The sequence below is a fragment of the Crocodylus siamensis genome, chromosome 1 (genome assembly GCF_052110815.1).
Source record: "Crocodylus siamensis isolate JL-2025a chromosome 1, ASM5211081v1, whole genome shotgun sequence".
NCBI lineage: Eukaryota > Metazoa > Chordata > Crocodylia > Crocodylidae > Crocodylus > Crocodylus siamensis.
In genome coordinates this window covers 160,465,352-160,609,530 of record NC_143395.1, presented here as the reverse complement: position 1 = coordinate 160,609,530, position 144,179 = coordinate 160,465,352, and the positions used below count along the sequence as shown (strand labels likewise).

At 44.5% G+C, this 144,179-nt stretch overlaps 2 protein-coding genes across 2 annotated transcripts; both read right to left on the bottom strand.

The window, feature by feature from the left end:
* Positions 1–32,850: 32,850 nt before the first annotated feature.
* Positions 32,851–121,679, bottom strand: PLB1 (phospholipase B1). Its single transcript, XM_090031520.1, has 45 exons — positions 121,590–121,679; positions 114,325–114,393; positions 113,204–113,284; positions 111,390–111,456; positions 108,286–108,344; positions 105,229–105,302; positions 103,223–103,266; positions 102,062–102,170; positions 100,223–100,274; positions 97,512–97,592; positions 95,847–95,912; positions 94,993–95,093; positions 91,802–91,883; positions 90,821–90,925; positions 90,100–90,195; positions 88,674–88,745; positions 87,780–87,884; positions 87,370–87,430; positions 86,613–86,671; positions 80,975–81,048; positions 79,945–79,988; positions 78,010–78,118; positions 72,215–72,266; positions 71,991–72,071; positions 71,115–71,180; positions 70,682–70,782; positions 67,897–67,978; positions 67,335–67,439; positions 66,176–66,271; positions 64,912–64,983; positions 61,783–61,839; positions 59,857–59,917; positions 59,138–59,196; positions 56,178–56,245; positions 55,041–55,084; positions 53,550–53,649; positions 52,695–52,746; positions 50,176–50,256; positions 48,711–48,776; positions 47,558–47,652; positions 42,003–42,084; positions 40,285–40,389; positions 38,186–38,281; positions 34,671–34,745; positions 32,851–34,124 (listed from the first exon to the last, which is right to left on the bottom strand). Exons 1-45 carry the CDS (start codon positions 121,671–121,673, stop codon positions 33,909–33,911), a joined length of 3,606 nt encoding a protein of 1,201 aa, XP_089887646.1. The 5' UTR covers positions 121,674–121,679; the 3' UTR covers positions 32,851–33,908.
* A 245-nt stretch (positions 121,680–121,924) lies between these two features.
* LOC149873557 (phospholipase B1, membrane-associated-like) lies at positions 121,925–131,979 on the bottom strand. Its single transcript, XM_090035539.1, has 6 exons — positions 131,953–131,979; positions 130,886–130,972; positions 127,805–127,867; positions 126,606–126,688; positions 124,150–124,228; positions 121,925–121,969 (listed from the first exon to the last, which is right to left on the bottom strand). The coding sequence occupies exons 1-6, from the start codon at positions 131,977–131,979 to the stop codon at positions 121,925–121,927; spliced, it is 384 nt and encodes a 127-aa protein (XP_089891665.1).
* Between the last annotated feature and the right edge of the window lie 12,200 nt (positions 131,980–144,179).

Sequence of the window (144,179 nt, the reverse complement as noted above, 5' to 3'; positions counted from 1 at the left end):
ATACAAAACATCTCTGATGAACATAATGTCATGTGTCTAACATGCCAAGTTTGTTTGTTTTTAAACACCCATTTAATATCTCTTTATGATAAATGAGTTTGGCTTTTTTGCAGTGTGCAAGAGGGACAGAACATCAATATTACGTCCAGGGATAGGAGCACAGAAATAAAGCCACCATGTGTTTCAAATGGTTAAGTCATTTGTTAAAAAAATACTTCAGGCAACAGTCAGTTCTTCTGACATTCAAAGCAAGAACACAGTATTCAAAGGTTAACTGGCAAAATGACACAAGTGTTCCACTGCAGTGAGGAATCATGCTTTAAAAATATACCAGATAAACTCTGGTTCAATCGTGTGCTTTTCATTCCTGGAATAGGTTAACATAATGTGCCAAATTTATCCACCACAAAGTTCCCCTGATTTAATGTGCCCAGCACACAGCAAGCTAAATAATTAAGTATGAGCCCAAGCTAAAAAATTAATTATGAGCCCAATATAATAGTTGTTAAATAAAGTGACCTTACAGGATTATTTCCATTTGCTTCAGCTGGACTGCCCATGTGAGAACTGCTCACAAGAGTAAGAGTTTCTGGATTACAGCCTTCCATGTTTGATATCCCTCCAGTATTTAAATGGAGTCTTATCATCCCTTCATTCATATCATGTAAGTATCAATGCCACTGTGGCTAGGGACAAAAGTTACACAAAAACTGGAATCAGTAATCAGAAACAAGTTCAAATCTGTAACAACTGAAGTTCAGTGCACATAAACTAGTTTCAATATACCCAAAACCAGTTTAAGACAAACCTGGATGGATGTAGTAATAGACTTAACTGATTTAGGTTACATTGGTTTATTGAACTTCCCCAGATTACCTCCAGATTCAAGTTAACTCACAGTCCTCTAGCATCCCAGGATACTTTGCACCTCCCCTGCAAACCCTCTTTCACAAGGTGAGAGGGCTAACCTTGGCACAAGGTGTCTGCTCCAGCCAAGCAGAGAAGAGTGCTCTAGCACTCCCTCCCCCGCTCCCCACTCCTGCCAGCGCTGCCTCCACTTCTGGCCTGGACCACTGCAGGTACATGGCTTCATTTCCTGAATCAGAAGTGAATGTCTGTTCACTTGCTTTTCTGTTCAATCTACGCAGCTTAGACTAACCTGCAAATATTGAATTGATTCAGCCGCAGGCTTTTTGACCGTCTGTACTTAGCCAATAACTGCAAAACTCATACAGAGGGACCCTTTGTAGTATTAGGTTTTTCACTTAAAGTAGGATTTAAATTTCATAATTTTCCAGTAAAATTGAGAACATTTCATCACCAGATTTACAGCTTTGACCCACACTCCATGTTGTACATACACTTCTTATATTGAATGAATCAAGGTTCTTCTAATTCTATACATTAAAAAATCTCTTCCTTTCGAAGTTTTCAGGTTTCCCAGAGCAGGCGACATACAGGACAGATTTCAGGTTCCTTGCATTTATCATTCTTTATGACAGCTCCTGCATGTTCTCATATTTGAAAACATCCATCACTCAGAAAAATAAATTAAAAAGTTAATCCTGTTTTTCAGCATAGTTTTGTTTTCCATGGGAAACTGATGGAAAAGGTCACATGCTATTATGCTGAAATCTATGGCTTGTATCTCCTAGACCAAAGATATATCATACATATGGCCTGTATCTGGCTTTTCAGTAGACCATCAGGCTAGCAGCTTGGGGCTAGTGGGATGTCATGATCATCAGTGGAAAGGAAGCAAACAAGGCCTGTGCAGATATAACCCTAGCTTGCCCTATGACCACCTGATTTCTGTTGCTGCCACCAGATGCACACTGCCAGCCAACCCTGGACCCATGCCACCACTGGACCTGCCGCAGCTGCTGCTGGCCCCATGGCTCTGGCCCAGGAGGAGCATCCATGGTCCAGGGCTCAGAGTGAATTTGATACCTTTGTCCTAGACAAAGGAAGAAACCCCCCTAATGATCTTTCTGCACACCTAGGACCTGCCAGTGTTTGATACATGCAGTGAGGGACATGGTATTGTTGAAATAAAGGTGAATGTGTTATGCAGGTCTTTGGGTTTGATTTTGATCCTGAGTGATCTGGCTGTGGCCCAGCAAAGCCCTTAAGCATGAGTAGTTCTGCTGGCTTCAGGACAATTTTCAATCCCATATTATGCTGTAGGTCAGATTACATGATTATAACAGTCTCCTCTGACCTTAAGAATCCATGAATCTCTCACTACTCATGTGCTTAAGGTTAAACATGTGCTCAAGTACTTTACTAAAGTGGGCCAACGTGCTTAGTATCGTATAGGACTAAGCTCTTAGTCAGCTGCTACAGCAGAACACTCTAACGTTAATAAAGCTTGGAGACTGACTGGCATTGTGTGTTGCATGCAAATGTTGCTTTAATGTCTGATTTCCCCACTTTTTAGTGTTCTCATGGTATTGAAGCACTTGACCAAGGGGATGAAGACACTGTTAGAAATATTATTAAAAATGCATTACCAATAGCAGATTTAGGAAAAAAACAAAACAAAAAAACACAGCTGCTACCCCTCCTTGTCTCCTTAATGGGAGAGGGAAGGGGGGGGTTGGAAATTGATGGGAAAAACCACCAAAAGCCCTTTGTACTAAGGTATCACTCCCTCTCTGTCCTGCAAATTTACTATCTCTTTGTTACACTAAATCACACTTTCTTTCATGACCCCACATTCCTAGGCTAAGATAAGAGCAAATGCCATTTTTGCCTTCAGGTTGAACCTTGAGTAACCTTGGGTCCCATCTACGCACGCGTGATAGCCTAATGCATATTAAGCCTACCCGCCCCGCATACTTAAGTAGTTAATTATAATGCACATGGGATGTATGAAGCGACATGTTTACATATATGTTTGTATGAACCGGAAATGAGTTGTAAAAATTCCTCCTTCTACACACGTGGTCAGGAGAGGGGGGATAAAAGCCTGCTAATGATTGTGCTCGGGGGCAGAGGGATTTGATCTTTTGTCTTCTCCCTCTGACCCTATTTGCAAATATATATCTTTTGTGTTGCTAATAAAGTGTGTCTGTAGCTGAAAGTTTTTTTCCACCTCCCGAGAAACGAACCACGATTTTTTTAATTCAACAACACTGTTATCTTGAAAAATCACAATTCTACTGGGAAGTGGTGCGTGCATTATAAGTGATGCTGAAGATGACTGAGAGAGAATTTTTGTGGGGAAAAGTTTTTGCCTTTATTTTTCTCCCTTTTTTGTGCATTTGATAGCACTTTAAATAGGGTCACTTTCCCTGTTTCCCCTGTATTACAACTTACTTTGCTACTTTTTGTCTTTCTGAAAGTACAATGTTAAAAACATCAACAGAGGGGTCAGAGAAAGCAACATGTATATCATATCTTTTTTTAAACATCGGAGCAGGATATTTAGGAAACTAGAACGCTTGAGAAATGCATTTCACTTCAAAGAGACTGGTGTCCTTTTCTGACAGACACACATTTTATATGCTGATGCAGCACACAATTTTAGAAAGAAACATGGGACAAAATTAATCCCTGTGCCCAGTGTTAACACTGGCTCAAAGAACGAGGTGAAGCAGCTTGGGCTTCCTGTTTTCTGTGACTGGCTCAGCCTTTATGGCATTAATGGCAATCCCAGCTTGAGACCCTTTTGTCCCAGCAACCACTGCAGGATCAAAGTATTTCCCCAGTCACTCCTCCTTCCACCTTTGACAGACCTTAATGCATGGTCCAGAATGTTGGGGCTTTTCCAAGGGGATAAGGGGAAAGCCAGCTCTGCAACCTCATAGCAGGCCTTTTGCTTATTCCATACAAAATCTCTGAACCTGTGGTTCCTGCCCTGAGAGGCAGCAATGGACCTAAATGAAACAGATCCCCATAATGAGTAAACTCCATTTCCTAGAAAGTACCTGCAGGATTGAAGCCTAGCTGTAGAGGCTGACTTTGACGTCCCATTGAAAAAAAATGCATACGACGTGCACCTTTCCTCCACAAATCTGGGCCCAAAATTAGGGTGCGTGTCTTAAGCAGAGAAGTTGATTTTCTTCCCTCAGTAGAAACAGCCCACTTTCATTCTTACTTCAGCCAGCAGCAAAAGTTGCATTTCTGTTTAGGCCACTGAAGAAATCGGTTGGCTTAATGGCTCATTGTTCTTCACTCCACATACTAATGGCCATCTCTCCTTTTAATGGCCTTAGTGTTCCAAGCTAACCTTTCTTGGGGCAAATTTGCTGTCTGCTAGCTGCTCTTGGTCTCTCTTCTCTCATTTCACAGCCCTGGAGACTCTTTAGCTCTTTTCAAAATCATAGATTCAACCAAGGAGACCTGTCTTCAGTAGCAGCTAGTTTCAGTTTTGGTTGCAGAAATCAGGAAAGGGAGTGTAAATGAGCTGAAGATTAGGTTCTGTGCCTGCTCTATCCAGCTGTAACTTTGGAAAAGTCTTTTCTTTTCTTCATTTTGCCTTGTCATCTTGGGTCGGGGGGGAGAGGGGTGGTATGTGAGAAAACATGATATGTTCAGAAGGGCTGGACGTAGATTCAGCTCCAATTCTCACTGCTCATAGCTGCAGCTACCCAGAGGCAACAGTAAGTGAGCTTCAGTTCCTTCCAGTAGGCTTTTTATGTTAAACTGAATTGGCCTGATAACAATCTGTCCTATATAAATCAAGAGTAATGCCACTGTAGTCAGTGGCATGACATCAATATGAAGGTGATGTAAGTGAGACCAGGATTAGATCCCAAGTGTTCAAAACTGGCCTAGTCACAATAAAGCCTAGGGATGCTGTTTCTCTGAGCTCCAGTGAATGGTTGAAATGTGACACCATTTTTAAACTCTAACCTAAATGCATCTCTGACCATAATTGGTCACAGCTGGGCTCCCTTTGTTCAGCTTCAGCTAGAAGAAATCTGCAGAATATAACAGAAGACATATGTAAACTACAGGCCTTGCCAAATGAGCCATAGGCAGCATTTTCCATTTCTGATGTGGTGGCATTTTTTGGAGCATCAGAATATTTGCAGAAGTGCAGCTTTCCTCTTAGCCACTGAGCCTGAAATAGCTGCAGAATATCTATGGTAGACTAGCAAGGGGAGAGCATTTTATAGCAGCCAGTCGGGAATACATCAGTAGTACAAAGAGGAGATAGGCACAGTGCCTGCATACAGGAGCACATGCTCAAGTTTTACTTCTCTAACTCTAATTCTGATTCTTAGGCATTAGGTGAGTCATTTAACCTCTTGGGTTCAGTTTCCCTACCTGCACAGTAGGCCTAATAGCCTTTACTACCACATCACTGATGTTTGTGAAGATTAGGTTACACTGTAACACATTTTGAAGAAGAGAAGCACTTTGTGGTTTATGCTTTCCTACAACAGCACTGTATAACAGGACCTAGGTCCAGAACAATGTAGCATAGAAATGTTTCTGCTCCTTTTCTCTAGCACTAACCTACAGATATAGAACAATGTAAAACACCATAAAGCCTGAGATATTTTATACATCATTTTGTTTACCACTCAAAACCTCAGGGCATTTGCTTGCGCCACAGCGCTAGGCACTTTTAAAAGGGTATTTTAGTTCAAAAGTGCACTGCTTCCATTTTCTCAGCGTTGATATGCATTTCACCATTTATACAAATGCGTACAACGCAGCGCCGAGTGCATCAGTTTACATGCAGAGCAGACTTGATCGAGTCTGCTCCAATGTGCCGGATCTCCAGACAGATGTATATGTATCAATACACAGACAAATGTATGTATATAAATGCTCTCCATCTCTAGCTTAAGCCATCTCTATTTCTATTGTGTGGCAGTGCAAAGAACAATATAGTTTTCTCTCTCTTTAATTGTAATTAAATCTCATCTTTTATTTTCCTTTAATGTTGGGTCTTGTGCGGAAAGTCAAATCTCAGTCAGCTGCCTTTTATAAAATGATCCAATTAGAAAAGATCATGGAAGGATTAAGATTTGCAGGCTCAGCACAGAAACCTTTATGGAAATTAGCCTAGTTTCCATTTCTTTTGTTTTGATTTGATAGGGAAGGAGAACAGCTTGTTTAATTATTCCTGGATCTGGTAGTGAGCAAAACTGAACAGAACCGTGGCAAAAGGCCCGTCCCTCTCAGAAGACAAAGAGCAACCAGAGAACCCAGAATGCAGCTAGTTGCAGGGGACAAAGAATAAAACATCAACAGAAACATAGGTCATTGTGTCAAAGCAATGGGACAGAGCAGACCTTGAACAGAGAGACCCTGACACAGTAGCCTCCACTCCAAACAAGAAACAGTAGATGCCACTTGGAGGAATGCTGTCCTTGATACATGAATGGATGAAGCATGAGAACAGGCCCAACAGGCACAGAGAAGCTCCTGCCTAGCTTCCTTGGGCGTGGCTATCAGGATGATAGGGAAGCCTTTAGGGACCATCTTGATTTTCACACCCATCCTGGCATGTAGCAAGGATTTGATTTGACTATTCTGAAAGGGCTGGGAGGCCTCAATGTATTAAGTGGTTCTCCTCAATTAAAGTGTAAGCTCCCAAGTGACTTGAAAGTTGACAGACAACCAAGGAATGTGGCAAATGAATTGAAATGGTCATACACTGCTATGCGAGAGAAAGGAATAATATCTAGCTGTGTATAGATCCATGAGTTAGCCTGTAATCCGATGGTCAAAGAAGAAACTTCTTCACAGTCAGGGTGTCCAGACTGTGGAATATGATCACTCCAGACGTGGTGCAATCAGCTAGCCTGGAAATCTTTAAGAGGAGATTAGATGGTCACCTTGCTAGGGACACCTGACCCCCAGTTATCTTTCATGTGTGGTGCAGGGGGCTGGACCTGATGATCTTTCAAGTCTAAATTTGCAACACATTGGTAAGGAGGTCTCATCTCATCTTAGATAGGATGAGATGTGGCTACTTGGTGGAAGGGAGAGGTGAAGCAGTTTTTGCACTGAGGTCATCAGCTCACAAAACCTCCAGGTTCTTAAGGTAAGTTTGACACCTTCTTGAGGGCTGTGCTGTAGGTTACAATACAGGGAACTTTGTGTGCCTACAAATAAAAGTGGCCAGACTGCTTAGTTGTAATCAGTAGCATAACTACAGAGGAGGGCAACTGGGGAACTAGCCCCAGGCACTGACTTGTGGGGTGGGAAAGATGTAAAAACAACAGCCACTGCCACTGCTTTCCCAGCTGCCATGCTGCATCTAGCTCACATGCTCAGGTTGCCAGATATGGGGTCAGGAAGCAATTTTCTACTAAGTCAAAGTCAGACTGATTGAGGAGCAATGGGAATTACTCTCCTTCTTTTGTAGCATAGAGACTATTTCCTGGGGCCCATTTTATTTAACTTATCCTTGCCCTTGCAGGGGCCCTAGGCACTGTCAGTGTCCTTGTCTCACTTGCTGGGGCATTTGGGTCTTTTGGGGTTTTGCATTAAAAATCCTAAGTGTGACTTGGAGCGTTAGGGGGTGCTTTCTGGCTCCTGGTATGTGGTAGGGGCACAGAACCAACATTTGTATGGACCCTTTTAGATTTCATGTCTGTCATGTGGTTGTCTGCAATCACAGAGGGCATGGATTCAGTGACCAGGTGGCCCGTTTTAGTTTTATGTTCCCATGAATGGGTAGATAAACAGATATGCAGAGAACTGAATCCAAAGCAGAGGTCCAGCACATGTAACTTCCCTGGAACAACCCTGTTGCCTTCTCATTCCTGTACCCAGAAGCGTAGGGAAGGAGTAGGCAGACAGTACAGCGGAAGGGCTAAGCGACTTTTCCAGACTCTCCGTTTTAGACACTGATAGTTCTGAACCTAGTCTCAGTGGGACATTTCACCTACCAACCTTCTGCCTCAGGCAAACACCTTTATTTCTACTAGAAATGAAAGATCCCCAGCTATTAGGCACAATTGCAACAGGTGCACTAGAAATACCATAGAGAGAAAGTACCACAGGAAAGCCTATTCTCATGGCATTGCTACCCCAGCTAGAGTCAGAAAGCATCAGGTACTTTTGAAAGAGCCATTTTTCCCCATATTAGCATTGAAGATTGCTTAGACCAAACGGATTCTGTGAGAACCAATGTTGTTATCTACCAGACAGTTTCTCTAGTTAGCATGTGCTGTAAGGTAATGAGGTCTGAATGGTTTCCCTCATAGGAACATTAGATAAGTATCTCAGGATGTAGCATTTTCAATAAGCATCTACATATTAAGAGCTCATTGACTGGAACCTTCAAACATACTGAAGTTCATCCAGTGCTCTTAAATAGCAGAGCAAGACAACGCAAGTCAGCCATTTCTTTTACTAACAAACACAGCAAGCAGCTTGCTCAGGCAGGTTGATATCAGATACTTCAGTCAAAATTGGTGCTGGTTAGAGGACGATAATTCCATCTCATGAAAGTGAGATAGAATTGAAATTTGCCTTCATTTTGAATCAGAATAAAACGCAAACACAGTGCAAGCTGTAATGAAGGAACATTCCTGGGGAAAACATATTTTGGACTGATTCTTGTTTTGACAGAATCAAATTGTTTTGTTTTTATTTTGCCCCTAAAATTTGATTCAATAGAATACAAAATAAAATGAAAAGATGGCTCAGAATGAAAGACTGAAATGTTTTATTCCAAAAATGTAAAAACAAGTCTTTTCATTCTTGTCAAATCTTTTTTAAAGAAGAAGAAAGCAGGCTAGATTTGCACCATATAGACTAACCAAATGCTCTGTGCATTTGTGATAAGCTTTTCTCTCCAAGTTTTTGTCCAAAATAATTTTTTGCCAGATGATATTTCCAAACATTTTGATTTCAATGGAAACATGTTTTCTGAAGAAGAAAGGTTTTTCTGACCAGTTCCAGTCAATATACTAGTATTTATATAACAGTGCATAATATGTCAGTTGTGGGGGGATAGGTTAAAAGCTGATAAAAGCTGCACTATCATGCACTTATTCTGGCAAATGAATGCTTTTGTTGGTACAGTTTCATTTCACTTGGGAAACTGCCATAACATAGATGAAAGTTTTGCTGCTCTAAGCTGAGTTCACACGAGGAGATTTTATTGGTATGGCTGCATGGGTAGATTTATAATAGCAAACCTCTATTAGCATAGATTAGACCTTGTTAGTTAGGGGCATGCTGGGCAGTGTTCAGCATCTTTTTATTTAAAGGGTAAGAGGTGATGATCTACCCTAGGGAGGCAGATGAAGCAAGCCTGGGCCCCATTATTAGAAAGGAAAAGGTGGAACTGCAACCTGACCGCTGAAACGTTGCCAGCTCTGATCATTCTCTCCCAAATCTTGCACAATCCACAATTATTTTTAAAGCCCCAGCCCCTGGACATATGTAACTGTATAAAAATCACTACATTCTTTAAAAAAAAATAAGGGAAAATGTCCTGATGTCATGACTGTGGGGGAAATCTTAACGCTATGAACCCAAATCCTCAGAAACCAAAGGATAAGCAAGGATGGAGAACTGATTTTTTGGAGATTATATTCAAGTCTTTTTTTAATACTTTAGGTTGGCCATGTTATGGCTGATGGTCTGCCTACTAGAATAAATTAGATTTCTTCATGAGGGAAGTCAGCTGAGAGAGCTAAGCAGGGGAATCTGTCCTGACGAGGAAAACAAGGAGGGAGGAAGGGGTGTCTATGTTGTGAGGAGGAATCTGTTAAAAGGATCTCAACATTATTCATTTTATGAGTATAAAAGAGGGGTGAAGGAAAGCCTTTCACAGACCCCAGCTGAGTCTGAAAATGACCCTGGGGCTTCGAGAGTTCTCTGCCTCTCTCATGTGTACAATACACATCGGAATAGTTGCAGGCATTTTTAAAGTGCATCACTAAGTGAGCTATTTTTAAAAATGCCCGCAAGGTTCTTAGTTGCTGCAGGCCTTGTAAAAAAAGGCAGCTGCCACAACAGCAACAACATGTGAAGGGGGGAAACAAGGAAGTTAAGAATAGAGCTGCCACAAATCCACCCCTAATCCTGCTTTAATTACACTGGTGAGCACAGCATTAATGCTGAACAGATCCCTGCTGCAGTGAGCCTCAGCAGCCATAAAGGAGCAGCAACACCTGATGACGCATGACTCTACAGTATGAGGAACATAGCTTTAACCTGTAATTAGGAAGCCCCATTATTGTGAAGCAGGCTGTCTAATAAAAACAGTTGCTGGGGCCAGCTGACTGCATTTACCCTGACTTTAGCCCGCTGTTATTATTTGTTTTTTCATTTGGTAGGTTTCTGAATGTTTGGAGTGAGGTAATCACTTTGCACCACTGAGACTGAAATTTGCCTTTAAATTGCTCCACTGAGATGTGTCAGGGCTTGCCTGACATTGCAGCCACAAAGTCCAGCAAACACAAGGGAAGTTTCTGTACAAGCACACCTATGGCAAACAGCCAGGACCACATCAGACACTCATTTCCCAAGTTCTCACTTGCTGCATTAGGGAAATATGAAAAAGAAAAAAACCTGCTGAAATATATCAAAGCAAATGGGCCAGACTGAGCTGTAATGGAAATACTGTATGTACTCAAATCCAAGATGAGGTTTTTCCCCCCTCATTCACCATGGGGGAGGGAGGAAGCCCCTTGTCTTGGATTTGAGTACAAGCAGGGGAGGGGGACAGCAGCAGCTTTGGCTCCAGCTCCAACTCCAGGCTCAAGGTAAGAGTCAGAACAGTAGCTACTGTCCCCTCCACCCACTGCCACCTACCCCCTCTGCCTCTGCTTCCCTCCACTACCACCTACCTTCTCATCACAGCTCCAGCTCTGGATGGGGCCCTGTTCCAGCCCAGGACACAGAAGATGAAACACATGTTGCCCCAGTGGGACCCCAGCTTGTGCCAGAGCTGCAATGGGAAGGTAAGTGGTGGTAGCATCAGAAGTGGAAAGACAGTGGAGATATGATATGAAGGGCAGCAGCAGGGAGAGCTGAGTAGGGGAGAAGGTAGTAGTAGAGCAGGAACCAGGGGGCACAGGAACTGGGTAGCAGGTGGAAAAGGGGGCCGCAGTGCGGGGCAGGTGATGGGGTGCAACTGGCAGGAGGCAAGGTGCAGGCTCCACGGGGCAGGCAGCTCCACCGGGGGCAGGCGGCACAGGCACTGCAGGAGACAGGCAGAAGAGGAGGTTATTGGTGGGAGGGCAGAAAGAGGCAGGGGTCAGGCCAACTGATCCCCTGGCACAGGCCCCCTGCCACTACTTGCTCCACTGCAGCGGTGAGGGAGATGACTTTAAGATGACCCCCAGTAGTTAGACTCTTGATATGGAAAATTATAACAAATTTATACATTTCCCATGTGTAGAAACTAAGTATTGGCGGGGAGGGGAGGCAATCTTACATTCAAAGTCATCTTGGATTCAGGTAAATGCGGTGACAATAACAGACATGTTCAACTGCACTTTGTTCAACTTCTTTACAAGCATAAGTGAAATAAGCTTTGCAATCTCAGCTTCTATGTGACTGGTAAGCATTTTACCCACATTTTACAGATGGGAAAACTGAAGCAGTGGAGGAGAGCATAGCTATACCACCTCCACAGGATCCTAAGCTTGCTACTGGGAATCAAGCCCTGTCCCCTCACTCCTGCTCCACATATGCTACGTGCTAGAGAGTGTTGGGTAGTCAGTTCATGGTGTAATCCCTGGGAAGGCTCTCAGGGATGTTCCCAGTCTTGGATATGCCTGGCAGTGCTCCCATGGTGACCACATGGCATTTTTTCAGTACATAGTGCAGGAGCGAGTGGGCAGAGCTTGTTTCTTGGCACCAATCTGGAGATCACTATGGTGGCAGTATACACATCCCCAGACAGAGAGATAAAGCAGCTTGCCTAAAATCACTCAGTGATGATAAGACAGAAAGAAGACCCAGGCCCAAGCCTGCTAGTGCCTGCTCTGATGATTAGATGCTGCTGCCTGTGTCTCATTAGGGTTTTTAAGTCTTCTGGTCTCCCCAGCCTTCTTTCCTCTCCTCCTCTAGCTTGCAGAAAAGTGCAGGAGTGTGGCCTCTACCTCTAATGCTTTGTCCTTTTTGGTCTAGAAAGGCTTTATGAACAAGGCAGGCTGAGCTGGGTTCTCTGTGTCTCACAGGGTGGAGGTGTGTTGTTCTTGGCAAGAGCCTGCTCTGGGGTTGCCAGTGCTTCACGCAACCTGTGTACAAAAAAAAGAGGCCTCCAGGGCTGCCAGCCTGGGAACTTGAAGATCCAGCAAAAATCTACTACTTTTTAAGTCATAAAGAAAAGAAGCCGCTCTCTCCCCCTTCATAAATGCTAATGTTCACATACTGAGAAATTCTAAGTGAGGCTAGAGAGAGAAAGAAACAATCCCTGCGTGATGATTAAAGTGCCAGTTCATGAGAGCTGACGTCAGCGCGTGCTTTCAGGGAGCAGAGAGCTTCTCATTTATCCTCTCCCTGTTTGTGTTCCATCTGGATGGGCTCCAATGGAAAAAAAAAAAAGGAGAGAATGAGAGAGAGGGAGGAAGCTAATGCCTTTCCAATAGGTTTCTGGGGACCTCTGGCTTCATGAGGGGAAGAGATTCCAGAGAGACCTAACTTTCGATTACCTAGTTCAATTAAAAAAGGAACCAAAGACAGCTTCTGCTAGCAGCCAAGTGAAGCTATAATTAGAATGTACTAACGAATAGGAAGTTGGGACAGCTCCAAAGATGATTGTATGAAAGGACATCGGTGCATAATGCAAGCCCAGGGATTCAGTAATTTATAGAGACAGCCCTGGTTCCAGTCACCCCTCTCCACTCCATCTCATGAATGCCTCATTTACAGTCTGATCTAAAAAAAAAACCACCCCATCTTTGATGTGAGAGTCAGGTTTCCGCCAAACATGCTCCAACAGGGAGATTAGAGGAAACACAGAACAATTCCCTGGCTGAGCTGTCATTCTCAGGTCAAAGGATAGTGAGGGTCAGTTGTATGGCAACAATTAAAGCAGACCCCCCTTCCCCTGACAGGATCAGCACATGGAAGGCGTAATGTTCCCTGTGGGATCCTGTTCCAACCAGGGCATCGCTAAGTTGGCCCATCAGGGTAGCTCGTTGGAAGGTGTGAGCCAGGAGGCCAGGTGCTCCCTGATGAGACACAGGCAGCTGGGACTCAGCCTTATGTGGAAAGACATTTTTATTTATTCTGGACTGCTGCAGGAGACACTGGGAAATGTTTTCCCAGTAATGCCATCACCCCCACACACTGAAAATGAGGCCATTATATTGTGGGGGTTGTTATTAGGGAGGGTTAAATCTAAAATCTGAAAACATACTTGATCCATGACACCAGCCTCCTACACCTAAAACTTGCCACTTTCATACCTTGCAGAAGAGCCCTGTATCCATTTCCAAATGAAGAACTGCATGGGTCACATTAGCCATAGTGTTTGGCATAGGGCATGTACAGGGTAGGATCCACGTCTTGTCTCCGATTGGAATGGAAGTCATGAACGTAAGTCCAGAGTCTTCTGAGCCAGAACTGGTTGGCACCATAACTAGACTCCTGGTGGCTCTGGGCAAACTTTTAGTATCATCCCCCTCTTTGCTAGAGATAATGATAATAATAATTTAAAAATTACCACTTTGGGGCCTCCTTTCTGTCTGGGCCCTGGGCGGCCACCTGGTTTGCCCATGCCTGTACCTGGCTCTGGCTTTAAGAAATAACTGAGCTAACCCCACCCATCTGCTTAGATACGACAGACACATTTTCCTGCAATGCACTGTGAAGGACTTCAGAGAGAAGCTCAATTTGCTGCTGTGCTAGGAAACCGACGGTGCACCCCCCCTCCCTGCCAAAGAGCCTCTGCACAACAAGTGAGTGAACACATAAGCAGGGCAGGTGCAGGATGCAACAACAATTCAAGCATTGTTTTGCACTGTGTCTGTTCACATTCATGCTAGCTTAACACAACAGAAGTATCCTGAATACAGGTCACGAGATTAGCTTTCCAGTGAAGATGCACCCAGAGTGTTTTAAAAAGAGTTTCATTGAACTGCTTGGAAATTTGAATTTTTTTAATTCCTGGGATCGCTCAACATTTCAAAATCAGTTTTCTTTTCAAATGAGGAAAGGAAGGCAAGACATCCGAAAGATTCAAATAGGAAACACCTAAACATTTTTCTTTTTATGTTTTCTGTCCAAAAAATGATTTGCATTGAAATGTTATACATTTTTAAACAAATACATTTTGCTTTGCAATGTCACTTTAAATCAGTATCTAAAAACAAACTACTTTTCATTGCTAGTCTCCTGAACCAATACTGAAAAAAATAGAGAAATCAAGATTTTATATAGGAAATTTCTATTTTGACAAAATCGTATTTTCCAATAGAAGCTGTTCTCATGAGAACGCTCAGTTCTCTGTAGGAGGAGAAGCCTTGCCTTAAGTCACAAGCCCTCACATGTTTCTAATTCCAAGTTCTCATCTCTGATTAGGAGACCATGATCCCTCAAGCACCAAGGATGCCTGGTGTTGGTACACAGAAGATTGATGCTGGCAAAGTAACTGCTGGGGTGTGGGTTATGTAAGTGGGAGCACGACAGGTGGCCAATGAATTTCTCTGCTCCTTTCCTTTCTTCCTATTCCCCACCCTATAATAATTGTAATCAGGCTGAACCTCTTCCAAAATAGTGCTGAAAGCTCCCTCAGGGGGAGTGTGACATAAGCACTGCCCTGATTCTCAGTCAGCTGCATATTTCATAAATTGCAGTTCTTTGCTTTCCCTCCCTCCCCCCTTCTTTCGTTCAGATTAATCATCTTCTGCTCTATTTATGTTCAAAGTGAAGGGAAATTCTGCTTAAATTTGGCACTGTTATTAGTCTAGTTGTATTGTGACAGAGCAGTTAGTTGTATAGTTGTTACACAGCTGCATTGCGTGTAGGGGGAGAGTCAGGATTCTGAGTTTTTACTTCCTGCTCTGTCACCGACTCATCATATAGCCTGGGGCATGTCACTTCAGCTCCTGCCACGTCAGTTTCATCACCTATAATATTGATAAGATTACATCACAGGGGTGTTGGGTTGCATAGGCAACTAGCATTAATATTTAAAAAGTATTTTGAGGCCCTTGAAGAGAGAGGCACTAAGGAAGGGTAGAGTATTTCACTCCTGAATGTAAACAAGTGGCAGACTGGGAAATGAGATTGGGTACATGTAAATAAGTCAGCCTGGTAATTAGGACTTAGCATGGCAGATTTGTGACAGCTGTACAGAGAAAGATGGGAAAGAAGTTGTTCAACTGGTGCAACAGGAGCAACAGCAACTCTTGAGCTCATGCTGCAGAGTAAGTGTGATGAGAGAGAAAGTGAAGTGAGAGAAAGTGAGTGGTAGGGAATATTGCAGGGGAGGTGCGTGTGTATGCAAGGGAGAAATAGGTTTACATACTTTTAGGCCTTTGGCTACTCACCATGACCATCACAATCAGGACAAGGAAGAAGGACCCTAAGCTCCAAGTGGACCCAAGTGACTGACTTGTGTACAGGGTCAGCTATAGCCATGCAGCTTTGCTAGGTGTTTCTATTGTATAGTGTGCTGGCTCAGTGAGTGATCACCACTTCCTCTAGTGGCTGGCCCCAGCAAAGGTAACACTTGCTTGTATATTCATGTCTGATAATTACTACTGTAGTTCAGGCAATAGAGGCATACATATTCTATGGGCTTCATCCATTTTGAAGGCTTGTGGTCTGTTTGCTCTGCCAATATTTTACCTTCTCAAATGGTTGTAGTCACTCCATCTTTCCTCTTTCTGGGTGGTGGTAGGGTGCAGGACTAACATTTTGCTGAGTAAAGTCTCTCTACTGTTTCAAGGGGATATTTTTGGAGGCTCTTTTTTTTAAACAAAAAACAAACAAGCAAAAAACAAAACAAACAAAACAAAACAAAAAAAAACCACACTTCCTTTCTCCTGTCATGTCCTTATGTTGCAGAATTTAAGATGTCCCATACCAGAACTAGAAAACACTGCATTTCAGAAACAGGCATTCACTTGCATTGACAAGCTCTGACTCAAAGTTTACGGGCTGACAAGAGGTAAGGTACTGCTGGATCTGGTCCTGGCCGAAGGGGATGATCTAGTGAGCAACCTGAGGATGGAAGGGAAGCTAGGTAACAGTGATCACGAGTTGATCACTTTCTCTATCCATTGCAAAGCTGGCAAGTCAGTCAGCAATGTGGAAATCCTCAAGTTTAGGAAAGCTCACTTTCTCAAGCTCAGGAGGTTGGTTGTTGAGGCCCTGAGAGACTGTGATCTGACAGGAAGGGGAGCCCATGATGAATTGTTGCTCCTTAAGGATGTGATCCTAAAAAGCACAAGGGAAGTCCATTGTGGCCCATAGGAAGTGTAGCAAAAGGGCTGGGAAACTCCTTTGGCCAAATAGGGAACTCATAGACCTCCTGAATCTGATAAGAGAAGCTTATAAGGGATGGAAGTCTGGAAATACCAGTAAGGAAGATTATGCAGCACTGGCCCGCACCTCCAGGGAGTGGACCAGAAAAGCCAAGGCTGAAACCGAACTCAAACTGGCTATGGGAATCAGGGACAATAAAAAGTCCTTCTTCAAGTATGTGGGAAGTTGGAGAAAAAACACGGGCAACACTGGACCCTTGCTGAACCAAATGGGGCAGCTGACAACTGACGCCCAGGAAAAACACTAATTTTCTCCACAATTACTTTGCATTGGTTTTCCCCCAGCCCAAGGGGGTCACCCTGCCTGACAGGACCCAGGATGACTGGGGTAAGGGCAGTCATATGCCTATAATTGACAAAGATCCTGTGAGGGAACAGCTTGAGAGGCTGGACATCCACAAGTCAGCTGGGCCAGATGGAATGTACCCAATAGTGCCAAAAGAGCTGGCTGACATCATAGTACAACCAATGGAAAGGATATTTGAGACCTTGTGATGCTCAGGAGAGGTCCCAGAAGATTGGAAGAGGGCCAATGTGGTGCCTATTTTCAAGAAAGGACAGGAACTACAGGCCAATCAGTTTGACCTCAATCCCTGGAAAAAAAAAATGTCAAAGCTAATGGAAGGCAACATTCTGAGAGACAGCCAACACAGCTTTGTTGTGGGTAGGTCTTGCCTGACCAATCTCATTCCCTCCTATGACCAGGTGACACATCACCTGGACAAGGGAGAAGAGGTTGATGTCATATATTTGGATTTCAAAAAAGCCTTTGACTTGGTCTCCCATGATGTCCTCATGGTTAAATTGAGAAACTGCGGCCTCAACAATCTTACAGACCAATGGCTAGAGAACTGGCTCTGTGGTCGGACCCAGAGAATGATAGCTGATGGTACTGAGTCAACATAACATGTGGTGACAAGTGGCATCCCACAGGGCTCAGTACTCAAACCAGTACTCTTTAATAAATTATCTGGATTCGGGTGTCAGAAGTAGACCGGCCAAGCTCACAGTTGACACCAAATTATGGGGAAGTGTAGTCACACTAGAGCATAGGCTGACAATTCAGGCCGACTTGGACTGGCTTGCAAGGTGGGTGGATCAAAACCAGATGACATTTAACACAAAGAAATGCAAGGTGCTCCACTTGGGAGAAAGAATCCACATCATACTTATAGGCTCAGCAGTGCTACACTTGCTAGCACCATGACCAAAAGAGACTTGGGGGTCATGCTTAATCACAAAATGAATATGAACCACCAACGTGATGCCACAGCCGGCAAAGCAAATAAAGCTCTGGTTTGCATCTACCAATGTATCTCCAGCAAGACCCAAGAAGTCATCCTCTCGCTTTACCTGGCCTTGGTGAGGCTGCAGCTGGAGTATTGCATCAAATGCTGGGCTCCACACTTTAAAAAAGACATGCAAAAGCTTGGAAGAATCATCATAGAATCATAGAAGTAAGGCCAGAAGGGACCTTGGAGATCTTCAGGTCTGACCCCCCGCCTGGGCGGGAGAAAGACTGGACTCAAATGAGTCCAGCCAGGTAGGCATCAAGCCTCCTCTTAAAGACCCCCAGGGTAGGAGCCAGCACCACTTCCCTTGGAAGTTGGTTCCAGATCCTAGCCGCCCTGACAGTGAAGTAGTTCTTATGGATGTCTAATCTAAACCTACTCTCCGACAACTTGTGGCCGGTATTCCTTGTTATGCCAGGGGGCGCTAGGGGAAACAGTGTCTCTCCCAAACCCTTCTGGTCCCCAGTGAGTTTAGACTGTCACCAGGTCCCCCCTCAGCCTTCTCTTGTGAAGGCTGAACAGGTTTAGGTCCCGCAGTCTTTCATTGTAGGGTCTGCCGTGTTGTCCCCGGATCATGGGGGTGGCCCGCCTCTGGACCCTCTCCATGTTGTCCACATCCCTCCTGAAGTGGGGTGCACAGAACTGGACACAGTACTCCAGCTGTGGTCTGACCAGCATCGCATAGAGGGGGAGGATCACCTCCTTGGCTCTACTTGATGTGGATGCACAACAAGGTCTGGTTAGCCCTGCCAACCGAGACCTCGTATTGTCAGCCCATGTTCATCTTGGAGTCAATGACTCCAAGATCCCTTTCTGCCTCCGTGCTCTCAAGAAGGGAGTTTCCCATCTTACAAGTGTGCTGCTGGTTTCTACTGCCCAAGTGCAGCACCCTGCACTTGTCAGTATTGAAGTGCATCCTGTTTATGTCAGCCCACTCCTGTAACCTATCCAGGTCTTGCTGCAATCTTTCCCTCCCTACTAGCATGATCACCTCACCCCAAATTTTGGTATCATCAGCGAATTTAAAAAGGGTGCTTTTCACCCCATTGTCCAAATCACTGATGAAGAAATTGAACAGCGCAGGCCCAAGGACTGAGCCCTGGGGGACTCCGCTGCCCGCTGCCCCCTTCCCCCCAGGTTGAATATGACCCATCCACCACCACCCTCTGAGTACGACCCTTGAGCCAATCTGCAATCCATCTGACTGTGTAGGCATCAATGCCACAGTCGCCTAGTTTTTTAATGAGGATGGGGTGGGAGACAGTGTCAAAGGCCTTGCTGAAGTCTAGAAAGACTAAGTCCATGGCAACACCTGCATCCATTGCCTTTGTGCCTGATCATAAAAGGCAATCAGGTTGGTCTGACATGACCTGCCCCTAATGAAACCATGCTGGTGGCCCTTGAGCATCATCCCTGACGCCGGCCCATCACAGATGTGCTCCTTGAGGATCTTCTCAAAGAGTTTCCCTAGGATTGAGGTAAGACTGACAGGCCTATAGTTGCCTGGGTCCTCTCTCTTCCCTTTTTTGAAGATGGAGACCACGTTAGCCATCTTCCAATCATCTGGCACCTGGCCCAAGCACCACGAGCGCTCGTAAAGCCGTGCCAAAGGCCCTGCAATAACCCCTGCTAGCTCCCTCAACACCCTGGGGTGGAGAGCATCTGGACCCGCTGATTTGAACACATCCAGCCCCTCCAGAAGCTCTTTAACCCAGTCCTCCCCAACCTGAGGTCTGGAGGCGTTCCCCTCGAGTCCGTCTTGCATCACAGCAGGGAAGTTCCAGTCCCTGCACAAGGAAATGGAGGTGAAGAATTGGTTAAAGAGGTCCGCTTTCTCCTCTGGCACGACCAGATTGTCCAGCATGTTCTGCAGGGGCCCCACATTACCTGGTGCCTTCTTCATCCTCCCTATATATTTGAAAAAGGACTTTTTATAATCCTTGATCTTGGACGCTAGTCCTAGCTCTATGTCCGCCTTAGCTTTCCTGACAGCCCCCCTGCAGGCCCGAGCAGAGGAGGTACACTCCTCTTTGGAGATAGCATCCCCCTTCCACCAGGTGTATGCCACCTTTTTGGCAATCAGACATTCCCGGATGCCTTTGGTGAGCCAGGGGGGCTTTCAGGCACTCTTGCCCCCCCTTACTTCTTGTTGGGATGGACACCCCTTGGGCCCCGAGTATCGTTTCCTTAAGGAACGACCACTTGTCCTGGACACTGAGTTCCCCTTCCTTCAAGGACCCCGGCGCCTCCCCCACTAGTCTCCTCAACTTGAAGTTGGCCCTCCTAAAGTCTAGGGCTACTGTCTTGCTGCTGGCCCTTGACACTCTGCGCTGGATGGTGAATTCCAGCAAGTGATGATCGCTATCGCCCAGGTGGTCAAGGACCTGGAGGCCCCTTACCAGGTCGTTGCCTGTGGCCAGGACCAGGTCCAACAGGGCATTTCCTCTGGTGGGACTGTGCACCTCCTGAATTAAGTGGAGGTCCTGTATCTCAGCCAGGAGCCTCCTGGGACAGTCCAACCTGGCTGACTGTTCCTCCCAGCAGATGTCTGGGCAATTTAAATCCCCCATGACAACTACATCCCTTGCCTTAAGTGCCTCTGCAAGCTGGCCCAAAAATTCCCAGTCCAGCTCCTCCCCTTGGTTGGGGGGGTCTGTAGTAGACCCCCACCATCAAATCACTCTCCCCACAGCCCCCTTGAATCTTGACGCAGAGCACTTCAGCCTTCCCCTCCTCTGACCCCATTGTGCTGGCAGAGGATGTGTATTGCTCCTTGACATAGAGTGCTACACCCCTGCCTTTCCTTCCTTCTCTATCCCGCCTGTAAAGCCTATAGCCCCTAATGCTAACTGCCCAGTCACGAGACGAATCCCACCACGTTTCTGTTAGCCCTATGACATCTGGGTTTGAACTAGCTATTCTGAGGGCAAGTTCCTCCTGTTTATTCCCCATACTGCGAGCATTGGTATATAGGCATTTAAGGCCTTGCAACACTATGTGTGCCACCCCCCTCCCATTTAGGGAGACTGTCTGGGCCCCTGTTCCTTACCTTAGCACTCCTCGCCTTTGTCACCCATCTTGCTCGGATGGTGTCTCCTCGTCTTCCTGCGGCCCCCTCCCCCGGCGAGGCTAGTTTAAAGCTCACCATACGAGATAAGCCAACGTGGAAGAGAAAACACGCTTACCTTTAGGAGAGAGATGAAGCCCATCCCACCCCAGCAAGTCCCCCACCCGAAAGCATGGGTCATTATCAAGGAACCCAAGGCCTGCCTGGCAGCACCAGCTGCATAAACGCTGGTTGACCTCACCAACGCAGGCCTCATGTCACCGTCCCCGCCTACTCACCGGAAGAAGAGAGGAAAATACCACCTGCACCCCCCTTCCGCTTGTCCCCCAGAGCCTCTGGAAGAGTCCAGAGGAGAGCCATGTGCATGATTAGAGGTCAAGAGAGCAGGCTGTATGAGGAGAGGCTGAAAGGCAGAGAGGCATGAGACTCTTCAGCCTGGAGAAGAGAAGGCTCAGGGGGGACTTGGTAGCAGCCTATAAGTATACAAAGGGTGTGCATCAGGAACCAGGAGAACATCTGTTCACCAGTGTGCCCCAAGGAAAGACAAATTGTAAAGGTCACAAACAGACTCCCCCCCAGAAGTAATGCAAGCACGTACTTTGGATACCTTCAAGAATGTTTGGATGCTTATCTTGCCGGGGTCATCTGATCCCAGCTGACTTCCTGCCCTTTGGGCAGGGGGCTCTACCCGATGATCTTATGAGGCCCCATCCAGCCCTAATGTCTATGAAATCTATGACATTTTGATAGTTCCTGTGTACAATTTGGAAAACAGTGTTGGTAAGTTTGTAAAGTGCTACAAAGTCCTCAGATAAAGAGGTGCTAGAGAACCTAAAAAAAGCTCCTTATCTATATGAGGTACTTACCAGTCTTATCTTCCCCTATATCTCCCTTATGTTCTCTCCAATTTATTTAATTTCTTTACAGTTTATTTTTGCTTTCCTTTGCAAAAGCTGGTCTGGGGCCATGTGACTGGTGGATAAAGACAAGGGCTGTCCTAGTGGTGGTGACAGGGAGGGAGGCAGCATCTGTATGTGAAACTTAAGGGGAGCACCTACAGGAGAGGCTTACTGCAGTCAACTAATTAGCTCAGTGAATGTCTCACATCTACATATGCGGCCCTATCAGGCTGCAGGAAGCTAATAATCTCCATAGCAGAATAGTACTTTTAAATACAAGTACTTGTATATACAAGCAAGATAGTACTAGTAAATACAAGTACTATCCTGCTGCAGAGTTTTTTTTTACTCTGCAGCAGCACCCATGTTGACACTGCCCCTGCTGACTGGGGCACGAGGGTGCTTCAGTGCAGAGGCTGCCAGCTGGCTAGCCCATAGTAGAGCACTCTTGTGCTCCAGCCAGCCCCTCTGCAGCATGTTGAGCTGAGTTGGAGCAGCCTCAGACTAGCAGGCTGATGCCCTGGGCCCCCTGGCAGCTAGAACTGCTCCGACGTGGTTCAACATGCTGTGGTCCCAGATGCACATTCAAACCGCGACCCAGTTTCACTGTTTCGCCATAGGCTATAAATGAGGGAGTATGAAACTACCTATAACTTTATCATTTCTTGCCTGATTCAAATGAAACTTGCAGGGATAGTAGCCACGAAGCCTGTTAAGTTTCAAGGAGATAGATGCAGGGCTTTCTGGGAAACTGTAACTCAGGTTGCTGACAAGCAAAACTCATGACATGGGCAACACTGTGCGTGTGTTAAGGCGTGGCCTCACTGGTGGTGGGGCCTCTACACGACACAGTACTGTGCCCCAATGAGGTCTCCCCCTCCCCTACAGCCTCAGTCTGGTCCACCACTTTAAATGACAAGTAATAACTTAGTAAGCAGCACAGTAGCACCAGCAGCATCTCAGGCAACCACAGACTAGAGCCTTTCTTTCCTTTCCTGCAGGAGCTTCTTCTTCAGCAGCTGCCAGAGAACTCTCCCTGCCAGCCCCAGCCCTGGGGCTTATATCTAGTAGATGTGCCCAGGGCCCCTGTGTCCTTCCAGTCAGGTGCTAGGGTTGTTGGTGTAAGGACATGGCACTGGCAGACAAGATCCTTTCCTTTGGGTCAATCTAATCTGGTATGTTTTAGCAGACCAACTGAATAGTTAGTTACAGAAATATATCTTAGCAAGCTTTCAGGTTGCAAAACCTTGTCAGCCTGAGAAAGCACTTGCAGTTAGTGTGTGCGCTCTTCCTGAATGGAAGGAATAGTAAAGCAGCCAGAAGCTGGCATGCAATGTAGGCAAGAAAACCAGTCAGTGAAAATGGTATGTGGAGTTCCACTGAGTCTCCACATCCTGCATGATTTTGTGCCGTGGGATGTTCAGCTCTGCTTCTTTGTCCCACAGCATCTTGCCCCCCCGTGATGCTCCAGTGGAAGTAGTCTGCCACCTTCCTGCATTTGGAAATAAGCTTGCTGGTGGTGGTGGTGCTATCCCCCTCTAAGGCATCCCTGACAATGAGGTTAAACTTGTGTGACACACAGTGGATGCCAACAATGTTGGCATCATGGACCAACTTGACCATATTGGCCCCATTGTTGGTGAGCTCGCCCTGCTAAATGAGCCACCCCAGCACCAAGCGGTTCACAGCCTCCATGATCTCTGTTACCATGTGGGACTCATCCATCACCTCAGCTTGAAGGAGAGCCCATTGACAGCCTGACTGGTTGCACTAGTGCCCTGTGAGGAAGAGGTGGGCGCAATCTCCACCCTGGCTGATCCAGATGTCTGAGGTCAAGTGTAAGGCCACCCGTGAACCTGCCTTGCACAGCTCCTCCCTCAAGTACTCCTTGCATGCCTCATACATGGAGGACACCGCCATCCTGCTGAAGGTAGTGCATGCAGGCACTTGGTAGAATGGGGCCATGAGCCACCTGAATCCTGGTCACTCAACTAAGGAGTAATAAATACACTCCCAGATTTGCCAACACTCAGATTTTTTTACCTGCTCTTGATAAAAACAAACTCATTCCACTGGCCATCAACAGCAAACATCTCCCCAATGCTCTGGGTGATCCCACTTGCCCTTGCAACATGCCCCAATTTCTGTCTGCCTTTCCCCCACTGTTCCAGGGTGGCCTGCCTCAGCGTTGGGGGGACAGAGACATTGGAGCAAGAAGGGGACTTCCCTTTGGGCATGTTCCCACTGGTGCTAGGCTGAGGAGAAGCAAGGTCAAAGGGGTGGTGCCTGTGGAGATGCATCAGCATCCTCGTAGTACTCATGTGTTTGGTTCCTTTGCCCTGGTAGTGCAGGCAGATAGCATACATGGGATCATCTACCAGCTCAAAACATGGGTGACTGGTGCCTCTTGAGTCAGAGGGTTGGGGGGCACATCCCACCCTGACACCACTCAGCAGGGGGAGGTTCCTCTGGTGGCTGATCTCACTGACTGGGGGGGGGGGGGGGGGGGGAGGGCGTTGATTTCACTCACCAAAGAGCAACCACAACTTCTGAAAGTGGCACAGCTGCTTTTCCTGGTGGCCCCACACCCCAGCCAGCGCTCACAGGGGGAGCACCGGTGCTCCTGCCTGCCCCCCTTCCCACCACCTACACAGGGAGCGTGGCCTGACAAGGGGTGCACGTGCACCCCCTATGCATCGCCACTGGCTCAAAACAATCCCAGACCACCCTACCAGCTTGCTTCTGGGGTGTGGGTGCATGTGTGGATGCTGCAGTTTCCCCCTCCTCAACAAGCAGAGGCACAGAAACAGGAGGAGCAGACTCAGCTGAGCCGCTTCCCTTTGCACCCTCTACCTCCTCTGAAGTGCCTTCTGGGGAAGAAGACCTGGCTCTAGGGAAAACTTGAGAGGTGTGGAGCACAAACTCAGATGATTCCCCCTCCTTCCCCAGAATTTCCCTTGCTAGGGCACTCATATCCAGATCCAGCTCTTCCTTTGGCACTGGAAGGCTCAGCATGGGAAGTGAAATGGGGATGGAGGAGACTGTCATGCTGGTGCTTGTTGTCATGGTGTGTGTGTGGGAGGGCGGTTATGGTTGGTGCTCTTGGAGGGAAGACAGTCTCAGGCGCAGGCAGTCACACTGGCACTGCTCCCCTTTCCTTGATGCTTCTGGAAGCCTCATCCCTGCTAGTTGTAGGAAAGAGGCTCTCTCTAGGGTGGTTGGGGGGGGAAACAAACAAACAAACAAACAAAAACTTACAGCTTTCCCTTTACCCCATCTTCCATTCCTCCCTGAAGGCTTGCCTACCTGCCTTTCCACCACACTTTATGGTGTGTTTCATGGTGTCTTGTTTTTATACAAATATATAAATGTATCCGCATTCCTATATAAATTCTGTAAGATGTGTATATGCCGCAAGGTATAAATGTATAGAAATAAAATATAAACATACTTCCCTTCCTATATAAATTCTATCATGTAATATCCAATATAATTATAACATTGAAAAGAATAAATCAATTAACATTATAATAAAATAAAAGGGTTTGGAAGAAAGCAAAAGGTATTATGGAATCCCACTTGCTAGGCTAGGCTAGCAAGTAGGAAATCATTCAAATCAATGTTAGTAGTAGCTTTTGTTGTTTAACACTCATGAGCTGCTGGAAGACACAGCTCAGTAACTGTCAGACCCCAAGGCAGAAAGCAGGCCAGTTGAAACAATACTGCCTTTTATGCTTTTTTTCCATCCCTCCCCTAGAGCACTGGGATTGAAAGGGACCTCAGAGAAGGATGACAGTCACTGGCCAGCTACACAGTGAATACGAGAGCAGTCCTTCCCCTACCTCTTCTCCTTACTTTCTCTTTCCCTGTAGACAAGTCCAGCTTCAGCTTCAGCTTCGAAATGTTTTAAAACTTGCAAAACGTTCCCCTCATTTTGTTTTGAGGCTGTTTCCAAGCCCTTCATTTTGTTTCCATTTCACCGTTTCAAGCTCAAAACAAGTCAAAACAGCATCAAAACTAAACAGCCAGCAAAAATTCACGCAGCCCTAGTACGTACCACTGAATTCAGCGTTTCTGTATCCCATGGGCAATGGGATTCAGCAGCACTGAGCAATGATGGTGGCTGATCATTAGGCTTGGCATGCCCTTATACTTTGGTCTTAACTTGTGGCAGGTGTTTTTCTAAAATAACATCTCTCCGAGGAGTTCCTAAGCATGTCTCAAAATCTGAGAGGCTTGGAGATCCTCTGAGTTCATCTACTATTGCTTAATGGAAGGAGAGTTGATGGTGTGGGCACCTGCTGTTCTAACTGGCCAAGTACTTTGTGGATTTTATTATGTTGCAGATTAAAAGCCAAACAGAGTCAGCCAGTGGCTGTAGGTTGGTACTCTGGGAATTCTAAATGTACATCATCAGTAGAAGTGTTTAATAAAGGGTTCTCTTCATGGTTATTTTTAAACAACAGAAGGAATTTTTTAACAATCCTGAATGCAAACAGCAGTACTGATGTGTAGCAGGTATGTGGCATTATCCTTCCTAGAAGCCAAGGATTGGAAGGAGTCTCCTGGGCCTGTGAGCTCAATCCCTTGCATTTACAGGCAATTTTTAACTGAGGGAATCCCCAAAGTCACCACTTCAAGCCACCACACTCAATGGCAGGAAAAAACTACCAGGCCAGCACTAGTAGAGGATGGCTTACACCCCTAAACACTATACAAAGGTGGGAAAGCTCTCTGTAACACCTGTGGAGGTAGGTGAAGTAACCTGCCCCAGTCATACATGTCAGTAGCAGAGAGCAGAATTCAGGCCTCCTGACTTATAATGCAGCGTCCTAGTCATCAAATCACACTGCCACATAAGCACTGGCTAAACTGCATCCCAGCAGCACCGTTGGCCTGAGGGGATTAGAAGGAGGTCTTTTGCATAGGATGGGTGCCCCCAGATATGCAAAGAATGGCAGAAGCATCACTCTTCTTTAACAGTAGGAAGTCCAGAGCAAGCAAGATCCTAACCGTAACAGGTTGCCCTCCCCAGCGGCATTTTTTTTTTTTGGCTTGTTATCTGCGACCTATGAGGGGTGCCCTTGAAGTCCCTTAATGGTTCTCGTATCCCACTTTTACTTGCCTACTATGGTCTCAATGGAAATATTATACAGATGTTCTTGTAAGTGGGAGACTGCCTATTGTATTTCTATGTTGGGGCTATCAGCCACCACGGGCCTTGCCCCCTGTCTTTCTCTAGCTAGGCCTCCCATTCTAAACCCACCAGATAGGGTTCAACTCTGGGGCTCTAACTCCTTGATCTTAGGGCTAGTGGCCCTCCTTTTTGCCTCCAATATGGAGCCCAGGCTGTCTGGCCCAGAGGCCCACCCACTAGCCCCACAGCCAGGGGCTGCAAGTTCAAAGCTGGGCAGTGGTCTCAAACCCCCACTGGCCCAGCCCAAAAGCACACGAACTCCACACCTGGTGCACCAGGCCTTTTATGACTGTGCCTAAGGCACTAATGAGGCCTCCTCTACCCCTACAGACTCATCCACAAACCACCGGTAATCAATCAACCAGAAGTATGTGTATATATATGTACACACACACACACACACACACACACACACAGTCAGTTAGTGGGTTCTAACCAAAACAAAAAAATAGAAATTGAAGAAGGAGGCAGCAATGCCAGCTTGCATTTTTCTTTGTGGCGTGGTGCTTCTGCTTCCCCACTGCCTGTGACACTCCTCCCAGCGGTACTGCTGCCACTTCTCTGAGGATCAGCGGCAGTAGGACCAGCAGCCAAGCCTCTCTGTGGAGCTCCCATGTACCACTTCTTTCCCCTTTGGCTGCTGCCCCTTTACTACTGCCAAGCCCCAGGTTTTTATATTTCTGGCCTGCCCCCTTCCAGTCACCTGACTAGCTGGCCAGGCCCAGCTTTTAACCCCTTCTCTGCCGGCAGGCTGTGCCTGGAAAGTTCTAGTCTTAAAGGGGCTGACCTGCCTTCGGGTAACAGGGATAGGGTTCCCTGTTACACTGACCTACTGGCAAAGACATGAGCAGATCACGTGCTCCATCCAGTAGAGGGCAGGGGTGAACTTTATGCATGCACTGGAATTTCATATCTGTTACGGAAGCCCCTTGATTAAAAGGATGAATAGGTCAAAGAACCAACAAGCAGCTGGACTGTGGAGAGAGCTTTTAGTGTTAGAAACCTAGTCCTGATGTAGCCCTACACAAATGCTCAAACCTGATCCAGGATATTGCTGTATGGTGAGAGAATTGCATAGGCAACAGACATGAAAAAGATGCATCATAGACCTTAGTCCATCTCCTCACCAATGCAGTAGTGTTTTGTTTTCCTAAGAGATGTTCTTCTGTGTTTCATTTGTTCCAGTTTCAGAATTACCAAAAGCCAGAGACTCTCCACTTCTTCAATTGGGAAACACTTTATCTGTCTGATACTGTATTAGGAATTGGAGCAGTTTTTACTCTGTGCTCAGAAGTTCTGCTAAACAGGTTAAGAAGAATACCATCTTCTCTCCCCCCAAGCATTTTAAGATTGTGTCAGTAGTTTCTGAAGCGTATCAGATGCCCAGTGAGCCAAGACATGAATTAAACAGGCAAAAGATGGTTCAACATCTGGTATCCAGGAAAGTTAAGTGGTGAGAAGTGCCAGTTGCTGACTTTTGCTGTGTTTCTTCCTTTCATGTGCTAAGCTGATGCATTCTAGCGTCAGTTTTTTTACTACAGAATGCTGCCATTTCAAGTTCCTTCTCAGTTCCCTGGATCAGCAGCATCTGTACTCTAGACAAGAGTAGTTGCAATGTAAGGAGTATCATTGGTACACTTAGCTTTCATAGATGCCCCCATGTCTCATTGTTTCAGTTAAGTTACCAGTAAATCATCTTCATAAACTGTTTCATTCTTCTCCCACTGGAAACCCAAGCTACCTGAGACTTTGCTGAGAGTAGGTCAAATGCTTACCTTTGGAAAGCAAGAAAATGAACAACCAACTATTGTGCAATTATGAATTCCCTACGCCTTTGAAAGGCATTTAGAAAATGATGATAGAGCTGTGGAAATCTATAGATTGTGCCTCAGTGCTGAGATTTCCAAGTCCTGTCTGCTGAGCCCTCAACACAGGCTTTTCAGTACCGTCCCTCAGAAATAACATAAAACAATCCCACGATTCCTAGCCTTTAACACAATATGGGCATATCTACATGTGCTATTAATGCTCTGTAAGTAAAATACTGCACAGTAAGCGTTCTTTGGCAGGGAGTCTACATGCCCACCTGTCTACAGCAAATTTGCTCCCAAGGGGAACACTTCAGTGCAGGGCTACTCCAGCCCTGCTGTGCCTTCCTACAGCCACCAGGGAGAGCCCCAGCCTCCACCAGGTGGCAGCCCTGGGCTGGCAGGGGGCACCAGGGTCAGGCTTTGGTCTCTGGGGTGGGGTGGGGGAAGATGTACTGCCTCCAGGAAAGCAGCAACTGGGGAAGAAGACATATTCCCAGCCCCATTCCACAATCCAGTTTGGGCCATAGGGTTGGGAAGCAACTGCCTGGGGGAAGAGACAGGTTTCCCCTCTCCCTGCTGTCTGGGCTGATCGGGAGCAATTTGCTCCTGGTCAGCAATCTACACATGTCCTTTCTGTGCAGTTAATCTATTACCTGTATTTACAGGCGGTAGGCAACCTCACAATAGACTAACCTACTGCACAGGAAATGCTGTGCATGTATAGATGGTGATGCTTTACTACATAGTAGATTAGTCTACTGCATCTTGCGTAGACACCCTGCTTCTCACATTCTTAGACCACTGAGCAGTCATTGGAAGTAGCTTGTAATCATTACAGTCACTAGCAAGCCCCCACCCTGAGCCAACTCAAGCCTTTATGAATGTAGCAATCTTACCTCCAATGTCTTTTGCTGAAACTTAAGTATTGCCCATTTTGTGTCAAATGTATGCATGATGCAACTCCACTTCACCATTTGATCCAGTGCAAGATATTGTAATGTTCCATGAGGAAGGGCCTTTAGCCACAAAAGGGCACCTAGAATCAAGGTGCCTGTCCACTAACTATAGCAATTTCACAATGTTTGCCCAGGCCTCACAACTTCTCTAAATATGTGGTAAGGTTCATTCATCCTCATTTTGCACATGAGACTGCCCTTATAATTTAAATTCAGTAAAGTCCTGTTCACTTCCTGTCCAAAAACAATTTTTTGTGTAGTGTTGCTGAGAGTTATTAATTAGTGCTGACCAGAATTCAGACTCAATGTGTGTTGTCATAGATTTATTATTCCAACTGGGATTTGAGTTAGACAATAGACTTTGTGCCCCTAAGAAATTCCACAGAATCTCTCATACCCCCAGCCAATGCAGACCTAGGTTTTGGGGTTCATCCAAAGTGTTCCATATAAGGTGTCCTCTATAATTTCATAAGATCAGCATTCAAAATGGACTGCCCTAAGGAGGCACATTTCAGTGGCTAAAATAATCAGAATTAGTTGATACAATATATACATGTAATATTGACTCAATATATTTCTTATGCATCTGGCGGGAAATTCAGAAGTCCATCTGAAGGCTCTCTAGTGATACAGACTGGGAAGAGTAGCCTGCCCTACTTAGCTGGTCCAATGAGGTAAAATGTCATAGGGCAGTATAAACCAAAGACATATTAATAAAGGAGATGCAGTGCATGGAGAAATGTCAGCAAATGGGAGACACAGATAACACTCTGATTTCACACTATGCTAAGTGCAGGCAGACCAAGATCCTGACCTGAATATTTTGTCACTCATTCAAGCTCCATTTATCAGGCGCAGAGGGGATGTTCCACATTCAGTTTTTCAAGGGAACAATTTTACCTTTGGAACAGCTGGAAACTGCCAGACTTTCAGTTTTCAATGTCAGTGGAATTCTTCAGTCACTTCAGCCTATGTGGGAAAAGGGCAAAAAGGAGCATCTATGAAACAAACTGAGGGGGGCCATAGGTGGTGGAAGGCCAGGGGTAAGAGGACTTAGCCCCCAAACACAGGGCAGCAGGTAGCACCACAGGGCAGCCCAGGTGTTGATTCCAGGCAGCTGCAGCAGGTGAGAAAGGGGCGAGCACAACTCAGACACTTGCAGCCTGGCTTGTGGAACACTGCCCAGGATGGCAGACATTTCAGTTTGTGAAGGAACAGGGGAGGGGTAGGAGTGGGGGGCAGACCAAGGCCCCCACAGTGAAGGAGGGAGTGGGGCAGATGCAAAGGCAGGGGCTGGGGTGAATGGGGCCCTGGGACAGGTTGTGGGATGGTCAGACCCTGGGCAGCTCATCCAGGGAGGCTCCTGCCACTGTGCACACCCCAGCAGAGGCATGGCAGGGCACGTGCCCCCCACATTTGTGGGGGGTGGAGGTGGGTTGCCGTTGGAGGCTAGGGACACAGCACAGTGCAGGTCACAGGTACGTTGCGTTGTGCAGCTCCAAGACAGCAGCTGTAGGGCACAAAGGTCAGCACACAGCAGCAGCTTGCCTCCATCCTGTGCTCAAATCTGGGGGGCATGTGCCCCCCCCATGCCTCTCCCAGGGTGAATGCAGCAGCCGGAGCCCCTCTGCACCACTAGATGAGCTGCCCAAGGCTTCTATTGTCCCATGACCCACCCCGGACCCAGGGCCACATTCACCCCAGCCCCTGCCTCTGACCCACTCCCTCCCTTGCTATGAGGGCCTCCATCTGCCCCCCATGCCCCTTCCTTATCCCCCTGCCCCTTCCCCTCCACAGACTTACCATTGGGGGGGGTGCATGCTCAGCAGCCCCAAATAATATTTTCTCCCTCTGCCTATGCAGGGGGCATTCTGGCCCCTGCTCTAGCCCCTGTGCATTGCTGAGACAGTATAGATGGGTGATGCAGGAGCTCTATGTGGCTGAAGGGAAATTCCATCATCAAAGGGAGTGTATGGGGGGAGGGGCAGTCCTATAATGCTGAACACTGTAAGGACTTTCAATTTCTATGTCATCTTGAGGGGCACAGACAAATGTTCAGCTCTCTGCTGTAACTCATGGTGCTTCACAGGAAGTGCCATAAGTTACAACAATCCTCAGAACTAACAGGTGCTCTCTGTTGCGTACAGGGGTGTGGGGGACTGAGCTCCACTTTGGTCCACTTGACCAAAAGAAGTGGTTGGTGGAGCTGTGTCTCTGGAAACCAGATTATATCATGATGCTCCAGTTCCTATCCCCATTCCATTATGGGCACCAGTGGGGATGAGATGGGAAAATATGAACATAAGGATGGCAAGTGAGACCATAGATCCATCTTGCCCAGTATCCTGTGTCACAGTGGGCTTATACATGCCATGGGGGTTTAATTTGGTTTAGTTCTCCCTAAATTGAAATGGTGGGTTTTTAAAAACACTACTTCAATTTAGGGAGAATTAACCCAACTAAAACCCCATGGCATGTACACAAGGGTGGAGGCCTGATCCTTACCCGTCTCTTTGGTGGGGTGGGGAGGCTGGAGGGGAGAGCTGCCAGTGGGCCAAGCAGTCCCTGAGCTGCATGGGGGCCCCACAGGCAGCACCTGCCTGCTGGCACTTGGTCCAGGTGGTCCCAAGGGAAGCACTACCACCTCACCCCACCCCAGCTGCAGAGGGAAGCACTGGGCCTTGCACAGCTCAAGCAAGCAGAAAGGCTCTGGGGAGAAAAAAAAAAAGATCAGGCTCACCACTTTTTTTTTTTCCCTCTTCAGTGGAGCCTGCCTGCATGGGTTACCTCTGGGTCCCACAGCCCTTGAGCTTCACAGGGCCCACCAAGCCCTGAGCATGTCAGCTTCCAGCACCTTGTGCACTGTTGCACTTTGTTAGGTAGCAAACTAAAACTCCTCGGAGGTGTTTTATCTTGCTATGTACCAAAGTCATTTAAAGTGGAATATGCTGCCAAGCATGCAAACAACAATGCCACTGAAGTGGTGCAAAAGGGCATTAAAGCTGCTTTAAAGGCCAATTTTGTGGTGTGTACAAAGGCCCCATGGATACTGAAAGGGAAAAAACAAAGGAGTCTCAGTGTGCTTGAAAATATATTTTTTGGGTGAATGCTGAGCAGGTTTAGAAACCCAGGCAGCACAGCCCTTGCTCAAGAACCATTTCATATCTAGTTCTTCCCTATTATTTATGATTCCTGGAATGTAAGCACAGCACACCCCACAAACCCATAGCAAGTTAAAATGCTTTTCCGTTTCAACAGAATTAACATATTATAACTAAAACAGGAAATTACAGCCTGCATCAACCCTCTCCCAAATATCATGAAAGTACAGACAAAGAAAGAGGTGATCTTTATATTCCAAGTTCCTGATCAGAATTTTGAAACAGCTTATGGAAAGAGCAGACCAGAAAGACATGAAATTTGCATAAGATGAGGCAAGTCCTTTAAGAAGGGTTCAGTCAGTTCTCTTTAGGCCTCCAGCCAGATTGGAAGTATTGAATAAAGCTTTTTTTTTTTTTTAAATATTGAGACTTAGTATCTCAAAACTTACAGCTTTTGCTTGGATCCAACAAATAAAGTCCTGTTCCCAGAGGAGTTTTCCATCTACTGACTCCTCTGTGAAATCCTACGAAATATGAACTTTAAATTTCTACCCAGGAGAACATTTACAGTCTTTTCTCCAACACCTGATGAAGGGTTTGTGCCAGAAAGCTTGCAATTAAAGACTTTTTTTTGCAAAAATCTTGTTGGTCTAATAAAAGATATCACCTCTACTACGAACACCGATTGCTTTTTCCTCTAGACCAATATGGCTACAACCTGGATACCCGTTCCTTTTTTGTGTCACTTACCACTTCACTGGAAAATAGCTAAAACTCCATAATTATGATATATCATTTTATTCTGTATAAGCATGCCATAGAAAACAGTTGAGCCTGCACTGGATAAAGCATGAATAGTTTTCTCACTTCATGTTAGGACTTGATATGTAGGGTAATTTTCATCCCATAGATGATTAGTACACCTAGAAGGAAGAAGCCTTGATGTATACTTTTGATTCCTTTTTAGGCATGGGTACATGCAGAAGACACTGCCAGGTTAACGCATGCTCTACTATCATGTACAGTCCAGGTGATCTAGTTCAAAATTCACTGGTCAGTCCATTTAGATGATAAAACAGTTGAGTATTAAAAGAGCTCTTTCCCATCACCCCAATTCCAGGAAAGGCAGATACAAGTTCTCTGAGAGAGTCTGGTTTATAGAAATGTTGATTTCATTTCTGTTGCAATCTGTCTCCTCTTCTGCTGCTTTTTGGATCTTCTTACCAATACAGCCCAAACAAGCAGGGAACCAACCAGGACTCCAGCTGCCGCCGCCACTATAACTGCCCAGTAAGGCACCGCTATTTCCTCTGGGCTGGGAACTGTACTTTGCAGTCCACTGTTTCTTGATGTATAAAGAAAGGGATTCTCCTGCATTGGAAGGACAGAGGGCTTTATTGGCCTTAGCACACTTAGGAGCAGTATTCTGCACACTTGCCAGCCACCCTTATTGAAGAAGGGCTGTCCCTATTTCTTTACAATAATGTAGACCATTTCTTCATTTGGGGCCTCCCAAAAATTCCCCTAGCCCAACACATTTAAAAAGCATTGTTTTTTTCCCCAGACCCATACACGTGTTCTTTTCTTTTTCTACATTTCATATGACAGCAGTTTTGACAATGCTTTTGAGGCCAGTCAGTGCAGATAATCAAATGGAAACATGCAGTCAACAGAAAACTGGTTGAAGTAAGTTTTTACAATGGCAGCACTGAATTTTTGCGTGAAATCCAAGTAAGTAGATGTCTCTGGAAACTACCATTTTTGTTAAGAAATTAGAGCGTCTGTGTACTCTGTAAACCAGTCTGTGCCAATGATGCAGTCTTTTAGCATGCTCAAATTACATTTCCCAGCAGGAAAGAAAAAGAGAACCAAGGTGACTCTAGGGGTGAGAATATATATATTGTGGTAATTACTTACCAAACTTGGACACTTGAGTTTCATTCTGTTGTAAGTAAAGTTATTATAACTCTGTTTTCTACCAACTGGCTCCAGCTGAAGGAAGGGAAGAGGAACAGATAAGCAAGCAGACAATTTTTCTTCCTAAACCCACGTCACTTGTACAGTTACAATGTTCTATCAAGAGTAGATAACTGTTGATCCTTCTGGATCATGGTGCATGTGCGAGAGGTCACCAGGGGCATCAATGAGAATGCCTAGCAGGAGTATGGAGCAGTGGAAGCTGCCCAGGCTTTCCATCCTCCCATTCAGACCACTGAGACAGTATTCAAAGGCCAGACCAAGTCCAGATGTTTGGTACCGTAATGTTTGTGTTCCATCAATCTCCTACCATGCTATGCTCCAGCAAGGGATTGTGGCGTATGGTGGGTCACATGACTGATTCTTCAGTGATTTTGCAACTCACAGGCCAAATTCATGGAGAACTGTTGTTCTTCCTATGGAACCACCTCCTCCAGAGAGTAAGGACCATTACAAGGACCCATCCCCTTTGGCTCCAAGTGAAAGCTTGAGCGGTTTTCTCTATCCTAAGCATAGACTGCCATGGGCATTAAAAGAAATCCCACTTTATTTTGCACACAATTCTTCCCTGTGGGAGACTCAGAGGGAGGAAGCCAACATCTGACAGATGTTAGTCACCTTGCTTAATGCACTCCTGGAAAGTAGTTACATACCATAATAGTGGGGCTGGCAATCAGAGAAGCCACATAACACTGAAGACGGGACCAATCTCTGCAATACTCACCTAGACAGAATTTGTAAGGAGTTTTACCTAAGTAATGGCTGCACCGTTGTTTCTTAAACAGAGGGATAAAACTGGCATAGGTTGGGTGTCTCCCTCTCTTTAACATCTACAGACCTCATTTGTTGAGGGGAACAGAAAAGAAAGGGACACGATAGGGTGGCATAGTATTGTAACAACCCCCAAAATGGAATTGAGACAGGGAACTAAATTTACTTCTAGGAACAAGATTCATACATTCAATACAATTACTGGGGAGACTTTCCCAGCTCTGTGGTCTTATATACAAAAATAAAAATAGAAATGGAAGGGAGATGTGCCTAGAAATGCATGGAGATGAAGGACAAAAACAGAAACAAGGAGAAAGACAGAAAGTTATATGCAAAAACAACTGTAGATGAGAGAAAAAGCAAAACAGTGGGATTCGAAGAGTTGCTGACTGTCGTGGAATTCTGCTGCTGGGTAAAGGTCAATGTCACACAAGAGCCTTAACTCTTTGGCCTGCCTGTTAGGTGAATTCTTACAAGTGCATGTTATTTTTGCTAAATCATAGTGGAGGCAACAAGCATCCTGATGAGCATCCTTGGATCTACAGAGCTTGGTTCTGTACGGCTTTGTCTGTGCTCTCTCAGGTTTCAGTACAATCTGGTGCTTCCTGAACCAGGGTGTCCAGGAAAGAGTTTGGCATGAAGTCAAGAAGAAGGCCTAGCTGTGTGTTAAGATCTGCAGCAAGCAGCATTCATTTAATCTATATGCCACTCAGTTTTTAAACCATGAACTCATGGCCTTACCTGCATCCTCAAGGTCTGGCCCGTGCTGCAGGACAGTCCCTCAGCATGTAGGGAGTGTACACACACTGGACCAACCATTAGGGCATGGCCTGTACTCTCCTGTGTCACTGGCCAAATCAGTGGTCTGGTGGGGGGAAGGGGCTGGACTTCAACTGGTATATTTCCCTATTAAGCAGCAACTCTTTGCATATCCATGCAACCACGAGGGTCAGGAACACATTTGGCCCTTGCACTCGGCAGCAGGGGCAGACAGCACAAGGGTTGGGGAAAGACTCTTTTGTGCCCTCCCCATCCCCGCATGCCCACACGAATGAGCAGACACAATCTGGCCTTTTATGCGCATCAAAGAAAACCATCTTATTTGGCCCTCTGCCTGCAGCTTGCTGAGCTGCTTCAGGGAACAGAATAGGGCTGAGCAAAGCAGAACAGAAAAACAATACGCTTTTAGCAGTCATAGCACAGACTCTCCATACATGGACTCAGACTGGGAAGCAGGGCAGAGCTATGAGGACAGCCACTAGTTTTAAATAAAATGGGTCCGATCCTCAGTGGACATAACAGAACTCTGGGGCAGTGACTAGAATTGCTTCACAGCAGCCCAAGATCTAGCCCTCAGACAGATGTTTTAATGCTAACAAGGCCTCATTATCCCTGGTTTTTGCTTCAACACTCCTAGGTGTACGTAGGAAAGGGGGAGCAGCACAGATAGAACAGTTTCGCAGTGACGAGTAAGGAGCACTCATGTTCGGGAAATGAATGGCAGACAAGGGAAATATTGGACTGCCCCCCTCCAGGAGCTGGTATGTGGTAATGGAAGCCCACTCTTGATTTATGACCTTCAGCCACAGACTCATGCACACTTACTTAGCAGACAACCAAGTTCAATTGTTTAAATTTCACCAAAAGACAATCTACCTTGATTTAGTCTGCTGGCACAAACCTGGGGGGAGGACCCCTGCTGCCACATCTTTGGGGTAGGGAGAGAATGTTGCAGTGGTGTAAAGTATCCATAGCCCTCCTCTCCATACCAGGGTCCCTGGGAATGGCACAACCCCAGAAGTGCCAGGAGGCTCATAGTGTGGGAGGGCTTGGCTAAATGGGAATGCATGAGTCAGCACATTGCTCCTGCAGATTTCCCTGGCAGGACTCTGACAGAAATTTAAAGCTGTCTTTCCCCCAACAAATCCCTGAAGCAGGGCAGAAAATAAATGCCCCACTCCACCTTCCACGTGGGAAACAGGATTTTGTTGTTTGGTTCATTATAAAGGGAAAATTAATTAAAGATGATCTTTGGAGATAGGCAGGATCAAATGTTCACCCATGTTGATTTTTGCTTTAATACAACTTGGTTGCCAAATCAGGAGGTACTTTCCCTGTAGGCAGATCTTTAAACATTTCCCACCTCCATTTGGAGCACTGAAGAAGGATCCCTGCTAGGATTACATTGCTTTATCCCAGTGGTTCTCAACCTTCTTAGAGTCAAGGCACCCTTTGGAAAATGCCAGCTCTTACTTTTCACACTTTTTTTTTTCACTACAGAAAGATACTAGAATGATTCTTCTGTTGCAAAGGACTCAGAAAGACCACAACAGACCAGGCTGAGTTTGATCCTATGGATTTCTATTCAAGATCTCTGGGTTTATCTTATGAATCATGTGTAGGCACTTGTACACCTAACAGTGCTAATGCTGCATGCTACCCCAAGACACCCTTAAAAAGATCCTGGTGCCACAGCACTCTGATTGAGAATCACTGATTTATCCAATACTATTGCATTAGGATGCAGGCCAGGGAAGGCATAGTTGTTACTGGACAGCAGCACTTCCCTCCCAGTCAGTCTAGCCATTTTCTATTTCACTTCTCCCTGTAATATCTGTGTCCCTTCTTCTATTCTTCTGAGCTCCTTCCATAAGTACATATGGAGCTATTGTATAAACCTTTACCATGTTATTCCAGAGAGCCATGGCCATCTCAGCATAGCCTCTCTCAGCAAAATGGAAGCAATCCACAGCAAAGAAACTCAGATCTGGCTTCCTAGCCTGCAATAGAAAAAAAAAAAGCACAACAGTTCATGCATCTGAGATTCAGCACGTGACATCTAAAAGGTCAGATATACTTGGCCTACCAACTTCTCAATGTTACATCTTTGTAGAAATAATGCATTCTCATTCTGATGCCACAAACCAACCAGAACAGCAGCTGATCTCAGCTCACCTACTGCATCTTGAAAGCCACTGACAGCATATTATATCATCATTTCATAGTAATTTCCACATCATGCTAGTAACTTTGGGTTTTATTAACTATTAAGATTTTTACATAGGCACTATATAAGTGCTATCGACTCAAATGCTGACTTATTTAAGGTTTGAAAGAATGTAGTGTGTTATTTTTCTTTCCTGAATTTTTGAAGCCTGCCCCCAGGCTTGTAAACCTTTTAGGCAAATACTGACTGGATTCCAGGTGGATATCAAGGAGGGAGAAGTCATAAAGTTGAAGCACCTATGTGTTTAGGGGTTGTGGGGGGGGGCTGGGAGTTCCCCACTATAGCAGCTGGTTATTAGTCTCCAGTTCCTTTAATACAGTAGTTGTTATGTTTGTCCCAGAGCCTTAATAAATAAATAACTCCAGCCAGTAGCATGGGAAAGAATACTACCAGACTGGTAGGCAAAGAATATATAGTAAACTTAAAATAAAACTATACATACATTGACATGAGCAGATTCAACAGAAAGTAACTTTAGATTCACACATTAAGATTCAACACATCCACATCACTCTCAGTACTTTTTACCAGAACCCATATTCACTTCTTAACACATCCTGGAGTTTGGTGGAGGGATACTATGCAAAACTAGGTTGTTTTGGCTGTGTTTCTATGCTGAATTCTTGCATTTCTAAGTAATTACATTACTTCCAAGATACAAAGAGACGAGGAGAACTGCCCTTTAACTTCACGGAGTGGTTTGAATTAAAGCCTGCCCAGCTCCATGCTTTCAGAAGTCACTCTGGGAATGTCTGTGCGGCACAAGGCAGTGCCATGCAGAGGAACTGAGGCTGGCTCTACATATACTTGTTCTGGGACAGTCATATTAAGTCATAAAAGCCCCGAGCAGGGCTTAGCCTTGGCACAATGCCATACCAAACACAGCTATAGGGCTTCCAGTTCTGAAGCTATCAGGGGCTATCCAGCTTCTTAGTGGCTGGGGGCTGCCCCAGTGTGGGCCACACCAGGGAAGGCCAGAACCTCACATGGGCTGCAATAGTGAGAGCCAAGGGCCTCCCCCTGGGCAGTACCCCATGCACCCCCTGCATGCCATATATAGGCAGCTCTGTCCACCACTGCTGCATGGCACATACAAGGCAGCTCCCTTCCTGCTCCAGTACATGCATAGTCAGCATCCCCCATCACTCCACCATACACACAGGTGGGCAAGCCCCCCTTCCCCACAGTGCTCCACTGCACAGATGGGTGAGCAGGCAACCCCCCTCATCCACCGCACACCCAAGCAACTGCGCTCCTGCGCACACACAGGCAGCACCCCAGGTCACCAGCTGCAGGCTCCAGAATGCCCCACTGCCCCCTGCTGCAACCAGGAGACAGGGGGAGTGGCAGCCAGGTGGGCTCCTGGGGTTGGGATGAGGGTGTCACAGGTTAACCCCTTGTAGGTCATATGCAACCCATGGGCCACCAGGTGGACAGCTCTGAGCTAGCACATGCACAGCTACCTGGGGTATCCCTGCACAGCACTGCCTTGTACCATGTGGACTTCGGTGAACAAGGCAAGTAGAAGGCAGGGCATTCACAGCTGGCTACCACACTGTAACACAGATAACTATGTTGCTTGCAGATTTCAAATACCTTATATGTAACACTCTTCTTCCTACCTTAACCTTGCATTTATTATAGTACCCACAATGGGCTAGCAGGTGGCAATTGAAAAACAAACAAGCAAACAAAGACACAGCCCCAGAGTTCTTATAGCTGACAATAAGTGGTGATGTTGACTTCCACAGCAATAAGAAATACAATGAGACTTACATTGTTTAATGGCATCATGGTATTTCTGAAAAATGGCTGCACCACTACAGTGAAATCTTCCCGCTGTTCGTAACGGCCACTGTTGACCATCAGCATACTTTTCACCTATCCATAACAGGAGATGCAAAACAAAAGGTCATTTGTAAGATTCATCTTAACCCATTAAGCACTGATTATAAAACATGGGCACTTCACCTCTCCGGGTCAATGCTATAAATCCAGAAGAAAGGCATAATGGATTCAGAGAATAGCCAATCATGTGAGTGAATGCAAGAAGACCTTCCATAGGAGGAAACAGATTAGAATCAAGTATCTGCACTCTTAAAGTTAGTGAAATACTTTTAAAAGTTAAAAAAAAACAAACAACCCTCTCAATGCATGAATTCTCTCGAATTCAGTGCCAAGGGACACCAATGTGGTCTAACGTTTAGTAAGATTCTTTAAAAAAAATGGATTAGAATGTAAGACTTCTAGACAGAACTTAAAGTCACTTAATTTTCAAAAGATGGCTCAGTATTTAAAAAAAAAAAGTCAGGATCCTCTAAAGATATCAGTTTGGGCACCCAAAAAGAATAGTCATTTTTGAAAAACCTAGGAATAAATGTGAAGATGAATAATGTGAATATCTGCTATTCTTAGAAGATAGGCTAACAATTTATGCATAAACATTTTTAGAAGCTCTCCTGCTTCTTGTCACGTGCCTTAGACTAAGAGAGAATCCCAATGGAAAATTAAGAAATAACCTACCTATAAATAAACATCCTTCTTGGTGTTAGGGAGTATCCTCTCCAATGGGTAATTTTTTAATAGAGATTCTTTCACTGTACTCAGAAACATTTGGTATTGTCCACTGTTGGAGGCAGAACACTGAATTACACAGACCACTGGTTTGATCCGATATGTTCAGAGCAGTGACTGCAAGTTTTTTTCACCCAATAGGTATGTGGTGGCCTATGCAAAATCTGAGCAGATCTGAGTTAAATCCGTAGTGGACTAACATATTTCACAAAACAACCATCATAACTGGTCACTGGCAGACCAAGTAGAGGAGTCAAAGACTGAATAAGCCAGGGTTTCTCTCTTAGATGAGGGCTGCCCAATTTTTGAACATCCAGGGGCTGCACGCTGCACTGGTTGCAGAACCTCAGGCCACACACTCACTGCACAGGTTGCATGCCATGAAGGACCACCCCCTCCTGTCACACAGCCAGTGCAGTTCCCCATTGCATGGACAGAGTGAGCTCTGCCCCTTCACCACTACAAAGACAACGTGAGTCCCTCTCCCTTAGTGCTATCAGCAACCCCTCCAGTGCTGCTGACACTGTGTAGGCTGCAATTTCCTGCCATGCTGCCTTACCCCAAAGACCACAGCAATAGAACCAATGCTGGGGGAAGGGGGCAGGAGTAGTGGCCAGGTAGGAGTCCTTGGGTTGCACATTTATCCCTCACAGGCTGGATTTGGTCTGTGAGCCACTTGTTAGATAGCCTTGTCCTGGGTCAGAGCTGAAGTTAAATGGTCATGCAACATGAGGAAACTTGTGTTCCCTCTGACCAAATAGTAATTTAGGTCTTCAGTCTCTATGGCACCTTTCATTATCATCTCAAGTGCTTTTAAAAACATGCTGGTGTTTTATGATGCAGATGAGAAAAAAATGTCAAAGAGAAGCAAGAGGTAAAGGTAGCGAGGATCAGTTAAGGCAACAGAATTCAGGGGTTACCTGAAAATCTCTGTTAATTCTTCTCATTTCTTGTAACTCAGGAGAATTTTCCTGAGGGTTTAAGACACATGGACAAACACTCCTTTAAAGAAAGAGATATTGAAATCAACACTAGCCCAAGACAGTCTGTAGTTCATTAACAATTCAGCTTTGTTCCCAGAGCTCAAAAAAGAAGTTAACTGCTCAGATCTAGAAAGTAGATCACCTGACTAGCTTAAAAGGTGAACAGGAGAAATTTGGAGGGAAAAGAAACGAATTGTGGAACACTGATTTAACTCTCACATGGGCTGAATACTCAACAATTTTGAGCTGGAGTCGGGAGCAATTTCAGAGGCTCAGAACATTTGAAAGTCAGGACCAAACTGTTTAAAATATCAAAAGACCAGTGTCAGATTAAAATATGTTTGTAGTTTTTTAAATGCAGGATTTCACTGCCTTATGGGATTTAAGGCCAGAAGCTCATACAGGCCACAAACAAATGTTTATTTCTACCTGCAAAATTTCCACCACTATAAATCTTTTCAGGAGAGGGAGGAGTACTGGCATTCAGTCTGCAGCCATGCCCTCTCCCCTTGCTTTTCACACCTTCACAAGACCAGGATGATCCCAGTCCCTGGTCCTTGAGAGGAGTGGAGCAGCAAGGAAAGACTCGCTGCTTCCCCACAGACTGGGGATACCCAGACAAATCTCCAGTCTGAGGGAGCTCAGGGAGCATTGCCTTGCTTCTTCATTCCCCTCCTGGGCCAGAATGAGAAGAAAGTATACAAACATTCACTCTTGAAAGGCAGATTCTCTCACAGAGGAGATCTACGAGGTTGACACCTGGAAGATCTCTCTTCCAGAATCAGCATGTTTCCTCTGGAAGAAATCGAGTGAATGCTTGTATACTTGCCATTTCTACCAGGAGAATGACAATTCTCCCGGTAGAAATGTGATACCTGTACTTAGCCATAGTCTGATTTCCTGTATCTATCATCCACTTTCATCCAATTGCCCCTGAACTGAGCCTGAAAACTTGTGTTTCACTGAAATACGTCTTCCAGAAAGGCATCCAGCCTTGACCTGAAGACATTGAGAGATGGAGAATCTACCACTTCCTTCAGGAGTATTTTCCCAGTAGTTAATCACCTGCACTGTTATAAATTTGTACTTAATTCCTAATTTGAGTTTGTTAAGCTTTAAGTTCCAGCCCCTGGTTCTTGTTAAGGTTTTCTCTGTTCGGCTAAAGAGCTCCTTTCATGTCCAGTATTTTCTTCTTTGAAGGTCCTCTTACTCATTAATGAAGCGTCTTCTCAATCACCTTCTATTCCAGTAAAAATTACTTTGGGGAAGGATGATTAAAGAAATTCTACTAGATTATTGCTAGAGGTTTGCTGGTGGGCCCCAGAGTTGGATATAGATATGAATTGAGAACTCTGTAATGTTCTTGGAGAGATAAATTGTACCAGGAATTGCCTAATGACAGGAGACTTTAACTTCCCAGACAAAGAATGAAGAACAAATGCTCCTATGCTAAAAATGTAAGGCCCAGATGTTCCTGGGTGTAATAGCTGACAGAATTTTTTTTTACCAAGCAGTCACCGGACCAGTAAACCAAAGTTATTTTTATGTGGTTTTGGTAAGTACCAAGGATATTACAGAAGAACTAGTCATAGAAAATAACCTTGGATCAAGTGTGACCACAAGCTGACTCAGTTTAAATAATCAATTTCAAAAGGGGAAGCTTTGATAAGCTAAGGGAACAGGTTAGTGAAGTCATCTAAACTGAGTAGTTCAGACCTTGAATGTAGGGGAGATCTCAAATTGCTGTAAGTCACAAAGGGCTCATGTACATGCAACAATTTTTTGCCCTTTCATGCGCTCCAACTGTGTACCTATTTGCACAAGCAGGATTTCCTGATGCTTTAAAAGTCTTTCTTGGGACTCCTGTTTAACTGGATCCATAATAGGGCTGTGCAAAATGGCACTGTTCCATTCTGACTTCAGTTTTCGAGATCTGGACAGAACTGTGTTTTGCATTGAATAAAATTTTGAGTTGAAACAGCCTTACCATTTCGCTTTGTCAAAACAGTGAGGCTGTTTCGACCCTCTTTCAACCGTTCCACTGGACCATGGGGCTGGAGAAAGGAACTCATCCCAGCTGGGCTGAGTTCCTAACCCCAGTGGGAAGCAGGAAGTCAGCTCAGCTGGGCTGCTTCACCGCTGCCCGCAATAGATCACACGGGTGGACAGGGAGTCCAAACATTTCAACTAGCCTCGTTTTGTTTCACGGCTATTTTGACGGCTTTTGTTTTGTTTTGATTTTGCTGTTTCGACTCATTTTGAGGTCGAAACAAAATGGCCATCGAAATTCTGTGCAACCCTAATGCATAGCCACCTCCAGAAGGACATTAAAAATGAGCAGAGTGCCTATAAAGAATGGAAAAAAGGACTGATCAGCAATGAAAGCTATGGGTTAAAGGGCAAGCAGAGCAGGAATAAAGAGAGCCAAGTCAAGCTGAGCTAGACCTTGCAAAGAATATTAAAACAAATAGCAAATGTTTCTGTAGCACTATAAACAAACAAAAGCAAGGAAAGAAGGAGCGATTGCTGCAGGCAGAGAAGACAAGATAGATCTAAGTAAATGAATGCTTTGCCTTAATTTGCTACAAGGACAGGGATGTTGAACATGATGACGGAAGCAAATAGGAATGGAGACTATGCAATGGAAATGATCAAAACCAAGAAGGAAGCAAAATTCTAATGGTATAAACAGATATAAAAACTAGATTGAAATAAATTAATATTGCTACAATCTTTATGATGCAATTACTACATCTGCAAGCTTCTGCATAGAAGTGTAGCAAGACCAATGCAACTTTGATCCTGTTTCATTCAGGGTTAAAATTACAGCAGTTTAGCCCACTTGTATCTCTATAGGAGCATGTAGCTGTAACAATTATTTAGTAATAGTGAACGCTCATATACAATGGGAACTCTCCCTCCTGTTTTAAATCTATTTAAAAGCATATTTGTCCATAGACTTAAGTGCTTAACACATTTAGGCTGAAGGTGGGGCGACCAGACAACCTCCATCCCAGAATTCTTAAAGAAGTGACATGTAACACTTCAAGTCTGGAAGTGAGTATTTTTTTAAATGAGTTTATTAAATTGGGAGTGGTTCCCTATGACTGGAAAATAGCAGGTGTAGTATCCCAAATTTTGGAAAGGGTTAGGGGGGTAGGAAAAGTGACTCAGACAACTACAGGCCTATCATTCTGATCTCAACAGCATTCAAGGCTTACCATGAATAGCCATGTCAGAGGGGATAAAATAAGGAGTCACTTCCCACACACCCATTCACATTAAATTAATTTACTTCAAAACTAACTAAACACCTGGAGGTAAATAGAAAGTGAGATAAAATGCCACATTTACCAGAGGCAGATTGTGCCAGCCTAATTTGATATTTTTTTCTGTGAAAAGATGGCAGATGTTCTAGACACAGGAATGCTACAGATCGAATCCATTAGGAATACATCTGATACAGGGCCACACGAGAAACTATGGGTTTAGGTGGTGATGATTATAATGAAGAAGGGGGTCAGTTTGAGAATTGGAAGGTTAAAGAGCTGGAGAAAGGGAACACAACAATAACAGGTGACGGTCAATGGGTTGATGCTGGGCCAAAGGGAAGTTATTAGAGCAGTGGTTCCCAATCTGTGGTATGGATACCACCAGTGGTATGCAGACACCCTGTTGGTGGTAAGAGATTGATTATAATTACTTGGTATGGCAAAAGTGTGCTAGTCGTACTTAAGGCTCTATTGTTTTAAGTTGGTGGTGCGCAATCTGTCAGAGTTTGGGAACCCTGTATTAGAGGCATCCCTCAAGGATCAGTCTTGGGACCGGTTTTATTTAATATTTTCATTAATGATTAGCACAAAAGGAGAAGTGAACTGATGGATGACACAAAGTAGGAGGCTTCATCATCACCGTGGGGATTATGGTATCATACAGGAAGAACTTGCCAACTGGGGAACAAGAAGTGGGACAAAATTCAGCAATACAAGATCAAAAACTTAGAGACTGTTAACAGACATTCCTGTTATAACCTGAGAGCTCATCATTTGGAAGGAAGTGAGGGGGAAGCAAACCTGGATCCACTCGTCAAGTGTGGGAAGACTATGAGGCACCATAAATGCAGCTGTGACAAAGGGAAGCAAGATCTTAGCATGTACTAGGAGATGTATTTCCAGTGGGGATAAGGTTAAGTATTAATTCCATGGTGTAACACAGTAGTGAGTCCTCATTTGACATACTTTACACAATTCTGATCACCCACTTTCAAGAACGATGAATTAGAAGTGTAACAGGTCCAGAAAACAGTGACTAGGATGCTCAGGGGAACATATGGACTGAAGACTAAAAGAGTTTGGTTTATTTATCTTAAAATGAGGACTCAGAGGGGATACAATTATTCTCTATAGCTATATCATGGGGAGGGAAAATAACTTTTCAAGCTATAGGGAGAGCACTGGCACACATGTATAAATTGACCATGAATAAATTTAAGTGGACACGAGGAGACTCCTTCCAATAATGAGACCAATGATATTCTGGAACAGTCTTCCCAGAGGAGAAGTGGGGTCAAAAATCTAGTTTTAGGCTGGAGCTCAGTAATTTTAAGAAAAGCGTTATACAATATGGTTGTATATCCTAGCTGGGGATTAGATCCATGACCCAGAACAAATCTCCTCTAGTCCTGTGTTCCTGTCCGGGATAGATTAGTGATCATGAGAGTCAAACACACCTACTTTTAGATAGGTTACCATATTTTGCCTTTATAAACAGTTATTGAACTATTGTCTCATTTTCTCAATCTCTAATCCACTTAAGCACATGCTTAATTTTAAGTACAAGAAATAATCTTTACATCAGTGGGACTAGTCACAAACAGCAAGAGAGAGGTAGTTAGCTGCATTAGTCTGAAGTCAGACAGAAGGCAGGGCAGTGTGGTATAATAGCATTTGGCAAAGTAGGCTGTAGCCTATAAAATCTTACACCACTCTGAACCAGTTAGTTTTGGAGGTGCTACCCTGCCTGATACTCAAAGCTAGGCAACATTAGGTCTTGGATGATTTCCTGGACTGAGACTGTAGCTTCTATCAAAATAAAATGTTATATGGAAATGAACTGGAGCCAGAACTCCAGTTCCAAATGTTCCTAGACGTTGGTGGAGTTCGGATATAGTTTCATACTTTGTGGCTTAGGCCCAAATCTAATTATATAAAATGAACAAATAGAAATAAACTATGCCACTATCACTTAGATGGGTCCAACTTTCATTGACATCAATGGGAGCTGCATATATGTAAGCAACTAAAGAACGGGATTCAGTCCCCTCCTTATGACTACTGCATCTTGGTATTTACTGTATAATGGTTCCCAGATTGAAAAATGTCCAAGAGGAAGGAGGCTTTTAAACCTTGTGTGGTTACCTCATTGATCATAGTAATATAGATTACCCTTAAAAATAATGTTCAGTGAGATGGATGTTTGATTTGCTCACTTACCTCCCTGGGGGCACACACCCTGAAGCTTCTCTTTCTATCTGACGCAGACCTGAGATCTCCATTATCTCCACCAAGTTGACAAAGGCTCGAGGGAGCTGCAGGGATCATGGAAACTGGTTATGCTAATGCACAGAACAGGCAGCAGTTACAAAATCAGACAGAGGTAGCTTGTAGGTCAGCATGCGAGTACATACATCCCAAGAGCCACTGGCAGCATTCAAAAGCAATGCACAAGGCGGAAATGTAGAGTAGACAGCAGCCAATGAAGTACCAGCTGCCACTGTTGGCTAGGTGACATGTTCCCTCCCTCCCTTACTCATAGCTGTTCTGGTTGAACTAGAGGAAGGGTCAGCAACATACAGCTCCTAGGCTGGATCTGGCCTGTGGAACCCAGGATCCAGCCCACAGATGTGGAGGGATTTCCTTGTGACTTCACCCATGTCCAGGCCAGTAAAGAGCTGTACTGGGGCCAGGAAACAGGAAGCTACACTCACAACTTCTGCTTGTCCCTACCTCCCCACTCCCTCCCCGCAAGGCTGTAGCATGGGTACAGCTTCCAGTCAATGGGGAGCTGCACTGGGGCCGGGCTTCTAGTTGTCCTTGCACCACAGTAGTGGGGTAGGGGTGGGAATGGGAGCAACTGCCCAGTTGCAGCCTAACTCCCCACCAGCTGGAAGCTGCATTCATACTGCAGCCAGGCAACAGGGGAACTGGAGAGAAGCAGTACAGGAACAATTCCCAGCTGCCTGGCCCTGGCATGGGGGCAGGCAAAGCTTCCTGCCACTGACATGTCACCAAAGCTCCCTGGCCCTCACTGGACCAGAGCTGAGTTGTTCTGCCCATGGCTTGTAGATGTTGGCAGCCATCAATCTAGAGTAAACTGCCCACTTGATTTAGGAGTCAGAATTGTGAGTAGGGCTGTGTTACATGTTTGTTTCATGGGAGGAACCTGTAAACAGCAAAGCTAAAGCCTTCACTTTCCTGCCCTTTTCTAATACAGTCACTGGATGATGTTTCAGCATTAGTTTTATTGCTGTAGCTATCTGGAAGAAGACCTTGATTGAAACGTGATCACAGATACTGCGTCAGAGAGGAGAAATACCCAACTGTGCTTGCCAAGAGCTTTGCCTGCAAGAGTAACTTCAGACTTTACCTCCTTGTAAAGAATGTCCAGAGTGTCCTGGAGGTGTTTGACATACTTTTCTACTGAATAGGTCTCCTGTAGAGGGGGAGGGAAAAGAGAGAAACCCTGATCAGTTATTTCTCCAGTGTTCAAGGCACTATCATTTAAAAGAAAAACAAAAAGGTCCATTACAGAACCTTCAGTTCCTAAGGAGGTCTCCAAACACACACACACACTCTCCTGACCAAATGCTTTCCTACCTGATTGTACAGCTTGTACTTTTGGATCAGAGTGTTATTGGGTGTTATTCCTATTGCCTCCTGTGTGTAGCTTATCTAGTTGCTGTACTGTTTTCATGTGACTAATACATTCCCTTAATCCCAATTCAAAATCCCCTGCTTTATGCAAGTCCTTGACAGAGTTATTTTAACGTGAATGTTGACGCTGGTGAGCACCTGCATAAATCACACTGCAGGGCTCCACATTATCTTTCATGGACTCTGGCATGCTCCTTTTTACCCACAGACTGTTGCAATGTGTTGTGTTGCATTGCATTGTACTGTGCTGTGCGTTTTGTATACTATACTATACTATACTGAGATGGACTGGAGCCAGAACATGGCTATACAGTATATATGAAGTCCAAGGCTGACTTTCTAGGGCAGGCTGTTAGAGAGAGAGTGTGCGCGCATGTGTATTTTCTAAGAGCCTGCTGTTGAAAGCCAGCCTAAGGCTTAGGAAGCAAACTGTGTTCTTCCCTTAAACATCTCCAGGAACCTCCAGAACTATTTGGCTCTGCAAACCAAGTTAGGCCTGAGGCCCACACAATACAATTGCCTATACAATTGGAAATGTGTTACTGGGGCAATCTAGAGTCAGTTGGACTGACAAGGCAATGGATTGACTCCCACTGACTGCAGTGAGCGCTGGTTCAGGCCCACAGAATGTGTTGCGAAACCTTCACCAGAGGGGGTGATGGATGAAAAGAAAAAAGAATTTTCAGATCAGCATGGGGAGCTTGGAGAGTTGGCAGCTGGAAAAAGCCAACAGCTGTAAACTGACAGTATTTCATCTGGTGCAGCTGACAGGCAATAAATCGTGGAGCACACTGGTGGCATTTTTACGGAGTCAGCTTCCACAGCACAGCCTCCCTGAGCATCCTCGTAACAATGTACATGTGGCATCTCATTGTCCGGCTTGCTTTGTGTAATTAGATCACAGGCTCTTCCAGCCAGAGGCCATGTATCTTCTGTTTTGTACAATACTGAACAGAACACCAGCCCTTAAATAATGAATAATACTAAGGAAGTCCTGGTCAGGAGCTACACTCTGAAAGCAGCACATTCCTTTCAAATAAGACACATGTGTAGAGAACACCAGTTCTAAAGGCTTTTAATCTAATGGCTTTGGCGGTCTGAAAAAGAGAGAAGAACTAGACTGATTTGGTTCTCTTGCCAAGCACCCAGAGCTGTGTGCCCAGTTTACAAGCACTTACTTGGTCCAAGCAGTACTGGCACAGGTCATTGCCTCCAATGAAGATTGTGATCAGTTTCCAGTCCAACTTGAAGTTCATTTTCTAATGGCACATAAAAGGAACAGTGCAAAATCTGAGCTGTTCAGACAGCTCAGAATTGCTTAGGGTTGCAGAGGTGAGATGTGGGGTACAGTGAGAGTGTCAAAAAATGAGAACAAGCTTTTCTGCTTTGACAGTGTGAAGATTAGAAAGTGAGTGTGTGTGAGGAAGAGACAGGGAGAAAGAGAGAGAAAGACAGGGGCTGGAAGAGGGTATTATTTCTTAGTCAAGCTAACACACATCCTGATTTTTGTTATGAAATTCCCTTCAGAAAGGGGAATCAGCAGCTCCTTGGTACACTGTTAGGGTTGCTGCTGCATGCATCACTGGGAGATCACAGTCACAAATGGATTTTGGCTGTGGGGGCTGTGATGGGGAGACTCACCAACGAGGACCAACTGGGTGCAGCAAATGGGGAGGGAAAGAGAGAGAGGGAGGATTAGAAAACAATGCATTAATGCCACTTCAGTGGATTTCGGAGTCCTTGAGAAACCCTGTCAGTTGAGTGAGCCCTGTGCAAGCAAGTCAAAACGGGAGAGGGCTGCGCCCCAGAGGTCAGACAGCTGGATTCAAACAGAAGAGTCCAGGAGCCTGGTGACTTCACTGAGCTCATATAAGGGCAGCTGCTAAGCATACGTCACCACCAGCCAACAATAGGGGCTGCTGAGAGCTGGAACACAGTGAAAACATTTTGTAACGTGTAGTACAAAGAAAGGAATCCAAGTAATCTATTTTTGGAGCAGAGAGTTTACATAACAACATCTGTGAACCTAACCCACGGATAGAGAAGGGGCCTGGGAACCACCTACCAGCTTGGAGTCTCCTCCTAGCCTGACATTTTGTCCACACCAGCTTCTCCCAGTGTGCAAGGCAGGGCAGAGGCCTCCCCCCAGTTTTTAGAGGAGATATGAACAAAAGGAAACATGTTGCATTGAACATGAGAGCTACATAGTCAGCTGCTCTTTAAAAGAGAAAGGAAGGAGGGGGGAGAAAGAGAGAGAAGGAGGGATTTTCCTCTCACTTCCCCTCACTGCCAAAAGAATGAACCATGTCCAAGGTATCTGTCAAGCATGCAGTTACACAGGCATGCATGCTTTGGAGAAGTCAGCTTTTTTGCAGTATCCTTATACACTGTTCAACAGAAACCAGGGAGCACCTTGCTCTATCCCAGGGCCAACAAGCTACTTCTGAACAACCTGTCTCCCACACAGGCTTCACTAACCATTAAGCTGTCTTCACCCTCTCTTTCCCCTCACTCCCATATATGTGTGCATATGTGGGCAGACCTACATACACACCAGAAATACAACAGTTATATTCCTAGTAAAAGCCAGGGAGCCCTAGTCCCCTCCCTAGCCCCCAGTAGATGGTGAGCAGTGGCCCCCTTACACTCCCATTGGACACCATCAGGATTCACCCTCTGCACAGTCAGTCACAAATCCTTTACCTGCCCAGATGCAGGGCTTCGGAAGTTCTGACCTACAGGGAAGGCTACAGCCACCCCTCACCGGCACAGCACCATCATCTCTTTGGGGCAGAAGCTCTGGGCAGGTTCTCTCACCCTGGTCCATCAGACACCCGACTCACTCTTGTGCTTGCCTTAGTTCATTTGTTTTTGTCACCACTGCCTCAGCCTGTTACCAGTCTACATATGTACTCTTGCTCTTCCTTCTGCCTCTACCTTCCTTATTCTTTCCCCCTGGCCACCAGTTATATTCATCTCCTGGTCCTGTCCCTTCCTTCTCTCAACCTACCTGGATGCTTCCCAGCATTCCTCACATCAACTCTTAAATGGTTCAGTAAATTGTGGTTATTGCTCACCTGTATAACCTTCTGGTCATCACCTTCACCCTCCTTCCTATTGTTTGTTAGCTCATTGGTTACCCATTGTCTTAATTTTAGGTTCTTAGTTCTTCAGGGAAGGGACTATCAATGTCTTCTTATGAGTGTATACAATACCCAACCCAGTGGGAAACCCAGGGCTCTGGGTACTGATGTATTAATAACAGTAACTTCCTGGCAGGTATGACTAACCCTGTGCACATACACATGAAAAATCCCTGGGACAAATCCTTGATGAGTCTTCCAGCTGTGAACAGTCCACTATCACTATGCATAGGCACTGCACAGGATGAGAAGAGTTTAAGAGGTTAGGGCCAGGGTGGCCAACACACAGCACACATGGCACAGGTAGCCTGTGTGTGTGGCATGCAGCATATGAAGGAAGGCACAGGGAGTAAAGTAGCAGATAGGGTGGTAAAAAGAAAGCAGAACAACAGATCAGACAGGGGAAGGGGATCAAGGGCCCCAGGCTTAATTTGTGGCAGGACTGCCTACAAAGTTGACCTCCACTGGGTTAGGGAGAGACCATCGGAAAGAATAGTTAGGGATGACCCTAATAATTGCTAGCTTTCTAGTTATCTATGAAGTCAGATACTTACCAAGCTGTTTCTCATTAGCTCCACCAGTGTACGGGCCTGGGTAGACATATTGCTATGGAAAGAGGACAAAAACAAACAAACAAAACAAAAACTATTCAGCTCGCTGTCCTGAAATGAGAAGCATAAGGAAGCAGCTTGCAAATGCTGCAATTTCTCGTCCTTGCTCCCCCTTTCCTCATTTTATGGAACTCCAGGGCTAAGAGGGGCTGCCCAGGGAAAGTGACAGCTCATGAGTGGGAACAGAGGAAGACTAAACAAGGCAACCCCTGTGTGGCAGAATGCCACCTCTGTCTGTCCCTGAAAACTCTGCTCTGTGACAATTTGGTTAACATGGGTCCTGCAGAGTAATGATGCCAGCAAGCAGTTTTTATTGCCAGTTATGGCAGCATTCACTAGACATCAAATGAGACACAGCAGCTTGCTTCCCAGAAGTCAGTAAACAGCTGTGGGGTAGTACTGATTTTTGGATCATGACAAACCTTCTCTGATGCTGACCAGCATGTAAAAGGCTTGTAGGAAAATGCATTGTTAGAATTGGGAGCTTCTTGAGCACAAGACAGTGGACCAGATTTTGGAAGATCTGGATAGAAGAGGCTGGATTAAGAGAAGTCCCTCCCATGCTGGAAAAATCACAAGCACCTATTCAATCCCCCAGCTATTCTAAATAAAGATTAGACCACATGACCTGCATGATATAAATAGGCGGGATCAGCAATCAAATAGTAACAGGTTTGCTAATTAGTATTAATTCAAGAGCCACCATTCAACCTTGGCATGCAATTTACATTTAAGCTGCTGATTCATCAGCTCCACAGCCCACACTCCCCTGCCTACATAGCTTACAGTTGTGCTTACAGTGCTCGGGCTCCAGCTGCCGCTATGTTGAACCCAGCCATTTCCTTCTTGGTGCCAGTAGAGAAGCCAAAAATATTTGGATTAAACTTTTTCAAAATATCTTGAAGAGAAGAGAAGAGGATGCTCTGGTTAACCTGCCTCACTGCCAGCAAGGACCTATGACAATTTCCACAGGACTTCCCTTATGCTTGAGGTGACAGACCAAGGGCAAATCTGTATGGCTTCCCCTGATATTAGCTTCAAGGCTGACAAAAGTAGTCCATCCCCTCGTTCCAGCTGGATGCACCAGAGGCTGGCAATGAAGCTGCGTAGATGGCTTTGAGTGGCTCCAAGTGTGTGCCCCAAGGCTGCACTCAGGCTTTCATCAGGAGTTTGGTGCTCAGAAGCAGGGGGCACACTCCAAGCTACTGTTACTAAATGGTCTGCTCTACCTGACAGTCTGTCTCTGGGGTGCTTAAGTGGGACTAAGTGGACCAGGTTTATCTTGTCAATGATAGATTCTGGGAGTCAGGAGGGAAGCCGAGAGTTAGGAGACAGGGATCCTAATCTTAGTTCTGCTACTGATTCATTGTGAATGTAGGCTTAAGCCTCAGTTTTGCCACCATCCATTCGAGGTAAAAATATCTGCCTCCTGGAGGTGACATGAGGCTTTACGAATGTTTGTGGAATTCACCAAGAACCTCAGCAAGAAGGCATTACATATGCAAATTTTTATTATTGTTTCTGTGACAGTGCTGCTAATAGAGTTCAAAGCCCCTTTGTGGTGAGTGTCATATCTACAATACCTCACAATGTGTTTCTTACTTCTCTTTATAACATAGTGATGACACCCATGGATAATGATAGAAATAAAATCCTACACACAGTGTCAGGAGCTGTCAAACTGTTACACAGCACAGAACACATTGGAGTCCCCTCCACCTCATGGTCACATGGACCACTTGCAGTCTCCATAGCAACTGCAGTAATTGCTTACATGGAACAATAGTACTAGGGAAAATACTTCATGTATTTTCAGTGCCTTTCAGAACAACCGAGCAGGAGGAGCCACTAGCATGCCGTACGCGAACAGCCAGCACACTACTGACCACCAGGTGCTGTGCAGACTATAAAAAGTGGGCTCAGCTCCAAAAGGTTTTCTATTTGTCATAGGACGGTGCAGGGGGAAATATTAGAAGGAACACATCTGCCATGGATTTTTGTTATCTTCAAAATTTCTTCTGCCCTCACCAATCCAGCCAAGTAGACACTACAGCTCCATCCAGATCCAGTTCATGGAGGAACTAAATAAGCCTTGTAGAGTGAGGAATCTTCCCCAGGATGCATCTGCAGTGTGAATGAACTACTTAGATCCTTTAAGAATGGACATCCTTTAGGGATCCATCTAAGAAAGCTGGGAGGCCTACATAAGCTTTCCAGCACATGTTTAGTTTGGTCTCGGAAGAAAGATAGCTTCTCGCTTTCCTATTTAATGCCTGCCAAGATACTCACTAGGTAACGTTGTATGAGTTTCCAGGGTTCCATCACCTCCAATGCTACAAAGAAGAATGAATAGAGTCACTCAGCAAGGTTCATATTGTAAGCACCAACCACCTCTCCTGTAGTCACTGTACATTATTGGTGTATGAGCTCAGAGTTTGCTAGGTTTTGTTTTTGTTTTGTTTCGTTTCTTAAAAAGATAGGCTCAACCAGATCAAAGATAAAATACAAGACAAGTACAAATTCAGGGAAAAAATGTCAAAGGACGGAGATTTCAGCAAAATCAAACAGGGATACAGTGAAGACAGAACCTGCAGATTTACTGACTGAGCACTATGAGGAAATTCTTCTTCATGCAGATCTGCTGGTGATGCCAGTCATGAGGAGGCACATCACCTCATCAAACCTGCTCACGCTAGGTTTGACAACATGCTGCATTTACAGTCAGTTATTCAAGGTGCACTGACTGCAGCGATGCCTATTAACCAGGCATCTGGATTTCTCTGATGCAGGCTACAGAAAAGTGTCTCTGTATCTGCCACTCAGAACACGTTTCTGTGCACAAATGTCTCCACACAAATCCTTCAGCAGCTTCCACTGTTATGAGTGCATGCACAAATGTTTCCATCCAAAAATGCAGGGATATAGTTCTTATATGCATATCAGAATCATCTTGTTCCTTCCACTCCAGCATGGACACTCAAGCATACCCATCTGTAAAAACATTTATTGTCTGCACTCAGTTGTGCAGATATGAATCTAACCAGTGGCACTTGTACATATAAGCAGGTTGGGCTTATATACATGTATGTGTATACATGCTCCCAAACTATACTAATACAGAATTACTTGCAAGACATTCTCATGTGTATACATACATTTAATGACTTTACATGGTCCTAGTATCAGATATATTCCAATGAATTAAGGCAGGGGTAGGAGCAGGGGTAAGGCTGAGGTAGTGCAGGGATAGGGCCGAGCTTGAGAGAACTTAATGGTTCTTAAGTGCTAAATACACACTGTGAGGATGCAGCTTTTACATGAGGTTGTATACATTTCAATACCAACAAGGTTATGAACTCCTGAAGTAGTTGTCCCCAGAGCTCTGACTGGAATGAAACAGCTTCTAGACAGAAAACTAAGATTCACCTCCAGGAAAGTCCTCTCCAGGCTGTGTCCAGGTCATTCCAGCTAGTTGCCTGGGCTCCTACAGCAGTCTAGAAGAGATGCTATAAGTCATTAACAAAATCAAAGGACAAGAGGGGCAAACCATGTTGAGCAAGATGGGCTTTGCTCTCCAGGGGCTACCAACATATTCCATTAATTCAGACTGGTCTTTAAAGCATTAGTCAAGTGTACTCAGCAGAGCTGACTGACCACTGGAAATTTCCAGTGTTTTGTCATTTGTCTCTGACGTTACTTGGGGCTCTTGTTGGCAACATCAGCAGACAAACTAATGACATAGTTAAAGGTTCCTCCACGTTAGAGATGAGGCATTACTGATGAAGCAGCACTAAGAAAGCTAGCATTGTTCTTGACCTTGCTGTACTTGATCTATAGTTAAAAAACTAAGAACAAAAAATTGAAATAGCTACATTTTTAAATATTTGGAAATGTTGAAAATTTTGTTTTGGGTCAAACATTACTCTGTGCAGTGGCTCATAGGAACTGTAGTTCTGGTGACCAATAGCTTCTCCTTTTTCTCCATATGCACTGGACTCCTGGCAGCCCCACATTTACCATGATGCTCCACGATCATGGCACTTCCATGATGCCCTGTAGCAGCTCAACTAGATAGGAGACTATGATGCTTGATGGGAGATGTGGTCCAGCTATCCAGCCAGACAGGAAGAAACTACAGGAGCAGATGCTTCCAGAATGATAGCTCTCATAAGGTTCTGCCTGCAGCACCTCAAGGGGAACACAGACCAGTGTTTGTTCAAATGTCTTGACACCAAACTTTCACATTTGCTTTCTCCCCATGGAAAAATAGAAAACAGCAAAACCAACAGTTTCCTGTAAATGATTTCAATTTTGCAAAGACCACATTTTCCATCAAAAAACACCAATAGGAAATTACCATAGAGCTCTAGTTTTATTAAGTAAATGTGAAAGATGTGATCTTTTTTAGGAGATACAAATAAACACTTATTAAATCAGCCAAGAAAACTAATCTTTGGTGTAGCACTGCTTTACCCCAAGGTCACTGCCCAATTCAGTCTTCTAACCTGACAAGCTGTTTGAAGTGGAGGTGATTTGTTCAGGTGACTGATAAATGTATTAGATTAACTATTGCTTTATGTGCTGAGGGAGAAATGATGGACACATTTTATCATTTAAAAAAAAAAAAAAAAAAAAAGTTGGTGGTTCATTAAATCTGAAACAATGCCCAGTTGGAGAACAGCCTTCCTGCAGCATGAACATAATTATCCTTTCACAGTGTAAGAAAAGTCATCAACACAAAAAGGTGGCAAGGCGTGCACAGGAGATTATTGGCAGTGGGATAAGGAACTTTTCACCTCTGGCAAGGTCACTACTCTGGGTCTTGATCAGGTGAGAAGTCACCAAAAGTGGGTCATATCTGCTGGGGTACTTGGTACATTTTTGAAAAAAAAGGAGTTAGTAACAACAGTCTACTGACTGTTCAAGAAAGCACATTACCAAATACAGCCATGAGGACTACCTAGGGCCTTACTGGTAATATCAGCAGAAGAACTAATGTCTTAATGGACCCAGGGGGCTGAACCCAGGGGGATAAACGCCACTGTCTCATTCCTGCTGGTGGCTTGTCTATATTGGGAATGACACATTATTGGTAGGGTAGCACAATCGGACTGTTGGCTATCCTTGTTTTGGGTATAAGCAGAAGACTTCATTTTCCCCAGCTTCCTGGCTGACTTCTTACACTAGCACTAGTTTCATTAGAAACTCTTAACAAAAACAACAACATCTGGCCCTGGAGGTAAAGGAAGCTAGAGGTAAAAGCATGGCTATTATCAAAAGAGGAAGAAACTAAGAGGTCACACTCAGGCTCATCAATCTGTGGCCTTGAACCCAGGGCCTCAGCCTGTCTGACACAGATCTTAGTGGTTTCTTCTGACCCTGGATGACCTCCAGACCTGGCTGCCCATGACCTGGCATGACAAGACTATCTTATTGTTATGGTATGTCAAACATCAAAGACAGTGGTCTTTGGGGACCACTAGATTTCTCAGAAAATATGTTTCACATACCAAAAGGCCAAAGGAAAAAAAATTAAAATATCCTGGGAAAATATAAGCAGGTAACTTTCATGGGGCCCTCAGCACAGCTTGGCCGAATGCTGCAGGTCATGGTTGAGGTACTTTGAGGTAAACTCCAGGTTCAGCAGGGCAGGAGCCAGGATTACTGCAGGCCAAGATGGAGATAGATGGACAGAGCCATCAGAACACTGGAAACACATACATCCCTTTTCTGTACTGCAAGCCTGTCCATCTGAGATACTCAGTCTCCTCATTTCCCACAGACATAAATACTCAACCCTAGAGGTGGTCAGACCTTGGAATTTGTTCCATAAGACATTTCTGATATTTCAAAATGTGCTTTTGTTCTGATTCAGAATAACTTAGGACTGATGGGTCACTCTTGTAGCATTGCAACTTTGTCAGAACCTCCGTCCTGACCTACAGGATCTCTCGTTTCATTTCTCAGCCCTCTAAAGCCTACCTGATTTAAAATCTGTTTTCTTCTTTACTTTCATTCTGCTAATAAGTTAAACATTTTGGAGAGTTTGAGCCACAGAATGAAATGAAATCAAAACTCAAGAGCAAAATGTTAACACTTGGAAACACATTTCAAAATTATCCAAAAAAAAGTTTGACTAATTCTAGTCCACCTTTTGCAACACAAGGTCCCATTTCTAATGTCAGTCTCAGCAGTCTATTACTTGGCTTCACAATTGCCAAATTCATTCAAAACATTTGTTCTGCAAAGGGGCACAATGAGATGAATTTGGTTCTGCTGAATTACAGCAGTTTGCTTTTGATTCTGAAGGCATACAACACTAAAAACAATCAGAGACACCAGATTTGTCCTTTCTGTGCTAGGCCCTTGGATATACTGATACTCACTGTCAGAGAATCTCCCAGCGCTGCTATGACTTTGATGTCAACTGGCCGTAGTTCATGAACTAGACAGGAGCGAGGAAAAGAAGCAGGGTTAAGTCACGATTACTGAAGAGTCTTATCATTAATTAAGGTCCTGCTCTTGCGTCCAGTGCAGTCAACAAATATTTACCGACTTAGATGCAAAGTTCTACACAAAAATCAGGCATTAAACTAGAATAAGGAATAAACATTAGCAATTTGTCTGTGCCCAGCTTGTTCCAAATCATTTGGTTGAGTAACAGGGAAGTAAATAAAGATTAAAGCAGCCTTTCACATGTCAAAAAAAAACTAAAGTTGATTAGATTTAAAAGTTGATACACTCATTCTGCTCTGTTTTGGCTGTAGATCTGTATTTTCACTAACTGCTCATCTATAAAGTATTTGTGCTAAGTCCATACACAGCGTACCTACTGAACTGCAGCTCATAGCAGGCTTGTCCAGGTAGACCAAATCTGCTGGGCTTCTAATCAACCTGAGTAGGCTCCCCATCTGTCCCTAAATATTATGTTTGCTGAACATGCCAGGTATTGCAAGGTACAACATGCTGCTAAATATTCTATGCCTAATATGGTATTCTTTCTAGTGTTCAATTGCAGTAATGGAATTTTTTTGTTTTTGCAGGCAAAATTGAAACCTTTTCCTAGGTGGTTTAGTGTAAGTAATGAAAGTAAGTGCTCTCTCACCTGATGTTGGGACATTTTTAGATGCTGTCTGTTCAGGACACAGCAGGTCACTGCCCCAATTCTTAAATGATAAAACAACAAGAAGTCACTTTGTGATTAGAAGATATGAGCGTGCACTGGAATATGCTGACCTAATTGTACCAACAAATCAAAAGCCAAAGAAAAATAAGTTCTAATTATTAGTTGCCTAAGCTCAGTAAGTCATCTTGAAATACTGTCCAACATCAAGCCGTTAAGTGGGTCAGAATATCATTGGTGCAATTTCATCTAGGTCTGGGGTGGCAAAGATTCAGTCTGTATGCCAAATCCCTCCTGCAGAGCCAAATCATCCAGCACCCTCTCAAACCCCAGTGCCATAGCCAGTGCCATATTGAGCCTGAGATATGAGAAACCCAGTTTTGAGAGGCTGCTCTGCCTGCCTGAGCATTTCTTCAGATGAAAAATGCTGCTGCTCCAGATCAGCTAGATCACAGCCTTTCCCTTGATTTCCCTATATCCCAGGCCAGTGACCTACTGCTCCATGAAACCATTCAGAGTGGGGTATTTTCATTGCACTGTGATCAAATTTTGAAACCCTGAAAGTTACTGTGAAACAGAACTGTCATCCTCCAGTCAGGTCTAACCTTTAAACCTTACCACATCTGCAAGACCTACCATTAGGTGTTATCCTTATTTTGCAGATTAGAAAACTGTCAGTTGCAAAGTGTGTCTGTTTAGCAACAGAAGCAAGCAGGAAGCAAGCCTGGGAATACCCACATTACCGTCCTGTGCTACCCACGCCACCTCCCTGGGACAGCAACCAGATCTGCTGAGAAGGCAGTGAGGCAGGAAATTGTTTTAGCAGGTAATTTCTAAAAGATCAAGGCTTTCCACATTTTGACTATACAAAGACCATATTAATCCATAAGAATATGAGGCCCTGCCTGATTAGCAGAAAAATCAAGTCCATTGTAGCTAACTTTATATTTAACATAGCACTGCAGATCATAAGTGCTACAATCAATTAGAAGCTATTATGAGAAAGGGCAGCTACATTCATTTTCTGGAGTGAAAGGAGAAAAGGCAGTTTCCACTCTTTTGTCTGCTTCTACCACCTCTTATTTTTCTCCCAGGCCACTGGATCTGGTCAACAATCTTTAAAAATGTAAGCAACATGAGCAAGAAAACTAACAACCCAACTACCTATTTGGCTCTCCGCAGTAAAGTCATACTTAGGAGCAACAGTCAAGGAAGGTGAATGGCTGTTTCCCTTTCAATTTCCACCTGAAACAGTTCTAGGAAATAGCCCTTGCCACTCTTTGCAACCTACAAAGAATGGAGGGATTTTCACTATTGCATGTGGAAATGAGGTCCTCAAATGTGCACCACAGAGCGCTGGTCAGCAAGCAGGGACTTCATTAAAAGGACTCCACCAGCCAATCAGAACGTAGCTTTAGGTGATCACCTTTCCCCAGCTGTGCTCATATCAGCTGAACTGCATGACACTGGGAAGCTGGTGCACCTTCAGGACGCTTAGCAAGAGATGGTTATCACATCCTTTATTTCGGTTCCTTCTCTGCCTGAAATCAATTCTCCAAAAGTTGTTTTATCTCCTCTAATCTAACGGAAAGTGAAAGCCTTCCCTTAAGAGCTATTGGTACTTCATCTGGAACACAAGGCAAGTTACAATATTCAGCATATTTTCTGATAGTATCCCCACTTCACTGAAACATTAACACTAACTGATAAAACTGTTTACAAGAACCCTTTTAAAATGAAAAATTGAAATTCCTGGTCACGGAAGGGAAATGTAGCTGTGGATTCAAAGACTCAGAATAAGCTTCCTTGTCTATAAATTCACAGTGATGTGAAAATGTGCCCACTAGAGAGGAGCAATGTTGCGTCTTATGTACATATATAATATACAGCAAGCAATACAGCAGTTACCTGAATTGACCCGTTACTGGAGTTTTTGTTCCTGTATGTTCCCAGGAAGGGCTTGTGCTGATGAATGAAGAGAGAGAGAGAAATGTAAGACCAGGCCACAAACAAATGGCAAAGCAAAAGGCCAAGTGATGTCAGGATTTATGACGCTGAAACATAATGCAAGTAGAAATGGCTTAAGCCATAAAATGTGGATCTGGACGTTGAAGCCACCCCCGCATCCTCAGCATTCAAATATAGGGTTCTGGTTTAGACATTGGAAAGATAAGAACCTATGAGAAATTCAGATCCGAGTTAGAATTTTAACTCTTACCCTTCCCCAGCCCTGTCCAAAATATATTTAGGGGTTTTTGGATCCACGATGCTTTGAAGAGCCTTGTTGCTGTAGGGGATGGGAAGTCTACATGGTTCTGCTGCCTCAGTAGTGAGGAGTGAAAGTTTAAGCCCTGGCAACCATGACAGCCTTTTCCCACAAGGGCTGTACAAACACAGTGGTAATCTTTGTCCTTAGCTCCACATATAACATGGACACATGGGGACACCGAGATCATGCAAATCAGAGATCCTATCAGGATGCTTGCTGCTCCCTAAAGAGACCAGCACATGAACCCAGCCCTAAATGCAGCAGGTTAAAGAGACCTTCCTCTTGCAAAGCAAAGCAGAGTTATTCCAAACTGTTTAAATCAGAAAGCATGTGCATAATTTGATTTAAAAATTCCCTTGTCCCCTCTTCAGGCATTAATTGGAGATGTTTATTTGTCTTTGAATTGGCCCATTGCGCTTATAAACTGTTTGCTTTGGACTTTAGGGCCCCTACAGCCTACTTCAAAAATTACATGCACACATGCATGGTATGTTTGGAATTGTGTCAAGTTAGAGAAACAAAGGGACAGAACAGATGGAGTGCGTGGACATCTGAAACTGAAGACATTTTATGTAATAACAGATACACTAAACAACAGATGGAATTTCCTAGAAACAGTCTTCCATTTTACTTAGGTACTTAGCTGAAAGCCTTCAAATCAAAGCTTTCTAAGTAAGAAAAATGCTGCTGTAAGCATCTACTAGGACTTCTTCGAAGTGTTTTACACTTGCCATGTTCTAACCTCATTTCTGGAAGTAACGAGTATACATTCCTTACAGTGGACACGCCTACATGAGATGCTTACTGCACAGTAGCCTAACAACACTGTGCAGTAGTGTGGCGGTTAAAAATTGTGCTAACAGCCTACTGTGCAGTGTTATTAGGCTAATGCACAGTAAGCATCACAAAAAACTCCACCGGCGCTACTGAGCAGTAACTCTAGTTACTGCACATCTAGTTAGTACTTTATTGAGCAAGAACTAAATTAAATATGCAGTATCCAAGGTGCATTAACAAACATGTAGATATGCCCAGTGAGTACCGAGCATTTCACATCCTTCCTCCAAAAGTAATGTCTTCTAACCAGGGTATGTGCAGGGAAAGTACAAATCATGTTTGGTCTGAACAGGAATATTTTTTAAGAGAATCCATTAATGGGCAGGCTGAAGAAGTAGTAATTTAAGTGAACTGGAGAACCAGAGAAAGGTGCTGATTAACAGTCCAAGTGACTAAAATCCTGCATATTTCTAGAATAGGGTCCAGAATAGACTGCAATAGTGCAAGCTTTCCCTCATTCACATGGATCAATTCTGATGCAAGGAGACCATCTTCCAGGATGAGACTGGAGCTCAGGTCTCCACAGGCTGCTGGGTCCTTGGTCTCTCTGCTGAGATCACCAAGAGAAGTGCCAATCAAATCAGAACCGTCTGTGATAACATTTCTGTGTTCTGGATGCCCGACTTCCAAGAACTATCCTGAAACTTTATAAGCTTGTCCTGTGAAGAACATATAGTTTCTGAGAAGTTTTGGAGCTGAGGTTATGACAGATACAGGGATAACGAATCCAGTGTTCATTTTTACTGTGTTGCATGATAATAGAGCAGTTGGACCAGTAAAATTAATACCAGGTAAACATGGAACATGTCACACAGCCCAGTAAGTTTGTGGAACCCATTGCTTTAGGAGACTGTCAAGACAAAAACACCACAGAGCTGGTTTAAAAAAAAGGAATAGATAAATTTTGACCACAAGTATTTGTAGCAATACATGCCAAATTGCAGACATAATTAGCTCTCATGCTGCAGGATAAGCTCCTCATTTCTACAGGTACACAAAGAATCTTCCTTCTCGTCCCCTCATTGCATTCAGCCAACTTCTGAGGCAACACTTATTGGTCATGCCAAAGCCTGGAATACAGGACCAGATGGACTGATAGTCTGATCTGCTGTGGCTGTTCTTATGATGTTCCAAACCATGAGTTGCACTTGTAATCTTTTCACAGAGGTGTTAACATTATCTGGTAGCTGGATGCTCAAATGCATATCACGAAGGCAGGGGATGCACATAGACCATGATGCTGGGCACATTAGAAAATTTAGAGATGGATAATTTTTGTGCAGGAACAAGGTAGAAAAGAGTAGGACCTCCCTCACTGACATGTAGCAACTTGTACAGCATTGGCTCACCAACAAAAAGAAGTTAGAGGTTACAAACAGTGAAACAACGGCTGTGGTGGTATAAGGAAATGCACATGTTGGAGCTTTACGTAGCCTTCAGCCTCTATAGATCCAGAGGAGGTAGGGAAATAAAATTAATTGTGTGGCATATATACCCCCTCTTTAACAGCAGTCACTAAAGGCCACATTTTTAAAGGTATTTGATGCTTAAAGATACAGACAGTTGCCTAGTGGGTTTTTTAGGAGTGCCCAGTTGTCTAATAGCTATCAATTTTACTGGGAAAACCCATTCTGAACTCTATGACAAATGCCACTAGACATCTATTTATTTCTTCAGGTGTCAAAGTACTTCTAAAAGCCTGAGCAAACCTGTTAAAATACAAAAGTTAATCATATTGTCATTTGGTTTTTGTTTGGTAGTGTAAGGCCCAGAAGCACTGAAGTAGTTCTGATGAAAGACTGTTCACACGTAGTTTAAACAGAGAAGTAGAATTTTAACAGACTTGTTTTAGGAAGAGCCAGTCCTTTCCAAGGAAAGAGCAAAAGCTGGGCTACCCCAACACCCTGCTTCTATAATGGTGCTGTACTTACTGCAGTTGGACAGCTCAGGGCAATATTAGCTGTAAAGTCAATGGATTCCGTTTTCTCTCCTATAGGCTGAAGCTTGTGGGGAAGGAAAAAAAGCTTCAATCAATTTATTTTACACTTGTGTTCTCTCACTTCATATTTCTAGTGCAGTTTTAATTCCAAGAACCCAAAGATGCTTTACCGAGCGGTGATAAACTTCCTCCTGTGCCTATAGATCTTAATTTGTTAACAGTTGAAATGTAACCTTTTCTCAGACAGAACTTGATGACTGTGTAACTGAGCAGAATGACAATAGACAGCAGTTTCAAATGGGAACTGAAGACACATACTACATTTAGTTCAAACTGCCAGATTTAGGAAGGCAGAAGTAGCTGTAAAGGAAATTGGCCAAAATATCAGGGCTTAAACATCTTCCTTTTCCAAAAAAAGTTTGTGCGGCTGTTAATGAGGACTTGAATTTTTCTGCCTCAGTGGAAAAATGATGTGTCTAACAAAGGAACTACTTACACAAGACCTCTAAGGAAAACTAATCCAAATTAACTAAAGGTGTGAAATTCAAGTGGATTAATTAAACCACATTAATTCTGAAGTGAATCCAAATAAAAGCCACTTTAATTCAGAATAAGAGAGCTTCCAAGAGGTGGACTAATGTGTTTTATCTAATCTACCTTAAATGTACCTCTTTAGTTAATTTAGATTAATTTTTTGAGCGTCCCCGTGTAGACAAGCCTACTGCTGATGTGTTACACCACTAGGGCTCAATCTCCAAACTCCTATTTCACCACCTAGTCAATAACGGACTTGCATCAACACTGACTGGCAGTGAAACTTTCTTGGTCCCATCAGCTGTGGCCTGAGCTGTCTAGTCTCCCAAGTACAAGGATACCCAGACAAGTGGCTCTTCAACTTGTTACCTGAGGCTGTCTGTGGTGAAGTCATTTGTTTGTAAATATAAACATAAATTTAGTTAGCACTGGAGAGGCTTATCACTTTGAAAACACATTCCCCTGATGGACCATGCAAATTTTAACTAAGGCACTGCAGTTTTTTCTTTTGAACTGAAGTATTTTTGCCACAATTCAGCTAGAGATCTGTATAATGCAGCTTGTTGGTTACAAGCGATTGCCAGCATAGTTCTGAGCCAGTCAGGAGTGGCCACTACTACCCCATTTTAACAAATATTACACAAAGGAAATGTTGCAAAGGTGTTTTGAGCCATGCTGGCTGATGAACATTTTAAATTGTGTACAAATGTATGCCATCCTACCATGGTGTTCCAGAGTACCCGGGAGAGCTGAGAGTGGGATTTCTGATTCAGATGGAAGCAGTCAGGTGCAAAGTAGGAGAGATCTGGACGGCCATCCTAAGGGTGAGAGTGTGAAGGACAGTTGAGGGCAAGAGAATCCTTAACACTTTGTTAGTATACTTTGATAACTTTAGAACAGAGGCTGTACATTATTTGCCCTTCCATACACAAGGCCAGTTGGTTGTCTAGGGGGAAGAAATGAGGTACTACTCAGCAGGCTAACCAAGTACTATAATGAGCCAACTCCTAAATAAAATTATGGATGTGTAACAAGCAGATCTACACCAGGGAGGAACTAAAAATGGGATCACTGAATTCTGTAGTTTGTGTGTCCAGTACTTCCACTCAGAGATGCAAATCTCAGAGATCTGAGAATCAAACTCTGGACTCTCCTTCTTAATGAATTATCACCAGCACTACTGATCTGCAAATCACATTGCACATTTCAATGTGCTTACATGGATGATAGCTGTTGTTGGAATTGCATCACTAATAAGTCCATTAGTGATGCAAATGAAGGAACAAAATCTAGTTCCTGCTCTTGTAGCTGCATTAGGACTGCAAGACTAACAGGCTAAAAAAAAAAAAGAACAGAAAGAAGTTTTTGTCACTAAAATGAACAGATATGATAGTCAGTTTTCAGAGCAGAATTGTACTTTCAGAGCAGTACCTGAAGTAATTTGGGTTTGAAAGTTTTAAAAGCTAGGCTTGCTTGTGGGATATTTAGGTTAGGAAAGGCTGGATTATGCATAAACCAAGGCCAACAGCTTTCAGTCCAGAGCTGAACTTCCTTAAAGTTTGAATGTTTTGACCCAGAGGTTTGGGGTGGCTGGTTAGTGGGGTGGGAGGCCTACTGCTGAATTGGTACCCATTTCTGATCTTCTTCAAAGTCTGTAACTAGGATTTTGGGTCAGACTAAAGTATTGACCATTAAACCATTGACCACTAAAAATCATACAAGTGCTGTTAATAATATACCAAAATCAACAATATCTGTATTCAGGAACAGTATGAGTTCAAGAGTGCATAGCAGACCCTGATGCTTTACTTTTTATTATCCTAGATGGATTATATGCCATGCACTCACCCACCCCATGTAGAGAGTGACCTTAGACCATACCTGAAGAAGAGGAATCTTGGTATTTCGAAAGAAAGGCTGCACCACCACTGTGAAATTCTCATGGGTATCATACCTGCCAGACTCTGTTAACACCTGAACACTTTCCTACAAGTGAGGAAAAGAACCATCATCAACCATTGAAACTTTTGGTCATCCTTAATTAGTATTTCAGGGTACATGTGTATCAAGAGCAGATGGGGCCTTCCATCCTTAAGCTGAGAAAGTCAGGGAGTGATGGTATCAGAAGAAAAAACTGTAAAGCCTCTTTTTTGCCTGACCAGCTAATAAGGTTAGAGTATAATGGGGCAAACTGATTCTGAGGGAGTTCTCTGAGGGCTTGCTCCTGGTTTTGATATTCAAAATAACAATGCAACCAAAGCAGTCATGTCTGGAGCAACAGCAATGGATCTTTTTAGGGAGCGGGAAAGGGAGAGGGAGAGGAAGATGTAGGATAGAGTGAGTTATGGATTATAATTAAAAAAAACCCTGACATATCACTGGACAACCCAATCTCCTACCTCAGCAGTAGGCAATGTGAATGCACTGATTCCCATAAAGATACCTTGTAGGCTCTTGTAGCTTCTGTCACCATCACCAGCTGCTGTGAGCCTTCCTTCACTGGGAGAACACAGCCACACAGATAGCTGAAAAAGAGGTTAAAGGGGTGGGAGATATATGCAGGATCAGATAGAAGACTGTGAAGGCAATCATCTATTATTCCCTATCTGTGAGAATGCCTGAAGGCCTCTGCCTTCTTTCACAATTTTAAGTATCAGTTTTATTATCTGTCCTTTGCCTTACGGATAGGTCAAAATCTCTTATCAGCTTGGCTACTTCTTGAAGCATATCAAGGCAACATGCACTACTCTGCCGTTATGTCCAATGACTCAGGTACCTAAAAGACTATTCAGTTGTACTGCACACATGTTGCATTTCAAGGAGGTCTGCTTTGAAATTTACTAGGCCACAGGTAAGTGACAACAAAATATACCCTCCTACCCAACAAGACTCAATGTGCTGTCACAAGATGGAATTTGCCTCTGTGCAAAGGGTCAATGCAGAGACGGTGGATCACCTCAGTCCCGCTTAAGCCTTAGGAGAATATAGAAATCGGAGCCTAATGATTAGGCCTTTTAACATTTAGCCCTCTTGCAGCTACAGGATGAAGTCAGAGCGGTAACAGAAGCCCAACTTTGCTACACTAACCACTGCCTAGAAATCACACCTGTTTGTTACCCCAGCCCAAAAATGGACTGCTCTGCCGGCCCCATCTGAGCCCAGACAACCAGCCGCCTGCTTCCCTAACTGGAGCCTGAGGAGCCTAATGTTCCATTACCCCACTCCTAACCTAGAAAATCCTACCACATCATAAACCTGGCCTGGGGAGGCTTAGCAGTCCCCAGGATAACCCTAACACCAAGAGGCAGAATTTCCACTGATGCATCTCTGGGCTGGGTCACCCAACTCCTGCTTATCTTAACAGTACAACAGGAAACCTAAGTTTCATTTGTTACCCTAACCCTTAATCCCCGCACCCTAAAAATCTCAACCTTAGCTTGATGGAGTTGAATCTAGCCAAGTCCAGTGAGCCCCCTTAGGCCCAACCCCAACTGTGAGGCTTCAGTTAGTTGAATCCTAATCTAGCAGTCCTTGCTTGTCCCTAAAATAATTCTGTCTGGCAGGCCTTATCAGTCCCAACCCTGGCTTTGAATGCTCTACCAGTCCTTACCTTAACCCTCACGCAGAGAATCAAACCATCTGTGAGCCTAACTCTAACCTATCGGTCCTACCTTCACAGATAAGCTTGACTAAGAAGGCTCCCAAAGGTTCTCAGAGAACAATACTATACCCATCTGTAACCAGGCTGAGTGAAGTCTGCCTTTCCCAGGCCCAAAATGGATGAGCCAGGCACAGCCATACACTATGCCTCAAATAGCCCATAGCCCTATAACCTTAGCCTGGGGAAGCATAACATCCCAAACCTTAATCCTAGATAGGGAGTCCTGCTCATCCTAATCCTAATCTTAGCTAAGTGATGTCTGTCCACATTAACACTAACCCTAACTCGCCTCAGTAGTCACCACGGCCTGGTAGGTTCTGCCAGGCCCAACTCTTATTTAACCAGCAACATCATTCCAAACCAACGATAATCCTAACATGCCTCAATCCTAGCCAAACCCAATTAGTTCTGTCCATCCCTATCCCAAATCTGTTATTTCACATGTGCCATCAGCTTCAATGCTTTCTTTGTTCCAACAATCTCTACCAGCACCAACCATAAGCCTAGCTCAGAGTCCCACTTGACCCAGCCATCACCCTGACCCAGCAACCCCCACCAGCCTTAACCCTGACTCTAGCCAGGAAAGCCTTGTCTGTTCCTATCTCAAGCCTATCCAATGCACCCTCTGTCCCAGTCCTAAGCCAAGCCTGCTGAGCTCCACTTGCTCCAGAAAGCCTGTCCACTCCAAATCTATTGCCAACCCAGGTGCCCCAACTCTATCCCTTTGCCCAACCAGCCCTTCCAGCCATAGCACTAATCCAATGACTCCTGGCACTCCCAACCCTAATAACAGTGACTTCTGCCTATGCTCAACTGAAGCTTTTCCTGCTGAGTCCTGCCAAACCTAATCCTAATCCAAGTCTATTACTAGTGTAAGATTTGGGTCAAGTCTGGGAGTGTTCTCCTGTCTAGAGTAAGGTAAGCAGTAGAATCCACTGCTAAATCCACTAACTAAAGATGTGTATTTAAGGTAGATTAGATAAAACAAAGCAGTCCTCCTCTTGGAATCTCTCTTATTCTGAATTAAAGTGGCTTTTATTCAGTTTGTTTGAATTCACTTCAGAATTACTGTGGTTTAATTAATCCACATGAATTTCATACCTTTAATTAATTTGGATTAGTTTTCCTGAGAGCTCTTGTATAGGTAATCCTTGTATAGGAGCTCTTGTATAGGTAATCATTAGGTACACAAGGATTGGGGTTGTGGTTTAAGATCATATGCTTAACCATGTATAACCAGAGATTTGCAAAGGGACTCCCAGCAATCCCAATCTGGCAAGGGTCAAATCTGTCTTCTGTAACTATAATCCAGGACCAGGTAGCTGCTTGGGGATATATGAAGCAATTGGGACACTTGCTCTTGTAATCCCTTTACTATAGCAAAGCCACCACTAGATAGCCTCATCAGGCAGAAGAGTTCAATGTGAACACTGCACATGGTATCTACTGGGATCTAATCTGGTCAGTGGATACCAGGTTGCCTCTGTGGGGAATTATGGAACAGAAATTGTGCATTATCACTATTAACAGTCAGTGAGGATGCCAGAGGAAGCCAAAACTGCCTTACTCTTTCAGATGTGTGGGGCACTGTCCTTGGCTATCCTGAAACATCTGCCTCAAAGAGATGAGGTCCATTACTTCAACCAGATTCACAAAGGCTCTGGGAATCTGAAAGGAAAGTCAGAGCACAGTTTAGCAGGAGTGGGTCATAAGACAGCAATACATTTATTTAAAGACAAATGTCCCACTGTTCATTCATTTCTTCTTGTTACTGACATAACCATGCATTCCCAATTGCTGTTCCTACTCCTTCCCTCATCTCCTTCGCCTTGACTTTTCCCTCTTTCTGCCATACCTCATTGTTTGAAATTAAAGAAATAATAGGATGTGTTATACAGTAGGAGACATTTGGAACTAGAACTGACGGAGGAGAAAAAATTGCATACCACTGATTTATGCCCTAACACAGGCCAGTGCATTGACAAAATAACACCACTTACCTCTGCATGCAAAATGTCAAGGGCTTCTTGAATGTGCCTAGTGAAATTTACAGCTGAATAGTGATTCTAGGAGACACAGAAGAGAATGGAATTGCCATCAATGGAAGGTCACAAGTGGCGTCAGAAGGAGAGATTCATGCCCTTCCCCTTCCTTCTACCATACTGCTCAGCTGCTTTCAGTGGGATGATCCTGCTCTTTTCCACAGATCAGGTGGTTCCATCACTCCATCTCTACATAAACCACCTTGGAAGGAACTCCATGCAATTGTGCTAAATGGGTTAGCCTGAAAACCCATTTCATTCATGCCTTGTCCTGCTGCTATTAGTTGAAATCATTGTTAGGCAAAAGCGTCCTAGCCATGACCAGCCCCACAGGAGCTTGGCTAGGCCTGTTTAAGAGCACTAAGTTATCATACCACTAGGATTCTACCACTCTGCTGCATACTGGGTGCAGATGAACTTAAGGTGCTCATGGTAGCTAACACAGTAGAGGTGTGTGCATGTAAGAATCAAGAGATTCAGGGTTGGGTTTAAAACTGAAGGCCTCTAACCCCTTCCCCCAAGCTCTCCTCAGAGCAGCTTTCTGAAGGCTTTCCTCCGGTCTGAAGCAGCCTACAATCCTGCTTCTAAGAACCTTCCTGCATCAGGACCTGTGGGGGATGGCAGGTTGAGCTGTATAGGTTTCCTAATGGTGGCTCAAAGCAGTGTACATCTTCACTGGCTGGCAGTTACAGGGCTTCTGTGGCACCTACATGTCACCAGACTACAGAGGAGAGAATCTCTCTCGGAAAGACAGGAGAAGTAGCCTGTCTCATACACGTCCTCTCTGGTTATCCTTTTAAAAATCGATTTTTTTTTTTTTTTTTTTTTACTCACAGGGTCTTTGCAATAGTTGCACAGATCATTGGCTCCAATTAACACAGTGATGATCTTCCAGTCGACATTAAAGTTAATTCTCTGTATAACAAAGAAAAGAGAAGTTCAAGTTGACTACACTCCTGACTGATGTGCACCGTGTGTCCTGGAAGGCACATCTGTTGTGTGAAGTGACATCGTTTAATCTTACAGCATGAAAAGGAACAAAGTCCCAGCCAACTTACTGGATCATTTTTCATTAGTCTCACCAGAGTTCTTGCTTGGCTTGGTAATTCCCTGTGGAAGAGGACAATCCATGAGCAATGGAAATACCATTTTGCAGAACACGAGCATCCATGGAGAGAATGTTTATCCAGCTACCTACATGACTCCCAACCATCTCAAATCCATGCTACTCTTACAAACTCAAAGGCCCTCCTGAATTTGGCAACTCAAAGGGCAAAAGGCTTAGCAAGTTCTGCAGACAACAGCACATGGGAGAACAATGTGGCCAGCAACATGCCTTACTCTCCAGCCTGAATGACCATGTGTCCAGTTACAGCCATGTTCCCTGGGAGCACCAGCAACACAAGTCTGGAACAAGGCTAGAACTCATTTCTCTGAAACCATGGAGAGAGAGAGAGAGACCTTAATCATTTTGCCATTGGACCTCTCACTCTTAGGGTGTAAGACAACACAGCTGTCCCCATTTAATAAGGAAGCCAAGTGACTTATCTAAGTTTGCATGGGGAATCAATGTTATAGACAGGATGGGATCTCAGATCTGTCCCATGACTTAATCCTTCTTTGTTGTATAACTCCTAGAATAGAGGAAAAAATAAATACATAGAATAGCCTTACAGTTTTTAGAATGCCAGATACAGCAAAATCCTTGTTAGCAAACAGCATGATTAGAACTGGGGAATAAATCTATTGAAACTGCAATGAAACTTCAAATCTCAGGCTCTAAATAATCCCTTTAATCAACATTTCTGTGTACACTGAATATTTTCAAACCTGCAGTGACTCTAAGGAAATGTGCCCAGCAAATACTGAAACAAACTGCTTACATTCCCAGGGCTACTGCTCAGAGTTAGCACTTCACTCTCAATTACAGCAAAGAGATTTTTGCAAAGATCTTCAGGCAAATGAAAACTGAAGCTACTTATCAGATCACTCTGACAGTGACTACATAGACCGGCTTGCTCTCTGTATGTCTGACAAACACCATACAATCTTTGCCATGGATTCCAAGTTACTTAGACTAAACTGCTCACCACTGTTCAGCTACTCTGACATTCTCTGGAAAAGATAATTTGAATGGAAAGTTTTGCCCTTCTGGGCAGCTCTCTAGTTTTGGACTGAACTGTATTTCCCTCTGAGTCTTTTTTAGAAAAACAATCACTGACATAATTTCATGGAGTACATCTACTGACATTAATGAGCCCAACATGCTTATGGTTTGTATGGAAACCAAAGCTTTCCTCTCCTGTGCTGTGCTAAATAAGCCACTGAAGGAGGAATTTGCCCTCACCTCCCTATCAGCAAACAGATCAAATATTAACATAAGAATATTCACTTGAGAATTGCCCTGCTCTGCATTTATTTGTGAGGCAAATGTTCTTATAAGCATATAAAGATTTTTCTTATCTGCCCCTGGTTAATCTTGACCAATGCCACAAGCAGCTTATACACCTCTCATTTTTACCCTTGGAACAGACATTAAGTTAGTCCCAGGACAAGTTGTGTGTGCGTTTGTCCTGGAACAGAAGTGTCCTGGGATTGGTGTGTATACACATCACCCTTCCTATCAGGGTGTACCAAGTGGCTAAATGCACTACAGCTCATCTTCGATTGATTAAGTAATGCAATCCTGGGACAACTGTTCAGATGCACTTTTCCAAATGCCTGGGACAAACTGTTAATACTACTGGCCCCATGAAACTTTTTAGGGTTTGTCCTGGGACAATGGATATGGATGTCTAAACAATCCCACTTTGTCCTGGGATAAAATGATTTCTCTCCAGACAAATGCAATGTCTGTTTGTAATCAAAGGGTCAGGATTTTTCTTTGTCTCATTTTGGAAGATGGCACTTCCATTCACCTAGCACCTGCTACTATCAAGCAAGGCATATAGGCTTTAATACTGACTTAGAGAGGAACTACCTATTAAATATCACCTATGCCCCTTTTTGCAACAACCTGGATTTCCTGTAGAGCCTTTCAAGTATTTATCCAACCTGAACCAGCCTAGCTGAAAAGATCAGACCAGATCACAGCTGAAGACAGACTGACTACACACATTTTCTTTTTTTTGTTTCCGAGGCAGATTTAAATTTAAATTCTTCAGAAATGGGCTAGTCGGGTGAGAGACGTAACTCATTACATCAGCTCTTCCCCATCCTTGCCTTGATTCTTCTTAAAGTTTTTACGATACCAACATAAGCTTTTACCACAGAACTATCACCACTGCATGCTGCTATAGTGGTGAAAGTGTAGAAAAAAATATCACAACTTACAGACTTGTTTTATTCAGAGCTAAAGTTACACAGCAGCACACAGACATAATTGCATCATGACAGCTGATGTGACTCCTAAGGGGCAGCTATCAATTTAAAGCACCTAAAAAGGTACATTTGTCCATAGCTTCAGGCATAGGATTTACTGTAGGCGCACATTTATATGTTGTGGGTGACCAGGCATGTCGTTAAAAATGTGCTTACACATTTGTGAGGCTCATGCTTAAAAGCTTTGCCAAATGAAGGACTACAAATTATTTCGACTCCCATATATCCAATGGGTCCTTAAACCCCAAATCCAACATTTCATACATGGTTTGAGAAAACACTGTGAGGACCCATAACTGTATTTAATATCACTAGGTACTCAGCCTTGACCTGAGCAACCAAAATGGAGACATGCCAAATAGCTCAGTTTTAAAAATGTTGGCCTCAGCTTTCACTTACAGACAATCTTTTTATCATCTGGGTAAAAGGAAGAGGGATTTCTTTGCCTCATAAAGAATGAACTCTTGACAGCATTACTGATACAGAGCCAAACATCTGAACTAAGAGAAACAGTTCCTTCCTCCCCATGGTGCCTTGAAATTCAAAAACCACACGGAGATCAGTTTATCATCTCCTCAGATAAGACTATAAATACTCTGTGACAGAAATGAACTTGAGGAAGAGGGTAACAGAGTTCAGGGACATTACCACAGTATCTGCTTAGATGGAAACAAACTCATGGGGCATGTCCATATGACCAGGCAGGTGCACTTTGTGGCACCTCAAAGGCTTTTGAGGTGCTGCAAAACACATGCGGTGCACATTAAAAGGTCCTCTGCTCTGCATATTTGCAGCATGGAGCCAAAATTAGATACTGGGGAATCCCGGTATCTAAAAAAACATGAAAAAAAGAGCCAGGTAGTGCATATGGCTACAACATGAACTGCCCAACCATTTAAAGCAGCCACATCTTCAGCTGCTGGCCAGACTCTGTGCTCCCAGATCACTGGTGCTGCAGCCCCAGGAGGCCCCCCACACTCCAAGAAAAGCTGCTGGAGCCAGCCCAACTGCCGGCCTCAGCCTACCCTACCCCACCTGGGTTTATCTGCCACGCACCAGAGGTGTGCAGGGGTGTTCCCCTGGGACAAGCAGCAGCGGCACAACTATGTTGTTGCTACTATTTGTCCCCAGGGAAACACACATGCCCATGGAGTGCTTTCAATTAGTTTTATTGGTCTTTCCACAAGGAGTTGGCACTGTGTTCTTTCCCACACTACTGAGTAGTCACAAAATAACATTGCTGAGGAAAGCAGAACAGCTCCTTTTCCTTGCGTCTGTCCAAACCAGGTTCTCAGAGATGGTGAGAGAAGACTCTTGGCTTTTGTCATTTGGAAAAAGGCAGGCAGGTTTGCACCTAATGGACCAACTAAACCAGAGAATTATATACTTTACCTTGCCTCCTGCCTGACTTCAGACTACCATGACTAACTACCTCCGTTTTGTCATCTGGATAACTGTCTAGTAGGGTTTACGCTGACACCCATCAGCTCAGTTCAGATGGGCTACCAAATAGCAATCTAAGAGCAATGAGTTTTGCTGCAGTAATGCCAACTCTCATGAAAAAATCATGAGACTCCTGATTTCCAAGTCAGATTAATTCTGTCTCATGATCTCCTGATAGAGATCAGATCTTAGGATTTTTCTCTTCAGGCACATGTAGAGAGCGCTAAGCTGGTAAGTTTGTGGAGGGGAATGGGCGGTGGGGGGCAGGTCGAGGTCCCCACAGTGAGGGAAGGAGTGGGGCAGAGGATGGAGTGAATAGAGCCCCAGGGCCGGGGAAGACATGGGAGCACATGCCCCACAGATTTGTGCGTCAGGCAAAGGCAGGCTGCCTGCTGTGGGCTGAGGTTACGTGCCCTGCTGCTTTTGCCCCAGAAACTGCATGCACACACTTCAAAAATAGCATCTCATGATTTACATTCCAAATCTCTTGATTTATAAGATTTTGTCTCAATTTTTGATGGTGGGGTTGACAATTTCAGCTGGGTTCATATCAGTAACACTGTGGTGCCTAGTGAATCTGACATGTATTTTATATTAAATAAGACTGAGGTAACAGTTTTAGTGGTCATTCTTACTGAATGAAACAGAAGGAAGTTACTATAGTCACATACTCTATCATACAACATGCACCATGATTAGGATCACTGTATGATTGAGTCAGTGTAGGACAATTTTTAGTGCCCTTAACCCCTGCTTGCATTTTGCTGCTCATGTGAGGAGTTGCATCCCATGGAAACACAAATGAATTCAGTCTTTACTACAAAATGAGAATGCTTCCCTTTCTTGGGAGAGGGAGAGTATGGGGAGGTGGGGAGGAAAGCAGTATTTCACAGCATCTAGCTAACAGATGACGCTCAGTCATCTCAAGGAAAACCAGAAATTTATTGAAAATACTAGGATGAGTCAGAAACCAGTCAAAGCCTGCAGAAGAGTAATAAACAACCTCTGATAAAACCCTAGCTATCATTGCTCAGCTAAAGTGAATGCAAAGAGCTCTCCTGGCTTCCAGATTCAGCTGCCAGGTGAAGCTGCTGGGGAAATAAAGAGGAAATTTTTAAATGAGAGAGATTGAACTAGAGGGCTTTTTCTTAACATAGCATTTCTAACCACCAACAAGCACAACAACTCAAGCAGAACTCCTGACCAAACTGTGGCTACTCCCAACTAAATCAGTAGCCAGCTTTTAGGGGTTTTTTTTCCTATAGACAGGCCACTCCCACTGACAGGATCTTTTAGTAAAAAGCCTGGTACTTTTAGGACAAGAACCACCTGGAATCTCTTCCAAAAGGGAACCGCACAAGGGATTAATCTATTAAGTCTCTCCAGTGTTAGGCTGTCTTCCCCAAACAGCGCTAAAGCTAAAGAACCATATTCAAACCCAGTGCAAGCTACTGCAACCACCATTAAGTTAGTGGAGTTGCAGTCATGTCCCCCCAGGTCTGAAATTGGTCCAAAGTTTGTCTGGCCAATAACACTACTGCATAGAACATCACAGGTATCCAACTATTTTTTTTTATTTTTCTCTTTCAAATACTCTTCCCAACACTTCCAAATGTATAAGACTTTCTTCATGGAAGAATTCAGCCATTCCTTCCTGGCTGATCTTTGCAAACTCCCCACACTTTCATTTTGTAACGCATGTGATCCATTTTTCTGAAAGCCCTTTGTACTTCCAAGTTGTAACTCGCACAAAGGAAAACAATCTCTGTGCTTCCTCACTCCTTGGGCACATACTAACATATCCTGGTTTCATTCTAAAATTCAAGTGGAGCTTGAAACTATAGACTGAACAGAGCATAAGCCCTGTCAGCCCAATCCAGGTGCAAAGGTCAAGCATCCACTGGCCTAGCTTTGCTCATTTTTAACACAGTTATAACAGCATGAGAGGGCAAAAAATAAACCGTTTGAATCAGCCACATCAGCATACATCCCTACAATCTAATTGGGGAGGGAAAAAAACCCAACATACTTAGCCTCTGCTCCAGGAATGGCCCGATTGAGAAAGGCGTTTGGCTCACTTGCATTTCCAATGCCAGTCGAGTAACCAGTGAGGTTAACGTTGAACTCACGAAAGATATCTGAAGAACGAAGAGGAAAATGAAAGGGAAGTGACTGTACCTGTTTCCCACCAAAGGGACAAGACCAATGCACAAGTACACACCCTCTACTCCTAGGTTACTGGCATCCACCTACATGCACCCAGGAGAAGCATTATATTGGGCACTTGTGTGTGTGATAAATAGTGCCAAACACCAAACAAATAGCTTAACCAGTTAGCAGCAACTTAGACAGAATTGGGTAAAACTTCTTGCTCCAATTCACATGCTGTACCATTTCACTGGTTTCAAGAAAAGCCACAGATGAGATGTTGAGCACAGTAAAGCTCATGGTTTGTGATCATCCTTCATAATACAACAGCTAAAGCTTGATTGAGAGCTCTCATGCTCAACTGGCAGTGACCATCAGGAGATCCAGAAGAGATCTCAGTTTGGCTGGTCTGGGAGGAGCTGTGACAAGTTTCCTTTAGCTGGAAATGCTATGTGTTCATCTAATAGGTATGCATCATATACTGATCATAGATCTGTACATTCAGGGCACTGACAGACATGCAGGTTTCCACTCTAACTCACAGCACTTCACATAAAGCGCCCTAAGTTAAAGCAAGCCCCCCAACCCAACAGATGTTCACCTGTTGGGTTGGGTTAGGGGGAAAGAGAAAACTGATCTCCACTTTGAAGCCAGTCCAGAGGAGAAGCCTGCGTGAAGCCTCTCCCCCTGCAGTCCTACCCCTCTCCTCCCAGCTCCTGTGCTGTGTGCAGGAAGGAAGGAGGAGGGAGCTGTGGGTTGGGATTTTCCCAACCTGAGCTGGAGGCAGAGGGGTTGGGGGGCCCCACAATCTATCCACCTCCCCTTCAGCTCAGGCTGGGCAAACCCCAGCCTGCAGCTCTCTCCCCCACCCCGCTTCCTCAGCCCAGCCCTAGATCACACTGACCCTAGGAAACACAAGTTCCCTAAGGTGCTCCACTTTGGAGTGCCTTCATCTGATCCCTTAGTAGAGTAAGTTAATTTTTCATGCAATTGGCCTCTTTTAAAGTGTCCTGCAACCATATACATATGTCATGGCATGGGTGTAGAGCACTTTCAGGGGGCCAATCAAGTAGTAAATGCCACTTCTGTCAGAGCTTAGATGCATGGCAGTGAATTATTCCCAGTCCCTCTTCACTCATCTTAGCACAAATGCTCAAAATTAGGCAAAAAAAGATTTTACACCTTGCATCTCTCAGAGAGAAGTAAGTGTGTTGCTAGGGAAAACAATGTTATACTTTATATAGATGGTTCCAATTATAAAACAGTTTATACAAAAAAAATCAGTAACTGATTAATATATATTTTTAAAAAGGGTTAATTATTGTAATAATATCGGAATATAAAAAAAGTGACTCAAAAATATGCTGAAATTTTGTAGTGGATGCCAATACCATTAGTCTGGATTTTGATCAAAAGGAAGTGTTAGCAATTGCTAATGCATACATGAGAAAATACTTAGCAATATTCACCTAAGATATCTAGTCTTGGTAAACAACCCGATACAGAAAGGGACTTATTGACTATTTGCTAAAATCAAACACAAATCAAGTCACAAGGCAGTCACAGCAAGCTCATTTGCAAGAAGAGAGTGATTTTTTTCCTGCCTGTCCCCAGCTTCACTGATTATATGAAATTAAATTAAAATAAAACATATACTCTCTCTTTGAAAGGCAAGTCTTGTGAAGTATCCCAAGATTTTTTTAAAAGCATAGGAAAGCTTCATGGTAAATGCACTGCCCAAATCACCATTGTCATGCATCACTTCTCTCTCTCACATGTGTTGGTGATTAGACAGGACAGCAAAACACCTACTTACTTGGCAAAGTTGTCACGCTTTCTAACGAGGCATCCCCTCCAACACTGCAATAAGGTAGAGAAACAAAGACGAAGTCAGTGACCTCTAATAAGCTCAGGCTCATTAAAGCTTAAGAATTTCTGATTTAGTTAGTCCACAAGCAGCATCTCTACCCTGCCTTCTGCTTAGTAAGACAATTGTAAAACCATTCAGATTCTTTTCTCTTTGCCTGGAAAGTAGGAAGGATGGATGATGCTTGGAAGCTATGGGTATTTACAATCAAGTAGAAGGGTCAGGAATGAAAGGGCTCATTTAGGAGCCTGACTGAAATTTTGGCAACAGGGACATCCATGGGAGACTTGTGCTGCCTTAGTCAGGTCCCCCCTTGGCCAGCATCATTGAGGGGGATAGGGGTCCCCCACAGCCGATTCCATTGAAGGGGGCAGGGAGGAATTCCCTATGGCCAATCACAAGATGGGATGGCTGATCGCTACAGCTGCTTTCGGGAGTGGCTGCAGCTGCTTCTGTGAGCACCTCGGTACTCCACTCCCCCGCTGGCACTTGCAGGGGGGCACCAGTGTTCCACCTGCCCCCTCTGCCTGTCGCCTAAGTGGTGAGGCAGCCAGTCAGGGGGTGCACCGGCGCTCTCAGGGGATGCACATGCACCCCTGTGCATCCTCTATGCATCGCCACTGAAGACATCTGTCACGAGGGCTCAGAGGAGGTCTTGTAGCTGAGAACATGGGTTGAAATAATTACCCGTGGAACTGTAGAAAAATAAAGCTGCTGGAAAGCTGGCTAGTATCAAGTAACTTCAAGGAGGGGAAAGCTGGTTCAAAATGCATGGCTGATAATATTTTCCATGAAAACTGTGACAAAACCGGAAGTTGTCACAAAAACTACCAAACCCAAAATGGAATGTTAGACTGAAGACTGAAATCAACTCCTCCTTTCTCCCCACCCACCACCAAAAAAGAAAGTTGAGAAGAAAACCAAAGTTTTCCCATGAGAAATGGAATACATTTCCTCACCATCTTTACTCGTGACTTACCTCCAGGACAGCCCCCGATATTCTGTATCCACATCTGAGAGGTTGTTTGGTCCAGAGGCAATTCCATTACCAGCCTTGCCAAAAAAAACCACACACACAAATGGGAGGTGTAACACTGAACTATTCACAATTTGGTCATTCATATATAATTTGGTGATGTGTGTTTGTTTTCTAGGCAGTCTTTTCTCAACAGTCTGTCCCATTTAAGCTTGTGGTTCTTTAGCACCCAACTTTTCAGGAAGAGGGTTATGAGCAAGAGCTTCATAGTTCAAGCCATTTTTAAAACTCAAAGACAGGGGTGTCAAACACCTTGACTGAGGGCTGGTTTTGGCCCATGGACCAATCCATCCAGGCCATGAAACTGCTGTCATAGCTGGGTTGTGGGGCCTGCCACAGAGTTTGGGGACCTCGGGGTTCAGTGGACATGAATGATCAGCAGCAGGAGGGCAAGTGAGGGTTGATAAAGCCCCAGTTGCCCTCCAGCCACGTCACTGCACTCCTGTGGCCTTGCCTCCCCAGCCACAAGCCCCTGCCGCATGCCCTATGCTGGAGCTGCCACCTTGGCACATGACACACTAGGGAGCAGCTCCAGGTCCAGCATGGGGCACACAGTGGCACCTAGAGCCAGTGCCATGTGCCCCATGTTGGAGCTGGAGCTGCTGCTGCATGCTCCAGGTCAGAGAGAAGCTGCTGCCACCACCACCACCACAGCTTCCTCATGCCCCCAGATGGATCTGGCCCACAAGGAGTCCTGCAGCCTGGATCCAGCCCAGGGCATAAGGTGAGTTCCACATCTGCTCTAAGAGATTCATTCTGAACGTGGTAGACAAAATAAGGCCTAAGGCCCGCCGCACCAAGGCCCCTCCCTCGCCGGAGCTTAGCAACAGGTTCGCACCTCTTGCAGCCCCAGCAGAGACTGCTCAGTTGCCGGCTCCCGCAGACAACCCAGGCTCAACCACAACTACTGGCCCCGCTCCCCCCAAGACAAAGCGAAAGGTGTTTGTTGTGGGAGACTCCATCCTGCGGGGCACTGAGGGGGCAATCTGCCGCCCAGACCCCTTAGCCCAGGAAGTCTGCTGCTTCCCGGGGGCCCGCATCCAAGACATTGCGGAGAGGATCCCGCAGCTCCTCCGGCCCACAGACCACTACCCCATGCTCCTTATTCACATGGGCACCAATGACACGGCTCAGAGCACCCCCAGCCAGGTCATGAGGCGCTACAGGGAGTTGGGAATGCGGCTTAGTGGTCTGGGGGCACAGGTGGTGTTTTCGTCGATCCTCCCAGTCTCGGGCTATGGGCTGAGGAGGGAGAGGAGGATCCACGCAGTGAACCAAAGACTGCGGAGCTGGTGTCATCGGGAAGGCTTTGGCTTCCATGACCACAGCCCGCTCTTTGGCGAGAGTGGCAGCGAGCTGCTGGGAAGAGATGGCCTCCACCTCTCCCCCCTGGGGAGGAGGCTCTTCTCAGCCAGGCTGGCTGACCTGCTCCACTGGGCTTTAAACTAAGCCCGCTGGGGGATGGGGGTACTACTGCTACTGCTGGCCCGCTGAGCGACCCTTGCAGAGCCAGCAGACCAAGGCACTTAAGGGAGCCCACCCCTGCCCCAGCCCTGGCACAATCTGTGGGCAAGGCAAGAGCCCCCAAGGGGACACTTGCCTGCCTGTACACTAATGCCAGGAGCCTGGGCAACAAGCAGGAGGAGCTCGTCCTCCTGCTCAGTGTAAAGAATTATGACGTCATTGGGATAACGGAGACCTGGTGGGACTCCACCCATGACTGGACCATGGGGATAGAGGGCTATACCCTGTACAGGAAGGATCGTGTTGACAAAAGGGGCGGGGGTGTAGTTCTCTATGGGAAGGAAAGCTACATGTCCCTGCAAGCTGATGTTGGCGACCGGCATGGACAGCTAGAGACCCTCTGGGTAAAAATTCGTGGGGAATATGGCACAGGGGACACAACGGTGGGAGTCTACTACAGACCTCCCACTCAAAGTCCTGAGCTTGACCAGGAGTTCGCCTGGGAACTGACTGAGGCCGCTTGCTCCAGGACCTTGGTTGTCATGGGTGACCTCAATTACCCGGACATCTGAGTGGGAAGATCACTCAGCAAAATCCAAGCAGTCGCAAAGCTCTCTCTCGTGCGTGGATGACCGCTACCTGACTCAAGAAGTCTATGGGCCAACGAGAGGCAAAGCGCTGCTCAACCTGGTACTGGCTATGGGGGACAACCTAATCAGCGACCTAGTGATCGATGGGAAGCTGGGTGACAGCGACCACGAGCTGATCACCTTCACCATCTGCCATAAAGCTGGCAAGTCAGTCAGCAACACTGAAGTCCTTGACTTCAGAAAAGCCAACTTTGACAAGCTCAAGAGGCTTGTTCGTCAGGCCCTCAGGGACCGTGACCCCAGGGAGATGGGAGTTCAAGAAGAGTGGTTGCTTCTCAAGGAAGCGATCCTCAATGCACAAGCTAAATCTATTCCAACACGGAGGAAAGGCAGCAAGAAGGCACAGCAGCCCTCCTGGCTCTCCAGGGACCTAGCGGACCTCCTGCGGCTAAAAAGGAAAGCCTACAAAGGATGGAGGACGGGATTCACCTTCAAGGAGGATTATTCTGCACTGGTCCGGTCCTGCAGGGACCGGACCAGAAAAGCCAAGGCTGCAACTGAACTCCAACTAGCTTCAGGCATCAAGGACAACAAGAAGTCCTTTTTCAGATATGTGGGGAGCTGGAGGAAAAGCAAGGGCAATGTTGGACCCCTGCTAAACCAGATGGGGCAACTGACGCCCAGGAAAAAGCCAACCTATTAAATAGGTACTTTGCGTCAGTCTTTCAATCAGTCCCATGGGACGCCCATGCCTGCTATGGGACAGGGAGATCCGGGGGATGGGGATCCCCTACCTTCCATCAGTGCTGACCTCGTGAAGGAACCCCTTGAGAAGCTGGATACCTTCAAGTCAGCCGGCCCTGACAATCTGCACCCCAGGGTACTCAAGGAGCTGGCGAGCGTCATAGCCCAGCCCCTGGCACGGATCTTTGAAAACTCCTGGCGCTCTGGTGTAGTGCCCAAAGACTGGAAGAAGGCCAATGTGGTGCCTATCTTCAGGAAAGGGAGGAGAGTGGATCCGGCTAACTACAGGCCCATCAGCCTGACTTCTATCCTGGGGAAGATCTTAGAAAAGTTTATTAAGGAGGCCATCCTTGATGGACTGGCCCAGGCTAATATCCTAAGGGATAGCCAGCACGGGTTTGTTGCAGGTAGGTCTTGTTTGACCAATCTCATTTCCTTCTATGACCAGGTGACCTATCACCTGGACAAGGGAGAAGAGATTGATGTTATATATCTTGACTTCAAAAAAGCTTTTGATCTGGTATCCCATGATCACCTCTTGGCCAAACTGGCCGGTTGTGGCCTTGGCTCCACCACGATCCGCTGGCTGGGAAACTGGCTCCATGGTCGGACCCAGAGGGTTGTAATTGATGGCAGTCACTCATTGTGGTGCCCTGTGACCAGTGGGGTCCCTCAAGGCTCTGTCCTTGGACCCATCCTGTTCAACATCTTCATTAAATGATGTGGACATTGGAGTCAGGAGTGGACTGGCCAAGTTCACCGATGACACCAAACTTTGGGGCAAAGCATCCACGCCAGAAGATAGGCGGGTGATCCAGGCTGACCTGGACAAGCTCAGCAAATGGGCAGACAAGAACCTGATGGTGTTTAACACCGAAAAATACAAGGTTCTCCACCTTGGGAGGAAAAACCTGTAGCTTCTTTATAGGCTCAGCAGTGCTACGTTGGATAGCACTACAGAAGAAAGAGACTTGGGGGTCATCATTGACCACAAGATGAGCATGAGCCTCCAATGCGATGCTGCGGCTAATAAAGCGACCAAAACGCTGGCTTGCATCCATAGATGCTTCTCGAGCAAATCCCGGGATGTCATTCTCCCCTTGTACTCGGCTTTGGTGAGGCCGCAGCTGGAGTACTGGAGTACTAAGTTTTGGGCTCCACAATTCAAAAAGGATGTGGAGAAGCTTGAGAGAGTCCAGAGGAGAGCCACACGCATGATCAGAGGTCAGGAAAACAGATCTTACGATGACAGGCTGAGAGCCATGGGGCTCTTTAGCCTGGAAAAGCGTAGGCTCAGGGGTGATCTGATGGTCACCTATAAGTTCATCAGGGGTGACCACCAGGATCTCGGGGAACATTTGTTCACCAGAGCACCCCAAGGAATGACGAGGTTGAACGGTCACAAACTCCTGCAAGATCATTTCAGGCTGGACATAAGGAAGAATTTCTTTACTGTCCGAGCCCTCAAGGTCTGGAACAGTCTGCCATCGGAGGTGGTTCAAGCACCTACAATTGAACACCTTCAAGAGTAAATTGGATGCTTATCTTGCTGGGATCCTATGACCCCAGCTGACTTCCTGCCCTTCGGGAGATCATCAAGTCCAGCCCCCCGCCCAAGGTCCCTTCCAGCCCTAATGTCTATGAAATCTATAATTGTGTGGCAGACTGCATAAAGGTTTTATTGAAACAACCCTGGACAGACAGTACAGTTCATTTGGGGCTTCAGTACTCTGAAGTAATACAGACCTCCCCAGCTCAAGCCAGTGAAGCCCCAGCACTCCATATCTGCCTGTATACGAGTACTGTCAAATACAAGGTCAACAGAGCATTCCACTAACTATGAACCGGGCCCAGTTTTGCCCTCAGATACGTACACACAGCTGGTATTTCTAAGATGATGGAATATATCTACAGTTCCTTAAGCGGGGATATCTGAGATACTAATATAACCCTGTATTCATAACAGGAAACAAGCAGTATCACAGATACTATCAAATGGCAACTGTAGTTGTATGCTGAATAGCTTATTTTAATCAGTACAGTATATGTTTAATCAAATGTTCATTGCAAATCTGTTTGTTGCAATGGGCACCTCTATACAGAAATCCACACCAGACCTACCAGGAAGTTGTGCATTATGTAATACAATATGTTCTTATGGTTTTATTATTTAGGAATCAAATTCCTTTTAACTTTCAAAGAAAAGGACGCCATCATCAATGAGGACTATATCTTGACAAAGGAACTTCTTAGGAGTTCACCAAGCATAGTAATGAGTTTGAGTATTTTCTGAAAAGGGTAAAGCCAGAGGGTTCTCTTTCTTTGCACATTAATATCTTAAAAATGGCAAACAGCATTTCACATAACTAGCCCAATTCACAACCTACCTGCCCGCTACCCATTTCTCTTTTCCTCCGATTATCAGCCATATTTTAACTATGGAAGAACTGAAGCACAGAAGTCAGATTCTGCACAGGCCTTAAGCATGTGGCTCACTTCAGACATGCACTTAGGTTTCATCGAGGTCAGTGGCACTTATTCCCCTAGTTCAGCAAATCATTTAAGCATGTGCTTCAGTGATTTGCTAAAATCCAAGGCAACTTTAGGAACTAGAATCCAGGAGACCAGAGACCTTGTCTCCTGTTCTAAGCAGTTAGACCTCTGCTCCCTTCCCACAAATGACACTTCCACTGTCCGGCACAAGAACTCAGCTCCACCTGAGCAATCAAAATGTGATACTGGTCCACCAAAGAAATCAACAGTAAAAACACAAAGTTCCTTACAGTCAAAGAATCCCCAAGGGCTGCTATCACTCGCACATCAGCTGGTTTCAAGGCATGTACTGTAAGACAAGAGATGCAGTTAAGCCTGCAGAGGAGGAAGAACTAGGCCTTCACAGGGTTATGAGATGTGCATTGCTGCACTGAGCAGCATCTGTGTTACAGTGCTTGAGCAATGAAACAAAAACTCTGTACAGCTCATCTTACTATAGGTTAGCAGTAGCATAGTTTCAACAATACATGTGTGTTAGTCAAAAGTTCTTACTGGTTAAGACAGCTAGCAAAAAACACACAAAGCAAGAGCAAATATCCTCCATATTGCCCAAAACAGACAGCACATCTCTAACCTTAGAAAGACCAGAATGAACAATAATATATTATTGGAGAGCAGGAATGATGGTACTAAATGCTGCAAGAACAGGATTGCAAAAAAGACCACGTGTTCATTAACAAGTAAACACTACTAGGTACCAGAGTAGAACCCAGAGAAGGCCAGGCTCCCAACTCATCATCCTCAGGCACAGATAATACCATTTAAGGGTTTCCACATCCTGGGAACTTTAGCTGTTGCAGGAATTTAGGCTCTCTTGGAAGATTACCTATGAGCATGCTTTTGGCATCACTTCCTTAATAGAAAGTGATAACTTTGCTGGATGTAAACCTTTTCACATTTCAGGAATTGCTTAAATACAAAAAAATAAAACTTTCCTTAAAGTGCAACTGAAAGAAAAAGTCTCCGAGACCAAACAGGTCAGCCTACCTGAAGTGGGATATGAGACGGAAGGAACCCGGTCCTCACATAGCAGCTGGCTTCCATGATTCTAAAGGAATAGAGGAAAGGTGAAAGAACCTGAATAATCTTAGCCACAGACCTGTAGAAAGTGTCAATTAGCTGTCCTCCAGGAGGAGGCCAGCTGAATAAAACATATCCCTGTTAGCCTGCAATACATCAGATAGATCTTGGCTATGGAATCAATTTGTCACACACATAAAAATGATTCTTGGTCTTGACAGCAGCATTGCAAAATATGTGCAACTGCAATTTATTATGCAAGCATTGAGGAAAGTGTGAGAGACTTTTTTGCAATGTATAGTTCACAGCCTCCTAAACAAGTTGCCAATTTGGGAGGCTCCTCCAGTGACCAATTTCATATATTGTGCAAACTGTACCTCATCTGGTCTCTGCCCTGGGGGAGCAGCTGAAGACAGCGGTGGTGTCGTTTCATTGGAGTATGTAATATTACTGTTCTTGTAGGTCTTCAGAAATGGCTGAGCCTATGCAACATAGAAATCCGAGTCAATGCAAAGCTGCAGAAGAATGTTTGGAACTTTCCATTCACTAGGCCTCAATCCAGTCACATAAAAAGTGAAAGCAATCACTTATTGTCAAGAACTACAAGAGGCCCTGCTGCTCTCCAACAAGCTTTGCAGCATGCAAATCTAAAATCCAAACAACTAAAATATCCAAGCAATGCTCTAGTACCATCTTCATAAAGTAAACAGCTAAAGGACACTTTCAGTGTCTTACCTGTTTGACTAATAGCATCTCTGATTATTTGAGCCAAAGCCATTGAACAGCTGGTGACTATCCTCAGCTAGTGATCATCAGAGAAGCTCTATTGATTTCAGTAGAGTTATACTGGATTCCTAGTAGCCTAGGCACTGGCCTTTCATTTTTCACTCTCCATCAATGCTGTTTGTGTTTCATATTTCACTCAGTTTGGAGAGTGAAACTAAGCTGGTCTGGCTATGCAGGCCCACTTCCCAGCTGTACTAGAACCAGGCCCTGTGTGTAGGGATACAAGGCAAATAAGCAAGGAGGTTTCCTCCTTCTTGCAGTCCTGAGGCCAGCCAGAATATCACTGGAAATTATGTACATCCCTGTTGGCGCTAACTATAAACAAAAAGGTAGGGAAGGGGAAAGGACATGGAGTATCTGGTAAGTATCCGGAGGTAGCAGAAATACCACTCTATCATTCACTGTACCAGAGCACCTTGTGGGGATGCAAACCACAACAATGCACTGGTTACACAAACCACAGTAATGTAATGTTGCACATATACCCGGCTTGGACATTTGAGGTTTATCACTTCTTCAAGAGCCTGTGCATCCATCTTCTCTCCATGGGATTCTAGCTGCACCACAGAAAGGAAGGGACAAAGGAAATAATGAGCGCTGATATGGAAAAGCACAAGTAGCTGTTTATTATCAGCTTTCATGAACTACTCCCATAAGAACTCCAGGAATGTTGCTGTGTATTGCACGTATATTAAATCACCCGTTTTACCCACAGAAACATCCATCTAAAGAATCTTGCCTTTAAAGCAGTGTTTCTCAACACTTAGATTCCAGGCACCCCTCAGAAAATGCTAGCGCTTAGTTTTCACTCATGTTTTGACTATGGAAAAATATTAGAGCCATTTTTCTGCTGCAAAGAACTCAGAAAACCCACAACAGGTCAGAACGTATTTAACATTACAGGCAGTCCTTGGACTTACGACACATTTGGTTCCTGAAAACCACAACTTAAGTTGAAACATTGTAATTCAGAACCAATTTTCTCATAAGAAACAATGTTATAAGTGGGGGACTGGTTTCTGAACCAAGGCCTGATGCCCTATTTTCACGAAAAATACCCCAGGATTTTGTACTTGATCAAATATAGCTACATAAATGTATTTATATTGTAAACAGCAATCATATTGATTTGGAAGGACTTCTTTGAGGTGACTTTGCTGGACTTAAGGGCTCTTGGTTGGACTTTTTGAAGGGTTCTTGGCTGGAGTCTCCTGAGGAGTCTTGGCTGCAGGTTTTTCTGGAGTCTTGTCTGTTTTCTTAAAGAAAACATCCAAGGAAGTTTGGACAGATGTTCTCCAGGGAGACGGGTGACACAGCAAACTTGTTCGCTAGCATGGTGTCACAGCAGATCAAGCGTTGTAAAGTCAAAACTGACATCAGAAAGTTGAAACAGGGTGTCAATTTATAAATGTAAGTGCAAAACATTGTAACTCAAAATGTTATAAAAATCGAGGACTGCCTGTATATGTATTCCTGCTTGAAATCTCTGAGTTTATCTTATGAATCCTATTTGAAAACCTAACAGTGATAACATTGCATAGCACCCTGAGGCACCCTTGAAAAGATCTCAAGGTACCCCAGATGCAGCAGCATCCTGGTTGAGAATCACTGCTTTAAATTACAGTTTACATATAAAGTGCTGAATTTCTATATGTGCAAGGCAAGTGGGGAGAATAATGCAAAACCTGGCACTTTGCTTATCTTTTGAATGTACTCAGCCTTAACAGAACCTGGGATACAATCTTTTAATAGAGCTGGTTTGTGTTCAGATATATTTACTACAAATAAACACCATCTCCCCTTTAAAACCCAGTTCCATTTTCAGCAGAGCTAGAACTGTCTTCATGGTGGCTCATTGTGCTTTGCTGGTAAAGGACAGGATAGGGACTGATGTGCTTTCCATGGTCTTACCATGTTGTTCCACAGGGCACGGGCAGCCTGAGAATGAGTCTTTTGGTGGAAGTGGAAACAATCTGGGGCAAAAAATGAGTCATCAGGCAATCCTTCCTAAGGAAAGAGACACCTGCTGTCACAAGAGGGGTAAGAATAGGACCAAAATTGTTGGCACAACAATGCATTATCACATTCCTCTCCCAACTAGAACTCCCAGTTACCCTAGAATTTAAAAGCAGCCAGGAAGGCCTCCAAAACCAACACTGTTACAAACATAGATCAGATCAAGCTGCTCACCTGGGGAATGAAAAGATTTGTGGAGTTTTTAGAAATATGATTTACAGCCTTATGATTCATCCCATTTGCTGAGTCACTGACCAGGGTTAGGCAGGCCCTCAGTAATATTACCCATTATCTCTCCCCCCTTCAAAAATATTTCTGGTCACTCTAGATCTAGGCTCAATTGAAACTTAAATGTTGGACAAATTAACTTAGCAGAGTCCTGAAGGCCAAAGTTCCCAGTGCAAGAGACACCCGAGACTCTCCTGAAGCACTGAAATGCTTTCCGTTACACTGACCTCCCGTCACTGGGGTTTGCTCTTGAATTACCAGCACTCTTAGACTCTATCTGATTTCCCAGGACAGGTAACCAGAGCTGCTGCTTCAGCAGATAAGTAAGATGCAGTTCTAGTGATTCAGCAAAGGTGCACGAGGTCGGAGTTTGGTTTGTTATTCTTACCTTGGTCTTGGGCATTGTCACTTTCTCCAGAAATGGCTGCACAACCACTGTGAAGTCTTCCTTTGTGTCATACCTTCCACTTTCAATTAGTTGGTGGGTTCCCTCCTGAAGAAGCAAGAAAAGTAATGACTGGTCCTTTTCTTCCATTCTGTATATTACACCACATGCCAGCCTCCATCTCCTCTAGTCTCTTTATTCTAAATGAAAACCTAAAACTAAGTATGTTACCCATCATGTGCTATGCAAAAGCAACAAGTATGTAGACTTCATGAAGAACTGCTTTGCAAAAACACAGGTTAGAGAGCAATTATTTCATATTCCTTAGCAGAAAAAAAAAAAAATACTGTGTGGCTTGCAAGATGACCTGGTCAAAAATAAATAAATAAAATCCATTCAGCTATGTAGGGTTTCAATTTCTTTAGTTAAAGTTCTCACACCAAGAGGTAGCAGAGATTCTCCTAGACCTACTGAAATGCTGTAAATTATATTGCCTTCCCATCATGGGGGTTCATTATTGAATTACCAGGGCTCCCTGAGTTCATCTGATTTCTTAGTGAGAGAAGTAACCAGGGTTGTGGCTTCCATTGGTCCTGTGAAATAATGCCAATTTCCATGGTATGCTCAAACTTTATTTTCCTCCTTTGGCTCAGTGCCTTACTGAATTGCATTTTTAGAGACCTCCAGAAATATACTTCCCTATCCCTTTCCTTGTCCTCATCTGTGCCCCTGCCAGACAAATTCAGTATGACTTCAATTAACCAGCGTATCCTATAGTATATGTGACAACAGGATTGTTCCACCATCTTTACTAGACATTAGACATTAACTAATGCCTTGGTCAGTCACTTTGAGCAGTATCATTGTGAGAACCATCTGATTATTATTCCCTGCTGAGCTAAATGAGACTACTGCTAGGAGAAAAGCACAGAAGGATTATTAAGCAATTCCCACTAACTCTCTTAATATTTCTCTCTGCCTTACCTGATATCTTCTATTAAAGGACGCTAGCATCTCAATTTCAGTGGAATTGGCATCATACGTCAATAGACAAGGACACAGACTCCTGTGGGATGAAAAAAATCCTATATCTTTCCGCTGTAATCTGCTCGACTTTTTTCTTTCACACCCGGACATACAAAAATGGATTGAAAAGCCCACAGAGCTTCAGGCTTCTCAAAAGGTAGGTTTTACCAAAAGGCTCATCTATGATAATGCATATCTCCCTTTTCTGTATTTTGCACAACAAACGTGGGTACACTGAAAGTTAAGCATAGTTATTATGGGCAAAGTTATTAATGTAAAGGTGAGGAAATGGTTACTGTAGAAGATAAACCACTGCAGTCAGCATTCTTGGGCACATCGTGCAGCATAATTCACTTCAGTGGGAAAGTGCAGGTATAATTAAAACACAATTTCCACAGGCTGGCACCAGTTTCCCTCATCTCATTTAGGGTGAAAACCTTCTCATTTAGGCCTGTGCAAAGCAAAAAGTATTTGCTTTGGATTTGGATTCGGCCGATTCAGGGGATAGCGATTTGATTTGATGATTCAAATCACTGTCCCGAATTGATTCGGCTGAATCCGACTGAGAGATGTGGCTGCTTCCAAACCTCTGAATCAGCCAGGCCCATCCCCCACAGCCCAGCAATGGCTCCCCACCTGCCCCAGCTCCCAGCTGTTTGAAAGAAAAAGCCCCGACTCAGCAGGTGCTGCAGGGCAGGGGGTGATTCCTGCTGCCCCACACTGCCCCATGCTGCTTGGGGGCTTGTGCAGAGCCTCCAGACCCCCCCTGATCCCCCCCAACCCTTCCCCTGTCCTAGCACCCCCCCCACCACAGCTCCAGCCCTTTAAGGAAACAAACAAACAAACAAACAAACAAACAAACAAACAAAGAGAAAACCCCCTGAACTCACCATTCCTGCCCTGTGGGGGGGTGATCCCCACTGCCCCCTACTGCCCTGCGCCATATGGGGGGCTCTGCCATAAGCCCCCTGAAGCTCCAAGGCTGCTGCAGGAATGGCGAGACCCGGGGCTTTTCTCAGTTTTTTTTCTTAAAGGGCTGGAGGCACAGTGAGCGGGGCAGCCATGGGGAGGCTGTGGGGAAGCAGCTCATGCAGAGCCCCCCATGCAGTGTGGGGCAGCTGGAGCCACCGTGGGCAGGGCAGCCATGGGGGGGCTGGGATGGGGGCTCATGCAGAACCCCCATGCAGCGTGGGGCAGTGGAGGGCAGCGGGGATCACCCCCCACCCAGCAGCACCTGGTGGAGTCAGGGCTTTTTTTTCCTCCAAGTGCCAGGAGCTGGGGCAGGTAGGGCAGCTATTGCCGGGCTGAGGAGGATGGACCTGGCTGATCTGGAGATTTGGCAGCAACCAAATAATCAGATTCGGCCAAATTGATTCAGGACAGTGGTTCGAATCACCGAATCGAATCACTGTCCCCCAAATCGGCTGAAATCTGAATCCGAAGCAAATACTAGTCACTTTGTACAAGCCTACTGAGCAGCCGTGTCAGAGAAATTTACCTCTACATGCCATTTGTGTACAGAGCTATTCTGTATTTTGAACTGTGTGTCAGTAACACGCTGTTCATTATCCTTCCATGCAGTGTTTGTTCAAATTGCCAGAGCAAGTCATCCCCTTGTTGACATAACCACTATAGTCTCTCTGTCTCTGGCACATATACATGTGCGTGTATATACAAAATGACTACAGCAGAGCATTTGAAAAGGATGGCAAAGGTTACAGATAGCTTGAGATAATCATGTTTCTAAAAGGAGCAGAGAAACATTTCTAATCTCACAGGCTGTCATCCTGCCCATGTTTAGTGATTAAAATCTTGGGATAAGTTTGCAGTTGTACAACAAGTGACCCGTATTAAAGGGAAACTGCAGCAAAATACAGAAGACATTCTAAGCCTGGAGTGCCCTGCGTTTGGGAGAGGAAGAACTGCTTTCCTACTGATAAGTAACAGAGAGCAACTAAATCACCGCAAAAGGTCTGCCTTGTACTTGTTCCTTCTGTGCATTCAACAATAGGGCCCTCCAGGTCTTCCATGCATCATCCCCTCTCCCATGCATGGCTACTGTCAGACTGCAGTGCAGTCTCCACTGTCCCTCACAGCAGAAGAGGTACAGGATCCAACTGTGAGGAATGCAACAGGGATTTTTATTGAAGCTGCTGAACCCAGAAGAGACTGTGGTTCTCCCTTATATCCCCAGGTCCAAGCTAACTATCACAGCCTGTCCTGTCTACTACAGGATTTCCCCAGCTCCTGGCTTGTGTGCTAATAAAAACGGTTACAAAGGTTGCTCTGTGTATGGGAAAATGGAGAGATCTCCCACTTCTTCCTCCTACAGATGGAAGGGAAGAAGATATTACTTGGTCCTTCACTCTCACCCTTCCTATCTGCTGTTGGGAAACAGAAAGCTGCCACAGTGTCAGTCAGATCAGAGTTGCTTATACTGCATCCTATGTCCCAGACAGCACGGGTGGCCTACTAACCTTTCAGACTGCACTGACTCTGCCTGAGGTTCAAGATGAACACAGCATGAACCTGTGTATTGACCTGTGTGGTGCCATGATGAAACACATGCAGCTAAAAAGCAACAGGGAGGTGACTAAACATCCTGCCAATCTAATTGAAAGACTAATTAACAACCCAGCTACTAACCACCAGCTGGCGAGACAGATGATACCTATTAGGAAATATACAGGGAAAAATCAAGGGACTTTAAAGCTATGAATAGGAATGTTCTAAGATGTAAATATAACTGGATTAATTTGATTAGTTCCCCCCACCCAAAAAAACAAAACAAAACAAAACAAAAAAAACAAACAGTACCTTAATACTGTTGAAACTCTGCGGTACCTTTATTAAATGAGGCAATGCTGAGCTCTATCTGCTGTGTGTTAATCTGTTTCACAGTTGGAGATCCACTTTACTGAGGAATCATTAAAATGATTCAGCAGAAAGAGAGCAGGAAGGGGAAAGACAGATGGATGTTTCTAGGTCCAGAAGTGAAGTTAGAATGTATTCTGCAAAGGGATGCATTCATACACAGAGTGAGAGAGTAGTGTTTAACTCTCTGAACTACTGAAGCCCTATCCCTTAAAGAAGACAACTTTGCTCCTTTTCCTCGACCATGGTGAGAGCTATAATAACCATTTTCAAACCTCATGAGCTTCCTTGGACAATTAATGCTCGCCTCCTGATACAGCTCGCGTAGGGTCATTATGTGAAGCACTGTCACCAGATTCACAAATGTCCGAGGGACCTGCCAAGAGAATAGACAAACCCAAATCAAGCTTACTGAAACCAGGAGTGCTACCTCTACTCTTTCCAGGGCAGCCAAGCAGAGTTGGAATTAGACAAATCATCCTATTGCTACTATAACTGTCCACTGATCCAAACAGGCTTTGTTATCCAGTGTTCAAAAGGCTGTCTGAGTGGCTAACCTCAACCCCAAGAGCTCCTAAATTGTGGTACTGCTGCCTTGTCCTATCAAATACAGTTTTGGCTACTGAGGCTAATGATTCTAAAAAGATCCTGAGCCTCCTTCTTGATTACAAGAGTCTGATTCTCTTCCCAAAGTTCAGAAGCTCTTTAAACCTTTGAATAATCTAACTGATTTTAGCATAAAGTGGGATATCAGACTATTTTACATAATAATTATTAAAATAGGGATGGTGTTGTGCTGTTTAATGAATGAGCAAAGAAATGACTTCCAGGCATTGCAATGTAACCATCTGGATATTAAATACTATATATTTGTCCGAATTGTTAAAATGTCTTTCCATGATTTGATTGTAATCCATTTTCTTACCTCTCTCATCATGAAATACTTTTCTAAAATAGGTTCTACACATCTCACAGATTATTATATGCATGCATAAGGGCACAGCAATTCTGCCCATATTACAGCAGGTAGCTAATTATGATGAGAAATCACCACCACTTTAGAACCAGCTATTGAAGTTCTAGATTTTGGGTTTCCCCAGGTAGATTAATAGAAAATTTTGCTTTTTACCTCTTTATGAAGCATATCCAAAGCTGTTTGTATGTTTCTGGTAAAGTTCTCAGGAGAAAAATTTATCTGTTGAAGCAAAAAATTTGAATTTCAGTCTGCTCATTATAGTTTAGTCAGGGAGGCATGGTAGCTGCTTGTTAGGGTCTCAAACAACAGCAGCTGAACTCCTAACTCTTGATCTAAATGCATCTGCCACATCAGTTGTTTTAGAAATAGCTGAGGCAACCAGAGATCTCTGTGGGTGTAATCTCCATAGGGCTTAGCAACCACTGGATGCCACTAATGGAGTACCTTCTGCTAGAATTATCAGATGTCCAGCTTCCCCCACTCTTCATTCTTGTTTACAGTCAGTATGAAAAGCAAAACAGTCCTATCACTAACCAGGATTGCCATCAAGAGAGATCAGTCTGCAGAAAAACATTCACAGATAATCAAACACAAAAAAGTAAGTTAGTATTCTAACCAAGGTATGAGGACTACTAGTAACATGCCTCCCATGAATATTACACTACAAACCATGTCCCATGTAGAGAAATGGATCAGGAAGCGCACAAACCAACCGCAGTTGCTTCCTCAGCTTTACAACAGGTGTTTGTATCTGAAACCTTGCAAATATTTTTTCCAACTATTTGAATTGGTTTAATAAAAGATATCAGATTTACCCAAAGAACCTTGTCTACCTATGTCCTTAGACCGACATGGCTACAACTTATACCCCTCATAGGAACTGAGGAATTTATTTGGGATACGATCCCTTTGTACATGGCAAGGGCTTTCCCTACAGTATCTCTGAGTGGTTAATATTGTAGCTATAATTGTCTTACATAAACTAGCCTTTCCCCACTTCATTTATGACAGTATTCTATAGTCAAATAGACCTCAGCATTAGAAATGTTTCTTGCCCTGAAGTTTATCCATAATTCTTGCCTCAATTTTGTGCCAATACTCCTAGGTTCAGAGGGTTGGACTGAGTTGCTTTTGCATACTCTCTAGCTCTCTCATGGGAACTTTATAATGGCTTTTTCTTTGCTGGTTTTTATTTTTATTTATTTATTTATTTATTTATTTTACACAGGGAATCAGAAATCTAGAATAAAAAGTATATGTTGGGCTATTTGTGTATGGGGAAGGCAACAAGGTGCTATCACTGTGTGAAAAATTCATGAGGGAAATGTGACATTACAGGACACGCGTAGAATGCAAGCTTGCTATCGGGTGGTTTAACAGCATTGGCATGAACTGTGGATGGAACCACACCCATGCTCTTGTAGCTATAGCAGACACACCATACTGGATGCTGGCAATCTGAGGGATAGAAGGAGATAGAAGAACCCTTGGGCAGTTTATTTTGCCTATGTACAGAAAGATCCGATTAGATCAAGAGAAAGTTAATTATACTTTATGGCAAAATAAATTAGCCCCAATCTCATAGCTCACGCTTTTTCTTAAAGATACTGTTTCACTTTATCTCAAGCTGAAGTTGAATAACCTCCAGGTCTCAGGAGGTGGGTGGGGAACAGCACACATGCAGCCACTTCAGGTTTGGTTCACCATATATGCCCAGCTAAGCTCCAGTATCCCACTCTCTGGAATGCAGGCAGTACGAAATAGCAATGCCATTGTCTGTTCATGCTGCAGGCAGCTCTAAGATCCCTGGTGACTTACAGGATCATTGCAGAATTTGCACAGGTCGTTTCCTCCTATAAAAAGTGTTATGAGTTTCCAGTCTCCCTGGAAATTTATTCTCTGCATTCAGAAAAACAAACAAACAAACAAACACACACCGAGAGAGAGAGAATGATGAACATGAAGGAAGAAATGGATCAACCATAAGCTAACAGGAAATAAATATTTCTTTGGTGCATGGGCTACATCCTTCCCTGTGTCTGTATAGCAATAAGATGTTCCAGTTACAACTGCAGGGCTTTAGGTCCCATCACAGTATAAATACAATTATAATCACAGGTTTACCATTTCAGTGGGACCTCTCAGACCCATCAGAGAGCTCTTGCTGAAGCTCCATTGATGACTTTGATCATTATAAATCAATAAAAATTAGATTGACTGTTCCAGGAGCTCTGAGGCTTTGTCTTCATTGCAAAAAGAGATGTTTTATTACAATTTTTAAAGTGGGATACATAAAAGCTGTTGTAGCTGACCTGCTGTAGAATCCTAGTGGAGATAAGGCACTTGAGTTTTTACCACAAAGTAAAAGTAGGCAAAGTCAACTGGAAATAGGGTATTGTGCTGACCTCATTTCATTATGCCATGGTAAAAAATAAATAAATAAATAAATAAATAAAATATATATGGTGCATTTTCTCTACTAGGATTTTTACAGTGGGAAAGGTAAGGCATGTTAGTTGGTGAAGATACAGCTTTCTGGCAGGGAAGATACAGGGTTCAGACAGGCCTTAGTCAAATAGACCTGGTCCACAGGTGCATACTAAGGCCATTTATAGGCGTTATGTTTTTCTAGGTTTCATCCGGACTACAGCCATCACTATATACACCTAGGCGTCTGTGGTCTGAATTTAAATTGGCTCCAGTCTGAATTAAATAATTCTCACTGAATAATGATTAAAGTTAATGCAGACAAGGGCAGTCCAAATTAGGCAATTTAAACTGTATTAATTAACATGTATATATGGCAAGTATCTAGGTACCCACCACCAGATGTAGCAAGTGAGCACAATTTTGTGGCCCTGATTGTGAGTGGTAGCCAGTGTCCCGTGCTCCCTGCCATCTCTACAGCAGAAGTGGAGAAATGCAGAAAAGCCTCCCTGATGACCAATGGTTATCCATTAACCCTTAATTCAAATTGAAATTTGATTCAAACTGTGTGATGCGAGTCAGTTAGCGTGGTTTAGGAAACAGCATGTCTATAAATGGCCTAACAATTCAATATTAGTGCAATAGAGAAGGCAGGATAGCAGATAAGCAGCAACTGGTTAACAGCAAGTTATCTAATTTGCCAGTTCAGATCTAGTGACTGGGAAAGGAGAGATTCTGCCTTAGATACTGTCACATGGTTTGGTCTCAAAATTGACAGAGTGTGATCAGCAAAGTCTCTTCACATTCTAAACAGTTATCTTAAAAAAAAGGTTTAAGTAAAAGAAAAGGGAACTCTAGAATTGAATTGTCTCTGAAGCCTGATAAAAATATTCTGCTTTCTGTTTAAGTATTCATAGAAAAAAGTATTTGCAATTGTTTGCCTTGTGTAATGTTGCCAAGTCAATAGGTATAACAAGAAATTCACAGGGGTGGGAGAATACTGATTAGATGTGATGGCAAACACTAGTTTGAATAAAACCAGTCACATTATTTCATTGTTAACTGCAATCCCTTTTAATCATGTTTCAGAAACATCTGTGAAAGCAAAATTTTGTTTACAAGAAAGCGCACAGAGAAAGAAGGCATGATAAATATTTTTGCAAACATGTATTCACCAGAGGGTTTATATTGGACATGTCATGTAATTATCTTGAAAGCTGTTTGGATGCCTCTCAGATTCACAGTTGGGAAGCCAAAATAGCATCATGTGACTTAGGTTACTGATCTCAGAGGCACACTTATTGAATTACAAATGGCAAACTTTCAAAGCAATAGCTGAGGTGAAAAGTTTGTGAGCTGACATGTGACCTATAAGTAGATAAGTTTCATAAACCATTAATGAGATAATTCTGAACAACAAATGTGTAAAAAGTCAATAACAGTTTATGGTTAATTTACAAACAAAAATAATGACCACTTGGTTAAAAATGACATAAATCACCCTGCTTCAGAAATTCACTAAACAGGAAATGAGCGTCATTGGGTGAAACTATTGCCTTCAGCATGGTCAAGTAACTCTACTTGCTGACAAAAGATGCATATTCCGCATAGAATAAATTAACAATTTTAGATATGCCATGGTAAAATCCTAGTTGAAACAAGGCTCTGTAGTTTTATTTTCAGGTAAAAGAGGCAAGGCCAGTTACAGGCGGGGGATATAGTACTGGACTTGTCTAGCTACCTTGCAGTAAAAACTATAGGAAGCTCATCTCCACTAGGGTTTAACAGTGAAATAACAATCACACCTTTGTAAAACTCCCATCTTTTCTGCAGTAAGAGAAAGCCCAAATGACTGCATGCTGAACCAGACTCTTCACCAACAGATGCTGTACTCCATCTAATTCACCATTTCCCTACCCATAATTTTCTGCCTTGCATTCAAAAACTTGTCTAAGTCTATCCCAACCATACAGTTGGTCCAATAAGAGAAGGCTTGCAGAAATGTTTTCCTCTCTCAAAACTCAGGGACTATCATAGCCACAGCAACATTTTAACGCTACTACATCTTACTTAAAAGATATTCATCGTCTGCTGAGACTCACCGCATCATTCTTCATGAGGTCCACTAGTTTCCGGACCTGTGCAGGGACATCCCTAAAAATTGAAAAAGAGGGGGACATCTGTAATGTTCCATGGGAAATGGGACATTAAGGAAAGCAGATGAACAAGCAGACTTTGTGAAAACCCTTAAAAGAATATGGTAAAAAATGGAAAACTTCAGTTTCAGCTCTTAAAATATGGTTCCAGAAATAGGCCACATCTAGAGATGGAACTGGACCTTTTCAATGGAATGAGGAATCAATGCAGTGCAGGCTTCAGGGGAAATGTGGGCCTGCCAATGAATCACACTCAAACACAGCAGATTTTTACATGTAATTATGCTTTAGAAAACAATCATCTCTTTTCACTTGTTGTTTTATTTGTATCACAGTATAAACTGCATCCTTTCAATTGTTTATCAGGATAATCTCTCTCAGAGGAGTGATAACAGTCATAAAGACCTTTCCCTATCCTTACTAGATTATTGTTATTATACAAGATATTGCACGGCATCAACCTGGTGATGCACAGTAGCACTGATATGTTTGCACAAGAAAGGCTGACATGCGTTTCACTGATGACTGAAGGTACTGACTAACTTTAAGCAGCTTCTGGCCTTGTCTATGTCAGTTTCTGTGTGAAATCTTGCTCCCACTGCTGTCTAGGCAAGACCCTTAGTGATTTCAACAGAGCCAGGATTTCATCATTTTGACAAAGGTCAGGATAGATATGCACCTTTATGAGCCATCTAAATCAGAGATGTATAGCATAAGCTTTCATAAGAAGAGGGCTTACATCATCAAATGCTGTGAAGAGATGGCAGGAGGCAAAGCTGCTAAATAGATGACTCAGGCAGAAGGAACGCTTTTCGCCCAATCTGGCCAAGGAAAGCAGTTTATAGCCATGGCCATACACAAGTGCACAGCTGCAGACAGCTACAAAAATGGATCTGACCCCTTATTACATGAGGAGTCAGATGAAGACATTTCAAAACAGTTCATCTTCTGTAACTTCTGTTTGCGCTGCCTGCTAGCCTCTAGCTGTTTTCAGAGCAAGAGTTGGGAAAAGGGAGCAGAGGGAGTTCAGTCTGGGGTTTTATTCAGCCCTTATTGGAGGGTGGGTTAAGTGTATAGGAGCTCTGTCCCTCCCCACCCCCCCTGAGGCAGGGGGCTCCAATTTACTCACCCCACCCTCCAGAGCTGGCTGGGGAGCCCCTAGAATGAGCTCCCTCTTCTCCTTTTCCTCCTCCCATTCTGAAAACTTTTCACTTAGCAGGGTTGGGGAGCCATTGCAACTGGCTGTAGGCTGAAGCCAGTAGGTAGATTCCCCATCCCCTGAAACCAACAGTGAACTTCTGTTTGTTCCAAGGGATTGTTGTAACTCAGAACACTTCCTGCAAAGCCTTCTCAGTCACAGCAGGGAACTGCACTTCTGCCTGCACCCCAAGTGCCCATTTGGGCAGGCAAAAAATGGCATGCCCAATCTAAGTTAGGTCACCTGAGGAAGTGCACTAATTTAGATCAAGACTGGGTTAACCCAGTCTAGGAAAGAGTTAACACCATCTCCTGAATGCCATGCCATGTTCACAGTACATGCCCTGTGCTGGGAAAGCCTAGCTGCTCATCCCAGCTCCAGGGCCGTGCTGTTCCCACTCTGATGCTGAGTGGGCTATTTTTATTCCTCCCCTCCCACCCTCCTATAGATCCAGGAATCCCCTGCAGACTTGGTAGCCCCCACCACCCGATCCAGGTCTGGTCCATCTTTAACTGGAACATAATTAAAACAATCTGCTCCACGTTCAAAACAACCCCTCCTTGCTCTCCAGATCTGTCCTCACTCACTCTGCACGATCTCCTACCACAGCCTGGTTGAGGAATGCATTTAGTGAATTTGGCCCACCGGAGCCAGTGGAGTACCCTTGAAGGGAAGGATTGAATTCACGAAGAATATCTGAAAAAGAAGAAGCACCCATGAAATGCAACTGGTTTGCAGTGAGCAATGAGCAGCTGGCCTGGCAATGTTATTTTAGTTGGTTTGCAAAGTCAAGTGGCAAACTCACATATATTCACTATAAAATCAGAGGTGGATTTATACCAAATCTCTCATCCAGAGAGGCCCTCTTCACTGGGCTAGAATCAAGCTCCTTCTTATTTGCTGTACTCCTTGCACTGTTGGCTACAGAGCAGCCCTGTCTCAACATGAGAAGCAGGGAGCATTCTCCCCCAGCCTATCTATTGCCTGGTGGTTAGGGCACTCTCCTGGGAAGGGGATAATACAGTTTGAGTCTCCTCAAGCTGAGAGCCTAAAATCCAGGTCTCTAGCTTTCTGGGCAACTACTCTGATCCCTAGGCTATTGTACAGAAGGTGGCCATGTTCAGTAGTGACAGTGGCTGTCCATGCTACATTGTCACCAACATCAGGTCAGTGCAAAAATCAGGCATTAATTGTGCTCTGTGAATGCTTAGCAGACTGGGGAATTAGGTGAAGTTTAGTTGCCTCCCAGTTCTGATCTGGATCACCTACATGGAACCTAGGCATTTGCTCTGGATCACTTCTGAGCATGTGCAGAGGCCTATATTTAGACATCTAGGGAGTTTTGGGGCTGACAGGAAGCACTTAAGAATCTAGGGGCCTGAACTGTTTTGTGGCTGCTAAAATGAGGTTTGACATAGATGGCTTCTTTTCAAATTAGATGTCTTAATTGCACCTAATTCCTGTTTAAGTACCTAAATTTCATTTATCCATTTGAATGCATCTTAGAGCAATAAACCAAGAAGAATAGCAAACTAACCCAAACCCTGGGGAATTACAAAACACACTGTTAAGTCATGCACAGCAAATTACAGCATAGACTATTAAAAACCTTCTATTCAGTACTGGATACTGAATACAAGGTGATCAGTCTGCCATTCTGCAATTTGCGAACCTTTCTTCACGTCTCTTCTATAAATTATTAAACTGCTCTAGAAATACGACAAGTTTGGGGTAGAAAAGGCACTTACTTGGTAGACTGGTGACTGTGCTTATGTTTTCATTTCCTCCAATACTGTTAAATGGAGACAAACAAGCAAAAGTATTTCAAATTGATGTTTACTTCATAAGGTATGGGAATAAGTAATAGAGCTCCCTCTAATGGTGTTTCTACACAGATGCTCATTAATTATGGAATGTTCTTCCTGATGGATGTTAATGAAGTAAAGGCAAGCTGTTTTTCTACTTCCCATTGCTTCAGTAACATAACTAGGATTGGATGTGGTTGTGAGAGAAAATATCCGCTGCCATGACAGCCAGTCACACCAGCAGCATAGCAGGAGCCAGAAGTTGCCACTGCCTCCATGCACCCTGTTGCCCCAAGGACCCAGATACTTTTTTACACATCTGCATTCCAGTGCTGCAGGTGTCATATTTAAAGAGACATTATCAAAATCATCACAATCATGGTAAAAGTCTTCCTTCCTTCCCCTGTCCCATAGTGTAGTGGCTGTGCATCCCAGTTCTACCTTGTAGTTTAACTCCATTGCATGGTTTTATGCTTTGGCATATATTAAGAAGTGAGGTGTAACAAATTAGAGGATTTTTTTTAATGACTAAGTATAGTTTCTATCATATCTGCTATTCTGTCCCTATTAACATTTTTATCATTACCCATCCTGTGTAATTAAGGTGGTCATTATATTTACAGGATTCCCTGTAGTCTTACACCAGTTATGCTAATTAGGAAATAGATGCAATTATAAAAATTGAGGTGTAACAAATATATTTGTTTTTCTTTCTGCAATACGAAGACTGGAACTAGGCTGATTAATTTCCACTTACCCTTTCTTCTGAACTAATTATCATGTAACTGTGCTTCTAATAACATAAGTAGAACATTACATTATTAAAAAACATTTGCACTAGGAACATATATTAAAAGACATGCTTAATCTTCTTAAATTTTTGTAAAGCCTTCCTTTTGAAAGCCCTCTTTAAACAAAAAAGCAAACCCTCAGAGTTGGTTCTTTCCTTCTTTTTTACAGTGCTCATTTAATTTGAGGCATTATGATTCCTCTTTAAAACTCTATATGGTTGAAGTTTCTAATAACAATCCACATGAGTGAGAAATGATGGGGTGGGTGTGGAATCAACTTGATAAAGTTACAGTTAAATAGTAAAGTTGTCTGTAGTTACAGAAAAAAAAATAATGATTGTTACTTCCTTTTATACTGACTCTCTTTACTCGTATAGTAAATATTAGTGCCAGATTTAAAGTCTAGGTGTGCACTGATTTGTAGCTGCTGATGGCCTTGTACAATGTAACTAAGATAGGGATAGGACTAGGAGATTACAGCTGGATGGGAAGATAGAAACTAAAACAGCCTCATTCTGCAGCCCTTCTGTCAGGAGAACTCCTATCGACAAACAGGGGACAAGCACATGCAAGAACCGCAGGATCAGAAAGGAGCAGTTCAGACTGGCATTAGAGAATAGGGGTTGAAGCCTTTCTTAATCTGGGTTTACATTATCTTGAAGGGACTCTCTACTGAAAATCCCAATGTGAACAAGGATCTTTTCCAACCTGTTCTACAGTAAAAACTTAACCCGAAGTCTAAAGAGCAGAGAGGAAGTTAGCCAGGCTAACATGAAGTCACAAAAGTTTATGCAAATTCAGTTGTTCTACAAGTCTAAGGTGCACTTCTATCTTGCTTTCTTTGAAGTCTAAAAATCTAATTTGCCCTCTCCTGAAGTCTGGCTTGATTAACAATGAAATGAATAAGAACTTAAAATTCAGCTTAAATCTTCTCCCCAAGTTGGGATAAGTCTCAAGGGCACTCAAGCTTCCCATTATATCTTCCCTAGAAAGCAATGCTTTCTTCCTTTGTATTCAGGTCATAAAGTCACTGGAATCTGAGGCAGGACAATAGAAGTGTGTGCTTCTCCAGCAGCCCTAGGGGCCAATGTCCAGAGAACAGGGCAACTTCCATGGGACAAAGTGCACATTCAGGTTAAATAAAATTGTGGCACTCACCTCCAAGAAAGACCTCGGTACTGAGTAAGAACATCTAGAACATCATTGGGTTTGGCTGCTGCCCCACTACCTGCCTGAGATCAAGGGAGAAAGGACAGAAGTTAAAAGGCACCTTCCACATAAAGCTTTCTAGCATAACTTGCTCCCTAAAGCCAAGTACAGACAGTCAAAAATCCAGAGGCTGAATCAATTCAGTCTTTGCAGGTTAGTCTAAACTGCACAGATTGAACTGATAAGCAAGTGAATAGACATTCACTTTTGATTCTGGAAATGGAGCCACATGCTTGCAGTAGCCCAGGCCCAAAGCTGGGAGGCACCAGAGCATGCCTCCCTTCTCAGATGGAGCAAACAGCTTGTGCCAAGTCTAGCCTGCCCACCCTACAAGGGGGAGTTTGTGTGGTAGATGCAAAGCATCCTGGGATGCTGGGGGACTCCGAATCAACTTGAATCTGGAAGGGATCTAGAACAGTGTTGCAGCAAAGATCATGCACACCTGCCCAAAACCCTGAGAGCCCTGTCTAACCCAGAGGGGAAAAGGCAGAGAGCATCGGGGATCAGGGCCACTCACCAGTAAGGGGGAGTGAGCCTGGACCAGTGTAACATGTGGCGCTGCAGCACCTCTTTTTGAGCTCACTGTCAATCAGCCACAGGCACCACCATGGGAAATTTAGAAGGCACAGATGGTGCCAAAGAGGGAGGAAGGGGGCAGGGACCTGACACCAAGCAGACTGAGCCCATGTGCGGGGAACACCATGGGGTGTCAAGCTCTGGGGCACCTGAGCTGCTAGGTCCCCACTGATATAAGGCCAGGAGAAGACAGGGAGCCACTGTCCGACTCCCTCCCCTCCCTCAACTCCCTTGCTACTACCAAAAAGGGAGACTTAGAAGGGAGGTAGCATAATAGAGTTTGTCTGAGCCCCCCATTGGCAGCCGCTTTCTTGTTTTCTTTTCCTTTTTGACCTTGTTTATTTTTTTTGAAACACCCATTGGGTCAAGAAGTAAAAGCTCTCTCACAGGAGGGGAAAGCCCAGAACAGGGAGCCCTGGGATTAGGGTGAAGGTAGGCAGCAAAGAGGATGACAGGTACACCCTCACTGTACCCCGAGTTCGCCCAATGAGGGATTGGATGATGCAGATCCAGTCATTGATGGATTTGTGGAGACAGACAGCTGAAGCAGCTACCACAGGCCGTAATGTATTGACATCAATGGTTGACGAGTGGACAGGGTATAGGGGAGGCAGAGCCTCAAGTCAGCCGTAACCAGACCATGAGTACCCCAACACGACTTACAACATCATGATACCCCTCCTTTGATTTGTTTGGATATCATCAAGACATGGAAGGTAAGTTAGGGAAGGGCACTGCTCAGGGTACTCACATGGTTGTTTATCAGCTAAGCAGAGATGTGACAGACAGATATTCCATAAACTTATTTAACCTAAATCAATTAAGTCTAATACCAAATTCATCCAGGTTTATCTTAAAACAGTTTTGGCCATTTTGAAAGTGGTTTATGTGCACTGGACTTCTATCGTGCTACAGATATGAACTCGTTTCCAATCACTTATACTGGTTTATGTGTAGTTTCTGTCCCTAGCCTGACTGATCCTAATAAAAATTATTAGAAAAGGATGCTCATAGACCAAGCGACAACAGTTCCCCAAGAGACTCCAAATCCTTGCTCTTAAAACATATAAAGGCTAAGGGTATGATTTCTTCTCTAGCAAATCATTGCCATCCTATTTTTTGCTTGTATAATGCAGAGATGTATCCCCCATTTGGCCATCTGACTTTTAAGGAAAGGCTGATTGAAAAACAGTAACATTTTTAGAGAGAAATTTGCCCTTTGTTGGTTAAAGGTATTCAAAATCTATTATGTTACACTGTTACATCTCATGATACATTAACTGCATCATCCCCCAGTAAGGGTTCATGTAATAACTAGTGCAGGGCAGACAGAACATGCTAAATCATAGTATTAACAGGGCAACATAGGGGTTGGACTAGATAACCTCCTGAGGTCCCTTCCAACCCTAATTTTCTATGATTCTATGAATACTACTCACAGATCAGGGGAAATCACAGCTAGTGTAGAGTTAACCTCCATAGGGAAACTAGTTCTCTAGATGGGCAGTATATACAATATTTAATGATACACATCAGTTTGGCTCTGTTGCCTGCGAGTCAAATATTCAGCTGGCATAAATGGCCACAGTATTATAGACTTCAGTGAAACTGTACCAATTTACATTAGCTGAAGATCTGATACATTGTGCTTATGTTACTTACAATGGCTATAAAGGCAAGTATCTAGGGAGAATGGCTATGATCAATGAGAATTTACAATTTTTAAAATTCATGCTGGCAGTTTTCAATCTGATGTATAGTCCAATCCCACAGAGCCTCTGGGTGCTGCACTCATATTGACATAAACTGGAATAATGCAAACACAAAGATCAAACTTAAGTTCATTAAAGTTGGATCATTCCTGGTCATGGCTGAGACATGGTAGAAGACAGTATCAAGAATATGACTGGCCCAAGGGAACACATCGGTCTTTGTACTGCTCTCTCCCTCATTAGAAATCAGAAGTGTCTAGGTTAAGACAGCACTCTTGATGAGAATAAGTATCTGTCTTTATGTATATTATAGGGCAGTGGTGTTTAACTTTTTGGCCCCACAGGCCAGATGAGTGGCACGGGGCTGGTCCACAGGCCAGATCATGCCTGAAGGCCCACCCCTGCCCAATTCTCTGTTCTGGGATCCGGGACCTGATCTAGCGCATAGGGCCCAGGGCTCCCTACAGGTCCAGTGTCACTGCTCCCCCACTGCCAAATTTTTGTACCTGTGGGGAGCCCTGCAGACCAGGTGACATGACACAGCAGGCCAGGTCTGGCCTGGGGATCGAGCACCCATTTTAGGGGATTAGATGCATCTTGAAATGTTAAATCTGTTATTTGATAAATTGGATTCCTTAACAAAGTTAAAAAAAGAAGAAGTCAGAAATGTCCTTATATCACTTATATCCACAATGGTTATTCAGTCATCTGTACTTACTGTGAGTGAATCTCCCAGGGCAGCAATCACCTTAATGTCTGCAGGCCTCAAATTGTGAACTAGGAAAAGAAAAATTGGGAAAAGGAAATTTCTAATCACTTTGTTTATTCAGGAAACCTTTTCTCTGGGACAAACAATAGGGTTGCAGAAAGTCTTTGGGCTGAATACTGTTTCACTCTGTGTGCCTAAAAGGCACATGCACAGCCACACAGATGCAAATTTTTGGCATTACAGTAATTCAGGTCTAAGTGAACTTACCTGCTGGGCATGCTCAGAGTTACGTTCTGGCCAGGCACATACATGGTGAAACAGAGTGACCCAGATTCACACATTAGGATGAGTAAAAAGCCCATGATTAGCAGGCACAAGGAGAATGAGGATCACTCGTGTACATGCATAAGGCCAAGTATAAACCCATCACCAATAGACAGCCCTCCCACGTTGGAGCCCAATAGTTTAGTGGTTAGGCACTTGTCAACAGAGCAGAAGACTGAGGTTTTAGAGTCCCTCACCCAGAAGCCATTTGAATCTACACCTCCTGCTTCTTTTCAAAGCACTTTGACTGTTAGAACATCATTTAGACCTCATCCAGCACCTTCTCCAGACCTCTTTCTCAATCTGACCACAGTACTTTGTATTTGCATTCATTGGGTAGAGAACAATATAGAAGTTTCTGTCCCTTTGAGCATGTCTACACATGCACCTGACTGTGTAGTTGTTACTGCTCAGTTATTTTGTCCTTGCTTTAGCAGCTGCACACGACAGCACAGGGGTTGTTTCTGACCCTACTGCACAGTAACAATGAGCTACATCTACATCACCGTTTGTGCCTGCCAACACTGTGTCGCCATAGCGAGGAGATACATTGCCACAGCTCCTCTCGTATAAACATGCCCTTTGGGAGCAAGGGCTAGGTCTTCTCTCATTCTGGGTAGCATCCAGGTCACTGAGCTACACACACTAACATGTTGGGCTCCTTCTGGCCCCACCCATTTCCCTTCTTTTGGCTGCCCAAGGGGGCTGCTTCGGTAACTGCAAAAAGCAGAATGCTTAGTATTGCCACCACTTCTTAAAAGAAACCATAGTTTATTTGAGACAGAAAACACAAAGTGTCTTTAGATTTAGTCCTTAGTTCCAGACTTGATTTACAAGAGTACCTAGACAAACATATTTTTTCCTATGTCTGAAGAGCATTTTTAAATAGATGGTGGGGGGGGTTCAAATTTCAAGAGCTTTGCTACTGTTTAGATGAAGTAACCACTCAAATTAAAAACAAGCCAACCAACCCTCAGTATTTTGATATTCAGTTCTTTTGAAAATCTAGCCATAAATATTGCAATAAGAGTTGTTGTGCACTTTTAAGGTCTGGCCCATAATGATATGCCTGAAGGAAAACTGAGTTCTTGCAAACCTAACTTCAGTCGTGAGCACTGAGCACTTCATAAATTGATCCATTGGAAATCCAGACTATACTGCAAGTCGTGGCAAGTACGTTAGTAAAGAGACAGTCACATTAGAATGCAAGGGCACTGCTCCAGTACTCATATCTTGATGTTGCTCAGTTGGATATGTTCTGTACAAACAAGGTTTACTCTTTGAGAAGAAATACCAATTCTAATTGCTTTATTTACTTAGGACTATGTATATTGGTTCACTATATCTAGCCACTTTTGAGTTAGGTTCTTTGGTAACAAAGATCTACTTTGAAAAATTACCTATTAAAAATATTGTAATGAAAAAGTGTGTATAAAATTTTAATTGCCACAAGAATGCAAGTGTCTGACTTTCAGCAAAACACCACAGGCTTCTTAAACAGATATATGTTCAAAATGGTGTTGATTCTAGACTTCTCTACAGTCTCAGAAAATATCTAACTTTGAAAAAGAGAGGCAAATGTCCAGGTCAGAAGAACTAATTATTAGATAATATTGTCGTCTATAATCAACACTTGCTGAGGTAGTTTACAGAATGAAACACATAGGAGTGATTATAAACTATGTCACTGGAAAGAGTACATTAAAATGAGATTAAAAAGTAAGCTAACTTAACTAAAGAATCATTGATAGTAAGCTAACTTAAGCTAGCTTACTATCAATCATTAAGTTAACTAAGGAATCATTCAGTCTTACCTTAAGATTTATTGTCATACAGAAAACAAAGTGTCTTTGGCAGTCATAAAAAATACCCGAGAGGCTTGATGCATAGACTTGAAAAATCTTCTTCTATATAACAAGAGCAACTAATGGAAACTAAAAGCACCAGTTCAGAAATCCCACCCTAACCTTGAATTTTATTGGGGGCCAGCCCTGATATGGTTCAATTTTGTTTCTGGAAGGGAACTCTTGAATACATGTTAAGGGCTAAACTCAGATTATTCTGTGGTTAGAAAAGATTTCTGTATTTGGGATATATTTCTGTGGGGAAAAAAAATCTGTTTCCTTACTTTAGAGATTCTGCCAGCATGAAGACATTTCAAAACACATTTCTTTTACATAAGTTGGTGAAATAAATGATATTGCCAAAACCCCACCTCCGAGGTTTTCCTTTATTTCCAGGTCTGCTGGGGAGTGTGCAGGGAGCAGGGAGCGCACAGGGTCCTTCTGCAGCTGATCACTGTACCGTGCTTGGTACCTCAAGGTATGTAGAAAAAACATTTAAAGCTGTGTCTATGTCCGAATCTCTGACTCTTGGAATCAGCATCAAATCTTCAGATTCAGCCGAACCAAATCAGGACAGTGATCCGAATCAACAAATCAAATCATTATTCCCGATTTGGGCCAAATCTGAATCAAATACAGCCCATTTTGCACACCCCAATGGACATGTAGTGCTTTATTATTGTTGCATGTAGTAGTTCTACTTGAACAGCTAATTTAGATGAATTAGTTTCACTTTCTGCATATGCTAGCTTTGCTTTCCTCTTCAGGCATATGCAAGTCTAACACAGGTGCATGTGGCTTTATACACCACAAGGAAAGGTTTACATCTTGGTGCCAAACTGATGTAACTTTAAATATAAAACTTTAAATGTTGTGCTTAAAACTAGATGACAGTACCCCTTTACAATGCACTGAAACACCTCTCCAAAAAAGACATATCCATACCTGAAACAGGAACTGAATTAGAGGGACTGCGGTCTGGACAGGGAACACTTGTCCCATAGCTCCTTTCCTGGAAGTATACATAACACAATGCTTTACAAAGAGGATTTTTTTGGTTTTTGGTTGGGGGGGGGGGGAGGGGGGAGTGTTGGTAAATGGATGATAGCAAAACTGATTGTGTATTATAAACAAGCTCAGATCTCTCCAAGGAAAGATGTAATATAATGCAAGTTTCCTAATGTAAAACTGAATTCCACGCAACATCAATAACTAGGGTGGGTGAGTGGGGCACCGACCCAGGGCTCCGACTTCGAGGGAGTACAAGAATAGTGGACACCACCACTGCTAGCCCTTGCACTGCAAATGCCACCACTGGCCCAGCTGCTGCTACTGTTATCCAAGGTTCAAAACTTCTTAGGTACAACTCTGCACAATATAACATATAAAAGGCACACTTAGTGACCTGGGCTTTGGCAAGATATACACTAGATTTTCTTCAAAGTTGAGATAGTTAGTCTGGGCCTCCATCAGGAGAAGAATTCTGACTACTGACAAAAATATTTCTAAGCTATATTGTCTGTAGAGACTGGCCACTGGCATCTAAATGGGAGCATTTGCCTGAGCACCAGCATGGATATGGCCTACATCAGGGGTAGCCAACCTGAGGCACAGGTGTCACAAGTAGCCGGGCAGCCTCTGAGAGGCACATGGCAGATGAGGGAGAGGACAGGCAGCACAGCAGCTGACATGGCAGAAAGCAAAGTAGCAGATCAGGCAGGGACTACAGGAATGGGAAAAGAAAGCAGACCAGCAGATTGGGCAGGGGAAGGGGATTGGAGTGACACTTGAGGAGGGTATGGGGCTAATTTGTGGCACACCTGCCAAAATGGTTGACCCTCACTGTCCTACTTCTTTTCAAGCCAGTGACCAAGGAGAAATTACCTATTTTGAAAGGGAAGACACTGGTCCTGTGAACGGGCCTATTACTCAATTCCAGGTTTCCTTTTCACCCTAACATACTGTTCCTGCCCCATCATCACAGCACAGCCCTTCCTGAAAATCTGACAAGTGAGCAGCCTCATTCTGTTGCCCATTATATAAGCATAAATCAAGAATAACTAATGAAATTAATGGAGTTACACTAATGCAAATGAGATGAAAATCAGACCCAGAGAATGAAGTGTTATCTTAAAGTAGCAAGTGGGCCACAAGGGGTACTCTTATACCTAGGTAGACAGACACGCTACCCTTGCTCCAAGATGGGTAGCACGATCCTTTGTTGTTCAGGGCTATAGTACGCTATCCAACAACCCCACATTCAAGCTTCATCTTCATTGCTAAAAAGCTACTTTTTACCTCAGAATAACTAAGGTCTTGTAATCTGAAGTAAACATACAGCGAAGACGAGGCATTTACTGTTTTTACCATGAGATGAGGTCAGGTCAGCCCAAGACAATGATATAGTGCTGCCCTCAACCAGTTTGCTTCACAAAAAAAGAAAGTGTTTTGCCTCTACCATAATTGAATCTTGTGACAGCTTGTGGTCATTAGACACCCCAATACAAAAAGAAATAAATCACTCCATTCTGGGCAGTGAAGACAAGGTGAATGAAGAGAAGCAAACTTTGGTTCACACTTCACAAGATCCACTCAGAAAAAGGTGTGGTAGCAATATAGGGGTCAGAAGGAAAAGGTGTTAATATTCTGGGATCACGTTTTTCCCCCATACAATAATATTCATGAGATTAAGGCTCTCCTATTTCAGCCTTAGCCCCCTCTCCAAGCACACATATATGCTACACTAAGGCTTTCTGTACCTGAGACAATGCTTCAGTGTGCGAGGTCACAGGAAAAGACAAGTAGTTACTATTCTTGTACGTGAAAAAATAGGGATGCTCCTGCAGAGATAAGAGAGTACATTTACTGTCAGTAACAAAAAGACAATTAGCTGATGTTGAAATCAGCTGGGTAGATTTTCCAAGAGGGGGAAAAAACATTACAACACTCCAAGTATTTAATGAAAACAAAGCTAATGACATATGCCACACCGACCAGCCTGAATACAGATTTCCTGTTTGTCTGCAACTGCAGAGGCACTAACAGGGAAAGAGGCTTGATTAAAGAATAGAGGATAGTTCAGTTTTGATGCTGCTTTCAATTAATGCTCACTGAAGCGTCTTCAGATGTTAAGAACTTTTGGTCACTGAGAACTGGGGTCAGACTAAAAATGGTGGTCTAAATGCAAAAAGCTTAGGAGGCTAATACCAATCCCAGAAGCCATCCCCACTCCTTTTAAGACTTCTTACACTTTCTTAAACATGTGGGATGACTGCAATATTGAGAAAAGAATTGTGGCAGTCTGAGGTGGGAGAACCAGGTAGAAAGCAAATGATATTTTATTGCCTGCTAGAAGTTGGAGGCTTGGAAAAATGCTAAAAAAATACATCTACTGAGACACAAATAGTAGAGAGATCACTTTCAGGCACCTTCTGCCAAAAGATAGATAGATTCAAGTTATAGTCAATCTGAATTCCTTATGCTGGGTAGTTTCTGTTTTGCTTCCAGAAATTATTTCAATGCAGGTGGTGCCCTCTCTTTAAACAATAATTCATTATGATTTAATTCAGCTTAAATGGATCCCCAGCCAGGAAATTTAAAAAATGGAAGTGTAACTAAACACCAATCAAGAATTCCATTTTCAGACAAAAATGTTCAGGGATTTCAGCACTTTTTCTTAAAGAACCTTAGTACGAGAGCCTGAGAAGCAGTTTGTAATCTAAATCTTTGTGGAAAAAAATCTCCTGGGAAGTCAGCATTCTCTTACAGTTAAACAACAGTATTTGAAAGTGGACTTACATGGATATAGACAATGAGATAGCCTGGCCACTCTGTGAGGAGTAGCTAAAAATCTTGTATTGATTGAAAAAAGCCCTGTTACCTGAGATGGGCACCGTGCTTGAAGCATTTCTGTGAAATGATAAGATTCCTTTTGCCCAACTGGTTCCATCTAGAAGGAAAAAGAATATAAGCATCTTATACTTGCACAGAAGGAAGGAACAGTAGCTCAATGGTGTTAGCATTTAAAGTTTATTTCAGACCTGTAAGTAATGTGTATCACTATGCAAAAATTGAATTTGTGGGTGACTTCAGGTTGCACTGGATATGTACCTTATGTAAAACTACAAAAGAAAGGAAATGAAAACAAAGCATGTCATATGATCTATTTTTTACTCTTTCACTTAGTGACAAATATTTCACCATCAGAAAAAAATGCCACCATACAACACAACCTGGAATCTGTTCCCTAGAAATGCCAGGCTTCCACCTTGCCTTCCCCATACTCCCCCTGTCCATAACCAGCCATCAGTGCCCTAGTATTCAACTCTCACACTATCTATTCACATAACTGTGAAAAAAAATCACACTGGCTAATATTTGGGGAAGTGCCAGAAAACTACAAGTTTGGAGGACCAAAAATCCATAGGATACAAAGGCTCAGATCCTATTTCTCCTATGAGCTGTGTATGCTCATGCAGCTGCATGACCAAAAATATGTCTCCCTTAGAAGACTGATCCAGTTCACAACTGCACAAGTCTCTCAATCCCTAGGAAACAAGCTAACCCCTCACTGATGGGGGATAAGAAGTTTCTCCACTGTGCAGATAATTCCTTACAGCACATTACAACATTTTCTTCATTTGTTGTAGTAGCGGCCATTGCCAGAGACAGAAAATTGGACTAGGTGAATGGATCTGGTCCTACATGACACTTCCAGTGTTCCTAAGCTAATGTGAACCATTTAATGAACAATACACATACAATACATCCCCCTTTGGGTTCTGTATCTGTTAGAGTTCTCATCCTTCTGCTCTGTTTTTCCTATGCTTTGTGGGACTGGATTTTTGTGCACTTTGTTATACTGGAAACAGCTGAAAACAATAGCGAAAGCATCTGTCTAATTTCTTTAATACAAACAAAAAGCACTTGGTCCCTGGATATATTTCCGGAGACAGTTGCAAGCACTTGTCAAAATTAATCAAATCGTTCTGGTTAAATACCAAAACGGTACAAGTATGTACATAACCATGTATCACCTCCCTCAACTAGCTACTGTTTTTTAACAGATAATTCTCTAAATATGGAAATCTTGGCCCCAACCTACAATGAAATATTTTGTAAAGCTTCCAAATCCTTTTTTGCCTGCCACTTCATCTTCTACCCAACTAGAAAGAAGTTTAATATTACTTGCTAATACTGTACTACTGACATCTTTAAGGTTTCTCTTTGGTCAATGGGCAGGCAAAAAGCAATGCAAAAATGATCAAAAAAAAAAAAAAAAAGCAAGAAGCAAAGATGCCCTCTTAACCAGCAATGTACTGCTGGAATTTATGCAACAAACAGAAGTGAAATATTTTCCACACAAGTGTGTGGGTACCTTTAACTTTGCTCAGTGTTTCCTGCCTCAGTTACCTGTATCTAAATCTCACATCAACTACCCATATTAAGGATTTATTAAATCAGCAGATATTGATTGGTATTATTATGGTGAGAGAAGAAGCTTTCCCTTACCAAAGATTTGGATCAGATAATGCAATCTTCCCATGTCTTTTAAACTCCAAAGTATCTTGCCTATCATCTGGTCTTGCACAACTGCGTGTGGTCTCACTACATATAAAGAAATATACTCAGAGATAGCTTTCTGAGACTCTCCAGCTCTAAGAAAATGCAGTTCAGAAACAGAAGAGCAATATGCAGATGGCAAGCAAAGAGATAAATGACAAAATAATACAAAAGATGAATCAAGTATTATTTTTCCTCCTTAGGTCAGTTCTTTGGCATTTCCAAAAAGGTAAGGAGTATCATCACTATTAGATTACCCTGAGAGAAAGTTCAGTCTTTGACAGTAAAATTTCATTTTGCTTAGTGTGTCATACATTCACACATTTTCTCACGATGCTCCCAGAGTTATATCCCAAACTTATACATTCTGCTAGCAATGTAAAACTTTGGTGGCAAAATTAGCAAAATTCTGTTCCTTGTCCTCAAATACCAGAAAATTCACTATCTGCATCAGGTGAAATAATCCATCATTTCCATAGAGGTTTCAATGGAAAAGTAACTGTGCTTAGCAGCTGGAAAGAGATTTCTGCCCTAAATTGGATTATTTTACAGCTGTACAACTGAAAATCAGAAGTTCTGCTTTTAAATAGTCAGGTTAATAATGCCTCGTATCTGAAGCAGGGGTCGACAACCCCCAGCATGCATGCCAAGCATGGCATGCAAGGCCATTTTCCTCAGCAGGCACTGGGGCCAGGGAGGCAGTAGCTGTTTGCAGCCTCCAGGCTGCAGCTGGGCCCAGCTGGGTAGCTTCTGCCAGCCGGGACCCTGGGCTGCTCCCAGCAGGCAGCTGGGCAACTGCAAGGCCTCCTGGGAGCAGCCAGGTCTCTGTGGCTACCAGCAGCTACCCAGAGCCAGGGCCAGCTGCAGCCAGGAGGCTGTTAGAAATATTATTAAAAATGCATTATCAATAAGTCTTGTTAAAACAGTGCAGCTGTCAGCCCTCCCTGGTGAGAGAACTGGGAGAGCTACTGAGAGCTCTTTGTATTAAGGTATCACTCCCTCTTTGTTTTCCAAAGTTACTACCTCTTTGTTACAGTAAAGCATATACTCCTCAGCTTTTCTCATGCAGATAAGAGTAAATTGCAGTTCTAGCCTTGAAGCAAGGAAAATTCAGACTTTTGTAACCTCAGGTACTGTCTGCCCATGCGTAATGAATTAATACATATAAGCCTATCCGCCCCGCATACTTAAGTAGTCAATTATAATACACATGCGACGTATGATTCGACGTATTCACATACATGTTTGTATGAATCGAAAATGAGTTGTAAAAGTTCCTCCTTCTGCACACGTGGTCAGGAGAGAGGGGATAAAGCCAGCTGGGCAGTTTCCCTCGGGGGCAGCAGAGTGTTTGATCTTTTGTCTCTCTCTCTGACCCTATTTGCAAATATATACCTTTTGTGTTGCTAATAGAGTGTGTCTGTGGCTGAAGGTTTTTTTCGCCTCCCCAGAAACGAACCGCGATTTTTACATCAAGGCTACAAACAGCTGCTGCCTCCTCACCCACGGCCCCAGCCCCAGCCCCAGCCCCAGCCCCAGCAGGTGCAGTGCCAGCACCTGCTACCTTCCCGGAGCCTAGGCGAGGAGGTAGCAGCTGTTTCTAGCCACCCGGCTCCAGCTCTGGGTAGCTGCTGGTAGCCACAGAGACCAGGCTGCTCCCATGGAAGCCCTGCTGCAAGCAGGCCAGGCTCCGTGGCTATCAGCAGCTACCCAGAGCCGGGGCCGGCTGCAAACATCTGCTGCCTCTCTGCCCTGGGCCCCAGCCCCAGCTGCCACCCAGCCCCAGCCCCGGGCTCAGGGGAGGCAGCACAGACCGGCAGTGCTCCCTGCTGTGCTTCCCTCACTGCTTCTGCAAAGCAGCGTTGGAACCTGGCATGGCAGGGGCCGCAGAAAGCTGCCTGCTCCCAGCTCCCCACTGCCCTGCCACACTTCCCCTGTGTGCACGGGAGCAGTGTGGGCAGCAGTACAGGGTTGTGCCCCTCGCTGCGCCAGGTTCCGATGCTGCTTTGCAGAAGCGGTGAGGACAGCACAGCAGGGAGCACTGCCCGTCTGTGTTGCCTCCCTGGAGCCCAGGGCCAGGTCTGGGAGGCAGCCGGGGCCAGAGAGGCAGCAGATGTTTGCAGCTGGCCCAGGTTCTGGGTAGCTGATGATAGCCACAGAGCCCAAGGTGGGGGGCAGAGGCTTTGGGTGGGGGGGGGCAAGGGGCACAAGCAGGGCATCCTGCCATATACCCCCTGCCCTCATTTTTTTTTTTGGCATGCCAACACTCCAGCACCTTCCAAGGTAGGCATTGTGGGGTTTTCAGCATTCTGGCCAAAAAACGTTGCCTACCCCGATCTAAAGTATCTTCCCTCTTCAAAATATTTTACAAATCATTTAAATTGACAGTGGTAACAGTTTTGCAAACCAGAAATTATCACCAATTTCTAGAGGGGGAAACGGAGGCACAGGCAACCTAAGTGACTTGCAGGTTTTACAGAGATCTCAAAAGAAAGGGGAAGTTTATACTAGAGTTCAAGAGCCCCTGGTTCTTAATCCCTACCTCATATAGGGTCACAGAGCTGAAAGCAATGACAAAGGAACAAATGTATCTTATCATGGCATCTGCCATGCGTGTAAAAGGAGAACTCAGACATGAACTTTGACATTATCTTTAGGAGTGTACATTGATAACAGAGAGTAAGATCAAGATAACTGGATTCAGCTCTTTTGTCCCAAGGTTACAGTTTGGATTGAGGATCAGTTTGGTAACCCTCTGGTTACCAAGAATAAAAGTGTGTGGATATTTTTATTATTATTCACTGGAGTGCTGCCTGGCATAGATTTTTTTTTTTGTTTGGTGTGTTAACTTTTTCATCTGCCCTGAAAGGTGAAGGACAAGTGCCTTGATAAAGGGAAAGCAGCTGTAAATATTTGCCTCAAACAAGAAGAAAAAAAAAACAACTTTGCTTTTTTTTCTTTAAGATAGCTTCACTTTTTTTAAATTAATTGCTTTTCTTTAACCATGTTTTGAAATGTAGCTGCCAATGAAACAAAAACAATAACATCAGTGGGGAGGCATAGATTTCTAAATCCAAAAAGAAAAAAAGATAAATTTCTGAATCTGAAAGTCTGATAACAGAGCATGTCCCCCCAAGTATTGCACACACAAAGTACTGACTTCCCATTAGCATCTCTCTGGACAAGAGCAAAAATTATGCCTGCATTTTTACAACAAACTTAACTGCAGCTGCAAGTTGGAGTGCTTTGACCCCCCCAGCTCATGGTTTGAACTCACTATCTGATATTAAGAGGTGCAAGTACCCTGAGCTGGCTGTGCATGTTCACACAAATGTGTAAGCAGCACAGAAAAAGGCTGCCTTTTAAAAACTTGTCTTTTTTGTCCTGCAAGTAGGACAGTTCATATTTTGAAGTATCAGTCCCAGGGGATGCCATTTTCAGCCCTACTCAGATGGGAAGGAGGATTCTGTCCTAGATCTATGGCACCGCTTCTAAAACAGAAATGGAGGACCTCCACCCTGTTCATCCCCCATATACCTGTGGGGAGGGGGAGAGGAGAGAGGAGAGTGCAAACACTGGTGGTTTAACCCAAAGGAAAGGCAGTTGTCAGTACATTTGGAAAGAGCTTGACTGCAGGAGCAGCCAGAACAAAGAGAAACATCCATTTGTCCATCTAGCACAGTGGTTTTCAACCTGGGGTCTGCAAAAGATGACTAGGATCAATCCAAAATATGTGAATAGGCCTATGCGAAGCAGCTAGTATTTGCTTCGGGTTCAGCCGCTTCGCGGATTTGATTCAGTGATTCGAATCATTGGCCTGATTTGATTCAGCCAATCTGATTTGGAGATTCAGCAGCAGCCGAATCGCTGAATCAGCGAGGCCAGGCCCATCCCCCGCCCCTCTCCCAGCCCAGCAATGGCTGCACTGCCTGCCCCAGCTCCCAGCACTCGAGGGGGAAAAAAAAGCCCTGGATCAGCAGGTGCTGCCAGGCAGGAAGCTATCCCTGCTACCCCAGCTGCATAGGGGGCTCTGCATGAGCCCCCAACCCCTCCCCACCCACCCCACTCCCCCATGGGAGCCCCACACAGGCCAGCTCCAGCCCTTTAAGAAAAAAAAAACAACCTGAAGAAACCCCAGGACTCACCGCTGCTGCCGGTGGGGGTGATCCTTGCTGTCTCGTGCCACGTGGGGGGCTCTGCAGGAGCCCCCAAAGCCCCAAGGCTGCACCGGGAGTGGCGAGTCCCAGGGTTTCTCTCCCCTTTTTTTTTTCTGAAAGGGCCAGAGCCCCAGCAGGCAGAGCAGCCATGGGGGGGCTGGCAGGGAGTAGGTGGGGGTCAGAAGCACTGGCAGGGGTACCTCCATGGTCCCCTCCACCAGGCCTCCCTCCCCCGCCCCTAGTACTTACCAGCTTGGAGTGGCTGCAGCTCCCTGCTGCAACCACTGGGGACTGCCCGAATCATTGAAGCTCTCTGAAACTTTTCAAAGCTCTTCGAATCTTTGGCATCGATTTGGACCTTTAAATTGGTCCCCTGATTTGATTTGGATTCAGAGATTCGGCCACCAAATCGGGCCGAAGCTCCTGCAAATCAAATTACCACCCGAAGCTTCGCACAGTCCTAGTGAATATCCATAATTACAATTAAAAGGTGTCTGCACCTCCATTTGAAATTTCCAAAGGGATCCAGACTTCCATTAAAAAATGTTTAGGGGTCTATAAATGAAAAAAAAAGGTTGAAAACCACTGGTCTAGCGGGGCTCCACTCCTAGATTGGCTACCAGCCAGAATTAAAGAGCCCAGTCTACCCTGTCATGGAGTAGATTTCTTTAATTTCCACAACTTTTCGGTGGCATCTCTTTCATCACAGGTAAGATTAGTGCCCGATTCTGCCTGAAGCCATTGGCACCTTAGAGGTTACCAGGTTATTTAACTGCCACCCAGCACTCAGTGTTAACCATCACAATGTTAACATCTACTGTAAATTATGGTAGCAGGTGAACCTGACCTGACACAATCATAATAGGAGCAATTCAGTGAAATAAAGGTAGCCTAACAATGTAGTAGTTACCAGCAGTTTTACTCATGGTTTGCTGCTTACCCATCAAAGCCCTGTACTATAACTGTTATAACCTTAGTTTAGGATATGGCCAAGATCCTGATGAGTTTGCCTGAGGGTTGTTCTGTATTGTTGAGCTGTCACCCTGCAAGAGAAGCAAGCTTGACTAAAGGAAAAAGAGCTCAGCTTCATTTTCTGATTCCTAAGATGTTTTTTTCCCTGCTCTATGTTTGGGAAATGCTGTTGTTGAATGGAGGGCATCTGGGGACCTACTACAGTGTCCGTAACTCTGTGATCATAAGGAGGCATAATTCAGGGCTGCACAATGCTCTTTCAAGTATACACATATATCTCCCTATCTGTCTGAAGATGCAAGCTATGAAACCTTTTTCCCCCCACTCCTTGCTCTTTTCATTTCTTGATGGGATAGCTAATAAGAGAATCCAGCCTACTAAAGGACTATCTTGCTTGGATGTGCCAGGCATTTGTGCTCAGACTGCACAGCATAACACCTCTAGTCCATCTCACCATGTTGTTCCAGAGGATCACACCCAAGGCAGCATGTTCCCCTTCAGCGAGTTCCACCTGCGTCTTGGATATGGAACTGCCCATAACCTGTCTGCCCTGGAAGAGAAAGCATTTTAGAGCACAACAGTGTGGAATGGCCTTGTGTCATTTATGCATAAGCCCAGGAACAAGTGCTTTTCAAAGGAGCTACTCAGCACTGGAAAGACCCATTTGTAAACTGATCTGCACAAGTAACCCATAAACCCAGCCATGAATGGCCTCCACTTAAGTCCCACATAGAGAAGTGACTGCTGTAGCATGTTCTGTGGGGCAACAGTGAAGGTGCAACATTTCCATTACATGGCATGGAGATCAGTAACAACAACTGTTACAGGAGTAGGCTGAAGAGGAATAACAGATGGGATTAAAAACTCCATTAGGAATAAGGATCCTTTGCTTTAGCTGCCACTTAAAAGCATTTTTAAAATGCTGGCTTGAAGAACTTGGTCATACCTGTTTGGAAGTTCATAGAATATATATTTTTAATAAAAATGACAGCCCATGAAAGAGCTTAGTAGCTCACAGCCTGCAAGTCACTCTTAACAGCTCTGTTGTATCCAAGAACCACCCAAGCACAAGGCAGTTGTGTGTCTACAATGAGAAATAGTTATTTTAACATGAATGAAAAACCAGGCCTGACAGTCCTGAAAACTGAAATTCACAACATATAAGATATTTATCAACAAAATGGGCACATCATGTGCCACAGCAGTGGAAGGAGGCCCCTCCACTAACACACTAGCACTGACATGGGATATAGGACAATTTCTTTTTCCTGATTCTGTTCAATTTTTGTTGTTCAATTACTGTGCTCACACAGTAACAATGAAGATACTGCTTGTTTTGGAAGCTTTGGCGATACCCTAAGCTACTAAAACCCATCAACTCATTTTACAGTAGTCAACAAACAAAAATGAAGTGTTAATAGATTTTCGGCACTTGATCCAAGTTATTTTCAGGCCAGTTATCTAAGAAGTACCATTTTCATTTCCTATTACCTTTCCCACTGAGCCTTCTAGGCCTTTCAAAGCTTCTTTTACAATCACAAAGGGTTAAATTCTACTCATACATTTTGTAAGCCCATGGATCTAAATCCTATATGTATTTATCCCAGTGGCTCTATGGGATTAAAACATCAAGACAATATTTGTCCTGAGGGACCCAGACTATATCCATCTCATAATTCCACCTCCCAACCCTATTTTTAAATATTTCAACATTTATTGCCCATTCTCTCTCTCTCTATTCCCCATTTTAAAAAAATAATTAATCATATTTCCCCCCTTAGTTCTAATTAGCAACACACATGGGCACAATCAGGGATCAGCAAGGGATGCCAGCACATAAATGCAAAACAAGTATCTGCCAAGCCACCTGCCATGACTGTTTTCAGATGCCTATGGGCTAATTTGCAAAGATGTCATGACTTGCATCTATAGGAGCAGTAGTGCCCAGCACCTCTGGACAACCACATCTGTAGGGCCATTCTGAGCCAACTTTTGCCTCACTTACAGTGATATCACACACTACTGACCAGAACAGGGTTACTGCAGAGCAACAGCTGTTTTAAGGGAGATTAACCATCTGGCCCTTAACAACTGATTCAGAGGCATGCCTGACTCCTATTGACTTGAAGAGGAGCTAAGCCGCTCACAAGAGAAAAGAACCAGCTGAACATTGCACTATCACCAAGGGTCATCCAGAAATCATGAAAAGCTTGATGTTCACTCACTGTTCTAAATGGCAGATTTATGTCTTGGAGGAAGGGCTGAAGAACAACAGTGAAATCATCCCTCACATCATATCTCCTTGACTCCAGCAGCTTTTCCCAGGCATCCTGAATGATAGATACTCATTTAATGAAATTGAATCTGTCACACAGAGAGCATAATATATGTCCAGTTTATCCACAGCTTGGATGAATTTAAGCTCATCCTCACCCCTAATATACTACCATAATCAAATTCCGTAAACAAAGACAAAAGTAGTAATTTAATGAAGCCATTTTCTGCAATAATTCCTAATGTCCCTGTGGCTATTAGAGAACTGCATTCAATTAACACCATTTTCTCAGAAGGAGTAACAGTGAGGCAATGTAATCAAACGTCACACTTAAGGATGCAAATTGGTGCTTTATAGCTTCGGGAAGGAATCACAGCACAACTGGCCACTTACAATTTGGCTAATTTCTGCCTTCACATAACTCCTCCAGCATTAGTTAGTACCAGAGGCAGAATACTGGAGTAAACAGAACAGTGCTCTGACTAGAAGTGGCAAACCCTGTGTTACTAAGAGCGATACCATTGTTAACACCTACAGCAGGTGCTGAGAGTGATAAATTACACAGTGGATTTAATCTCATGTGTTTCTGATGCCAGATAGATGTAGAGAAGCTGTGATCTTGGGTAAGACAGTTATCTGTATTAGATAACTAACACCTTACCCCTACTTAACTGTGCACACAAGTACAGCACTACCCTTATTGCCCTAGGACAAAAACAAAATATGAGATAAGCCGTACCTGATAGGACCATCTCAATATGACATCATCAAGTCTGGAATGTTCCTTGGAACAGCTACATTGCTTCCAGGATGTATCACTACGGAATAAAACAACACAAAAATAACCAGAAAAAGATTAGAAACTTTTCAAGTAATAATCTATATGCTATTAAGATGTGGATGGCATTTTAATAAGCAATTAACAGTCATGTTTTAAGACAGTGAAGAGCAACCTTTCTAACAGGCATACCATAAGTTACCCCTGCACCCTCCCTAAGTACCACTCCAATCCCTTTTCCCTGCCTGATCTGCTGCTCTGCTTTCTGCTCCCAACCCTGATGCTCCCTGTGTGCTTTGCTTTCTAGTCACCTTCCCAATCTGCTGGGTAACTGAGAAACTTGTGGCACCTGTGCTGTAAGTTGGCCACCCCTGTATTAGGACATGTCTGAAGATCCACAAATCACTAATGAAAAATCTTGTATATATTGACAAGGACCAGAAGCCACATGTAGCACTTGGATCTTCCATTTAATCACAGAATGATACTGGTTTCCATGTCCCATACACTGGGCAGTTTCTTGGCTTTCAAAGCTGGCAAATACAGCCAGCTTCATATAGTTCAGGGTCATACAAAGCACCAGCATTTTCCTACTCAAAACAACTGTCTCAGGTAATTTAGCATTAGTTTTCAATTAGTAGGGCTGTGCAAAGTTTCAGTCCCTGATTTGATTCAGTGGAGATTTGGCCCGATTCGGTATCTGACTCTCTGAATACAAATCAAATCAGAGGACCCTGTATCTCTCTGAATCGACTCAGAAAGATTTGGAAAGATTCAGCGATTTGGACATAGACACCACTTTAAATGTTTTTTCTAAATACCTCTAGGTAGCAGGGGCTCATGAGTGCTGCAGTTCTGGGGTACATGGAGTTTCCCACAGAGGCACATGTAGGGGGGTGCTCCCCAGCATACTCAGCAGCAGACCCAGAAGTGGACCTGAAGCACTTCCAGTCCACTTCTGGGTCTGCCACAGAGCACACCAGAGAGCCCCCCCTGTGCCCCTCCAGGTCAGTGAGTGGTGCCTCCAGGGTCTGGGGGGGGCACCTGGGGTCCCCCCAAGGCTGATCACTGAGCTGAGGAAGAGCTGGTGGGGGGACAGCATACTCCCCTGCAGACCCAGAAGTGGACCAGAAGTACTTCCCGGTAAGCCGTCTAGCATGTGCCCACCCCCCCACGCTCCTGTGGGATGCTCTATCCACCCCAGCATCACAGCGTTCACAAGCCGCCTGGTATCTTGAGGTATGTGGAAAAAAGATTTAAAGTTGTGTCTATGTCTGGATTGCTGATTCTCCAAATCAGTATCGAATTTTCAGATTCGGATTCAGCCAAGTCAAATTGGGGACAGTGATCTGAATCAATTAATCGAATCACTGCCCCTGATTCGGGATGAATCCAAATCAAATAGGGTCTGTTTTGCACGCCCAATCAATTACCTCTGTCTCCATAGTCACTTGGGAAAACTGAACTCTGTTGCAATCATTTCCACAGGAACCTTTGCCTTAATAACTGGAGGAGCCTTTAAGCTAAGACCTGAATGGGAGCCTCAAAGCTAGTGTCTGCCAAGGAGTGGCCAGATACAAGAAGAGACTTAACTAACCAGCTGAGTTTCCCAGTTGGTGATTGGATATGCATGCTACACATTCCTGAATTTGACATGAGGATTAAAGTCCTTTCTTCTTGGGTTGTTGTGGGCAGCCGTATCAACAGAAGCAGGAGTTAGTTTCACTCAGCCAGGCTGAGCACTGCTGGAGGGTTGCAGGTGTAGATATCTCTACACCTCTCTGGTCCAGACCTATAATCATCTCTACAGACTTCTGCTTGCACCTGTGTTTTGTGGACACCTTGTGCTGTGAAAATCTCACTCAACTCAAAGTGTAGATGAATACCACAGCAAGTGAACAAAGCTCCAAAGAGAAGGGAGGAGTGGGAGTAGCTTGTAAATCAGTGGAATGATTCAGCAGGAAAAATGTACAGCTACACCATGTTGCTGACAACTAGAAAGCAAAAAACTAGACAGCAAAATTATAAATTGAAAACCCCACAGCTAGTATTCCAACCCACTCCAATGAGTTACGGCATGCAGTACACAGCCTTGCTAATACCATTCCCTCCACTCTGCTTCCTAAGTAGCCACTCTTCTCATGCCTGCCTCTGAGTAACTGCAAGGAGAATGAGTTGAAGTTTTCCCCTCTTGTTCACTGGGGCAAGGAACCCATCCATGCCTCCAGTCAGAGTATTTTAAGCTATGATGTGGTATTGATGGGAGAGATGTTCTGTCTGAAACAAAATGTTAAAATTTTTTAAAACTCCCTGCTCATAAAACCCTAATGTATGGATAGTAGGCTATCATTCATATGTCTATGGGCTACTAGAAGGAGACTAATGCTCATTACTCGGTTACAAGAACATCTTTTTACCTTGTTTTATTCTGAGTTCCACGTACAAGAGAGGAGATCACGAGCTCAGTGGAATCCACCAGGTTCACAAAGGTTTTTGGGAGCTACAGTGATAACAGCAAAAAATAAAACTCACATTGCAAATACTATCAGTTTTTTATTCATTGCTTTAAATAGTACTTTTGACTGACATTGGTAAGTGAAGATTTCTGTTAATCTACTGAACAGGGGCATCATCCTTGAGCTGGAAGGACCACCTCAAAGAATCAGTCACCTCAATCCTAGCTAACTTCATCCATGACCCTATTTTTGAGACCGCCACCCAGTGTTATGTTAGCAGTAACTCATGAAGGACAGTTATGGCATGGAGTCCAGAGCAGTGACCCCTGAACTCATTTTACATATATCACTATCTAGCCACCATGCAATAATACCTGTCATTGACTATTGACTTGAACTGGAACTGAACAGGTGGTCTGCTATTTATGTAGTGATGTAAGCTGTAGTTCCAGCCTCATATGTTTCCTACTTCTAACTCAGGATGCAGCCTTGCTACTGCATCTGCACTGGGGGTAAGGCGGTGCATGTGTGTGCGTACAGAAACAAAGGAAGGCTTGCAGGAAGGTGAAAACTCCAAAAAGAATGAGTTAATGAGACTTTATTCATGCAAAATGCTCACTGAGACTGCTGAGAGGTGAGATTTGGAATAAGATTTGAAGGGGAAAAAACGAGTTAAGAATTCAGGATTTGGCCCAGTGCATTCAAAATAATGGAATTTCAGCAAGTAATTAGAGGAAAAAAAGTCCTTGATTCATGCTACTGACATTCCTTAGATAAGATAAACAAATATAGGAGAAAGGGCTTGTTTTACCATTGATACATGACAATAAATTCTACTTAAGCAATACAGCAATAAGGTCCAGGAAATGGGACATTTCCCAGAGATAATGATCAGTTGATGGTGCATAGCTCAGTCAATAAGAAGCCCTTAGGAAATCAAAAGGTTTTAGGATGAAAATGAAAACAGGTTTTGGTTTCCTTATGTCACCATTTTAAAAATGTCTTTTCATCTATAAAATCTCAAAATATGCAAATAAAGCACTTAAGGACAATGGGTGGCATTTGCAAAAGCACTTAGTTATTTAGAACAACTTCCTATTAAAGACAATGAAACTTATGCTAGAATTAGGTCCTGCTTAAAATCAATTAATAGTTCTTACTTCTTCATATAAAAAATCCAAAATTCCTTTAAGTCTTTCCATACTGTCCAGTGAGTGAGTCCCCTGTTAAAAAAAAAAAGAAATAAAAAAATAGTTTAGCAATTGGATGTGAAAAGGCACATGTGCACGTCTCTTGGAACTGGAAAGAAAATTCAAGCCTCCATTAAACCCATAGGAGAACAGAAAGTAATGTTTGCCATGACTGGCTCCACTTATTGAGCCAATATACTAAGATGCTGCCAGTGATAGCCACATTCTGGATAGAGCATGATCTAGCACTTAGGGGCAAAAGAAATCAAGGAACCAATACTTTGATTTATCTGGCCTTGATTAGCCAATTTAAACATGGGAAAGCATAGACTCAAACAGATGGAAATAGACTCTAGAGACTTGGAAATGAAACAAACACATTACACCATCCTTGGTCTTATTGGTGCAGACAGAAGTGACATTTTTCAAGCTATCTAGCCCCTGGAAGAGCTCCACACCTATGTCATAACACATGTGCACAGCTACAAAGTGCTTTTAAAATGGCTGATCACACAAAAATTTAACCCTGTTTAAATCAGGTATTACATTAAGGTGCTCAAAAGCAGAGCCTTCAGGTTGGTACCCATCCTCCAGGCTTTCAGGGAGCTCCTAGCTGCTGAATGGCCAGAATCGGGGGGGTAGAGGGTGAGGAAATGGGCCCCCCTAGCCTTACGCACCTACCCCCTCCAGCTACCCCAGCTGAGGTATTGGGGGGAGCTGGGTCGGGCCCCCAAGGCAAAGGGACCTCTTACCCCGGCCCCCCGCCACCTCCAGGAGCAGCCAGCATTTTGCTCTGGGCTGCTGAATGGCTAGAGCTGGGGGGGAGGGCAGAGTGGAACTCAGCTCATTCATATCACAGGCCCCCTCTGGCTCCCCCAGTACCCCAGCCAGGGTACAAGACAAGGGGCCCATTCCCACCCCCCGCCCCCAGCTCTGGCTATTCAGCAGCTGGGATCTCCCTGCCCTCCCTGCTCCCCCTTCCTTGCTGACAGCCCTGGATGGGGAGGAAGGGAGGCGAGGCAGGACAGGGCTGGTAGAAGAGCAGTTCGGCAGCCTTCTGGGAGGCTGTTGGAGTGCCCCACATGCTGGGCTGGGCTGCTGCAGGTGGATCCAGGGCATGGGGGACGGTGCCAGCTAGATCCAGGGGCTGGTGCAGGCTGGGGGAGCGGGGGGACCCTCTAAAGCACCATGAGTTAAAGCAGGGCCCTAGCATCTGCCTGTGCCCACTGAGATCATCTTCACTAATAACAGAAGATGATCATATAGATGTCTTCCTTGAGGGAAGACATGCCTCTGTCTTAGACACTGAAGCAGGGAAGGACCCTGCAGAATGTCCCACTCTTGTATAGCTCTTGTCCCCATGTGAGCCTTTTAAATGTTTTATCTAAATTACTCTTGGCCACCTCTGATGAAAGAACTTTCAGGACTTCTCTTGGCACACCATCCCATTGAGTCTAATTACTCTCATGGTTAAATTTCACTTTTTTTCAGCTCATTCCTTATTATGGTCCCTTAACTATCTTCTATGATGGCTGCTTCCTTTCCTTCTGTGTTATTCCCTCTCAAGTATTCATAGGCAGTTATCTCTACTCTAGTCTTTGAATAGAGTAATTTTAGAGAATTCATTAGAGCCCTGAAGAAAGACCATGGCACAGGCTTTGTCATTTCATTTTTTTTAATAATATGGGCAATTTGGTGCAATCTGATGCCCACCAAAGGCACAGAAAAATTGCTATTTCAAAGTGTCTTTATGAACTAGAGATAAGAGCAGTTCAAAGCAAAGGTGGCTGTCAGCAGAGGGAGAAGCAGCATCAGGTGGCAGGAGAATATGTCACTGGACCTCAGTTAAAAGTCTGCCCCATTTCTCCAAACACCATTGGATGAATTAACTGTGCTCATGGGGAAAAAACAATAGAGAGTCAATAAAACTTGACTGACATTGGTCATGTTGTTTTACATTCAGTTGGAAGGTGCTCAGGCATAACAGTGGTGTGTGTGCCATATGAGTCTATTTAAATAGAATGGAAACATCAGAAAGAAAAACAGGAAGATAATGCATGGTCCTGAATGAGAGGCAAAGACAGACAGTACCTTTCACTCTTTGTAAGAAATAATCCTTAGCCCATATTTCAAAATGCCTCTAAGGGAAAGCCAATACCACTATTGTACCATGCAAGCAATAAGCCCTGCCCACCCACTCCCCTCTACACAAGTCAACCCCAAAAATGAGATGATGAAGATAGCTAGGAAGCCAACACCCACCACCATGCCCAAAGTCCTATGTTCCCAGTGTGCTCAGCAGAGGCAGGGCAGGTCTCCCATCTGGTCTGACTCAGCCTAGTCTCTGAGAGCAGACCAAATCATTAACTTAGGCAATGTGGTTGAATATAATTGACCTATGCAGTCAGCTTCTCCAAACTGGGGGCACCCACCAGCACATTGGGCAGTGCCAACTCTTGCATGCTGACTGCGGTGATGCAGTCACATGCCAATGCAGCACCAAGTGCTTTTGTGGCCTCCAGTAAGGGTGGTGGCCAGGGCTGTGACAACAGTTGCCCCCCTCAGTCATGCTACTGATGCTCAACAGTGAGAGCTTAGAGCATCCCCAGGCTGTCCTCATTGCTTGATGCATGCAAAATAAGTCAACATGGGAAGGTCTTTTTACTGCAAAAGTGAGACTGAGTTTCCTGCAGTCACAGGACAGATATACATTAAGTTACATGAGACATCTTGCTAAATCTAGTTTGCATATCAGAACCTGATGTGGGACACTGACAGCATAGGTCAATTATATTCAACCACATTGCCTAAGTTAATGATTTAGTCAGCTCTCAGAGACTAAGCTGCGGACCAGATGTGAGACCTAAGCAAGAAAAATCCCAGTGCTCAAGAAAATGGTGCTGGACTTTCAATGGCCACCACTTTCTTTGAGTGGGTAGGAAACAGAGGTAGACAAGAATATCCAGAACCCACCCTGGATCCACTCCTGCCCAGGAGTCCCTGATCTTAGCTGCCTGCTGTGACTGCTAGACCATACTTTGGACAGCTTACCTGGTAAACTGAAGCACAGGGAGGACATGGGTCTTCAGTACTAAAGAAAATGGTGATTAACTTCCAGTCATTTTGGAAATCTATAATCTGGAAGGAAAGAGCACAAGAGGAAGAAGATGGCATGCTGTAAGAGGACAAAAACCTCAGTCATCACTTTCTTTCCTCATCCTGCCCATTTTAGCTATCTTTCCATGGGACTAGTTGATGATGCAAACATAAATCTGAAGCCAACAAACCAGCTGTGTTCAAGTTATTTGTCACCAGTGATGATAGAAATGTTATTCCACCTGAGGACATAGGCATCTGGGGCTAGTTCACATTAGCTTCACATCCCAAAGCCTAACCTAAAAGGTTCAATTTCATCAAGTTTCCTACTAAAATTACTGCCCCACTTTCCAGCCCAGCATCAATATATAGTGCCTTTGAGCTCCCAGCAAAAAGCAGTGGACAACAGAATCTATTTTATAATCACTTTTGCCGTTTAAGCAAAGACTTGTTGGTGTGGTATACAACAAAATAAGTGCATGAAGCTTCAAGGTAGGATTTTCAAAACACTGAGCCTTAGCCCAATTCTGTTCTCCTTCATGTCAGCCACCAACATTAGCACAGGCAATCTTTTGTCATCACTGGGTATTTTGAAATTGGAACCCAGGAGTAGTATGAAGAGAAGTGGAGGACATTGTATTATTGCTGTATTCCAAGAAGATTCCTCAGGAGCCTAGGTACAATCATGCAGTATAGATCATAGAAGTCATAACTTTGTTAATCAATAGGAACTGCACCAGGATCACTATTAACCAAGTACCTAGAATACCCTGGCAAAACTATAACAAGGCAGGACATCTTCCTAAGTAACACTGGGTACTTTGGAAAGGACAAGTCAATTATTATTTTCAATCAAAACATTAGTTTATTACTCATGAATAACTAATAGTCTCCATTACTAACTGATCCCAGGTGTCATGTTCAAAATATTTCGAAATTCAACTAAATCTTGTCCCTTGGCCTCTCATGAGTGCCTGTGTTCCACATTGGGTTCTTTGAAATGTTCTGTATTGCAAGCATACCTGACTCTGTTTCATACGCTGAACCATGTCTCTGGCTTGGTCTAACAGGTCTCTGCAGAACAAAAGGAAAAGATAAATGGTCAAATCTTTTGAAGGTAAAGATTTGGCTGATTTTCTGCATGTAAATAATAGCATGCGACTGAGAGTCTAATTTGCAGACGTGACTGAGTTGGTGGATATCTGCCTACCCTCATTTGAAACCAAAGAAAAATTGTTTTTGCTGATGAAAAACAAGAAAGACAGAAAGAAAGACTTTTGACTTTTTATAAAGGTTTATTAAGGGAAAAAGGAATAACAATCCAACAAAAAAATAAAACACCGCCTATGCAGGGGCCCAGGTACAACAGACAGAGCCTAGGGCTATGGCCTGCAAGCCCTGCCCTCACAGTCTAAAAAACAGAAACAGCTAGTACAACAACAGCCCGCTCAGACCCCTGCTGGTATCCTGGGAAGGGGCAAGAAGTATCACAGCACGAGGACTAAACAGATGCCCTCGACACTGCAGAGCACCCCTTGAGTGGCCCAACATGCCTGGATGGTGGGTACTGTCCACTGGAGGACTGCAGGTTCAAATTCCAGGCATGCCTGGACCAAGAAATAAGAGTCTCAGGGCATCATTAAAGCCAGCCCCAGCAAGTTGGTTCCTGAGGCTCTTGGGGATAGCCATCTTACCCTGACCAAGCAAAGCGTTGGCCAGACAGATAACATGCCACCCAGCATGGGAAAGAAAACAAATAGGTGTTCTCTATGAGGTCCAAGTCTAGTGCCTCAGACAAGATGCCAAGGGCAGCAAAGAGCAGCAGTAGCCGGGGACACCTGAGGAAGGAATGGAATAAATCCTTTCCTACCTCCCCTGGGCAAAAAAGACAGGCCACTGATGCAGTCGGGTTCATGTGGCAGATGAGAGTGCCAGTGACCAGTATTGCATGCAGCAACCACCACTGAAGGTTGCCAGTCCATTTGGCAATGGGTAGCTTATAAAGCATGTGCCACACAGGGTGAGCTGGTGTCAGTGCCACTAGGTGCTGCCTCCACTTCATGTCAGGTCAAGTGGCAAGGATGCGAGTGTGGTAGACACAAACCACCCATGTGTACAGGGTTTTCTGGGGAAGCACATCAAGATGAATCCCAGCATCACTGTCAGGAGGCACGGGAAAAGTCAGTAAGGTGCCAGGTCCACCGCCCAGATCATTATCCACAGCTGGGACAATGGGCAGTGGTGGAAAGGAGACATCTCCGGCAGGTAAGTCCCGCCATGCTCAGAGGTAATCCTTGATGGCAGCCGCTGCCTCCACCGTCAGGGTGGCCTTCACTTCCCTCAAGAGACGGGCGGCACAGTGGACCGAATGCATGCCCAACCGGGGAACCAGAGCCTCGGCTGACAGCCAGTCCAACCAGGCCATTTCAAGAATCTGGCCTAGCCAGACCATAAGTGATGGGATAAGAGAGTCAGCGTGGCTATCACACCTGAGGCTCAACAGCCTGTGGTGCAGGGCCATGTTGTAGACAAGTGGTTCCTGCAGCAACTGTGGAAATTGCAGATGTCTGGCCTGGGGTTGGAGGTAGAAGGCAGCCCGCCAGGCCTGCACCAGGCTGCGGTAAAAGGGCAGGGGGATGCCCCAGTCCAGGAGGGCAGGATCCAGGAGAAAGAGTTCTCCGTCAAACCCAAGGTTCCCTACCTGGCGCAGAAACACACAGGCCAGCTGTTGCCAGGGAGGGCAGTCTTCACAATACAGGTGTCTATGGAGAGCCTGCAGGTGGAAAACAGCCACTCTACCTGCCAAGTCAACCAAGCCCTGACCTAGATAGAAAACAGCTTGGGGGAGCCAATGGTGTCCACCCCAGAAAAAGTCCACCAGAGGTCTTTGAAGCTGTTTGAGTAAATCTGGCGGGGGGGGGTCCAGCATGGCATACTGGTGCCATAATGCTGCAGTTGCCAAATTGTTCATAATGAGGACCCGCCTATCATAGGAGAGGTTGGGCAAGCGCCAGTGCCACCGCCACCACCGCACATACACCTTCTCCTCCTCACTGAGGCCTTCCCAATTCCAGGCTGGGAAGACTGATGGGCTGAGGAACACCCCCAGAGCTTTAAGGCCCTCATGCTGCCAGGCGAGACCCACGGGCAGGTCTGGGGGGGGATGACTGGCCCACGCACCAAGGAGTAGGGCATTCCTCTTAGGCCAGTTAACACGAGCTGAGGAAGCACACTTATAAGCATGCTGACAGTCCACCAGCAACTGGACATCACCCTGGGTGCTGAAGAGAATGGTCACATCATCTGCATACACTGGTGGGCCACCTAACTGGTGGGCCACCAACCAAACCAGAAGTCAATAAAAGAACAAGGCCAGTCAGGTGCCGTCACAGAACATGAAGCAGGGGCTCACTGGCCAGAGCGTATAGCATTCCTGAGAGGGGGTCGCCCTCGTAGATGCCCTTGTGAGCTGGGAATGGAGCACAGAGTATGCCGTTCACTTTCAAAATATTGGAGATGTCTCAGTACAGTACCTGGAGGGTGGAGGTGAAGACCAGTCCAAAGCCAAAGCCCTCTAGGGTCTGAAAAAGGTAGTTGTGGCTAACCCTATTAAAGCCATTTTCCTGGTCCAAGGAGACGAGCCCAACATTCAGTCCAAAGTGGTCCGCGGCTGTCACCGGGTCATGAAGCAGGAACAGATTGTCCTGGATGGTCCTGGCCAGCATGCAGTAGCTCTGTTTGGGACCAGTGACTGAGGCTATGACAGTACACAGTCGATTGGCTAAGGCTTTGGCCAGAATCTTGTAGTCAGCACACAGAAGGGATACTGGCCACCAGTTCTTAATGCAGCTGAGGTCCCCTGTCTTTGGTAGCAGGGTGAGAGCTGCCCGGCAATAGCTGACAGGCAGGATTTTATCAATGAGGCTCTCATGAAATACGTGCAAGAGGTAGAAGCCAAGGAGGGGCCAGAAGGTCTTATAAAACTTGGCAGGCAGCCCATCAAGCCCTGGGGCTTTGCTTGTGGTGAGGTTCCCCATAACAATTGTGAGTTCCTCCAGGGATAGCTCTTGCTTAAGTTCATCAACTGCTATTGGGCACAGCTTGGGCACGACCCTTGTGTAAGGGCATAGCGGACTCTGGGCAGAGAGGTTCAGCCACATACAGGTCTTGATAGAAGGCTACAGTGTGACAGCGGATCTCAACAGAATCTGTGAGTGTCTGGCCATCTGGAGTCTTGAGATGGTCAAGGATTTTCTGCAGGGCCCGTCTCTTTTCCAAGTTGAAAAATAACTGGGTTGGGGCATCAGCCTCTGCCAACTCTTGGCAGTGAGCACGAATCCTCATGCCTTGGGCTGCACCCTCTGCCAGCTCCCAGAGGTGCTTCTTCTGAAGCTTAAGGCTCTCAAGTAGTCCTGTGTCTCTACCAGCTTCATGTAGGGTTACCTCAAGCTTTGCTACATCCCCCTCCAACCCTCAGAGTTGGCAACGGAGCTCGCTCATTGCCAGCTCTGTGTATTGCTGGCAGAAAGCTCTGATCTGTGCCTTCCCCCACATCCCACCATTGCTTCCAGGAGGCAGATGTGGTTCTCACAGTCTCCCATGTCCACCAGAAATAGGCAAAGCATTCACCAAAGTGAGCATCTTTCAGTAAGGGGGTGTTAAAACACCAGTAGGGTGCCCAGGAACATGCTGTGCCAAGGAGACTTAGCTCACAGCAAGTAAGACTGTGATCTGAGAGCCGGGATGGAATAATGCAGGACTGGCAGGCAATGCTTGGCAACATACAAGCAGTCAAGGCATGCCAAGGCAATCCCACCAGTAGGCCTGTGTAAAGTAGCTAGTATTTGCTTCGGATTCGGCCAATTCAGGAGATAGTGATTCAATTTGATGATTCAAATCACTACCCCTAATCAATTTGGCTGAATCTGATTTGGAGATTTGGCTGCTGCTGAATCAGCTGAATCTCCAAATCACACAGGCCCCATCCCCCACCACTCTCAATGGTTGCCCTGCCCACCCCAGCTCCCAGCTCTTTGGTGAAAAAAAGTCCCCGCTGACCGAGTGCTGCCTGGAGGGGGGGTAATCTCCGCTGTCCCACGCCATGTGGGGGGTTCTGTCACGAGACCCACCGACCCATGCCTAGTCTCCCAGTCCCCACCCTGGCTGCCCCACCTGCCCTAGCTCCTGGCCCCTTAAAAACAACAACAACAACAACAACAAAAAGTCCCAACTCACCAGCTACTCCCCAGCTGGGGGAGGCAATCCCCGCTACCCCCCACTTCCCCATGCTGCATGGGAGGATCTTCCCTGAGACCCCAGAAGCCCTGAGACCACTGCAGCAGCTGGTGAGTGTGGGGGTTTTTTGTTTTTTTTTTCCTTAAAGAGCCAGAGCTGGGGCAGGCAGGGCAGCCATGGGGGGAGCTGGAGGAGCAGGCGAGGGTCGGAGGGCTCGTGGCAGAGCTCCCCATGCAACATGGGGCAGTGGGGGGGCAGCAGGGATTGCCCCCCCACCAGGCAGCAGCTGGTGAGTAGAAGCTTTTTTTTAAAGAGCTGGGAGCTGGGGTGGGCAGGGCAGCCAAGTGAGGGTTGGGGGGTGGGAAGAGGTCAGGGGGTGATCACAGGGCTGAGGGAGCAGGCAGGGGATGGGGCCTGGCAGGGTTCCCCCCATGGTCCTCTCCCCCCCTCCAGCCCCCCTTCCCCCCTACTTACCAGCATAGAGACTGGGTCCAGTTCCTTGTTGCAATGGGTGGGGACTGCCCGAATCACCAAAGCTCTCCAAATCTTTTCTGAATCAACTTGGAGAGCTTTGAATTGGTCCTCTGATTTGATTCTGAATCAGAGATTTGGCCACTGAATCAGGCCAAATCTCCACCAAATTGAATCAGCACCTGAAGCTCCGCACAGCCCTATCCAACAGCGGTTGCCTTTATCAAAGTGCACTGCCTTGTGTCAGCTTGGAAATGGTGCCAGGCATCCACCAAGTCTCCTGCCTCCAAAGCTGTCCGCAGCCACCAGGCAGAGGACGGATGGGGTTCTGGCCTGTTCCAGTCATGCTGTTCATCAACCGAGCAATTAAAATCCCTACCCAGGAGGAGAAGGTTGTCATTGTCAGCTGCACTCCTCAAAAAGTCAGCCAGGGTCTCAAGAAGGCTATCCATTCTCACCTGGCAGTGGGCTCATAGATGTTAATTAGGAGGAGGCAATGTTGTGCTAATGTCATATGAGCAGTTAGCAGGTGGCCAGAACCTTGGCTACTGCTGAGTCAGGCATCAGCTGCAGTGATAAGAGGATTGTGACACCTGTGCTGAAAGAGGTGCCATGGCTCAGGAATATATGGTCCTTTCAAGTGGCATGCCAGTCGGCTAGACTAGCTGCATCAGTATGAGTTTTGTGCAGAAAGGTGACATCCAGCTTTTTCTGGCACAGGAAATCAAAGACTGCCGTCTACTTCACAGGTTCTCTGTAGCCATGGGCATTGAGTGAACCAAAGGCTGTGGCAGCCATGCATGAAGGGTGTGGAAAAGCAGGGCAGGCAAAGCCAAGGGGATAGAGAGGAACAGCAGAGAGGAGCAAGCATGCAGGACTTGGAGAAAGCCAAGCCTATAGCTTGCCAACCGGCACTGGTCACAATAAGTGCCCAATAACACATGGAGGCTTGTTTAAGTGAGAACTATATCGCTGCATCCCCACAGTGGAGTGGAGAGACACTGCTGCAGTCTTAAACACCACAAATGTCTCAGGCTCTGGGAACTATTTATGTATATGCTGTGCAAGCCTCCAGTAGTGCTTTGTCTGGTTTAGAACCTCAGTAAGGCTTTCAACCGAGTAACCGATACAGGCAGATTCCTCAGAAGCAGGAACAGGTTCCACCTCTGGGGTGGAGACACTCCCTATTGAGGGGGGCACCATAGCTGAATCAGAGGATGCCACCTCTGGAGGCAGGACTTCTGTTAACTCGTCCTCAGAAGCAGAATCAAAATCCAACCCCAAGGAGGAGGAGCTGTACATGTCAGGCACTGAGAGCTGCCAAGTCCCAGGAGGAGCACTTGTCTCCTCATCAGGATCCTCAACATCAGATCCTGTGGGAGCAGTGTTTTCCAAGGGGGTCTGAGAGGGAATATCAGCCCCTGATCTTGTGGGTGGGGCGCTCTCATGGGCCAGGCACTCTTGCTCCCAGAACCACTTGTGGCTCCCAGAGGGTCCAACCTCCATATGAGCCTTGTCATCCTCAAAAAGCTCAGAGGTTGGGGGAAGGCTGTCAGACTCCTCCACCACTTCCCCCACCCCAAGGTCACCCCTGAGTAGCCAGGGATGCCAAGGAGGCAGGAGGAGAGGGGGGACCCTGCTCACTAACCTCAGCTCCCCTTGGAGTGGTGGGAAGGCCTTGAGGGGATAATGAGGCCTTTTTAAAAGATGCCTTTTTTTCTGGGATGTGTCCTTTCCAGCAGGAGGGGCCAAATCTTCCCCTGAGTGGGGAGGAAAAAGGGAGGCTGGCTCCACCACCACTGAGCTAGCAGACTCTGATAAAACAGGGAGTGATTGGGAGGAAGGGCCTTCCCCACCACCTGATGGGTCTGCCGCACCAGAGCTGGATGAACCATCATTGGGTGCAGCCGCAGGTGGCTCTGCTGTGGCCAGCTTCTTCTTCGGACACTGGGTAGCCAGGTGGGACTTGCTGCCACACCAAAAGCATGAGGTATCCCCAATGGTGAGGTAGACCTCATAATGCTGCCCATTAAACAGGAAGGACATAGACTGGGGCAAACCCCGACACTCTCCATTGAGAATCATAAACAGCTGCCTTTTAAAGGATAGGGCATGCCGGAGTTCGGGGACCTTGCTGCTAAGCAGCAGTCTATGGACTGGCCCTGTAACCATGCCGTAAGGGCACAGGCGGTTAGTGAGGTCATCATCCGAGACAAATGGAGGCATGTTTGAGGCTACTACATGAGCGGTCAGTGCAAAACACACCTGACAGACACACCTGCTACCACAAGTTCATTCATTAAAGCAGGGGAGCTGAGGAAGATGATGAGGTCTGAACTCACCTGGGGAGCATAGAGAACATGTTTGCAGCCTATGAGCAGCCCCATAGCAGCAGCATACTCCTCCACCCCAATGGAGGGAGGGGCATGAAGCCAGAGACCAAAGCTCTGGTCCAGAGGGGCTGAAGCCCCGGCAGTGAACTGCTGGGAGCTGCCTTCAGCCATTCCAGCAAAAACAGGGCTAACCCTGCAAGGAACCAGAGGTGCTGGGGGATGGGCAGGGCAGGGAAGAAAGAAACTGGAAACAAACTAATCCCAGGGGGGAGGAGAAAGGTAAGCAGTGTAGCAGGGAAGGGAAGGGAAAAGCTGCAGGGAGAGGGAGGGAAAACAAAAAACAACCTGAAGAAGAGGGAGGGAGAAGGGAGGGGCAGAGTATTACTGCAGGAAAAAGGTCTGAGAAAGGGGGGAAAGCAGGAAAAAGTAATGAAAAGTGGGGAAGGGATCAGACTGTCTAGGGGAGGAAACAAAACAAGAGAAGTAGAAAGGCTCGCAAAACAGAGAGAAACTTTCAGAGCTCTGAGCAAACCCTCCTGTCAGCGACCATCTTGAAAGAAAGAAAGAAAGAAAAAGACAGACGGACCTGGTTTCAGATCAAAAGATCAGTCCCTTGGCATACTGAAGAGGCCATAGAGTCTTTTTAAATCCTGGCACTGACAAGTGAGAGGTGAACCTCTTTTGCAGGGACTGCTTGTGATGTGCATGGGCTGTGCCCCATTAACAATATTCATTCCCACTGGGCTTTTAGCCCTGCACATTTAACCATCATTAAAAAAGTCCACTTACATGGAGTTGCTTCCTGATGTTGCTCTTCTAGTGCCAAGAGAAAACTGATGCCAGACAGAGGGATTAAACCTGCTAATGAGAGCTGAATGACACATGAGTCAGTAAATTCCCAGAGGCCAAGGGCTGCTGCTCTGACATGTTACCCCTAACAGTGAATTGAATGAAAAGAAGCCAAGTTAGGATCATGGACCCCTTGACAAGTACTGTAGGTGCTACATCACTGATCTACCACAGCTCTTCCCAAGGACATTTTTCCCACATGTTTTAGAAGTAATGGCATGAAGTTTCAATCTGTTTGCTTTAGCCCTAGTATTGCCAGGATGTTGGATGGGTAATAAGAGACTTTTCACATGAGCAAACAAAGAGGTAGATCTGGGAGGGAGTGGGAAGGGAAGTGGTGGTACAGTTGTACCTCACTTTGATTCCTGATATACCCAAAGTTTAAAACCAACTGCCTTTTAAAGGATAGGGCAGCGGCAACAGCGTTTCTATTTAGGCAGCAGTGAAGGAGTCAGTTGATGTCATGGTTCATTATAATCTACCTGCTTCTTTCTAAACTCTTCATTTCACAGCTGTTAACAACCATCTCTCCTTTTTTAATAGTCTTGATGTTCCACTAATTAAGCTATCCTTTCTTCTTCAATTCTGATGTCTGCTAGCAGTTCCTCTTAATGTTGCACCTGTTTTACAGTCCTGAAGACTGTTTTTGACTCTAGCTAAAAATATTTACTCAGGTGTGAAAATATTAACTTGGGTGAACATTGACTCAGGTGTGGAAACAACTTTCTCTCGCTGAAATGTCAAGATGCTCAAAGCGGCTCCATTTTGTGTTATGAATTGGAGAGAGATGCAGATTTCGTTCTAATGACTATAGAACTAAAGAAACTGTATCTTTTGATTACAGGCAGTCCTCAGACTTAAAATGCAATTGGTTCCTGAAATCCACATCTTAAGTTGAAACATTGTAACTTGGAACCAATTTTCCATAGGAACAATGTTATAAATGGGGGATTGGTTCCTTTACCACACTTGGCACACCTGCCTCCACTTGGTAAGTCTGTTGCGGGGGGTGGAGGGAGGGGTAGATCATGGGGCACGGGGGAAGGGGTGAGTGGCTGCTGCTGCTACAGGCTGCCAGTCCCGGAGCTGCTCATCTGGCGGCTCATCCAGTGGCTCTTGCCTCTGCTCCTGCCTCTGGTCTAGAAGAGCATGGGGGTGGTATATGTCCCCAGATCTGCATGGAGTGGGCGGGGACAGGGCTGCACTCCAAGCAGCCAGCGGAAGGTGCTGGGAGCAGGAGCTGTCCTGGCCATAGAAACTGGTTTGCCTTAACCATGTTAAGATTGGGAGTGACCACTGACTGACCTTCTCATATCCTGGAGTGGGTGAGGGGTGTCTGCTTGTAGAGTGACTGTGACTTGGGTCCTGATCTCATTGCAAAGTGATTGTCACATGGGCAGGCATACTTGCAGAGGGTTTAATTTAGCTAGCATGAGTAACCAAAATTGTGAGCATGTGAACATATAGACCAACTATCTGAGCATGCACCCAGAGTCCCTGGTGAACTTGGACAGCCTACACCAAAGCCTTATGAAGATACAAAGGCCTAGGCATTATTACTACTGTTACCCAAGCTAGCTTGAGTAAAGCTAGTGTAGCTATCCCTATTCAGGCTGTGGTCACGCCTCCAACTGCAATTTAGACAGATCCCCAGTTTCTTCCTTCCAGCATTCAGTGCACTGATACTGCACCTAATTGAAGGGCCTAGCAAAGGAGTTGCACCCACCACAGTTTTAATGATGCATGGTCAGTAAGTCACATACAAGATTTTCTTATGTTTCAGTGTTAAGAACAAAACACAAGACACACCTGCAAGTGTTTCCGTGCCTGCTTCAATGAGGCTTCTTTCTGTGCTATAGGTGGAGGGGAAAAATGACAAACACACATACCCATATTAAGTTGGCTTTCATTACGTATTTCCTAAATACAGTGCCCCAATAACAGCACCATACTGATTTCTCGCTGAAAAGAGTTCAGAGTTTCATGCTTCTTCCAACAGTTGCTGAAATCACTGCCCACCTAACAGAGCTGGGTGTCTCCTGACTAGATTCCTCACATAATGCCATAATGATATCAGCAGTTGCAAAGCCTGATCAAAATACAGATCTTGGGCATTAGAGGAAAGGCAAAGGAAGAAGTAGCTATCAGTACTTTTGTTTCCAGCATTGTTTATTTTTAAAGTATTAATTTTATTTCCATCCAACTTTATCCCCACTGCAAAGTATCTACACAAATACTGTGTATACCAGTAGTAGTACTTGAAAACTAACAATGCAGCACCTAGTTCATGCATCCACCTGTGCAAGGGTACCCAGATGAGTGGATACATATGTTTGTACAAGCAAAATTAGAACAATCATTTTTAAAGTTTTGTCCTTTAAATGTTTCTTACTTAAGCGTGCACCCGTAGCTCGTGAAAACTGGCACTGGCCCATTGACTTCAACAGAGCCATGCAGATATGTACCAGCTGAGAATCAAGCCTTTTTCTCTTACTGATTTAACAGTTCTGATAACTGGGACTAAGAGAAGAAAACAGTATAAAGCATACTGAGGAAGCACTCAAGTCTCATGCCAGCATCCAGGAGAGGTGGTCTGGTGATCAGAGCCAGACACTGGACATCAGGACTTCTTGGGTCTGTTCTTTACCTTGCCAATGGCTCCCTCTAGATCTTGGGCAAATTACTTAGCCCCTCTCTGTGTCGTTATCAGTTAATAGTGGATGGTAATAGCATACAGACTTTGTCATGATTTCATGAGGTTCAATCAACATTTACAAGCCATCTGACATCCTTGCACGAAAGTTGCTAAATGCTTTTATTAACACCATGTTGCTAGCTTTTTGGTTGCATCTGTGTTGTTCTAAGGGCATAGGCATGAAAAGTTCTTTGGGTAGATGTGATATCTTTTATTAGACCAACTGAGCAGTTGGAAAAAAGTTGTTTGCAAGCTTTCGGGTATAATCACCCTTCTTCAGGCATAGGAAGTCTCTGCTGTTCTGAGACTGGAAGGAGATGGAGACTCTAATGCCTGAAGAAGGGTGATTGCACCTGAAAGCTTGCAAATAACTTTTTTCCAACTACTCAGTTGGTCTAATAACAGATATCACATCTACACAAAGAACCTTGCCTGTCTAGTAACACTAAGGTGATGAGGGATGTAATGGCTTGGATTCATATTTTTACTAAGATCACTACCTTGCTTCTGAACACTAATATACAAAAGCAATTTGTGGATATGACAAAAACTGAGTGCTTCCTGAATTCAGAACCTAGCTCTCATCCCTGCCATGTTGTGCTGTGAGTTATCCATAGATGTTATCAGGACTAACGAACAACAGTTTATTGCTACCTTTGAAGTAAGTCTTCATTACTCATCCCAGAAGATAGGGTCTGTGAATAAACATAGACCAATAAAAGTGTTACTAAGAAAGTAAATTGCTTTCTAGCTCTATCACAGTTTATATTGTAACTATGGCAAATATTTTCCCCATCATATTTAAATTACAACACATTAATTTTTCACATATTTTTAGGTTAGCTCTCAGGGTAATTACTTTTAGGGTTTCCTTATGGCACTGCATTGTCTTATTATTTGGTGACTATTTCATACATTCTAATAGTCCAAATTATGTATCAAATAAGTTTTAAAAGTTAACATACTCTAACTTTTTAATATCCCAAGGAATGGATTGAACTGGTTTCCTGGAATATATAGGCACCTGTTGGCTTAACCCTTTTCAAGAGGGAGCATGATTCAAAGTCCTTTGTAGCAGGTGCTGGTTATAGCTGTGTTGGTCTAAGGACATAGGAAAACAATAACCTTGTCTGTCAAAATCCTTGTAGGTCATTTACCTGGAAGGCATGCAGCTTTAGTAGACATTAGTATAAAACCTTAAGATAAATAGAAAAGTCCTAATTTTTCAACCTAGAGATACTGCAGAATGTCCTTGAGAGTTTTCAAGAGTAGGTGAGACAGACACTTGGCTATCATGATTTGGTCAGGGATGATCCTGCCTTGAGCAGCAGGTTAGACTAGATGACCTTGTGAAGATCCTTCCAGCCCTGCTTTCCTTTAATCCTTTGATTCCAGTGGGCTTTGGGTTGGTCCCAGAGACAACCAGAGATGTCCCCTTTCCTGAAGCCAACTTTTCTTAAATGCAAATAATTATGTATTTCTTACCATAGCACCTAACCAATGCCATAGAAGAATTAACACAAGGGGGTTCTAACGTGTTGAGCTGCAATTAATATAAATGAAGAAAAATAAGATCTAGGGTAAGCCAAGTATCATTAGCTCCTTTCAAGAGAGAAAAACATGGAAGGACCATAATACTCTCTTAGAAATGCATGAGTTCTGCAAC

Coding starts and splice junctions, on each gene's coding strand:
- PLB1 (XM_090031520.1), bottom strand. CDS start 121,673: ATGGGCAGTTCCATATCCAAGACGCAGGTGGAACTCGCTGAAGGGGAA. Junction 64,984..66,175: donor GGGTACTCTGGAACACCATG/GTAGGATGGCAT, acceptor CTTCCCCACAAG/CTTCAGCCTATAGGAGAGAA. Junction 53,650..55,040: donor AACTCATACAACGTTACCTA/GTGAGTATCTTG, acceptor CTTCTCTTCAAG/ATATTTTGAAAAAGTTTAAT.
- LOC149873557 (XM_090035539.1), bottom strand. CDS start 131,979: ATGGTTCAGCGTATGAAACAGAGTCAG. Junction 127,868..130,885: donor CCTGTGCTTCAGTTTACCAG/GTAAGCTGTCCA, acceptor TTTTTTTAACAG/GGGACTCACTCACTGGACAG. Junction 126,689..127,804: donor TGGATTTTTTATATGAAGAA/GTAAGAACTATT, acceptor TTATCACTGTAG/CTCCCAAAAACCTTTGTGAA.